The sequence below is a fragment of the Engystomops pustulosus genome, chromosome 10 (genome assembly GCF_040894005.1).
Source record: "Engystomops pustulosus chromosome 10, aEngPut4.maternal, whole genome shotgun sequence".
In the NCBI taxonomy this organism is placed as follows: domain Eukaryota; kingdom Metazoa; phylum Chordata; class Amphibia; order Anura; family Leptodactylidae; genus Engystomops; species Engystomops pustulosus.
Window position 1 is genome coordinate 1,982,410 of NC_092420.1, and position 114,402 is coordinate 2,096,811.

The 114,402-nt window shown below is 52.6% G+C and overlaps 4 protein-coding genes across 12 annotated transcripts; 3 read left to right on the plus strand and 1 right to left on the minus strand.

The window, feature by feature from the left end:
• Window positions 1-7,025: 7,025 nt before the first annotated feature.
• Window positions 7,026-12,056, plus strand: TMEM115 (transmembrane protein 115). The gene is made up of 2 exons (XM_072127377.1): window positions 7,026-8,370; window positions 11,468-12,056. Exons 1-2 carry the CDS (start codon window positions 7,529-7,531, stop codon window positions 11,643-11,645), a joined length of 1,020 nt encoding a protein of 339 aa, XP_071983478.1. The 5' UTR covers window positions 7,026-7,528; the 3' UTR covers window positions 11,646-12,056.
• A 1,394-nt stretch (window positions 12,057-13,450) lies between these two features.
• On the minus strand, window positions 13,451-23,989 carry CYB561D2 (cytochrome b561 family member D2). 9 transcript variants are annotated; one of them, XM_072127417.1, is made up of 4 exons: window positions 23,779-23,989; window positions 21,957-22,086; window positions 20,388-20,425; window positions 13,451-14,846 (listed from the first exon to the last, which is right to left on the minus strand). In XM_072127417.1, exons 2-4 carry the CDS (start codon window positions 22,081-22,083, stop codon window positions 14,343-14,345), a joined length of 669 nt encoding a protein of 222 aa, XP_071983518.1. In that variant the 5' UTR covers window positions 22,084-22,086; window positions 23,779-23,989; the 3' UTR covers window positions 13,451-14,342. The 9 variants fall into 9 exon arrangements, with proteins under 9 accessions (XP_071983518.1, XP_071983513.1, XP_071983519.1 ...); XM_072127412.1 differs by having other exon boundaries at window positions 21,957-22,087; window positions 23,823-23,987; XM_072127418.1 differs by lacking the exon at window positions 23,779-23,989 and adding an exon at window positions 23,122-23,200 and having other exon boundaries at window positions 21,957-22,087.
• NPRL2 (NPR2 like, GATOR1 complex subunit) lies at window positions 23,984-32,968 on the plus strand. Its single transcript, XM_072127411.1, has 12 exons — window positions 23,984-24,090; window positions 29,690-29,766; window positions 29,845-29,936; window positions 30,011-30,179; window positions 30,268-30,376; window positions 30,451-30,587; window positions 30,664-30,761; window positions 30,883-30,919; window positions 31,945-32,038; window positions 32,163-32,280; window positions 32,446-32,588; window positions 32,743-32,968. Coding segments are annotated over exons 1-12 (1,143 nt in total). The 5' UTR covers window positions 23,984-24,089; the 3' UTR covers window positions 32,811-32,968.
• Window positions 32,969-48,120: 15,152 nt separating this feature from the next.
• Window positions 48,121-71,593, plus strand: TEX264 (testis expressed 264, ER-phagy receptor). The gene is made up of 4 exons (XM_072127397.1): window positions 48,121-48,387; window positions 52,530-52,751; window positions 65,816-65,972; window positions 70,203-71,593. The coding sequence occupies exons 1-4, from the start codon at window positions 48,121-48,123 to the stop codon at window positions 70,463-70,465; spliced, it is 909 nt and encodes a 302-aa protein (XP_071983498.1). The 3' UTR covers window positions 70,466-71,593.
• Window positions 71,594-114,402: the final 42,809 nt, after the last annotated feature.

The window sequence follows — 114,402 nt, forward strand, 5'->3', positions numbered from 1 at the left end:
CCCAGCCGGTCTGACCAGCACATACCGGGCACCCCCCACCCCCACCCCCACCCCGGGGGGTTGTTAGGGCGTCCGCTTCCAAACATCCAATTATTCTCTCCCAGTCCTGTAAGGTGGGACCCCAACACACCTCAACCTATTACAGCTGAGGGTTTGTTGCAGTGTATTCAGCGTAGACAATCTTCTATGATCTGGACACATGCAGCGCTGGTGGAGACCCCCTCATGTATCAGTGCTGGAGGAGACCCCCTCATGTATCAGGGCTGGAGGAGACCCCCTCATGTATCAGGGCTGGTGGAGACCCCCTCATGTATCAGGGCTGGAGGAGACCCCCTCATGTATCAGGGCTGGAGGAGACCCCCTCGTGTATCAGGGCTGGAGGAGACCCCCTCGTGTATCAGTGCTGGTGGAGACCCCCTCATGTATCAGTGCTGGTGGAGACCCCCTCATGTATCAGGGCTGGAGGAGACCCCCTCATGTATCAGGGCTGGTGGAGACCCCCTCATGTATCAGGGCTGGTGGAGACCCCCTCATGTATCAGTGCTGGTGGAGACCCCCTCATGCATCAGGGCTGGAGGAGACCCCCTTATGTATCAGGGCTGGAGGAGACCCCCTCATGTATCAGGGCTGGAGGAGACCCCCTCATGTATCAGGGCTGGAGGAGACCCCCTCATGTATCAGGGCTGGAGGAGACCCCCTCATGTATCAGGGCTGGAGGAGACCCCCTCATGTATCAGGGCTGGAGGAGACCCCCTCATGTATCAGGGCTGGAGGAGACCCCCTCATGTATCAGGGCTGGAGGAGACCCCCTCATGTATCAGTGCTGGAGGAGACCCCCTCATGTATCAGGGCTGGAGGAGACCCCCCTCATGTATCAGGGCTGGTGGAGACCCCCTCATGTATCAGTGCTGGAGGAGACCCCCTTATATATCAGTGCTGGTGGAGACCCCCTCATGTATCAGTGCTGGTGGAGACCCCCTCATGTATCAGGGCTGGTGGAGACCCCCTCATGTATCAGGGCTGGTGGAGACCCCCCTCATGTATCAGTGCTGGTGGAGACCCCCTCATGCATCAGGGCTGAATATCACACGTGAGTGATCTCTCTCAGGAGGAGACCCCCTCATGTATCAGGGCTGGAGGAGACCCCCTCATGTATCAGGGCTGGAGGAGACCCCCTCATGTATCAGGGCTGGAGGAGACCCCCTCATGTATCAGGGCTGGAGGAGACCCCCTCATGTATCAGGGCTGGAGGAGACCCCCTCATGTATCAGGGCTGGAGGAGACCCCCTCATGTATCAGGGCTGGAGGAGACCCCCTCATGTATCAGGGCTGGAGGAGACCCCCTCATGTATCAGGGCTGGAGGAGACCCCCTCATGTATCAGGGCTGGAGGAGACCCCCTCATGTATCAGGGCTGGAGGAGACCCCCTCATGTATCAGGGCTGGAGGAGACCCCCTCATGTATCAGGGCTGGAGGAGACCCCCTCATGTATCAGGGCTGGTGGAGACCCCCTCGTGTATCAGTGCTGGAGGAGACCCCCTCATGTATCAGGGCTGGTGGAGACCCCCTCATGTATCAGGGCTGGAGGAGACCCCCTCATGTATCAGTGCTGGTGGAGACCCCTCATGTATCAGGGCTGGTGGAGACCCCCTCATGTATCAGGGCTGGAGGAGACCCCCTCATGTATCAGGGCTGGAGGAGACCCCCTCATGTATCAGGGCTGGAGGAGACCCCCTCATGTATCAGGGCTGGAGGAGACCCCCTCATGTATCAGGGCTGGAGGAGACCCCCTCATGTATCAGGGCTGGAGGAGACCCCCTCATGTATCAGGGCTGGAGGAGACCCCCTCATGTATCAGGGCTGGAGGAGACCCCCTCATGTATCAGGGCTGGAGGAGACCCCCTCATGTATCAGTGCTGGAGGAGACCCCCTCATGTATCAGTGCTGAGGAGACCCCCTTCATGTATCAGTGCTGGTGGAGACCCCCTCATGTATCAGTGCTGGTGGAGACCCCCTCATGTATCAGGGCTGGAGGAGACCCCCTCATGTATCAGGGCTATATAGACATTACTATGTATTGATATTGATTCAGGTGAACCAAGAAGAATCGGCACCAGAAGGAGGGAAGGGGCGCGAAGGGGTCGCGGTGTCGCCCCCTGCTGGCGGCCCTGAGCACATCCAGCGATACATAGGTCTGATGTATCAGCAGAAGTGTCTCTGCAGCTCTGGATGTGACTGCTGCATGAGACAAGATAAGGCATCAGAAAGTGTCTCTGCAGCTCTAGATAGGACTGGAGTATAAACACGATGTAACCGCAGATTAGTGACTGGAGGTGAAAGACACAACAACCTCAGGGTCACTTACTTATATCCGTGCACTACATGATGTGACCACCAGGAGGAGCGGAGAGGAATACTGCCACCTGCTGTGCGGAACTGAGAACTGCAAAGTACAACCAACCTGGGGATGTCCTGTATATAATGTACAGCCGCTACAACCCGGGGACCCCCTGTACATAGTGACATACGTACAGCCGCTACAACCCGGGGACCCCCTGTACATAGTGACATACGTACAGCCGCTACAACCCGGTGACCCCCTGCACATAGTGGACATACGTACGGCCGCTACAACCCGGTGACCCCTGCACATAGCGACATACGTACGGCCGCTACAACCCGGTGACCCCCTGCACATAGCGACATACGTACGGCCGCTACAACCCGGTGACCCCCTGCACATAGCGACATACGTACGGCCGCTACAACCCGGGGACCCCCTGCACATAGCGACATACGTACGGCCGCTACAACCCGGGGATCTCCTGTATGCAGGGGGGGGTGTATGTAGCAGTGTATGGGGGGGGGGGGGGGGGGGGTGTATGGGGGGGGGGGGGGGTGTATGTAGCAGTGTATGGGGGGGTGGGTGTATGTAGCAGTGTATGGGGGGGGTGTATGTAGCAGTGTATGGGGGGGGTGTATGTAGCAGTGTATGGGGGGGGGGTGTATGTAGCAGTGTATGGGGGGGGGGGTGTATGTAGCAGTGTATGGGGGGGGGGGGTGTATGTAGCAGTGTATGGGGGGTGTATGTAGCAGTGTATGGGGGGGGGGGTATGTAGCAGTGTATGGGGGGGGGGTATGTAGCAGTGTATGGGGGGGGGGGTATGTAGCAGTGTATGGGGGGGGGGGTATGTAGCAGTGTATGGGGGGGGGTATGTAGCAGTGTATGGGGGGGGGGGTGTATGTAGCAGTGTATGGGGGGGGGGTGTATGTAGCAGTGTATGGGGGGGGGTATGTAGCAGTGTATGGGGGGGGGTATGTAGCAGTGTATGGGGGGGGGGGTATGTAGCAGTGTATGGGGGGGGGTGTATGTAGCAGTGTATGGGGGGGGGTGTATGTAGCAGTGTATGGGGGGGGTGTATGTAGCAGTGTATGGGGGGGGTGTATGTAGCAGTGTATGGGGGGGGGTGTATGTAGCAGTGTATGGGGGGGTGTATGTAGCAGTGTATGGGGGGGGGTGTATGTAGCACTGTATGGGGGGGGGGTGTATGTAGCACTGTATGGGGGGGGGGTGTATGTAGCACTGTATGGGGGGGGGGTGATGTAGCACTGTATGGGGGGGGGTGTATGTAGCACTGTATGGGGGGGGGTGTATGTAGCACTGTATGGGGGGGGTGTATGTAGCAGTGTATGGGGGGGGGGGTGTATGTAGCAGTGTATGGGGGGGGGGGTGTATGTAGCAGTGTATGGGGGGCTGTATGTAGCAGTGTATGGGGGGGTGTATGTAGCAGTGTATGGGGGGGTGTATGTAGCAGTGTATGGGGGGGTGTATGTAGCAGTGTATGGGGGGGGGGTGTATGTAGCAGTGTATGGGGGGGGGTGTATGTAGCAGTGTATGGGGGGGGGTGTATGTAGCAGTGTATGGGGGGGGGGTGTATGTAGCAGGTATGGGGGGGGGTGTATGTAGCAGTGTATGGGGGGGGGTTGTATGTAGCAGTGTATGGGGGGGGGGTGTATGTAGCAGTGATGGGGGGGGGTGTATGTAGCAGTGTATGGGGGGGGTGTATGTAGCAGTGTATGGGGGGGGGTGTATGTAGCAGTGTATGGGGGGGGTGTATGTAGCAGTGTATGGGGGGGGTGTATGTAGCAGTGTATGGGGGGGGGTGTATGTAGCAGTGTATGGGGGGGGGTGTATGTAGCAGTGTATGGGGGGGGGTGTATGTAGCAGTGTATGGGGGGGGGTGTATGTAGCAGTGTATGGGGGGGTGTATGTAGCAGTGTATGGGGGGGTGTATGTAGCAGTGTATGGGGGGGTGTATGTAGCAGTGTATGGGGGGGGGTGTATGTAGCAGTGTATGGGGGGGGGGTGTGTATGTAGCAGTGTATGGGGGGGGGTGTATGTAGCAGTGTATGGGGGGGGTGTATGTAGCAGTGTATGGGGGGGGGTGTATGTAGCAGTGTATGGGGGGGGGGTGTATGTAGCAGTGTATGGGGGGGGTGTATGTAGCAGTGTATGGGGGGGTGGGTGTATGTAGCAGTGTATGGGGGGGGTGTATGTAGCAGTGTATGGGGGGGGGTGTTATGTAGCAGTGTATGGGGGGGGTGTATGTAGCAGTGTATGGGGGGGTGTATGTAGCAGTGTATGGGGGGGTGGGTGTATGTAGCAGTGTATGGGGGGGTGGGTGTATGTAGCAGTGTATGGGGGGGGGGTGTATGTAGCAGTGTATGGGGGGGGGGGTGTATGTAGCAGTGTATGGGGGGGTGTATGTAGCAGTGTATGGGGGGGTGTATGTAGCAGTGTATGGGGGGGGGTGTATGTAGCAGTGTATGGGGGGGTGTATGTAGCAGTGTATGGGGGGGGTGTATGTAGCAGTGTATGGGGGGGGGTGTATGTAGCAGTGTATGGGGGGGGGGGTGTATGTAGCAGTGTATGGGGGGGGGTGTATGTAGCAGTGTATGGGGGGGGGGGTGTATGTAGCAGTGTATGGGGGGGGGTGTATGTAGCAGTGTATGGGGGGGGTGTATGTAGCAGTGTATGGGGGGGGGGTGTATGTAGCAGTGTATGGGGGGGGGGTGTATGTAGCAGTGTATGGGGGGGGGGTGTATGTAGCAGTGTATGGGGGGGGGTGTATGTAGCAATGTATGGGGGGGGGTGTATGTAGCAGTGTATGGGGGGGGGGTGTATGTAGCAGTGTATGGGGGGGGGTGTATGTAGCAGTGTATGGGGGGGGGTGTATGTAGCAGTGTATGGGGGGGTGTATGTAGCAGTGTATGGGGGGGGGGTGTATGTAGCAGTGTATGGGGGGGGTGTATGTAGCAGTGTATGGGGGGGGGGGTGTATGTAGCAGTGTATGGGGGGGGTGTATGTAGCAGTGTATGGGGGGGGTGTATGTAGCAGTGTATGGGGGGGTGTATGTAGCAGTGTATGGGGGGGGTGTATGTAGCAGTGTATGGTGGGGGGTGTATGTAGCAGTGTATGGGGGGGTGTATGTAGCAGTGTATGGGGGGGGTGTATGTAGCAGTGTATGGGGGGGTGTATGTAGCAGTGTATGGGGGGGGGTGTATGTAGCAGTGTATGGGGGGGGGGTGTATGTAGCAGTGTATGGGGGGGTGTATGTAGCAGTGTATGGGGGGGGTGTATGTAGCAGTGTATGGGGGGGGTGTATGTAGCAGTGTATGGGGGGGGTGTATGTAGCAGTGTATGGTGGGGGTGGTATGTAGCAGTGTATGGGGGGGGTGTATGTAGCAGTGTATGGGGGGGTGTATGTAGCAGTGTATGGGGGGGGGTGTATGTAGCAGTGTATGGGGGGGGTGTATGTAGCAGTGTATGGGGGGGGGTGTATGTAGCAGTGTATGGGGGGGGTGTATGTAGCAGTGTATGGGGGGGTGTATGTAGCAGTGTATGGGGGGGGGTGTATGTAGCAGTGTATGGGGGGGGTGTATGTAGCAGTGTATGGGGGGGGTGTATGTAGCAGTGTATGGGGGGGGTGTATGTAGCAGTGTATGGGGGGTGTATGTAGCAGTGTATGGGGGGGGTGTATGTAGCAGTGTATGGGGGGGGTGTATGTAGCAGTGTATGGGGGGGGTGTATGTAGCAGTGTATGGGGGGGGGTGTATGTAGCAGTGTATGGGGGGGGGGTGTATGTAGCAGTGTATGGGGGGGGGTGTATGTAGCAGTGTATGGGGGGGGGTGTATGTAGCAGTGTATGGGGGGGGGTGTATGTAGCAGTGTATGGGGGGGGTGTATGTAGCAGTGTATGGGGGGGGGTGGTAATGTAGCAGTGTATGGGGGGGGGTGTATGTAGCAGTGTATGGGGGGGGGTGTATGTAGCAGTGTATGGGGGGGGTGTATGTAGCAGTGTATGGGGGGGGGTGTATGTAGCAGTGTATGGGGGGGGGGTATGTAGCAGTGTATGGGGGGGGTGTATGTAGCAGTGTATGGGGGGGGGGTGTATGTAGCAGTGTATGGGGGGGGGTGTATGTAGCAGTGTATGGGGGGGGTGTATGTAGCAGTGTATGGGGGGGGTATGTAGCAGTGTATGGGGGGGGTGTATGTAGCAGTGTATGGGGGGGGGGGGTGTATGTAGCAGTGTATGGGGGGGGGTGTATGTAGCAGTGTATGGGGGGGGTGTATGTAGCAGTGTATGGGGGGGGGTATGTAGCAGTGTATGGGGGGGTGTATGTAGCAGTGTATGGGGGGGGGGGTGTATGTAGCAGTGTATGGGGGGTGTATGTAGCAGTGTATGGGGGGGGGGGTGTATGTAGCAGTGTATGGGGGGGGTGTATGTAGCAGTGTATGGGGGGGGGGGTGTATGTAGCAGTGTATGGGGGGGGTGTATGTAGCAGTGTATGGGGGGGGGTGTATGTAGCAGTGTATGGGGGGGGGGGGGTGAGAAGTTTCGGGCCTCTCCTGTTTATGACACCAGCGCCATCTTTCCGGTGACCGCTTTCTTCTCACTGAACATGCGCACTACCTGTCAGGATTTAAAGTCCCAGAGGCCTGTGCGGCGGAGGCGGCGCATGCGCACTACCTGTCAGGACTTCATGTCCCAGAGGCCTGTGCGGCCTGCTGCGCATGCGCACTGTGTGTTTGTCCCTCCTGGTGACGTTGTGGGGTGGAAGTGTCCGGCCTTCCCCTTACAGCCCGGAACCCGGAGGCAAGCGGAGGCCCCAACCACAGGGAGAACCGGAGACACCGGGAGAGGGGCGGCAGCGGGGCCAGAGCCACAGGGAGAACCGGAGACACCGGGAGAGGGGCGGCAGCGGGGCCAGAGCCACAGGGAGAACCGGAGACACCGGGAGAGGGGCGGGGGCGGGGGCGTACTGACAGGTCCTATAGTCTCCTTCCCCGGGGGCTCCCTGCTCATGGGCCCCTGACTCTCTAGGGCCCCTGACTCTCTAGGGCCCCATCTCCTGCCCCCCCCCCCGCCTGTTCCTTGCCTGTAGGGCCCCTGCTCCCCTCCTTAGGGCCCCTCCTCTCATGTAGATCTGGGGTGAGGTCAGAGGTCAGAGTTCTTGGGGCGCCATCATGCTGCGCTCCATCCCTGTGAAGCGTGTGGTGTCGGCGCTGTCGGGGAGCAGCGTGCTGGTGAAGTGTTTGTGGGGGGCCGTGGTTCTCCTCTATCTCCTCTCCTTCTGGGTGGACACCTCTCATGTCCTGGCGGTGACCCCCGGACTGCTGCTGCCCCCCAATCTGTGGCTGTGGACGCTGGTGACGCACGGACTGGTGGAGCTGCACCTGTGGGACGTCCTGGCTAACCTCCTGCTGACCCTGGGTGCCGGGCGCCGGCTGGAGCCGCTGTGGGGGGCCCCGGAGCTGCTTCTGTTCTATGGGGTTGTCAGCCTGTCTGTGGGGGTCCTCAGCTCCCTCTATTTCCTGGTGGCCTACGCTGCGACCTCTGACCTGCACTTCCTGTTCTCTGCCCGGGTCCACGGGTTTCCAGCCTTTGCCGGCGCCGTCCTGGTGGCGCATAAACAGACAATTGGTGAGGGGCTGGTGGAGCCTCAGCGCTGGGTGCGCCTCCTGCCTCAGTTGGCTCTGCTGGGGGTTGTAGTCCTGACGGTGGCAGGCCTGATCCCGGGGCAGGTGCTGGTGGGGTACAGCCTGGGGCTTCTGTCCGGATGGATCTACCTGCGCTTCTACCAGAGACACAGCCGCGGCCGGGGGGACATGTCCGATCACTTCTCCTTCGCCAGCTTCTTCCCGGCGCCCCTGCAGCCCCCCGCCGCCCTCCTGGGGACCCTCACACACGCCGCCCTGGTGAAGCTACGACTCTGCCCACGAGCCGTCAAGAGATACGACGTGGGGGCCCCATCCTCCATCACCATCAGCTTACCCGGCACTGACCCCCAAGACGCCGAGCGCAGGAGGTAACAGTGAGGCAGACATCACATGATAACCTCTTCTGTCTCCATAGTTTGTTACAATGTGTCGGTGCAGACAATCATCTGTCAGCTAAACACAGATTTCTCTCCTGTCTGCTCTGATACATTGTAACAAAGTCTCAGGACTGCACACTACAGTGTGTTAGTGCTGGTGATCCTCAGCACTTCTCTCTCGCCATCGCAGTCACATGCGCTGACAGCAAGCAGTGATACTAGAAATGATGAAACTAAATTGCGCCCCGGGTTCTCAGAGCAGATTTGTTGCAGAGGTTCTGTACGTGTCGTATCCAGAGCAGACGCACAGAACAATGTAACAAACCTCCAGTGAGTGAATTCACCATCACCGTTCAGTGGCGCCAAGTATCATTCACTTCCTGGTCCAGTGCAAACAAACCCGATATTATACACTTCTCACCCTGTGCTCTAGTTGTATCCAAAGCTGCACTGCACAGGCGCAGATTTAAAGGAACCTGTCAGCAGGTGTGAGATTGCAGCCAGTGTTATGTATTGTCCCTGGAGAGATGTGTAATCAGACCTCACACTGCTGTGCTCTGTGCTCTCTGCAGCCAGTGTTATGTATTGTCCCTGGAGAGATGTGTAATCAGACCTCACACTGCTGTGCTCTGTGCTCTCTGCAGCCAGTATTATGTATTGTCCCTGGTGAGATGTGTAATCAGACCTCACACTGCTGTGCTCTGTACACTCTGCAGCCAGTGTTATGTATTGTCCCTGGAGAGATGTGTAATCAGTCCTCACACTGCTGTGCTCTGTGCTCTCTGCAGCCAGTATTATGTATTGTCCCTGGAGAGATGTGTAATCAGACCTCACACTGCTGTGCTCTGTGCTCTCTGCAGCCAGTGTTATGTATTGTCCCTGGAGAGATGTGTAATCAGACCTCACACTGCTGTGCTCTGCGCTCTCTGCAGCCAGTGTTATGTATTGTCCCTGGAGAGATGTGTAATCAGACCTCACACTGCTGTGCTCTGTGCTCTCTGCAGCCAGTGTTATGCATTGTCCCTGGAGAGATGTATAATCAGACCTCACACTGCTGTGCTCTGTACACTCTGCAGCCAGTGTTATGTATTGTCCCTGGAGAGATGTGTAATCAGTCCTCACACTGCTGTGCTCTGTGCTCTCTGCAGCCAGTGTTATGTATTGTCCCTGGAGAGATGTGTAATCAGACCTCACACTGCTGTGCTCTGTACACTCTGCAGCCAGTGTTATGTATTGTCCCTGGAGAGATGTGTAATCAGTCCTCACACTGCTGTGCTCTGTGCTCTCTGCAGCCAGTGTTATGTATTGTCCCTGGAGAGATGTGTAATCAGACCTCACACTGCTGTGCTCTGTGCTCTCTGCAGCCAGTGTTATGTATTATCCCTGGAGAGATGTGTAATCAGACCTCACACTGCTGTGCTCTGTGCAGCCAGTGTTATGTATTATCCCTGGAGAGATGTGTAATCAGACCTCACACTGCTGTGCTCTGTGCTCTCTGCAGCCAGTGTTATGTATTGTCCCTGGAGAGATGTGTAATCAGACCTTACACTGCTGTGCTCTGTGCTCTCTGCAGCCAGTATTATGTATTGTCCCTGGAGAGATGTGTAATCAGACCTCACACTGCTGTGCTCTGTGCTCTCTACAGCCAGTGTTATGTACTGTCCCTGGAGAGATGTGTAATCAGACCTCACACTGCTGTGCTCTGTGCTCTCTGCAGCCAGTATTATGTATTGTCCCTGGTGAGATGTGTAATCAGACCTCACACTGCTGTGCTCTGTACACTCTGCAGCCAGTGTTATGTATTGTCCCTGGAGAGATGTGTAATCAGTCCTCACACTGCTGTGCTCTGTGCTCTCTGCAGCCAGTATTATGTATTGTCCCTGGAGAGATGTGTAATCAGACCTCACACTGCTGTGCTCTGTGCTCTCTGCAGCCAGTGTTATGTATTGTCCCTGGAGAGATGTGTAATCAGACCTCACACTGCTGTGCTCTGCGCTCTCTGCAGCCAGTGTTATGTATTGTCCCTGGAGAGATGTGTAATCAGACCTCACACTGCTGTGCTCTGTGCTCTCTGCAGCCAGTGTTATGCATTGTCCCTGGAGAGATGTATAATCAGACCTCACACTGCTGTGCTCTGTACACTCTGCAGCCAGTGTTATGTATTGTCCCTGGAGAGATGTGTAATCAGTCCTCCACACTGCTGTGCTCTGTGCTCTCTGCAGCCAGTGTTATGTATTGTCCCTGGAGAGATGTGTAATCAGACCTCACACTGCTGTGCTCTGTGCTCTCTGCAGCCAGTGTTATGTATTGTCCCTGGAGAGATGTGTAATCAGACCTCACACTGCTGTGCTCTGTGCTCTCTGTAGCCAGTGTTATGTATTGTCCCTGGAGAGATGTGTAATCAGACCTCACACTGCTGTGCTCTGTGCTCTCTGCAGCCAGTGTTATGTATTGTCCCTGGAGAGATGTGTAATCAGTCCTCACACTGCTGTGCTCTGTGCTCTCTGCAGCCAGTATTATGTATTGTCCCTGGAGAGATGTGTAATCATACCTCACACTGCTGTGCTCTGTGCTCTCTGCAGCCAGTATTATGTATTGTCCCTGGAGAGATGTGTAATCAGACCTCACACTGCTGTGCTCTGTGCTCTCTGCAGCCAGTGTTATGTATTGTCCCTGGAGAGATGTGTAATAAGACCTCACACTGCTGTGCTCTGTGCTCTCTGCAGCCATTGTTATGTATTGTCCCTGGAGAGATGTGTAATCAGACCTCGCACTGCTGTGCTCTGTGCTCTCTGCAGCCAGTGTTATGTATTGTCCCTGGAGAGATGTGTAATCAGACCTCACACTGCTGTGCTCTGTGCTCTCTGCAGCCAGTGTTATGTATTGTTCCTGGAGAGATGTGTAATCAGACCTCGCACTGCTGTGCTCTGTGCTCTCTGCAGCCAGTGTTATGTATTGTCCCTGGAGAGATGTGTAGTCAGACCTCACACTGCTGTGCTCTGTGCTCTCTGCAGCTCTGGTGGTGATTGGAGTATAAGATGTGATGTTTCTGTGTATCCTCTGACTCCTTTTCTCGCCCTCTCTGCAGACAGATCGCCCTCAAAGCTCTGAACGAACGCCTAAAGCGAGTAGAAGACCAGACCTCGTGGCCGAGCATGGAGGAGGAGGAGGAGGAGGATGATGAGGCATCGCACGAGACGTCCGGTGGTAAATCTGAGCCCCCAGCTGCCCAGCAGACGAGTGCGGCCGCAGCGCCCATCATATAATGGAGCGGGGTCACTGCCCGCTATCGAATCTTCACGTGGAGGAGCAGAACATGGAGTCATCACCCGTCGCTCCCTGCAGGATCTGCACAGAGGACCCTCCAGCAGCTCCGGTCCTGCTACATGTCACCTCATAGCCCCGCCCCACAGACCCCTCCCTCTGTCTGTGACCTCTGCCCTCTACCAGGGCTGGCAGGGCAGCTCCATACAAGGGGATGTGCCATCACTGCACAGAACCCCACTTACCCATGTGCCTGGGGACAGAAACAAAAAGGGGCGGAGTCTGGTTGCTCCGCCTGCGGCGATTGGCTGGTGCTTGGGAAGGAACTTTTTTTTTTTTTAAGGACGTTTTTTGGTCTGGAGGGATGTAAATGTTGATATTTTTCTGTCTGGATTAAACTTTTTTGGACATTATAGATGCGCGTATCTGACTAGTGAGTGCAGCTCTGGAGTATAATACAGGATGTAACTCAGGATCAGTACAGGATAAGTAATGTCATGTATGTACACAGTGACTGCACCAGCAGCAGAATAGTGAGTGCAGCTCTGGTGTATAATACAGGATGTAACTCAGGATCAGTACAGGATAAGTAATGTCATGTATGTACAGTGACTGCACCAGCAGCAGAATAGTGAGTGCAGCTCTGTAGTATAATACAGGCTGTAACTCAGGATCAGTACAGGATAAGTAATGTCATGTATGTACACAGTGACTGCACCAGCAGCAGAATAGTGAGTGCAGCTCTGGGGTATAATACAGGATGTAACTCAGGATCAGTACAGGATAAGTAATGTCATGTATGTACACAGTGACTGCACCAGCAGCAGAATAGTGAGTACAGTTCTGGAGTATAATACAGGATGTAACTCAGGATCAGTACAGGATAAGTAATGTCATGTATGTACACAGTGACGGCACCAGCAGCAGAATAGTGAGTGCAGCTCTGGGGTATAATACAGGATGTAACTCAGGATCAGTACAGGATAAGTAATGTCATGTATGTACAGTGACTGCACCATCAGCAGAATAGTGAGTGCAGCTCTGGGGTATAATACAGGATGTAACTCAGGATCAGTACAGGATAAGTAATGTCATGTATGTACACAGTGACTGCACCAGCAGCAGAATAGTGAGTGCAGCTCTGGGGTATAAAACAGGATGTAACTCAGGATCAGTACAGGATAAGTAATGTCATGTATGTACACAGTGACTGCACCAGCAGCAGAATAGTGAGTGCAGCTCTGGGGTATAATACAGGATGTAACTCAGGATCAGTACAGGATAAGTAATGTCATGTATGTACACAGTGACTGCACCAGCAGCAGAATAGTGAGTGCAGCTCTGGGGTATAATACAGGATGTAACTCAGGATCAGTACAGGATAAGTAATGTCATGTATGTACACAGTGACTGCACCTGCAGCAGAATAGTGAGTGCAGCTCTGGAGTATAATACAGGATGTAACTCAGGATCAGTACAGGATAAGTAATGTCATGTATGTACACAGTGACTGCACCAGCAGAATAGTGAGTGCAGCTCTGGGGTATAATACAGGATGTGCAGTGGAAGATGAAACCTGTTTGTCAGGGACAGAACCGGTTTGTTGCTCCTGGATAGGGGTGGAGTTGCCCTATGACCTGGTGACCTGATCCTCTATTATTGTGTTGTGATGATTTACATTCCTGGAAGGTGAAGTGACCAATCACATTGCGGCTGAGAGGTGAGTGTTACAGGCAGAGCTACATCACATTAGGGACACACAATTAAAACATGGATATATCTGCTCTAGTCACATCCAGAGCTGCAATGCATTTTAAGGTTTTTATTTTTTAAGGCAATACATTTTTTTTTTTACAAAAAAAATCAAAAAATTGTACAGATAAAAATGTATTAAAAATATATATTTCTGAGTACAGAAAAGTATATGCATGGGGTCAGTTTTAGATCCCAGAATGCATTGCGGCAGGCGGCGCCTTTATGCAGCAGCAGTAAACGGAGTCTTAATATTAAATCCAAGAAATAATCGAGAAACAAGACTCCTCCTTCCTCTAACATGTATAGTCCTCCCCCTCGGCGCGGGCAGCACCAGTCCTCGTCCCCTCCCCCTCGGCGCAGGCAGCACCAGTCCTCGGCCCCTCCCCCTCGGCGCAGGCAGCACCAGTCCTCGGGATGGCGGGGGAGGAGACTTGAGGTCCCTGGTGTCACACAAGAGTCTTCAAGGCAGCAGTCAGAAGAGGCACCCCCTGCCTCAGGACTGGCTCCTCCAGCAGTAGGGACACACCCCCTGCCTCAGGACTGGCTCCTCCAGCAGTAGGGACACACCCCCTGCCTCAGGACTGGCTCCTCCAGCAGTAGGGACACACCCCCTGCCTCAGGACTGGCTCCTCCAGCAGTAGGGACACACCCCCTGCCTCAGGACTGGCTCCTCCAGCAGTAGGGACACACCCCCTGCCTCAGGACTGGCTCCTCCAGCAGTAGGGACACACCCCCTGCCTCAGGACTGGCTCCTCCAGCAGTAGGGACACACCCCCTGCCTCAGGACTGGCTCCTCCAGCAGTAGGGACACACCCCCTGCCTCAGGACTGGCTCCTCCAGCAGTAGGGACACACCCCCTGCCTCAGGACTGGCTCCTCCAGCAGTAGGGACACACCCCCTGCCTCAGGACTGGCTCCTCCAGCAGTAGGGACACACCCCCTGCCTCAGGACTGGCTCCTCTTGCGGTACAGGTAGGCGTTACTGACCTGATTCATGACCACCAGGCCGGTGAGCAGGGGGCAGAGGGCGCACAGGTACCAGACGCTGCCCGTTACGTTGGCGCTGAACCACAGGGAGCACATGCCCAGGGAGAGGCTGGCGCAGCCCAGCAGGTATCCGAGCAGGCCGGACGTGGCGTGGTACAGCTTGCGTGTGGACAGGGTCCAGCGCTGCGTCAGTTTGGGGTACAGCAGCGTCATCCCGCCAGCGTTCTGGATCAGGGCCCAGGTGACTGTGAGCGCCCCCAGGAGGCCGTGCCAGGTGGAGAAGTGTGGCCGCTCATGTAACACCTTGTTGTAGTAGATGATGGTCAGGCCCAGGATGGCACAGACAGCAGCCAGAACCTGCAGGACCCAGTGCGCCCGAACCCGCACCGTACGGGAGAAGGAACGCAGCAGCGACGAGTCCGGGGACAGAACCAGAACCGCTTCAGTCATGAAGAAGGAGAACTGCAAAGAGACACATAATCATGGACCATCCCGAACATCTCCCAAATCACATCCTGATCCAAAGCCACCGCCCCCTCCCCTCCTCTCCTCCCTGGCACCGACCACCCTCCCCTCCTCTCCTCTCCTCCCAGGCACCGCCGGCCTCCCGCCCTCCCCTCCTCTCCTCTCCTCCCAGGCACCGCCGGCCTCCCGCCCTCCCCTCCTCCCCTCCCCTGCCAGGCACCGCCGGCCTCCCGCCCTCCCCTCCCAGGCACCCTCGGCCTCCCGCCCTCCCCTCCCAGGCACCGCCGGCCTTGCGCCCTCCCCTCCTCCCCTCCCCTCCCAGGCACCGCCGGCCTCCCGCCCTCCTCTCCTCCCCTCCCAGGCACCGCCGGCCTCCCGCCCTCCTCTCCTCCCCTCCCCTCCCAGGCACCGCCGGCCTCCCGCCCTCCCCTCCCAGGCACCGCCGGCCTCCCGCCCTCCCCTCCCAGGCACCGCCGGCCTCCCGCCCTCCCCTCCCAGGCACCGCCGGCCTCCCGCCCTCCCCTCCTCCCCTCCCAGGCACCGCCGGCCTCCCGCCCTCCCCTCCCAGGCACCGCCGGCCTCCCGCCCTCCCCTCCCAGGCATCGCCGGCCTCCCGCCCTCCCCTCCTCTCCTCCCCTCCCAGGCACCGCCGGCCTCCTGCCCTCCTCTCCTCCCCTCCCAGGCACCGCCGGCCTCCCGCCCTCCCCTCCTCTCCTCTCTTCCCCTCCCCGGCACCGCCGGCCTCCCGCCCTCCCCTCCCAGGCACCGCCGGCCTCCCGGCCTCCCGCCCTCCCCTCCCCTCCTCTCCTCTCCTCTCCTCCCCTCCCAGGCACCGCCGGCCCTCCCGCCCTCCTCTCCTCTCCTCCCAGGCACCGCCGGCCTCCCGCCCTCCCCTCCCCTCCCAGGCACCGCCGGCCTCCAGCCCTCCTCTCCTCTCCTCCCCTCCCAGGCACCGCCGGCCTCCCGCCCTCCTCTCCTCTCCTCCCCTCCCCTCCCAGGCACCGCCGGCCTCCCGCCCTCCCCTCCTCTCCTCTCCTCCCCTCCTCTCCTCCCCTCCCAGGCACCGCCGGCCTCCCGCCCTCCCCTCCTCTCCTCTCCTCCCCTCCCAGGCACCGCCGGCCTCCCGCCCTCCCCTCCTCTCCTCCTCCCCAGGCACCGCCGGCCTCCCGCCCTCCTCTCCTCTCCTCCCAGGCACCGCCGGCCTCCCGCCCTCCCCTCCTCTCCTCCTCCCCAGGCACCGCCGGCCTCCCGCCCTCCTCTCCTCCCAGGCACCGCCGGCCTCCCGCCCTCCCCTCCTCTCCTCCCAGGCACCGCCGGCCTCCCGCCCTCCCCTCCTCACCTCCCCTCCCAGGCACCGCCGGCCTCCCGCCCTCCCCTCCTCTCCTCCCCTCCCAGGCACCGCCGGCCTCCCGCCCTCCCCTCCTCTCCTCCCCTCCCAGGCACCGCCGGCCTCCCGCCCTCCCCTCCTCTCCTCCCCTCCCAGGCACCGCCGGCCTCCCGCCCTCCCCTCCTCTCCTCCCCTCCCAGGCACCGCCGGCCTCCCCTCCTCCCCGGCTCTCTCCTCTCCTCCCAGGCACCGCCGGCATCCCGCCCTTCCCTCCTCTCCTCCCAGGCACCGCCGGCCTCCCGCCCTCCCCTCCTCTCCTCTCCTCCCAGGCACCGCCGGCCGGCCTCCCGCCCTCCCCTCCTCCCCTCCCCTCCTCCCCTCCTCCCCTCCCCTCCTCCCCTCCCAGGCACCGCCGGCCTCCCGCCCTTCCCTCCTCTCCTCCCCTGCCAGGCACCGCCGGCCTCCCTCCCCTCCCCTTCTCCTCCCAGGCACCGCCGGCCGGCCTCCCGCCCTCCCCTCCCAGGCACCGCCGGCCGGCCTCCCGCCCTCCCCTCCTCTCCTCCCCTCCCAGGCACCGCCGGCTGGCCTTCCGGCCTCCCCTCCCAGGCACCGCCGGCCGGCCTCCCGCCCTCCCCTCCTCTCCTCCCCTCCCCTCGCCTCCCCGGCACCGCCGGCCTCCCGCCCTCCCCTCCCTTCCCCTCCCATCCCAGGCACCGCCGGCCTCCCCTCCTCTCCTCCTCCCCAGGCACCGCCGGCCTCCCGCCCTCCCCTCCTCTCCTCCCCTCCCAGGCACCGCCGGCCTCCCGCCCTCCCCTCCTCGGCACCGCCGGCCTCCCGCCCTCCCATCCCCTCCTCCCCTCCCAGGCACCGCCGGCCGCCCTCCCGCCCTGCCCTCCCCTCCCAGGCACCGCCGGCCTCCCACCCTCCCCTCCCAGGCACCGCCGGCCTCCCGCCCTCCCCTCCTCTCCTCTCCTCCCCTCCCCTCCCAGGCACCGCCGGCCTCCCGCCCTCCTCCCCTCCCCTCCCAGGCACCGCCGGCCTCCCGCCCTCCCCTCCCAGGCACCGCCAGCCGGCCTCCCGCCCTCCCCTCCTCTCCTCCCAGGCACCGCCGGCCTCCCGCCCTCCTCTCCTCCCCTCCCAGGCACCGCCGGCCTCCCGCTTTTCCCTCCTCTCCTCCCCTGCCAGGCACCGCCGCCCTCCCTCCCCTCTTCTCCTCTCCTCTCCTCTCCTCCCAGGCACCGCCGGCCTCCCGCCCTCCCCTCCTCTCCTCCCAGGCACCGCCGGCCTCCCGCCCTCCCCTCCTCTCCTCCCCTCCCAGGCACCGCCAGCCTCCCGCCCTCCCCTCCTCTCCTCCCCTCCCCTCCCAGGCACCGCCAGCCTCCCGCCCTCCCCTCCTCTCCTCCCAGGCACCGCCGGCCGGCCTCCCGCCCTCCCCTCCTCCCCTCCCAGGCACCGCCGGCCTCCCGCCCTCCTCTCCTCCCCTCCCAGGCACCGCCGGCCTCCCGCCCTCCCCTCCTCTCCTCCCCTCCCAGGCACCGCCGGCCTCCCGCCCTCCCCTCCTCTCCTCCCCTCCTCCCCAGGCACCGCCGGCCTCCCGCCCTCCTCTCCTCCCCTCCCAGGCACCGCCGGCCTCCCGCCCTCCCCTCCTCTCCTCCCCTCCTAGGCACCGCCGGCCTCCCGCCCTCCCCTCCTCTACTCCCCTCCCAGGCACCGCCGGCCTCCCCTCCTCCCCGGCACCGCCGGCCTGCCGGTCTCCTCTCCTCCCCTCCTCTCCTCTTCTTCCCTTCCCCTCCCCTCCTCCCCCCTCCTCCCCTCCCAGGCACCGCCGGCCTCCCGCCCTCCCCTCCTCTCCTCTCCTCCCCTCCCCTCCTCCCCTCCCAGGCACCGCCGGCCTCCCGCCCTCCCCTCCTCTCCTCTCCTCCCAGGCACCGCCGGCATCCCGCCCTTCCCTCCTCTCAGGCACCGCCGGCCTCCCGCCCTCCCCTCCTCTCCTCCCAGGCACCGCCGGCCTCCCGCCCTCCCCTCCTCTCCTCCCCTCCCCGGCACCGCCGGCCGGCCTCCCGGCCTCCCGCCCTCCCCCCCTCCCCTCCCCTCCCCTCCCAGGCACCGCCGGCCGCCCTCCCCTCCCCTCCCAGGCACCGCCGGCCTCCCGCCCTTTCCTCCTCCCCTCCCCTCCAGGCACCGCCGGCCTCCCGCCCTCCCCTCCTCTCCTCCCCTCCTCTCCTCCCCTCCTCTCCTCCCCTCCTCTCCTCTCCTCCCCTCCTCTCCTCCCCTCCCAGGCACCGCCGGCCTCCCGCCCTCCCCTCCTCTCCTCTCCTCCCAGGCACCGCCGGCCTCCCGCCCTTCCCTCCTCTCCTCCCCTCCCAGGCACCGCCGGCCTCCCGCCCTTCCCTCCTCTCCTCCCAGGCACCGCCGGCCTCCCGCCCTCCCCTCCTCTCCTCCCCTCCCAGGCACCGCCGGCCTCCCGCCCTCCCCTCCTCCCCTCCCAGGCACCGCCGGCCTCCCGCCCTCCCCTCCCCTCCCAGGCACCGCCGGCCTCCCGCCCTCCCCTCCCCTCCCAGGCACCGCCGGCCTCCCGCCCTCCCCTCCTCTCCTCCCTGGCACCGCCGGCCGGCCGCCCTCCCCTCCTCTCCTCCTCCCCAGGCACCGCCGGCCTCCCACCCTCCCCTCCTCTCCTCCCCTCCTCCCCAGGCACCGCCAGCCTCCCGCCCTCCCCTCCTCTCCTCTCCTCCCCTCCCAGGCACCGCCGGCCTCCCGCCCTCCCCTCCTCCCCTCCCCTCCCAGGCACCGCCGGCCTCCCGCCCTCCCCTCCTCCCCGGCACCGCCGGCCTCCAGCCCTCCCCTCCTCTCCTCCCCTCCCATCCCAGGCACCGCCGGCCTCCCGCCCTCCCCTCCTCTCCTCCTCCCCAGGCACCGCCGGCCTGCCGGCCGGCCTCCCGCCCTCCCCTCCTCTCCTCCCCTCCTCCCCTCCCAGGCACCGCCGGCCCCCCGCCCTCCCGCCCTCCCTCCTCTCCTCCCCTCCTCCCCTCCCAGGCACCGCCGGCCCCCCGCCCTCCCCTCCTCCCAGGCACCGCCGGCCTCCCGCCCTCCCCTCCTCTCCCAGGCACCGCCGGCCTCCCGCCCTCCCCTCCCCTCCCAGGCACCGCCGGCCTCCCGCCCTCCCCTCCTCCCCTCCCAGGCACCGCCGGCCAGCCTCCCGCCCTCCTCCCCTCCCCTCCCAGGCACCGCCGGCCGCCCTCCCGCCCTCCCCTCCCCTCCCAGGCACCGCCGGCCGCCCTCCCGCCCTCCCTCCTCCTCCTCTCCCAGGCACCGCCGGCCGGCCTCCCGCCCTCCCCTCCCCTCCCAGGCACCGCCGGCCTCCCGCTTTTCCCTCCTCTCCTCCCCTGCCAGGCACCGCCGGCCTCCCTCCCCTCCTCTCCTCTCCTCCCAGGCACCGCCGGCCTCCCGCCCTCCCCTCCTCTCCTCCCCTCCCAGGCACCGCCGGCCTCCCGCCCTCCCCTCCTCTCCTCCCCTCCCAGGCACCGCCGGCCTCCCGCCCTCCCCTCCTCTCCTCCCCTCCCAGGCACCGCCGGCCTCCCGCCCTCCCCTCCTCTCCTCCCCTCCCAGGCACCGCCGGCCTCCCGCCCTCCCTCCTCTCCTCCCCTCCCAGGCACCGCCGGCCTCCCGCCCTCCCCTCCTCTCCTCCCCTCCCAGGCACCGCCGGCCTCCCGCCCTCCCCTCCTCTCCTCCCCTCCCAGGCACCGCCGGCCTCCCGCCCTCCTCTCCTCCCCTCCCAGGCACCGCCGGCCTCCCGCCCTCCCCTCCTCTCCTCCCCTCCCAGGCACCGCCGGCCTCCCGCCCTCCCCTCCTCTCCTCTCCTCCCAGGCACCGCCGGCCTCCCGCCCTCCCCTCCTCTCCTCCCAGGCACCGCCGGCCTCCCGCCCTCCCCTCCTCTCCTCTCCTCCCAGGCACCGCCGGCCTCCCGCCCTCCCCTCCTCTCCTCCCAGGCACCGCCGGCCTCCCGCCCTCCCCTCCTCTCCTCTCCTCCCAGGCACCGCCGCCTTTGCCCTTCTCTCCGAGGAACCACCCCCACGTCTGATCACTTAGATCTCTCACAGAGGTCACAGCTGAAATCTCCCAGCATTCACCTATAGAGGACTGCTCACAGAATACACCAGGAGACCCCCACCCCCCCCACCCCCGGACCCAAAATACAATCAGTAAAGACTCACCGCAAGACTCATGAGGAACGGGTGCCAGGAGAAGAGCGCTGCAAGACAAAGACACCGGGTCACAGGGGACAGCTACTGCTCCCTGTTATCAGCCACCACCCCAGGGAGAGGAGATTGTATCCCCCCCCCCCCCCTTCAATCTATTACTCTCTGTTATCAGCCATTACACCCCGGGGAGAGGAGACTGTACAGGGGGGATACAATCTATTACTCTCTGTTATCAGCCATTACACCCCGGGGAGAGGAGACTGTACAGGGGGGATACAATCTATTACTCTCTGTTATCAGCCATTACACCCCGGGGAGAGGAGACTGTGCAGGGGGGGGGGGGGATACAATCTATTACTCTCTGTTATCAGCCATTACATCCCGGGGAGAGGAGACTGTACAGGAGGATACAATCTATTACTCTCTGTTATCAGCCATTACATCCCGGGGAGAGGAGACTGTACAGGGGGGGATACAATCTATTACTCTCTGTTATCAGCCATTACCCCCCAGGGAGAGGAGACTGTACAGGGGGGGATACAATCTATTACTCTCTGTTATCAGCCATTACATCCCAGGGAGAGGAGACTGTACAGGGGGGGATACAATCTATTACTCTCTGTTATCAGCCATTACACCCCGGGGAGAGGAGACTGTACAGGGGGGGATACAATCTATTACTCTCTGTTATCAGCCATTACACCCCGGGGAGAGGAGACTGTACAGGGGGGATACAATCTATTACTCTCTGTTATCAGCCATTACACCCCGGGGAGAGGAGACTGTACAGGGGGGGATACAATCTATTACTCTCTGTTATCAGCCATTACACCCCGGGGAGAGGAGACTGTACAGGGGGGGATACAATCTATTACTCTCTGTTATCAGCCATTACATCCCGGGGAGAGGAGACTGTACAGGGGGGGATACAATCTATTACTCTCTGTTATCAGCCATTACATCCCGGGGGGAGGAGACTGTACAGGGGAGGGATACAATCTATTACTCTCTGTTATCAGCCATTACATCCCGGGGAGAGGAGACTGTACAGGGGGGGATACAATCTATTACTCTCTGTTATCAGCCATTACACCCCGGGGAGAGGAGACTGTACAGGGGGGGATACAATCTATTACTCTCTGTTATCAGCCATTACACCCCGGGGAGAGGAGACTGTACAGGGGGATACAATCTATTACTCTCTGTTATCAGCCATTACATCCCGGGGAGAGGAGACTGTACAGGGGGGATACAATCTATTACTCTCTGTTATCAGCCATTACATCCCGGGGAGAGGAGACTGTACAGGGGGGGATACAATCTATTACTCTCTGTTATCAGCCATTACACCCCGGGGAGAGGAGACTGTACAGGGGGATACAATCTATTACTCTCTGTTATCAGCCATTACACCCCGGGGAGAGGAGACTGTACAGGGGGGGATACAATCTATTACTCTCTGTTATCAGCCATTACACCCCGGGGAGAGGAGACTGTACAGGGGGGATACAATCTATTACTCTCCGTTATCAGCCATGAGGTGCAGTGTTCTGTGCATGTCCCCCGGGGTCTGATACTCACTAGTTCCAGGTTGGGACACACAGCTGATGTAAATGGTGAAGATGAAGGCGGTGAGGTGAGCTGCTGCCCCTGATAGGAGGCGGAGGGTGCGGTGGAGCCGTGAGTCAGTGTCGGAGCTGTGGGTCATGGTCCTGCAGGACAAGATAGATATCAGTCAGTGTGACCAGTCCCCGGTGTGGCTTCCTCTCTCTCTCTGGGTGCAGTGAGACCAGTACCCGGTGTGTGGCTTCCTCTCTCTCTCTCTGGGTGCAGTGTGACCAGTACCTGGTGTGGCTTCCTCTCTCTCTCTGGGTGCAGCGAGACCAGTACCCGGTGTGTGGCTTCCTCTCTCTCTCTGGGTGCAGTGTGACCAGTACCTGGTGTGGCTTCCTCTCTCTCTCTCTCTCTGGGTGCAGTGTGATCAGTACCCGGTGTGGCTTCCTCTCTCTTTCTGGGTGCAGTGTGACCAGTCCCCGGTGTGGCTTCCTCTCTCTCTCTCTCTCTGGGTGCAGTGTGACCAGTACCCGGTGTGGCTTCCTCTCTCTCTCTGGGTGCAGTGTGACCAGTACCCGGTGTGGCTTCCTCTCTCTCTCTGGGTGCAGTGTGACCAGTCCCCGGTGTGGCTTCCTCTCTCTCTCTCTGGGTGCAGTGTGACCAGTCCCCGGTGTGGCTTCCTCTCTCTCTCTGGGTGCAGTGTGACCAGTCCCCGGTGTGGCTTCCTCTCTCTCTCTGGGTGCAGTGTGACCAGTCCCCGGTGTGGCTTCCTCTCTCTCTCTGGGTGCAGTGTGACCAGTACCCGGTGTGGCTTCCTCTCTCTCTCTCTCTCTGGGTGCAGTGTGACCAGTCCCCGGTGTGGCTTCCTCTCTCTCTCTGGGTGCAGTGTGACCAGTCCCCGGTGTGGCTTCCTCTCTCTCTCTCTGGGTGCAGTGAGACCAGTCCCCGGTGTGGCTTCCTCTCTCTCTCTCTGGGTGCAGTGTGACCAGTACCCGGTGTGGCTTCCTCTCTCTCTCTCTGGGTGCAGTGTGACCAGTACCCGGTGTGGCTTCCTCTCTCTCTCTCTGGGTGCAGTGTGACCAGTACCCGGTGTGGCTTCCTCTCTCTCTCTCTGGGTGCAGTGTGACCAGTACCCGGTGTGGCTTCCTCTCTCTCTCTCTCTCTCTCTCTCTCGGTGCAGTGTGACCAGTACCTGGTGTGGCTTCCTCTCTCTCTATGGGTGCAGTGTGACCAGTACCCGGTGTGGCTTCCTCTCTCTCTCTGGGTGCAGTGTGACCAGTCCCCGGTGTGGCTTCCTCTCTCTCTCTCTGGGTGCAGTGAGACCAGTCCCCGGTGTGGCTTCCTCTCTCTCTCTCTGGGTGCAGTGTGACCAGTACCCGGTGTGGCTTCCTCTCTCTCTCTCTGGGTGCAGTGTGACCAGTACCCGGTGTGGCTTCCTCTCTCTCTCTCTGGGTGCAGTGTGACCAGTACCCGGTGTGGCTTCCTCTCTCTCTCTCTGGGTGCAGTGTGACCAGTACCCGGTGTGGCTTCCTCTCTCTCTCTGGGTGCAGTGTGACCAGTACCCGGTGTGGCTTCCTCTCTCTCTGGGTGCAGTGTGACCAGTACCCGGTGTGGCTTCCTCTCTCTCTCTGGGTGCAGTGTGACCAGTCCCCGGTGTGGCTTCCTCTCTCTCTCTGGGTGCAGTGTGACCAGTACCTGGTGTGGCTTCCTCTCTCTCTCTCTCTCTCTCTCTCTCTCTCGGTGCAGTGTGACCAGTACCTGGTGTGGCTTCCTCTCTCTCTATGGGTGCAGTGTGACCAGTACCCGGTGTGGCTTCCTCTCTCTCTCTCTGGGTGCAGTGTGACCAGTCCCCGGTGTGGCTTCCTCTCTCTCTCTGGGTGCAGTGCCCAGTACCCGGTGTGGCTTCCTCTCTCCCCGGTGCAGTGGGCGGAGCCGCTGTCAGTCTCTTCCTTGTATCCTCCAGCTTCTCATCGCTGTCTTATTGGTTGAAGCTCCTGTCACTCAGCAGGAACCCCCGCCCAATGCCAGCTATTTCCGTGTCCTAACGAGTTGTACTCTGATCCCCGAGAACAGAAGGGCGTGGCTGTAGTCAGAGCGAGGCGTGAGACGCACAGCTCTGCAGCTTCCGGAGTGTGCGGCGCTGATCACTGCCCGGGGAAGAGTGAGTACCGAGCCCGGAGTACCGGCTGCAGGGAGAGGAAATATACCCACTGCTCCGGCAAAGCATAGGAGCCTTCTACCCCAGAGCTGCAGTCACTATTCTTCCGCAATATTACTCCCCCCAGACCCAGGGCTGAGCTGCAGTCACTATTCTGCCCCAATATTACTCCCCCAGACCCAGGGCTGAGCTGTAGTCATTATTCTTCCCCAATATTACTCCCCCCAGACCCAGGGCAGAGCTGCAGTCACTATTCTGCCCCAATATTACTCCCCTCAGACCCAGGGCTGAGCTGCAGTCACTATTCTGCCCCAATATTACTCCCCTCAGACCGAGGACTGAGCTGCAGTCACTATTCTGCCCCAATATTACTCCCCCCAGACCCAGGGCAGAGCTGCAGTCACTATTCTGCCCCAATATTACTCCCCTCAGACCCAGGGCTGAGCTGCAGTCACTATTCTGCCCCAATATTACTCCCCTCAGACCGAGGACTGAGCTGCAGTCACTATTCTGCCCCAATATTACTCCCCTCAGACCCAGGGCAGAGCTGCAGTCACTATTCTGCCACTACATTACTCCCCTCAGACCCAGGGCTGAGCTGCAGTCACTATTCTGCCCCAATATTACTCCCCCCAGACCCAGGGCTGAGCTGTAGTCACTATTCTTCCCCAATATTACTCCCCCCAGACCCCGGGCTGAGCTGCAGTTACTATTCTTCCCCAATATTACTCCCCCCAGACCCCGGGCTGAGCTGCAGTTACTATTCTGCCCCAATATTACTCCCCCCAGACCCAGGGCAGAGCTGCACTCACTACTCTTCCCCAATATTACTCCCCCAGACCCAGGGCTGAGCTGCAGTCACTATTCTGCCCCTATATTACTCCCCCAGACCCAGGGCTGAGCTGCAGTGACTATTATGTCCCTATATTACTCTCCCAGAGCTGAGCTGCAGTCACTATTCTCTCCCTATATTACTCCATCCAGACCCAGGGCTGAGCTGCAGTCACTTTTCTGCCCCAATATTACTCCCCTCAGACCCAGGGCTGAGCTGCAGTCACTATTCTGCCCCAATATTACTCCCCCCAGGGCTGAGCTATAGTCACTATTCTGCCCCTATATAACTCCCCCAGACCCAGGGCTGAGCTGCAGTCACTATTCTGCCCCTATATAGCTCCCCCAGACCCAGGGCTGAGCTGTAGTCACTATTCTGCCCCAATATTACTCTCCCCAGACCCAGGGCTGAGCTGCAGTCACTATTCTGCCCCAATATAACTCCCCCAGACCCAGGGCTGAGCTGCAGTCACTATTCTGCCCCTATATTACTCCACCCAGGGCTGAGCTGCAGTCACTATTCTGCCCCAATATAACTCCCCCAGACCCAGGGCTGAGCTGCAGTCACTATTCTGCCCCTATATTACTCCACCCAGGGCTGAGCTGCAGTCACTATTCTGTCCCTATATTACTCCCCCAGACCCAGGGCTGAGCTGCAGTTACTATTCTGCCCCTATATTACTCCCCCCCCCAGACCGAGGACTGAGCTGCAGTCACTATTCTGCCCCTATATTACTCCCCCAGACCTAGGGCTGAGCTGAAGTGACTATTCTGTCCCTATATTACTCTCCCAGAGCTGAGCTGCAGTCACTATTCTCTCCCTATATTACTCCATCCAGACCCAGGGCTGAGCTGTAGTCACTATTCTCTCCCAATGTTGCTCCATCCAGACCCAGGGCTGAGCTGCAGTCACTATTCTGCCCCAATATTACTCCCCCCAGAGCTGAGCTGTAATCACTATTCTGCCCCTATATAACTCCCCCGGACCCAGGGCTGAGCTGTAGTCACTATTCTGCCCCTATATTACTCCCCCAGACCTAGGGCTGAGCTGCAGTGACTATTCTGTCCCTATATTACTCTCCCAGAGCTGAGCTGCAGTCACTATTCTCTCCCTATATTACTCCATCCAGACCCAGGGCTGAGCTGCAGTCACTATTCTGCCCCAATATTACTCCCCCCAGAGCTGAGCTGTAATCACTATTCTGCCCCTATATAACTCCCCCAGACCCAGGGCTGAGCTGCAGTCACTATTCTGCCCCTATATTACTCCCCCAGACCCAGGGCTGAGCTGCAGTCACTATTCTGCCCCTATATTACTCCCCCAGACCCAGGGCTGAGCTGCAGTCACTATTCTGCCCCTATATTACTCCCCCAGACCCAGGGCTGAGCTGCAGTCACTATTCTGCCCCAATATAACTCCCCCAGACCCAGGGCTGAGCTGCAGTCACTATTCTGCCCCTATATTACTCCACCCAGGGCTTAGCTGCAGTCACTATTCTGTCCCTATATTACTCCTCCCAGACCCAGGGCTGAGCTGCAGTTACTATTCTGTCCTTATATTACTCCCTCAGACCCAGGGCTGAGCTGTAGTCACTATTCTGTCCCTATATTATTCCCCCAGACCCAGGGCTGAGCTGTAGTCACTATTCTGCCCCAATATTACTCCCCCCAGACCCAGGGCTGAGCTGCAGTCACTATTCTGCCCCAATATTACTCCCCCAGACCTAGGGCTGAGCTGAAGTGACTATTCTGTCCCTATATTACTCTCCCAGAGCTGAGCTGCAGTCACTATTCTCTCCCTATATTACTCCATCCAGACCCAGGGCTGAGCTGCAGTCACTATTCTGCCCCTATATTACTCCCCCAGACCCAGGGCTGAGCTGCAGTTACTATTCTGTCCCTATATTACTCCCCCCCCCCCCAGACCGAGGACTGAGCTGCAGTCACTATTCTGCCCCTATATTACTCCCCCAGACCTAGGGCTGAGCTGAAGTGACTATTCTGTCCCTATATTACTCTCCCAGAGCTGAGCTGCAGTCACTATTCTCTCCCTATATTACTCCATCCAGACCCAGGGCTGAGCTGTAGTCACTATTCTCTCCCAATGTTGCTCCATCCAGACCCAGGGCTGAGCTGCAGTCACTATTCTGCCCCAATATTACTCCCCCCAGAGCTGAGCTGTAATCACTATTCTGCCCCTATATAACTCCCCCAGACCCAGGGCTGAGCTGCAGTCACTATTCTGCCCCTATATAGCTCCCCCAGACCCAGGGCTGAGCTGCAGTTAATATTCTGTCCCTATATTACTCCCTCAGACCCAGGGCTGAGCTGCAGTCACTATTCTGCCCCTATATTACTCCCCCAGACCTAGGGCTGAGCTGCAGTCACTATTCTGCCCCTATATTACTCCCCCAGACCTAGGGCTGAGCTGCAGTGACTATTCTGTCCCTATATTACTCTCCCAGAGCTGAGCTGCAGTCACTATTCTCTCCCTATATTACTCCATCCAGACCCAGGGCTGAGCTGAAGTCACTATTCTGCCCCTATATTACTCCCCCAGACCCAGGGCTGAGCTGCAGTCACTATTCTGCCCCTATATTACTCCCCCAGACCCAGGGCTGAGCTGCAGTCACTATTCTGCCCCTATATAGCTCCCCCAGACCCAGAGCTGAGCTGTAGTCACTATTCTGCCCCAATATAACTCCCCCAGACCCAGGGCTGAGCTGCAGTCACTATTCTGCCCCTATATTACTCCACCCAGGGCTTAGCTGCAGTCACTATTCTGTCCCTATATTGCTCCCCCCATACCCAGGGCTGAGCTGTAGTCACTATTCTGTCCCTATATTACTCCTCCCAGACCCAGGGCTGAGCTGCAGTTACTATTCTGTCCTTATATTACTCCCTCAGACCCAGGGCTGAGCTGTAGTCACTATTCTGTCCCTATATTATTCCCCCAGACCCAGGGCTGAGCTGTAGTCACTATTCTGCCCCAATATTACTCCCCCCAGGCCCAGGGCTGAGCTGCAGTGACTATTCTGTCCCTATATTACTCTCCCAGAGCTGAGCTGCAGTCACTATTCTCTCCCTATATTACTCCATCCAGACCCAGGGCTGAGCTGCAGTGACTATTCTGTCCCTATATTACTCTTCCAGAGCTGAGCTGCAGTCACTATTCTCTCCCTATATTACTCCATCCAGACCCAAGGCTGAGCTGTAGTCATTATTCTCTCGCATTGTTGCTCCATCCAGTCCCAGGGCTGAGCTGCAGTCACTATTCTGCCCCAATATTACTCCCCCAGACCCAGGGCTGAGCTGCAGTCACTATTCTGCCACTACATTACTCCCCCAGACCCAGGGCTGAGCTGCAGTCACTATTCTGCCCCTATATAGCTCCCCCAGACCCAGGGCTGAGCTGTAGTCACTATTCTGCCCCAATATTACTCCCCCCAGACCCAGGGCTGAGCTGCAGTCACTATTCTGCCCCAATATTACTCCCCTCAGACCCAGGGCTGAGCTGCAGTCATTATTCTTTCCTATATTACTCCCCTCAGGGCTGAGCTGCAGTCACTATTATGTCCCTTTATTACTCCCCCAGACCCAGGGCTGAGCTGCAGTCACTATTATGCCCCAATATTACTCCCCCAGACCCAGGGCTGCAGTCACTATTCTTTTCTATATTACTCTCCCCAGAGCTGAGCTGCAGTCACTATTCTGCCCCAATATTACTCCTCCAGACCCAGGGCTGAGCTGCAGTCACTATTCTGTCGCTATATTACTCCCCCAGACCCAGGGCTGAGCTGCAGTCACTATTCTCTCCCTATGTTGCTCTATCCAGACCCAGGGCTGAGCTGCAGTCACTATTCTCTCCCTATATTACTCCCCCAGACCCAGGGCTGAGCTGCAGTCACTATTCTCTCCCTATGTTGCCCCATCCAGACCCAGGGCTGAGCTGCAGTCACTATTCTGCCCCAATATTACCGTATATACTCGAGTATAAGCCGATCCGAGTATAAGCAGAGACCCCTAATTTCAACACAAAAAACTGGGAAAACCTATTGACTCGAGTATAAGCCGAGGGTGGGAAATGCATTGGTTACAGCCTCCCAGTATATAGTCTGCCAGCCCCTGTAGCATACAGCCTGCCCAACCCCTGTAGTAGAAAAAAAAAAATAACACTGTAATCATCTTTCCGACGTCCCCCATAGGTCCTCTTCTGTCTCAGACAGAAGAGGACCTACGGGTCACGTCAGAAAGGTGAGTTTTGTCTTTATTTTTTTAGTTGACTCGAGTATAAGCCGAGTTAGGGTTTTTGAGCTCAAATTTTGTGCTGAAAAACTAGGCTTATACTCGAGTATATAAGGTACTCCCCCCAGAGCTGAGCTGCAATCACTATTCTGCCCCTATATAACGCCCCCAGACCCAGGGCTGAGCTGCAGTCACTATTCTGCCCCTAAATTACTCCCCCAGACCCAGGGCTGAGCTGCAGTCATTATTCTCTCCCTATATTACTACCCCAGACCCAGGGCTGAGCTGTAGTCACTATTCTGTCCCTATATTACTCCCCCCAGGGCTGAGCTGCAGTCACTATTCTGCTCTTCATGTCTTCTACTCCAGTGTCATGCAGAGCTGTATCCCCTATTCCGTTAGTTTCCATATTAGGATTGTCTGGTGGATGGGGGTTGTAGTGCAGAGCTTGGTGGTGTCTAAACATAAGACTTGTAGAGGATGCAATGTGAACGGGTCCATAGTGACGCCTTTTCTATATCCGCAGTGATGTCCAGTCGCAGGATCGAGTGCATTTTCTTTAGCGAGTTCCATCCAACGCTCGGCCCCAAGATCAGGTATCAGGTGAGTGCAGGTGATATGACCCCTCCCCCATCCTGTGATGGTGATGTCACCTTAATGATGTCACCCACGTATCGGCAGGTACCCGAGGAATACATCTCGCGGGAGCTGTTCGACACGGTGCAGGTTTACATCATCACCAAACACGAGCTCCAGAACAAGCTGATCACGGTGTAAGTGTACAGACTGCAGGTATCACAGTGTATCTCAGCACACTTGGATACAGTTGTCTGTTTTCTTCCCGCAGCACTGCCATGGACAAGAAGCTGATTGGCTGCCCGGTGTGTATAGAGGACAAGAAGTACAGCCGCAATGCTTTACTCTTCAACCTGGGCTTTGTGTGTAACGCCAGGGCCAAGACGTGCGCGCTGGAGCCCATTGTGAAGAAGCTGGCGGGATACCTCAAGACGCTGGAGGTGCGGATCATCCCCTGCTGGTTCAGTGTCTGCTGGTATAATAGCAGCCCATTATAAGGTGTCCAGTAACAATGCCAATCTCTCGTAGCTGGAGTCCGGCTTCATCTCCAACGAGGACAGTAAGCAGAGACTGGTGCCCATCATGAGTATCCTGCTGGAGGGGCTCAACTCCACCGGGGAGTGCTCCCTGCCCATAGGTACGGACCTGTACTGCCTGCAGCCTGCCTCCCGGGGGCGCCGCTCACTCACTATTATTAACCTCTTCTTCCAGATGAGAGTAATACGATGCACCTGAAGGTGATAGAGCTGCGTGCAGCGCCCCCTACAGCCCAGGAGTACGATGTCCCTGTGTTCACAGAAGACAAAGAAGAATTCTGTCACGCGCAGTGGGATCTGACGACGCAGCAGGTAGAGGACGTCTCGTCATGATACTCATGAATTCTGCATGTCTTGGCCACAGAAGTCTAACTCCTCTGTTTTTCAGATTCTTCCATATATTGATGGTTTCCGTCACATCCAGAAGATCTCGGCTGAGGCGGATGTGGAGCTGAACCTGGTGCGGATCGCCATACAGAACCTCATGTGAGAGCTCCGCAGGGGGCGTCCTACCCTACAATAGGATACAACAGACAGAATAATAATCTGCACTTTCCTATGTTGTAATTGGCTGCTCTCTCATCCATCCTCCTCTTCGTCTTCCTAGGTATTATGGGGTGGTGTCCTTGGTGTCCATCTTCCAGGTAAGGATCTGGGTTGTCCTTCCATTAGCTCCTGTATGCGCAGGTCGGGGGTTGCAGAGTCATTTCCCTAATTCTGCCTCACATACACACGGGGCAAGTGATACATTTATCACCATTAGGATACAATAACCCAAGTTATTTAGGTAGAACATAAAAATATTGGAGAACAGTCTTACAAACTCTACAAACATGAACTCATAGGAAAGGCAAACTAAAATATAAAGCCGTATACAGAGAGAACACACACTGGACAGTGCTGCCATCATCCAGTGTCCCTGATCACTGCAACGGATCTCAGACATTGCTTCCCTTCTAATCTGTAGGACAGGAGCTTTACTGCTGAGCATGTACAAAATGTGCAGTCACCGTCATTTCAACTACAAGCTCCGGCTCCACAGCCCTAGCACAGGCACCCCCTGCCTTTGGCGGCTCCACAGCCCTAGCACAGGCACCCCCTGCCTTTGGCGGCTCCACAGCCCTAGCACAGGCACCCCCTGCCTTTGGCGGCTCCACAGCCCTAGCACAGGCACCCCCTGCCTGTGGCGGCTCCACAGCCCTAGCACAGGCACCCCCTGCCTTTGGCGGCTCCACAGCCCTAGCACAGGCACCCCCTGCCTTTGGCGGCTCCACAGCCCTAGCACAGGCACCCCCTGCCTTTGGCGCCTCCACAGCCCTAGCACAGGCACCCCCTGCCTTTGGCGGCTCCACAGCCCTAGCACAGGCACCCCCTGCCTTTGGCGGCTCCACAGCCCTAGCACAGGCACCTCCTGCCTTTGGCAGCTCCACAGCCCTAGCACAGGCACCCCCTGCCTTTGGCGGCTCCACAGCCCTAGCACAGGCACCTCCTGCCTTTGGCAGCTCCACAGCCCTAGCACAGGCACCTCCTGCCTTTGGCGGCTCCACAGCCCTAGCACAGGCACCCCCTGCCCCGGCCGTCTGCGTGCGGTTGGACATGTACTAGCTGTGCTGGGAGGATGGGTCCTCGCTCTTCACTGACATCATGGCTCTCTGTCTCCTCCTTGCAGTACTCCAATGTTTATTGTACGACACCGCGGGTGCAGGAGCTGATACATGACAAGGCTCTGCAGGACGAGTGCATCTCGTACATTAGTAAAGCAGGTAATGTTCATGGTCTTCCTACTGTCTTCACTGTACAGCAGTCCCTACAGTCGCCCACGTTTTGGGGCAGTAATTTCTTGCTCGGTGTCTCCTGAGTCGCTGTTTTTTCTGATCTTTTGCTCAGGTGTGAAGCGGCCGAGTCTTCGAGACGTCTTCCAGCTGTACTGCGGCCTCAGTCCTGGTACCACGGTCCGAGACCTTATAGCCCGACACACACAGCAGCTGCAGAGAGTGGATGAGAGGTGTGTGGGGTATATATGTGCACGCTCAGGGGTAGGGCAGTGCGGGGGGCGGGGATCAGGAGCAGAATGCAAGGGGTGGGCGTGGATAGTTACCCCAAATACCCTGCAGGGCAAGTAGATTGTCAGCCTTGTGGCTCTGACCTGCGCTTTATACTCTCAACACAGAAAACTGATCCAGTTTGGGCTGATGAAGAAGTTGATCCGAAGACTCCAGAAATATCCTGTAAAAGTGTCCCGTGATGAGCGCAGCCCCCCGGCTCGTCTCTATACAGGAAGCCACAGCTACGACGAGATCTGCTGCAAGACAGGTACCGACCCCCCTCCGTGTGCAGTGCCCCCCGACATGTACAGGGCTGTGACTGTCCCCCAAGAGTCAGTATCCGTGTACAGGCAGTCAGTATCCGTGTCCAGTGCCCCCTGACATGTACAGGGCAGTCAGTATCCGTGTCCTCTCTCCTCCAGGCATGAGCTATCGAGAGCTGGATGAAAGACTGGACTCCGACTCCAACATCATTGTCTGCATGAAGTAACAGGACCCGGTGCTGACCAGAAGAATTACAGAGGTCTCGTCGTTCTCCGCTATGGACCTTCTCCTCTGCAGCCTGAACAACCTAATGGGGGAGCCTCGGTATAACCCGGCAGGGGGTGTGAGGGGGGACACGGCAATGGGGGAGCCTCGGTATAACCCGGCAGGGGGTGTGAGGGGAAGACACGGCAATGGGGGAGCCTCGGTATAACCCGGCAGGGGGTGTGAGGGGGGACACGGCAATGGGGGAGCCTCGGTATAACCCGGCAGGGGGTGTGAGGGGAAGACACGGCAATGGGGGAGCCTCGGTATAACCCGGCAGGGGGTGTGAGGGGGGACACGGCAATGGGGGAGCCTCGGTATAACCCGGCAGGGGGTGTGAGGGGGGACACGGCAATGGGGGAGCCTCGGTATAACCCGGCAGGGGGTGTGAGGGGAGGACACGACAATGGGGGAGCCTCGGTATAACCCGGCAGGGGGTGTGAGGGGGGACACGGCAATGGGGGAGCCTCGGTATAACCCGGTAGGAGGGAGGACACGGCAATGGGGGAGCCTCGGTATAACCCGGCAGGGGGTGTGAGGGAGGACACGGCAATGGGGTAGCCTCGGTATAACCCGGTAGGGGGTGTGAGGGGAGGACACGGCAATGGGGGAGCCTCGGTATAACCCGGCAGGGGGTGTGAGGGGGGACGCGGCAATGGGGGAGCCTCGGTATAACCTGGCAGGGTTTGTGAGGGGGGACACGGCAATGGGGGAGCCTCGGTATAACCCGGCAGGGGGTGTGAGGGGGGACACGGCAATGGGGGAGCCTCGGTATAACCCGGCAGGGGATGTGAGGGGAGGACACGGCAATGGGGGAGCCTCGGTATAACCCGGCAGGGGGTGTGAGGGGGGACACGGCAATGGGGGAGCCTCGGTATAACCCGGCAGGGGGTGTGAGGGGAGGACACGGCAATGGGGGAGCCTCGGTATAACCCGGCAGGGGGTGTGAGGGGGGACACGGCAATGGGGGAGCCTCGGTATAACCCGGCAGGGGGTGTGAGGGAGGACACGGCAATGGGGTAGCCTCGGTATAACCCGGTAGGGGGTGTGAGGGGAGGACACGGCAATGGGGGAGCCTCGGTATAACCCGGCAGGGGGTGTGAGGGGGGACGCGGCAATGGGGGAGCCTCGGTATAACCTGGCAGGGTTTGTGAGGGGGGACACGGCAATGGGGGAGCCTCGGTATAACCCGGCAGGGGGTGTGAGGGGGGACACGGCAATGGGGGAGCCTCGGTATAACCTGGCAGGGGATGTGAGGGGGACGCGGCAATGGGGGAGCCTCAGTATAACCCGGCAGGGGGTGTGAGGGGAGGACACGGCAATGGGGGAGCTTCGGTATAACCCGGTAGGAGGGAGGACACGGCAATGGGGGAGCCTCGGTATAACCCGGCAGGGGGTGTGAGGGGAGGACACGGCAATGGGGGAGCCTCGGTATAACCCGGCAGGGGGTGTGAGGGGAGGACACGGCAATGGGGGAGCTTCGGTATAACCCGGTAGGAGGGAGGACACGGCAATGGGGGAGCCTCGGTATAACCCGGCAGGGGGTGTGAGGGGAGGACACGGCAATGGGGGAGCCTCGGTATAACCCGGCAGGGGGTGTGAGGGGAGGACACGGCAATGGGGGAGCTTCGGTATAACCCGGTAGGAGGGAGGACACGGCAATGGGGGAGCCTCGGTATAACCCGGCAGGGGGTGTGAGGGGAGGACACGGCAATGGGGGAGCCTCGGTATAACCCGGCAGGGGGTGTGAGGGGGGACACGGCAATGGGGGAGCCTCGGTATAACCTGGCAGGGGATGTGAGGGGGACGCGGCAATGGGGGAGCCTCAGTATAACCCGGCAGGGGGTGTGAGGGGAGGACACGGCAATGGGGGAGCTTCGGTATAACCCGGTAGGAGGGAGGACACGGCAATGGGGGAGCCTCGGTATAACCCGGCAGGGGGTGTGAGGGGAGGACACGGCAATGGGGGAGCCTCGGTATAACCCGGCAGGGGGTGTGAGGGGAGGACACGGCAATGGGGGAGCTTCGGTATAACCCGGTAGGAGGGAGGACACGGCAATGGGGGAGCCTCGGTATAACCCGGCAGGGGGTGTGAGGGGAGGACACGGCAATGGGGGAGCCTCGGTATAACCCGGCAGGGGGTGTGAGGGGGGACACGGCAATGGGGGAGCCTCGGTATAACCCGGCAGGGGGTGTGAGGGGGGACACGGCAATGGGGGAGCCTCGGTATAACCCGGTAGGAGGGAGGACACGGCAATGGGGGAGCCTCGGTATAACCCGGCAGGGGGTGTGAGGGAGGACACGGCAATGGGGGAGCCTCGGTATAACCCGGCAGGGGGTGTGAGGGGAGGACACGGCAATGGGGGAGCCTCGGTATAACCCGGTAGGAGGGAGGACACGGCAATGGGGGAGCCTCGGTATAACCCGGCAGGGGGTGTGAGGGGAGGACACGGCAATGGGGGAGCCTCGGTATAACCCGGCAGGGGGTGTGAGGGGAGGACACGGCAATGGGGGAGCCTCGGTATAACCCGGCAGGGGGTGTGAGGGAGGACAAGGCAATGGGGTAGCCTCGGTATAACCCGGCAGGGGGTGTGAGGGGAGGACACGGCAATGGGGGAGCCTCGGTATAACCCTCAAGGTGGCGCTACAGTCATAATGTTCAGGGGTGACCGAGCTTGTTTGGCCACTTCATTAACCCCTTAGTGATGTGGCCTGAAAAGGCTCTAGTGACCGGGTGTTTTTAGTAAATTTTCGTAAGCGCCAGTTTAAGGGCCATCATTTTTTTTTTTCTTTTTCGCCGTGCTACCTTATATATTTTTTTTTTTGTGTGTTTTTTTCCGGGACACACAGCGTGAGTTAAAAAGGAAATAAAAGTTTCAATATTTTTTGCCATATTTATTTTAATTTTGGGTTGAAAGTGGGAAAAAAGGCTTTTTTGTAATTTATAGTACTTTTTTAAAATTTTCAAATGAACTCAAAATGAACATTATTCCCTATACAGGCGGTCCCCTACTTAAGGACACCCGACTTACAGACAACCCATAGTTACAGACGGACCCCTCTGCCCACTGTGACCTCTGGTGAAGCTCTCTGGATGCTTTACTATAGTCCCAGACTGCAATGATCAGCTGTAAGGTGTATGTAATGAAGCTTTATTGATAATCCTTTGTCCAATTACAGCAAAAATTTTGAAACTCCAATTGTCAATGGGGCAAAAAAAAAAAATTGTCTAGAACTTCAATTATAAAATATACAGTTTCGACTTACATACAAATTCAACTTAAGAACAAACCCCCAGTCCCTATCTTGTACGTAACCCGGGGACTGCCTGTATATAATATATATATATATATATATATATATATATATAGTCTCGGCTCTGGCGATGCTTTTTGTAGTGCAGCTGTCCCACCCATCTACTCCTCCCCATCCTCCATAGAGGCTGCTGTGATTTCATGTGATCAGATACATACATGGGATAGACCTGTATAAATGTAACAGGACCCTGGATGACATCAGCCGGGTCACATGACATGAAGTGGCCGGTGATTTAACAGAGATTTCCCTCAATGTTCCACATCGCTGCATGTCCTAGCGAGAGCACAGAATAAGCAGGGGCCTGGTTGGACTCGCATCAGATGAGTCGCATATAAGAATTGTTACATTGCAGCCATGGAAAGGAAACATGAAGGGGGCCGTCACACAATGGGGTTAATTTGCAGGGCAGGTTCTTGCATTATTCACAGAACAATGACTTTCTATGTACTTCTCAGAAAATAAAAGGAACGCTGAACACCACATCCCGGATCTCAGGGAATGAAATCTTCCAGTGTCGGCTCTTTATTCATCACATAGTGGAAGGTGGTGAGAACTATAAAATCTAAAAATTATCAATAGATATCACCTGGAGGCGGGAAGGGGAATAATTTTTAAAAGCAAAGTTAAAAATCACATTTCAGGCTGATCCCTTTCAGGGGAAATGCCTCAAAATAAGGAAAGGAGGTCAGTATTGTGTGTGGCCTCCACGTGCCTGTATGACCTCCCTACAACACCTGGGCATGCTCCTGATGAGGTCAGTATTGTGTGTGGCCTCCACGTGCCTGTATGACCTCCCTACAACACCTGGGCATGCTCCTGATGAGGTCAGTATTGTATATGGCCTCCACGTGCCTGTATGACCTCCCTACTACACCTCGGCATGCTCCTGATGAGGCTCAGTATTGTGTATGGCCTCCACTTGCCTGTATGACCTCCCTGCAACACCACGACATGCTCCTGATGAGGTCCGTATTGTATATGGCCTCCACGTGCCTGTATGACCTCCCTACTACACCGCGGCATGCTCCTGATGAGGCTCAGTATTGTGTGTGTGGCCTCCATGTGCCTGTATGTCCTCCCTACAACACCTTGGCATGCTCCTGATAAGGTCAGTAGTGTGTGTGGCCTCCATGTGCCTGTATGACCTCCCTACAACACCTGGGCATGCTCCTGATAAGGTCAGTAGTGTGTGTGGCCTCCATGTGCCTGTATGACCTCCCTACAACACCTGGGCATGCTCCTGATGAGGCTCAGTATTGTGTGTGACATCCATGTACCTGAATGACCTCCCTACAACACCTCGGCATGCTCCTGATGAGGTCAGTAGTGTGTGTGGCCTCCATGTACCTGTATGACCTCCCTACAACACCTGGGCATGCTCCTAATGAGGCTCAGTATTGTGTGCGGCCTCTATGTGCCTGTATGTCCTCCCTACAACACCTGGGCATACTCCTGATGAGGTCAGTATTGTGTGTGGCCTCCATGTGCCTGTATGACCTCCCTACAACACCTGGGCATGCTCCTGATGAGGTCAGTAGTGTGTGTGGCCTCCATGTACCTGAATGACCTCCCTACAACACCTGGGCATCCTCCTGATGAGGTCAGTATTGTGTGTGGCCTCCATGTCCCTGTATGACCTCCCTACAACACCTGGGCATGCTCCTGATGAGGCTCAGTATTGTGTGTGGCCTCCATGTGCCTGTATGACCTTACTACAACACCTGGGCATGCTCCTGATGAGGTCAGTAGTGTGTGTGTGGCCTCCACGTGCCTGTATGACCTCCCAACAACACCTGGGCATCCTCCTGATGAGGCTCAGTATTGTGTGTGTGTGTGTGGCAAAAGAGACAAAAACAACAGCCAAATAGGATGAAACAGGGAAATAGTCTGTGGTCACCATCTACAGAACCGCTCCTTTATAGGCGTAGTCTTGTTAATTCCCGGAATTTCTACCTGTTGTTGTGCAAATGTAACAGACAACGGGAGAAATTGACTCACAATCGGTGCTGATTCATAACGGGAGCACAGTCATTAGGGGAGTAGAATAGAGCAGAACTAATGACGGATAAATCCTACTGGGGGATGTCTTTGGTAGCTGTGGAGTTGTACTTTGGACCAGCTGTTAGTAGGAGGTCTCTCATGTACATCACCTGCATGAATCATACATCCCCATCATACAGGTGATGTCCATGAGAGACGTCCCCATCATACAGGTGATGTCCAAGAGAGACGTCCCCATCATACAGGTGATGTACATGAGAGACGTCCCCACCATACAGGTGATGTACATGAGAGACGTCCCCACCATACAGGTGATGTACATGAGAGACCTCCCCATCATACAGGTGATGTACATGAGAGACGTCCCCATCATACAGGTGATGTACATGAGAGACGTCCCCATCATACAGGTGATGTACATGAGAGACGTCCCCATCATACAGGTGATGTACATGAGAGACGTCCCCATCATACAGGTGATGTACATGAGAGACGTCCCCATCATACAGGTGATGTACATGAGAGACGTCCCCATCATACAGGTGATGTCCATGAGAGACGTCCCCATCATACAGGTGATGTACATGAGAGACGTCCCCATCATACAGGTGATGTACATGAGAGACGTCCCCATCATACAGGTGATGTCCAAGAGATACGTCCCCATCATACAGGTGATGTCCAAGAGAGACGTCCCCATCATACAGGTGATGTACATGAGAGACCTCCCCATCATACAGGTGATGTACATGAGAGACGTCCCCACCATACAGGTGATGTACATGAGAGACCTCCCCATCATACAGGTGATGTACATGAGAGACGTCCCCATCATACAGGTGATGTACATGAGAGACCTCCCCATCATACAGGTGATGTACATGAGAGACGTCCCCATCATACAGGTGATGTACATGAGAGACGTCCCCATCATACAGGTGATGTACATGAGAGACGTCCCCATCATACAGGTGATGTACATGAGAGACCTCCCCATCATACAGGTGATGTACATGAGAGACCTCCCCATCATACAGGTGATGTACATGAGAGACCTCCCCATCATACAGGTGATGTACATGAGAGACCTCCCCATCATACAGGTGATGTCCAAGAGAGACCTCCCCATCATACAGGTGATGTACATGAGAGACGTCCCCATCATACAGGTTATATACATGAGAGACGTCCCCATCATACAGGTGATGTACATGAGAGACGTCCCCATCATACAGGTGATATACATGAGAGACGTCCCCATCATACAGGTGATGTCCAAGAGAGACCTCCCCATCATACAGGTGATGTACATGAGAGACGTCCCCATCATACAGGTGATGTACATGAGAGACGTCCCCATCATACAGGTGATGTACATGAGAGACGTCCCCATCATACAGGTGATGTACATGAGAGACGTCCCCACCATACAGGTGATGTACATGAGAGACGTCCCCACCATACAGGTGATGTACATGAGAGACCTCCCCACCATACAGGTGATGTACATGAGAGACGTCCCCACCATACAGGTGATGTACATGAGAGACGTCCCCACCATACAGGTGATGTACATGAGAGACGTCCCCATCATACAGGTGATGTACATGAGAGACGTCCCCATCATACAGGTGATGTACATGAGAGACGTCCCCATCATACAGGTGATGTACATGAGAGACGTCCCCATCATACAGGTGATGTCCATGAGAGACGTCCCCATCATACAGGTGATGTACATGAGAGACGTCCCCATCATACAGGTGATGTACATGAGAGACGTCCCCATCATACAGGTGATGTCCAAGAGATACGTCCCCATCATACAGGTGATGTCCAAGAGAGACGTCCCCATCATACAGGTGATGTACATGAGAGACCTCCCCATCATACAGGTGATGTACATGAGAGACGTCCCCACCATACAGGTGATGTACATGAGAGACGTCCCCATCATACAGGTGATGTACATGAGAGACGTCCCCATCATACAGGTGATGTACATGAGAGACCTCCCCATCATACAGGTGATGTACATGAGAGACCTCCCCATCATACAGGTGATGTACATGAGAGACGTCCCCATCATACAGGTGATATACATGAGAGACGTCCCCATCATACAGGTGATGTCCAAGAGAGACCTCCCCATCATACAGGTGATGTACATGAGAGACGTCCCCATCATACAGGTGATGTACATGAGAGACGTCCCCATCATACAGGTGATGTACATGAGAGACGTCCCCATCATACAGGTGATGTACATGAGAGACGTCCCCATCATACAGGTGATGTACATGAGAGACGTCCCCATCATACAGGTGATGTACATGAGAGACGTCCCCATCATACAGGTTATATACATGAGAGACGTCCCCATCATACAGGTGATGTCCATGAGAGACGTCCCCATCATACAGGTGATGTACATGAGAGACGTCCCCATCATACAGGTGATGTACATGAGAGACGTCCCCATCATACAGGTGATGTACATGAGAGACCTCCCCATCATACAGGTGATGTACATGAGAGACCTCCCCATCATACAGGTTATATACATGAGAGACCTCCCCATCATACAGGTGATGTACATGAGAGACCTCCCCATCATACAGGTTATATACATGAGAGACGTCCCCATCATACAGGTGATGTACATGAGAGACCTCCCCATCATACAGGTGATGTCCATGAGAGACCTCCCCACCATACAGGTGATGTCCATGAGAGACGTCCCCATCATACAGGTGATGTCCAAGAGAGACGTCCCCATCATACAGGTGATGTACATGAGAGACCTCCCCATCATACAGGTGATGTACATGAGAGACCTCCCCATCATACAGGTGATGTACATGAGAGACGTCCCCACCATACAGGTGATGTACATGAGAGACCTCCCCATCATACAGGTGATGTCCATGAGAGACCTCCCCATCATACAGGTGATGTACATGAGAGACCTCCCCATCATACAGGTGATGTACATGAGAGACCTCCCCACCATACAGGTGATGTACATGAGAGACGTCCCCATCATACAGGTGATGTACATGAGAGACGTCCCCACCATACAGGTGATGTACATGAGAGACGTCCCCATCATACAGGTGATGTACATGAGAGACGTCCCCATCATACAGGTGATGCACATGAGAGACGTCCCCACCATACAGGTGATGTACATGAGAGACGTCCCCACCATACAGGTGATGTACATGAGAGACGTCCCCATCATACAGGTGATGTACATGAGAGACGTCCCCACCATACAGGTTATATACATGAGAGACGTCCCCATCATACAGGTGATGTACATGAGAGACGTCCCCATCATACAGGTGATGTACATGAGAGACGTCCCCATCATACAGGTGATGTCCATGAGAGACGTCCCCATCATACAGGTGATGTCCATGAGAGACGTCCCCATCATACAGGTGATGTCCATGAGAGACGTCCCCATCATACAGGTGATGTACATGAGAGACGTCCCCATCATACAGGTGATGTACATGAGAGACGTCCCCATCATACAGGTGATGTCCATGAGAGACCTCCCCATCATACAGGTGATGTCCATGAGAGACGTCCCCATCATACAGGTGATGTCCATGAGAGACGTCCCCATCATACAGGTGATGTACATGAGAGACGTCCCCATCATACAGGTGATGTACATGAGAGACGTCCCCATCATACAGGTGATGTCCATGAGAGACCTCCCCATCATACAGGTGATGTACATGAGAGACGTCCCCATCATACAGGTGATGTCCATGAGAGACCTCCCCATCATACAGGTGATGTACATGAGAGACGTCCCCACCATACAGGTGATGTACATGAGAGACGTCCCCATCATACAGGTGATGTACATGAGAGACCTCCCCATCATACAGGTGATGTACATGAGAGACGTCCCCATCATACAGGTGATGTCCATGAGAGACCTCCCCATCATACAGGTGATGTCCATGAGAGACGTCCCCATCATACAGGTGATGTCCATGAGAGACGTCCCCATCATACAGGTGATGTACATGAGAGACGTCCCCATCATACAGGTGATGTACATGAGAGACGTCCCCATCATACAGGTGATGTCCATGAGAGACCTCCCCATCATACAGGTGATGTACATGAGAGACGTCCCCATCATACAGGTGATGTCCATGAGAGACCTCCCCATCATACAGGTGATGTACATGAGAGACGTCCCCACCATACAGGTGATGTACATGAGAGACGTCCCCATCATACAGGTGATGTACATGAGAGACCTCCCCATCATACAGGTGATGTACATGAGAGACGTCCCCACCATACAGGTGATGTACATGAGAGACGTCCCCATCATACAGGTGATGTACATGAGAGACGTCCCCATCATACAGGTGATGTACATGAGAGACGTCCCCATCATACAGGTGATGTACATGAGAGACGTCCCCATCATACAGGTGATGTCCATGAGAGACGTCCCCATCATACAGGTTATATACATGAGAGACCTCCCCATCATACAGGTGATGTACATGAGAGACGTCCCCATCATACAGGTGATGTACATGAGAGACGTCCCCATCATACAGGTGATGTACATGAGAGACGTCCCCATCATACAGGTGATGTACATGAGAGACGTCCCCATCATACAGGTGATGTACATGAGAGACGTCCCCATCATACAGGTGATGTACATGAGAGACGTCCCCATCATACAGGTGATGTCCATGAGAGACGTCCCCATCATACAGGTGATGTACATGAGAGACGTCCCCACCATACAGGTGATGTACATGAGAGACGTCCCCATCATACAGGTGATGTACATGAGAGACGTCCCCATCATACAGGTGATGTACATGAGAGACCTCCCCATCATACAGGTGATGTACATGAGAGACCTCCCCATCATACAGGTGATGTACATGAGAGACGTCCCCATCATACAGGTGATGTACATGAGAGACCTCCCCATCATACAGGTGATGTACATGAGAGACGTCCCCATCATACAGGTGATGTCCATGAGAGACCTCCCCATCATACAGGTGATGTACATGAGAGACCTCCCCATCATACAGGTGATGTACATGAGAGACCTCCCCATCATACAGGTGATGTACATGAGAGACCTCCCCATCACATAAGTCACCAGACAGTGGACATTACAGATCAGAGCAGAACATGTGCCTCACACTCAGCTTTCAGGACTCACATGTTCTATCTTTTCCCATGTTACGGCGGCGTGCGCCATATGTTCCTATGGAGAGGGGCGAGTGTGAGCGGCGCTCTCCTCGTGCGGCAGTGTGAATGTAGCCTTAGGCCTCAGGATTGTGCAGGGGAGGTCCAGTCCGTCAAAACAGGACCCCTGCGCTGGTCAGATCTTGTGCCCCCTGTACACAGATGCTCTCAGTCTCGGGCCCCTGTACACAGATGCTCTCAGTCTGGGCCCCTGTACACAGATGCTCTCAGTCTCGGGCCCCTGTACACAGATGCTCTTAGTCTCGGGCCCCTGTACACAGATGCTCTCAGTCTCGGGCCCCTGTACACAGATGCTCTTAGTCTCGGGCCCCTGTACACAGATGCTCTTAGTCTCGGGCCCCTGTACACAGATGCTCTCAGTCTCAGGCCCCTGTACACAGATGCTCTCAGTCTCGGGCCCCTGTACACAGATGCTCTCAGTCTCAGGCCCCTGTACACAGATGCTCTTAGTCTCGGGCCCCTGTACACAGATGCTCTTAGTCTCGGGCCCCTGTACACAGATGCTCTTAGTCTCGGGCCCCTGTACACAGATGCTCTTAGTCTCGGGCCCCTGTACACAGATGCTCTCAGTCTGGGCCCCTGTACACAGATGCTCTCAGTCTCGGGCCCCTGTACACAGATGCTCTCAGTCTGGCCCCCTGTACACAGATGCTCTCAGTCTCGGGCCCCTGTACACAGATGCTCTTAGTCTCGGGCCCCTGTACACAGATGCTCTTAGTCTCGGGCCCCTGTACACAGATGCTCTCAGTCTCGGGCCCCTGTACACAGATGCTCTCAGTCTCGGGCTCCTGTACACAGATGCTCTCAGTCTGGGTCCCTGTACACAGATGCTCTCAGTCTCGGGCCCCTGTACACAGATGCTCTTAGTCTCGGGCCCCTGTACACAGATGCTCTCAGTCTCGGGCCCCTGTACACAGATGCTCTCAGTCTCGGGCTCCTGTACACAGATGCTCTCAGTCTCGGGCCCCTGTACACAGATGCTCTCAGTCTGGGCCCCTGTACACAGATGCTCTCAGTCTCGGGTCCCTGTACACAGATGCTCTCAGTCTCGGGCCCCTGTACACAGATGCTCTTAGTCTCGGGCCCCTGTACACAGATGCTCTCAGTCTCGGGCCCCTGTACACAGATGCTCTCAGTCTCGGGCTCCTGTACACAGATGCTCTCAGTCTGGGTCCCTGTACACAGATGCTCTCAGTCTCGGGCCCCTGTACACAGATGCTCTCAGTCTCGGGCCCCTGTACACAGATGCTCTCAGTCTCGGGCCCCTGTACACAGATGCTCTCAGTCTCGGGCTCCTGTACACAGATGCTCTCAGTCTCGGGCCCCTGTACACAGATGCTCTCAGTCTGGGCCCCTGTACACAGATGCTCTCAGTCTCGGGCCCCTGTACACAGATGCTCTCAGTCTGGGCCCCTGTACACAGATGCTCTCAGTCTCGGGCCCCTGTACACAGATGCTCTCAGTCTGGCCCCCTGTACACAGATGCTCTCAGTCTCGGGCCCCTGTACACAGATGCTCTTAGTCTCGGGCCCCTGTACACAGATGCTCTTAGTCTCGGGCCCCTGTACACAGATGCTCTCAGTCTCGGGCCCCTGTACACAGATGCTCTCAGTCTCGGGCTCCTGTACACAGATGCTCTCAGTCTGGGTCCCTGTACACAGATGCTCTCAGTCTCGGGCCCCTGTACACAGATGCTCTTAGTCTCGGGCCCCTGTACACAGATGCTCTCAGTCTCGGGCCCCTGTACACAGATGCTCTCAGTCTCGGGCTCCTGTACACAGATGCTCTCAGTCTCGGGCCCCTGTACACAGATGCGCTTGCTCTGCTTGTGTCACCATGGTCTATTGCTATGATGCCAGGACTCCCTGTCTACCGGACGATCAGCAGCGCCCATTGCTGCGCATGCGTCTGTGGTCTGCATTTTGAAACGCATGCGATTACTCGCACAAACAGCCGGGAGAAGACGATGCGTTTTTAGAAATTCCAAGAAACGCGGCCGCCTGCAGTCACCGCACATCGAGCATCGCGTTTATAAAAAACCACAGACAAATATCTGAAAAGCGCATGCGCAAAAACGCATCCATCTTCAACGAGAAACGCGACAAAGCCATTTCTGATAGACTGAAGGGCGCAGATTTGAAAACGTTTGGGTATATAGGGGGGTCCTCTTATATTATATATACAATAATGATCCCCCCCCCCCCCCCAAAAAAAAAAAAAGTCAATTCTGAAATCTCTTTAAAAATACAGAAAACCGATATATCCGATTTGTAGCCGCGCGACACCAAAATAAATTACCCAGACAAAAATTCATTCAAAAAATGATGAAAATGTCAAGCCGACCCCCGGGAAATGTTGGTGGTAAATTTGTCTGCCTGAAAACGCAATGATTTTGAATTTTTAAAATGGCAAATTTTTTTTTTTTTTAAAAACTTTATTAAAAATTCATGCAATTTTTTTTTTTTTTTTAATAAATAAACGTGAAATTTACCACTAAAATGAAGTACAACATGTGGGGAAAAAACGTACTCACTGATAAGTGACAGCGATTATAACAATATAAAGCGACACAGAACATGTGACAGGGTCTTTAAGGGGTTTTTTTTCTTTCTATTTTGAAACTTTATAGGATTTTTTTTTTTTACAAAATTCGTCACGTTGTTATTTTTCCCGTTGAGCGTTTGATTCCATAATGTGGACATCTGCCGGGCAAACGCCGATTGTTGTGCGCAAATGCGCTCCATTGCCGAGCAGGAGAGACCTTACTCTGGGACTTTTGTGCGACTTTTGCGAAGAAAGTCTCAAAAAAAATCTCCTCAGCTGTTTGAAATCGCAACATAAACGCCCCGTGTGAACGCAGCAGCACTACGAGCCCCAGTCCTCACCTCCTGCTCCCGGATACGGCTCGGGCTCCCGGGTGTGTGCACGGCGGAGCGCGGACTACAAGTATCACCACGGCGACACCTCAGGTTTCCCGCTTTGTCAGGCGGCCTGGTCACATGACGCGGTGACGTCAGGAGGGCGGTCACATGACTGTGTGTGACACAGAGCGGCGCAGGTGAGGAGATCGCACACTCACTGCGCCGTAGCCTCTCTGCCGGGTGTCTCTCCCCCGGTGCCCGCACTCTCTCCCCCGGCTTTCCTCCCTCTCCGGGTGTCTCTCCCCCGGTGCCCGCACTCTTCCTCTATCTCTCTCTTCCTCCTTCTCCCGGGTGTCTCTCCTCTGGTGTCCGCACCCTCCCGGGTGTCTCTCCTCCCTCTCCCGGGTGTCTCTCCTCTGGTGCCCGCACTCTCTCCCCCGGTGTCCTCCCTCTCTCCCGGGTGTCTCTGCTCCGGTGCCCGCACTCTCTCCCCCGGTGTCCTCCCTCTCTCCCGGGTGTCTCTCCCCCGGCTTTCCTCCCTCTCCGGGTGTCTCTCCTCCGGCTGTCCTCCCCCGGTGCCCGCACTCTCTCCCCCGGTGTCTCTCCCCCGGTGTCTCTCCCCCGGTGTCTCTCCCCCGGCTTTCCTCCCTCTCCGGGTGTCTCTCCCCCGGCTTTCCTCCCTCTCCGGGTGTCTCTCCCCCGGCTTTCCTCCCTCTCCGGGTGTCTCTCCCCCGGCTTTCCTCCCTCTCCGGGTGTCTCTCCCCCGGCTTTCCTCCCTCTCCGGGTGTCTCTCCCCCGGCTTTCCTCCCTCTCCGGGTGTCTCTCCCCCGGCTTTCCTCCCTCTCCGGGTGTCTCTCCCCCGGCTTTCCTCCCTCTCCGGGTGTCTCTCCCCCGGCTTTCCTCCCTCTCCGGGTGTCTCTCCCCCGGCTTTCCTCCCTCTCCGGGTGTCTCTCCCCCGGCTTTCCTCCCTCTCCGGGTGTCTCTCCCCCGGCTTTCCTCCCTCTCCGGGTGTCTCTCCCCCGGCTTTCCTCCCTCTCCGGGTGTCTCTCCCCCGGCTTTCCTCCCTCTCCGGGTGTCTCTCCCCCGGCTTTCCTCCCTCTCCGGGTGTCTCTCCCCCGGCTTTCCTCCCTCTCCGGGTGTCTCTCCCCCGGCTTTCCTCCCTCTCCGGGTGTCTCTCCCCCGGCTTTCCTCCCTCTCCGGGTGTCTCTCCCCCGGCTTTCCTCCCTCTCCGGGTGTCTCTCCCCCGGCTTTCCTCCCTCTCCGGGTGTCTCTCCCCCGGCTTTCCTCCCTCTCCGGGTGTCTCTCCCCCGGCTTTCCTCCCTCTCCGGGTGTCTCTCCCCCGGCTTTCCTCCCTCTCCGGGTGTCTCTCCCCCGGCTTTCCTCCCTCTCCGGGTGTCTCTCCCCCGGCTTTCCTCCCTCTCCGGGTGTCTCTCCCCCGGCTTTCCTCCCTCTCCGGGTGTCTCTCCCCCGGCTTTCCTCCCTCTCCGGGTGTCTCTCCCCCGGCTTTCCTCCCTCTCCGGGTGTCTCTCCCCCGGCTTTCCTCCCTCTCCGGGTGTCTCTCCCCCGGCTTTCCTCCCTCTCCGGGTGTCTCTCCCCCGGCTTTCCTCCCTCTCCGGGTGTCTCTCCCCCGGCTTTCCTCCCTCTCCGGGTGTCTCTCCCCCGGCTTTCCTCCCTCTCCGGGTGTCTCTCCCCCGGCTTTCCTCCCTCTCCGGGTGTCTCTCCCCCGGCTTTCCTCCCTCTCCGGGTGTCTCTCCCCCGGCTTTCCTCCCTCTCCGGGTGTCTCTCCCCCGGCTTTCCTCCCTCTCTCCCCCGGTGATGGGCGCGGTGCCGGAGTGGGTGCTGATCTCCCTGATCGCGGCGCTGGTGGCGCTGCTGCTGCTCACCCTTTTCGGGCTGGCCGTGTACTCGGGGCTGATGACGGAGGTGGAGGTGAGGGCCGGGCCGCCCCCCATCCGCGCGGTGGTCCTGGCCTACAAGTTCCGTGTGGGTCCGTATGACGAGAGCGGGAACCTGTACACGGAGAGCGTCAGCCTGGCCCCCAAGCTCGTGTCCATAGGAGTCTACTACGACAACCCCATGAAGGTGAGGAGGGGGGCACGGGGGTATGAGGGGGAGAGGAGGGGGGGCAGGGGGGTATGAGGGGGAGAGGAGGAAGGGGGGGGCAGGGGGTATGAGGGGAGCGTCAGCCTGGCCCCCAAGCTCGTGTCCATAGGAGTCTACTACGACAACCCCATGAAGGTGAGAGGGGAGGGGGGCAGGGGGGTATGAGGGGGAGAGGAGGGGGGGGGGCAGGGGGTATGAGGAGGGAGGAGGAGGAGGGGGGCAGGGGGTATGAGGAGGGGGGGCAGGGGGTATGAGGAGGGGGGGCAGGGGGTATGAGGAGGGAGGAGGGGGGGCAGGGTGTATGAGGAGGGAGGAGGGGGGGCAGGGTGTATGAGGATGGAGGAGGGGGGCAGGGGGTATGAGGATGGAGGAGGAGGAGGAGGGGGGCAGGGGGTATGAGGAGGGAGGAGGAGAGGGGGGGCAGGGGGTATGAGGTGGAGAGGAGGGGGGGGGGCAGGGGGTATGAGGGGGGCAGGGGGTATGAGGGGAGCGTCAGCCTGGCCCCCAAGCTCGTGTCCATAGGAGTCTACTACGACAACCCCATGAAGGTGAGAGGGGGGCAGGGGGAATGAGGGGGAGAGGAGGAGCAGGGGGGTATGAGGAGGGGGGGCAGGGGGGTATGAGGGAGGGAGCACAGATGGGGGTTTGGAGTGTGGGGTGACATGGGGGCAGCTTCTGGTAAAGGTAGGTGAGTGATGGAGGGTGCAGGTGATGCCTGTGTAAGGAGCTTAGTTTAGGGCAGTGATGGCGGACCTATGGCACGTGTGCCAGAGGCGGCACTCGGAGCCCTCTCTGTGGGCACCCTCACCCCAGCATGAAGTGCACCAGACAGGACTCGCAGAATCTGCCTCCATGATGGGGGGGGGTTTTCCCTCCTCCTTTCCTGTGTTGGTGTCTTTAGGAGGCTGAAGGATTGAAAGTTGTCAAAGAACAAGGAAATAAATGACGTCTTCCATCGCTGCGCCGGCGCCCGGATATACAGAGGGGGCACTGAGGCTCCAAAAGGTTCAACATCACTGGTTTAGGGCATTTGTCTAGTGGCGGACATGGTGGGCACCTATGGAGTGTGCCCCCCCCCCCCCCCTGGTTATCTGTGTAGTTGGCCCCCCCTTCCTCGCTGTTTAGTTGGGCCCCCCCTTCCCTCGCCGTGCGGTTGCCGCCCCCCCCCTCCCTCGCCGTGCGGTTGCCGCCCCCCCCCCCCTCCCTCGCCGTGCGGTTGCCGCCCCCCCCTCCCTCGCCGTGCGGTTGCCGCCCCCCCCCTCCCTCGCCGTGCGGTTGCCGCCCCCCCCCCCTCCCTCGCCGTGCGGTTGCCACCCCCCCCCCTCCCTCGCCGTGCGGTTGACGCCCCCCCCCCCTCCCTCGCCGTGCGGTTGCCGCCCCCCCCCCTCCCTCGCCGTGCGGTTGCCGCCCCCCCCCCCTCCCTCGCCGTGCGGTTGCCGCACCCCCCCCCCTCCCTCGCCGTGCGGTTGCCGCACCCCCCCCCCTCCCTCGCCGTGCGGTTGCCGCGCCCCCCCCCCCTCCCTCGCCGTGCGGTTGCCGCCCCCCCCCCTCCCTCGCCGTGCGGTGGCCCCCCCCCCCCCTCCCTCGCCGTGCGGTGGCCCCCCATTAGCCGGTGTCTTTTTCTGGTGTAATGGTTTGCTCTCTGTTGCGCTGATAGAAATACACCTGGAGGGTCCCGGGGGGCCGGGGCTTATTATAGCAGCGCCTCTCCCCCAGGATTGAGGTCTCCGGGGGCCGCAGTACACGCTGCAGGAGCCCAGGTGCAGCTACAGGTCCACAGCGCAGGATCTCACCAGGAGCCCCTCCCCCGCCTGGTGTATTGACCCCGAGTTACATCATGTTCTCTAGTCACCTCCAGAGCTGCGGCTCCTCCACTCTGTGTAGTGCAATCTGCCAGGTCATGGAAATATCCGCGCAGATCTAGATGTGACCGGAGAACAGAACCTGAGAGAACCGGGTCACCAGGTTCTATAAAGATTGTATCTGGAGCCGGTCATTCCTGTCCAACCCCCCGACCTCCGGGGTATATACTAAGGCTGCGTATACAACAACATGGAGGAGGGGCCAAACCTTACACTAATACAGGAGACTGTACAGGGGGATACAATCTATTACTCTCTGTTATCAGCCATTACACCCCGGGGAGAGGAGACTGTACAGGGGGGATACAATCTATTACTCTCTGTTATCAGCCATTACACCCCGGGGAGAGGAGACTGTACAGGGGGGATACAATCTATTACTCTCTGTTATCAGCCATTACATCCCGGGGAGAGGAGACTGTACAGGGGGGATACAATCTATTACTCTCTGTTATCAGCCATTACACCCCGGGGAGAGGAGACTGTACAGGGGGGGGGATACAATCTATTACTCTCTGTTATCAGCCATTACATCCCGGGGAGAGGAGACTGTACAGGGGGATACAATCTATTACTCTCTGTTATCAGCCATTACACCCCGGGGAGAGGAGACTGTACAGGGGGGATACAATCTATTACTCTCTGTTATCAGCCATTACATCCCGGGGAGAGGAGACTGTACAGGGGGATACAATCTATTACTCTCTGTTATCAGCCATTACACCCCGGGGAGAGGAGACTGTACAGGGGGGGATACAATCTATTACTCTCTGTTATCAGCCATTACACCCCGGGGAGAGGAGACTGTACAGGGGGGGATACAATCTATTACTCTCTGTTATCAGCCATTACACCCCGGGGAGAGGAGACTGTACAGGGGGGATACAATCTATTACTCTCTGTTATCAGCCATTATACCCCGGGGAGAGGAGACTGTACAGAGGGGGATACAATCTATTACTCTCTGTTATCAGCCATTACACCCCGGGGGGAGGAGACTGTACAGGGGGGATACAATCTATTACTCTCTGTTATCAGCCATTACACCCCGGGGAGAGGAGACTGTACAGGGGGGGATACAATCTATTACTCTCTGTTATCAGCCATTACACCCCGGGGAGAGGAGACTGTACAGGGGGGGATACAATCTATTACTCTCTGTTATCAGCCATTACACCCCGGGGAGAGGAGACTGTACAGGGGGATACAATCTATTACTCTCTGTTATCAGCCATTACACCCCGGGGAGAGGAGACTGTACAGGGGGGGATACAATCTATTACTCTCTGTTATCAGCCATTACATCCCGGGGAGAGGAGACTGTACAGGGGGGGATACAATCTATTACTCTCTGTTATCAGCCATTACATCCCGGGGAGAGGAGACTGTACAGGGGGGATACAATCTATTACTTTCTGTTATCAGCCATTACATCCAGGGGAGAGGAGACTGTACAGGGAGGATACAATCTATTACTCTCTGTTATCAGCCATTACACCCCGGGGAGAGGAGACTGTACAGGGGGGATACAATCTATTACTCTCTGTTATCAGCCATTACATCCCGGGGAGAGGAGACTGTACAGGGGGGATACAATCTATTACTCTCTGTTATCAGCCATTACACCCCGAGGAGAGGAGACTGTACAGGGGGGGATACAATCTATTACTCTCTGTTATCAGCCATTACACCCCGGGGAGAGGAGACTGTACAGGGAGGATACAATCTATTACTCTCTGTTATCAGCCATTACATCCCGGGGAGAGGAGACTGTACAGGGGGGGATACAATCTATTACTCTCTGTTATCAGCCATTACACCCCGGGGAGAGGAGACTGTACAGGGGGGGATACAATCTATTACTCTCTGTTATCAGCCATTACACCCCGGGGAGAGGAGACTGTACAGGGGGGGGATACAATCTATTACTCTCTGTTATCAGCCATTACACCCCGGGGAGAGGAGACTGTACAGGGGGATACAATCTATTACTCTCTGTTATCAGCCATTACACCCCGGGGAGAGGAGACTGTACAGGGGGGATACAATCTATTACTCTCTGTTATCAGCCATTACATCCCGGGGAGAGGAGACTGTACAGGGGGGATACAATCTATTACTCTCTGTTATCAGCCATTACATCCCGGGGAGAGGAGACTGTACAGGGGGGTGAAGCAATCTATTACTCTCTGTTATCAGCCAGGGAGCATCTGTTGTTGTGTTGCCTGGTAAATGTTTTGTTCTGCTATATTTCGGCAGGTCCCGGTTGAGTTCTGTCGGTACATCGTGGGCAGTATACTCAGTGAGGGCGATGAGAAGCCGCTCCCCGATCACGTCAGGATATTCCGGAAGCACGGCTTCAAGTTCTGCGTGCTGCCTGAAGTGAACCACGCTGTGATGGCCACGTTCCCTTACACCACCCCCTTCTCCATCCAGCTGGCCACCACCCGGGTGCACCCCGCTCTGGAGAAATATGTCAAGGTAGGAGGGAAGGTGATGGGCGTCCCAGGGCCAGCGGGGGGTTACGTGCCCCCTATTCAGCTCTCTGCTATACACTTCCAGGGGTCGCTTCCAGGGGTCACTTCCAGGGGTCACGAGCAGGAGCAGAGGGTAATAATAATCCTCTCACCATTATTGAGGAGTATTTTCAGCTGCGGAGGATGATGAAAATTTCAGTAATACAATTATATATAACTCCTCGTCGTACATAGACGTCCATTCATACAAGAAAATCTCTGCAGCCCCTGGGTTTTATTTTTTTATTACACTGTATTTTTTCCCAGCTGATCCTATATATAGACTGCAGATAGCAGTGATCTGATGGTCACGGGGATCTGTATACGTGGCATTCTCCCAGCATGCCTCTCTCTCTGTATATAGGGGCAGGTGTGACAGTATAATACAGGATTGATCCTATTAATGACCCTGTGTGGATGATTGCACTGCCACAGGCTCCACCGCTCCAGTCCGCGGCCGCTGTAGAAGTCATGTGACCTGAGCTCCGGTCACATGACACTTTATGGGGGGCTGCTGCATTGTCTGCGTTACTTCCTCCTCCAAAGTTTTATTTTAGTTTTTTCTTTTCTTTTAGTTTTTCGTTAAATGCTTTGTTTGGTGTTCACCTGCGCACCCATGAGCGCCCCCTGCAGGGTTCTGCTGTGTCCGGTGCGCTGCCGGGGACCTGTGTTGTTATTACTTGTAACAGGGTCTCCAATATTTTAAAGACACAACAAACTGGACCTTGTAAGGGCCCATATCACGCCCTACTGCAGCCCATAGCCCCCCAATTATCAGAGGGAGTTCTGATCTCCCCCGCAGCAGATGCAGTGATCAGGGTCTCGCTGCTGCAGCTTGGGGAAGGCCTGATGTGTATGGCCTATAGTAACGAATAGCAGCAGAGCCCCCATCTGAATACTCCTATAGTAACCAATAGCAGCAGCAGCGCCCCATCTGAATACACCTATAGTAACCAATAGCAGCAGAGCCCCCCTCTGAATGCACCTATAGTAACCAATAGCAGCAGAGCCCCCCTCTGAATACTCCTATAGTAACCAGTAGCAGCAGAGCGCCCCCTCTGAATACACCTATGGTAACCAATAGCAGCAGAGCCCCCCCCTCTGAATACTCCTATAGTAACCAATAGCAGCAGAGCCCCCATCTGAATACTCCTATAGTAACCAATAGCAGCAGCAGCGCCCCATCTGAATACACCTATAGTAACCAATAGCAGCAGCAGCGCCCCATCTGAATACACCTATAGTAACCAATAGCAGCAGAGCGCCCCTCTGAATGCACCTATAGTAACCAATAGCAGCAGAGCCCCCATCTGAATACTCCTATAGTAACCAATAGCAGCAGCAGCGCCCCATCTGAATACACCTATAGTAACCAATAGCAGCAGAGCGCCCCTCTGAATGCACCTATAGTAACCAATAGCAGCAGAGCCCCCATCTGAATACTCCTATAGTAACCAATAGCAGCAGCAGCGCCCCATCTGAATACACCTATAGTAACCAATAGCAGCAGAGCGCCCCTCTGAATGCACCTATAGTAACCAATAGCAGCAGAGCCCCCATCTGAATACTCCTATAGTAACCAATAGCAGCAGCAGGGCCCCATCTGAATACACCTATAGTAACCAATAGCAGCAGAGCGCCCCTCTGAATGCACCTATAGTAACCAATAGCAGCAGAGCCCCCCTCTGAATACTCCTACAGTAACCAGTAGCAGCAGAGCGCCCCCTCTGAATACACCTATAGTAACCAATAGCAGCAGAGCCCCCCCCCCTCTGAATACTCCTATAGTAACCAATAGCAGCGGAGCCCCCATCTGAATACACCTATAGTAACCAATAGCAGCAGAGCCCCCCCCCCCATCTGAATACACCTATAGTAACCAATAGCAGCGGAGCCCCCATCTGAATACTCCTATAGTAACCAATAGCAGCGGAGCCCCCCTCTGAATACACCTATAGTAACCAATAGCAGCAGAGCCCCCCTCTGAATACACCTATAGTAACCAATAGCAGCAGAGCCCCCCCCTCTGAATACTCCTATAGTAACCAGTAGCAGCAGAGCGCCCCCTCTGAATATACCTATAGTAACCAATAGCAGCAGAGCCCCCCCCTCTGAATACACCTATAGTAACCAATAGCAGCAGAGCCCCCCTCTGAATACACCTATAGTAACCAATAGCAGCAGAGCCCCCCCCCTCTGAATACTCCTATAGTAACCAGTAGCAGCAGAGCGCCCCCTCTGAATATACCTATAGTAACCAATAGCAGCAGAGCCCCCCCCCTCTGAATACACCTATAGTAACCAATAGCAGCAGAGCCCCCCTCTGAATACACCTATAGTAACCAATGGCAGCAGAGCCCCCCCCCCCCTCTGAATACACCTATAGTAACCAATAGCAGCAGAGCCCCCCCCTCTGAATACACCTATAGTAACCAATAGCAGCAGAGCCCCCCCCCTCTGAATACACCTATAGTAACCAATAGCAGCAGAGCCCCCCCCCTCTGAATACACCTATAGTAACCAATAGCAGCAGAGCCCCCCCCCCTCTGAATACACCTATAGTAACCAATAGCAGCAGAGCCCCCCCCTCTGAATACACCTATAGTAACCAATAGCAGCAGAGCCCCCCCCCCTCTGAATACACCTATAGTAACCAATAGCAGCAGAGACCCCCCCCCTCTGAATACACCTATAGTAACCAATAGCAGCAGAGACCCCCCCCCTCTGAATACACCTATAGTAACCAATAGCAGCAGAGCACCCCTCTGAATACTGCTGTGGTCACTGCTGTCATCAGAGTAGTGACAAATCTTTTTGAAATCCCTGTAACGTAGAATCTGAGTAGTGAAACTATTTCTAGCATTGGGTTAATGGACCAGAACTCGTAACTATAAACCTGTATAAGACGCCAGTCACATGACTGCCCTGTGTACCAGTTGTGTACGGCGTGGTGGTCTCCTGTGGGGGGCCGAGTCGTTGTGCACCAGGTGAATGTGGAGCAATGTCAGGTCTGACCTGTAGGTGGCGCTGCATGGCCGGGATTCTTCCAGGTGGAGCGGAGCCGCGCTGCTTCTCCCATCTATAAAGAACCTAGATAGAAAGAATCTATAAGTCAGAGGACGGAGTCCTGCAGGGGGCAGCGCCGGACCCCCGTGTACAGATGACTGAGGATTGTCCCCATCGCTCCTGGTCACAGCTCTGCAATTTTGGCTGAAATTTTTTCTTTTTTTTTTTTTTCCTGTGAATTCCTTCAGAACTCGGCGCCCCCAATGTCTCAACCCCCGGCCGCTCGCCTCTCTGGGGGAAGGGGGGGGGGGTTATTTATTTATTTTTTTTCCCCCTAATGAATATCTTATTTGTATTCTATAGGTTAATCTGATTTTGGGGATACCGAACTTTTTAATATATTTTTTTTGTTTAGATATTTTCTTTTTATTTTGCAAATTTACTAAAATGTAACCAAAAGTAGCGAAAAATCTATCATTTATGTATCGCAGTCATATATATATATATATATATATATATATATATATATATATATATATATATATATTTTATACAGGCGGTCCCCTACTTAAGGACACCCGACTTACAGACAACCCATAGTTACAGACAGACCCCTCTGACTTCTGGTGAAGCTTTCCGAATGCTTTACTATAGTCCCAGGCTGCAATAATCAGCTGTAAGGTGTCTGTAATGAAGCTATATTGATAATCCTTGGTCCCATTGGAGCAAAAAATGTTTAAACTCCAATTGTCACTGGGCCCAAAAACTTTTTTGTCTGGATCTACAATTATAAAGTATACAGTTTCGACTTACATACAAATTCAACTTAAGAACAAACCTCCAGACCCTATCTTGTATGTAACCTGGGGACTGCCTGTATATATATATATATATATATATATATATATATATATATATATATATATATATATATATATTTTTTTTTATTATTATTATTATTATTATTTAGTTTTTTTTTTTTTTATTGCATTTTTTTTTTGTTCAATAATTTTTTTTCTTTTCTGCGGGTCGTTATGGCTGCGGTGTTGCTATATGTGTGGGGATTGTTAGGATTTTTACATTACCGTATTTTTCAGACTATAAGACGCACCATCAATAAATGCCTGCTAAAACCTCTAGGTTCATATATAGGGCGCACTGGCTATAAGGATGAATGACCAGCAGGTGGCAGACCTGTGCACAGTGCCAGGCAGCTGTTGTCTGTGATTACGGTTCATATATAACGTGCACTGGACTATAAGGCGCACCTTTGATTTCTGAGAAAATCAAAGGATTTTTTTTTGTGCGCCTTATAGTCCGATAAATACTGTATATGTCTCTTTAGATAATGGGGCTTATTGGCATTTCTTATTTCTCTGCCTTTCGATCCGCGCCGCCATCAGCTCAGCGTCTCGTATGTCGGACGCTGAGTGTTAAAAACTTTGCCTCGACCCCTTTAAGACACGGGCATTTTTTACTTTAAGGCTCAGCCCCGTTCTTTGTGATCTGACCTCGGGCACTTTAAATGGTTATAACTTTTGAACACGTCAACTTATAAGTGATTCTGAGATTGTGTTCTCCTCACGTTTTGCTTTTGAGTCTAATGATCGTAATGGGGTCCTGCTTATCTCGATATATCCCTGTACTGCCTTTCGGAACGAGTACTCGGGGACCAGTCTGCCAGTATTCAGCTCCAGACATATAGACAAGCCTTTACTTTCACCTTCAGGGGCAGTAGTAAGTTGTACACAGTCACTTGCTGGAACTTTGTGAGAGACGCAGATGGTGGTTGTGTGACTCCGCGCCGCTACATTATTAACCTCTTCCTTGGGAAGGTGTCGGCTGAGAGAAACTTGGCAACATGAACCTCAAGCTGCAATTGTGTTCAGAGTCGTAGCAGTATCAGCGAGGAGGTGGGGTATACATAATGTATACTGCAGCTCCCTCCTCCATAACTGGATAAGAGGACATTTATAAGTCTCTCTGGCTGTAATCCCATGGAAGGCGGCATCAGCGGGGCATGTGTAAGGGCATCAGCGGGGCATGTGTAAGGGCATCAGCGGGGCATGTGTAAGGGCATCAGCGGGGCATGTGTAAGGGCATCAGCGGAGCATGTGTAAGGGCATCAGCGGAGCATGTGTAAGGGCATCAGCGGGGCATGTGTAAGGGCATCAGCGGGGCATGTGTAAGGGCATCAGCGGAGCATGTGTAAGGGCATCAGCGGAGCATGTGTAAGGGCATCAGCGGAGCATGTGTAAGGGCATCAGCGGAGCATGTGTAAGGGCATCAGCGGAGCATGTGTAAGGGCATCAGCGGGGCATGTGTAAGGGCATCAGCGGGGCATGTGTAAGGGCATCAGCGGGGCATGTGTAAGGGCATCAGCGGGGCATGTGTAAGGGCATCAGCGGGGCATGTGTAAGGGCATCAGCGGGGCATGTGTAAGGGCATCAGCGGGGCATGTGTAAGGGCATCAGCGGGGCATGTGTAAGGGCATCAGCGGAGCATGTGTAAGGGCATCAGCGGAGCATGTGTAAGGGCATCAGCGGGGCATGTGTAAGGGCATCAGCGGGGCATGTGTAAGGGCATCAGCGGGGCATGTGTAAGGGCATCAGCGGGGCATGTGTAAGGGCATCAGCGGGGCATGTGTAAGGGCATCAGCGGAGCATGTGTAAGGGCATCAGCGGAGCATGTGTAAGGGCATCAGCGGAGCATGTGTAAGGGCATCAGCGGGGCATGTGTAAGGGCATCAGCGGGGCATGTGTAAGGGCATCAGCGGAGCATGTGTAAGGGCATCTAGAAGGTTCTGTGTGAGGCTCTGCAAAAGCTTTACATATAATAACAATTTTTACTTTGCTTTTTTTCATGTCATAAGCGACTTTAACCTGACGGATCGTTTTATTAATTACATTTTTTTTTTTCTTTTATAAAATCGGCCAACAAATGTGGAAAAATTTAGCTTTTTTATAATTTTTCAGATTAAAGGGGTTTAAATTCAGTTTTAAAGGGAACCTACCACCACAAATCTGTTTCGGAGCAGTGACCGCGCAGGTGCGGGCCTGCTCTTCTGCGCATGCGCAGACGGCAGGATCGCCGGACGAGGGCGCGCAGCTACGCGGAGCTGCGCGCCGAAGATGGGTGAGTAGGAGGGGTAAAGTGGCTACTGGGGCGTGGAGTAGCCGCCTCGTGTAACCTCAGATGCGGCTACTCCACGCCCCAGTAGCTGCATAAGTAAATTTGAATATAGGGATAATAAAAGTTATTAAAAAAAAAAGTGTGGGGACGTGAGGATTAGCCCTTAAAAGGGCTATCCTCACGTCCCATTGATCCACCTACCACCCAATCTACCTTTTATAGGTAGATTTGTGGTGGTAGGTGCCCTTTAAGTCGTAAAACTGAATAAACTTTTACCAAAATATGTCCAGTTAGACACACAGGGTGCATGTACTGTAGACTCTGAGCTACTGTATATACTCGAGTATAAGCCGATCCAAGTATAACCCAAGGCCCCTAATTTTACTGCAGAAACCTGGTAAAACCTATATTTTTTTTTTACTCGAGTATAAGCCGAGTTTGGGGTTTCAGCACATTTTAGTGCTGAAAAACTAGGCTTATACTGGAGTATATATGGTAAGTCTTTCCTGCAGCTGCTTCTACGTTTTGCCTGACACACTTCAAGCGCCAGTATCTCCTGGCACCTAGAAACACAACAATGGTGTCAAACGGGAGAATCTGAGATGCCTATTCTTAAAGTTAGTCGCCAATCTTTGAAATAAAAAGCAATATTTTTAATACAACTTGAAGAAAGGATCTCTGGTTCTGTGAAGCCTCAATACACAATCCATATAGACATATATATGGGGGAATACTCGTGTTTATGTGTTTCTTGGTGCCAGGGTTCCGGAGATTGAATTTAATACCCTGTAATACTCGGTTTGCCCTGTGGGGGCGCTGCACACACACAATACAGGTGATCACTGAGGTGCTCGTTGTGATAGGATCAGGGCCGCATCTGCCATGAGGCGAGATGAAAATCTCGCTTCAGGCGGCAGATGCCCGATCCTTGATTAGAGCGGCACCCTGGGCGTCTGTAATGTGGGTGATTCGGGCGCTCAATGCCGCCCGAATCACCCACCATGAAATTAATTGCGTCTGTTTCTTTAAGAACCCAGACGCGATTACTATACAGAGCGGAGATGGGACGGGGGGCGTGGTGTGTATACACGCTGTGACCTGACAGCGTGCACTGCAAGCATCTCCAGCCTGCTGACAGATTCTCCTGTCCTTCCGGCCTCCACGTGTAGATAACATTAGTGAGGAGCCATGAGTGAGACCGGAGGACAGGAGGAGCAGCAGGAGACTGCAGGTGGAGGAGCCCAGGAGTGTGTGAGCCTGAGGACCTGAAGAGTCACTGGATCACAGCTACACAGGTGCAGGCCGGGTGTCACAGGTTTGCCGGCAGGAGCCGCTGAGTGAGGGGGAAGTCTCTGAAATGCTGACTGTAACCCCTGCTCTGCCAGAGAGCAGTAAAGAACAGAGCTCAGGTACTGAGGGGCTGGAACTGTATGTGCTCCAATATCAGGTTGTTAACCCTTGGTGTGTGCATGGAGGCAAAACTTCCCCAAAGATTTTATCAACTCTTTACCTCCCTATTGATTTTTGCTCAGCTTTGTATAGATAGGCTTAGGATACTAGTAACAACTACAGGTGGCCCCCTACTTAAGAAAACCTGACTTACATACAACCCCTAGTTACAAACGGACCTCTGGATATTGGTAATTACTGTGCTTTAGTCCTAGACTACAATAAACAGCTGTAACAGTTATCACAGGTGTCTGCAATTAAGATTTATTGTTAATCCTGGTTCTTATAACAACCCAACTGTCACAAAGACCAAAAAAAGTTTGACTGGGGTTACAATAATAAAGTATACAGTTCCGACTTACATACAAACTCAACTTAAGAACAAACCTACAGACCCTATCTTGTACGTAACCCAGGGACTGCTTGTATATACTTCACTTGCATCACCTAGTCCTCCATCCGCTACTGCTTATGTCACCTGCACAGACTGAAATAATTCAGCTGCAAATGGTATTCTTCGTATACTGAACTAATCTGGTATCCGCTATTGTATATTCCAGCTGTATAGCAACTATATTATGCCCCCTGTGCATAAAGTGAACTAATTCTCTACCAAATACTGTATATTCCACCTGCATGGACTAAGCTAAGCCTTTATCAGCTACGAATATTATTTTCCATTTGTAGCGACTGAACTAATCTGGTGTCTACTGTATATTATATTACCAAAAAAAAGGTTCAAAAGAACACAGAAACAAATAATAACCATAAATATACTTTATTTCAATCAAAATAGATGTTAAAAACCAAACATAATACAGCATACATGAACGGACACAAATGATATAAAATTGTGTGTATACCACATAACGGTAGTAACTAGCCAGTACAAATTATAACACACTAATAAGAATAATGAGTGCACAGTAAGATGGGACAATGCCCAAAAGTAAGTAAACTCAGAGTGTACAACACAAAGCTGTAAACCAGTGGCTGTAATACCATACCAAGGAGAGGATCACACACAGACAATGCCCCGACACGTGTTTCGCATTTGGCGCTTTTTCAAGGGGAGTGAAAAAGCGCCAAATGCGAAACACGTGTCAAGGCATTGTCTGTGTGTGATCCTCTCCTTGGTATGGTATTACAGCCACTGGTTTACAGCTTTGTGTTGTACACTCTGAGTTTACTTACTTTTGGGCATTGTCCCATCTTACTGTGCACTCATTATTCTTATTAGTGTGTTATAATTTGTACTGGCTAGTTACTACCGTTATGTGGTATACACACAATTTTATATCATTTGTGTCCGTTCATGTATGCTGTATTATGTTTGGTTTTTAACATCTATTTTGATTGAAATAAAGTATATTTATGGTTATTATTTGTTTCTGTGTTCTTTTGAACCTTTTTTTTTGGTAATATCCTATTTTACCCTAAGGTATTTTGTTTATATGCCCATACCTAATGGGTTTTCTATTTTTTGGTGTAGTCTACTGTATATTCTATCGGTATAGCAGTACGCTTCATCTGCATAAGATCTTCTTATCAACTACAGGCGGTCCCCTACTTAACACTCGACTTACAGACGACCCCTAGTTACAAACGGACCTCTGGATGTTGGTAATTACTGTACTTTAGTCCTAGACTACAATAATCAGCTATAACAGTTATCACAGGCGTCTGTAATGAAGCTTTAGTGTTACTCCTGGTTCTTATGACAATCCAACATTTTTAAAATGGGGGTTGGGGGGGGGGCAGCATTTTCAATTTTCGCCTCAGGCAGCAAAATGGCTAGAATCGGCCCTGGATAGGATTGTTGGTGACTGACTGGTAGTTGTCCAAAGGGGAGACCTTCTCTAAAACCCCCAGAAGAGCCTTGGTCCCAGCACGCCCCGGCATGGCCCCCCATACACATGAGCGCACACTCGGCTATAACCAGGGAGTGGGCTGGTGAGGAGTCACTCAGATGAGAAGTGCAGCAGAGAAAGCCTCTGTGTAGTGATGGGGTAAGAATAGAGACGTCGCTGCGGAGTTTGTGATCTCGTAAAAGCTGTAATTGTGCGAAAAGTGCGGGGGAGGGGCGCAACGTGTGATGGGAAGTCGCAGAAGTTTTCAGCACCGAAACTTTTACCTCCATAGGGCTGCAGCCAATGCATTAGTTAACATTTGTACCCCATCATCACTTCACCCCTGAGCTGCCCCCCTGGGTCCGTGTAACCCATCATCGCTGCCCCCCCCCCTCCTCCCCCCGGCAGCGCACCCTATGAGTGCTGCACCCCATCACTTCACCCCTGGGTCCGTGTAACCCATCATCGCTGTACACCCTCCCTGGCATTGCACCCCATGAGTGCTGAATCCCATCATTACTTGTACCCCCCAAGCAGTGCTGCCCCCCTGGGTCCGTGTAACCCATCATTACTGCCCCCCTTCCTGGCAGCGCACCCCATGACTGCTGAATCCCATCATTACTTGTACCCCCCATCAGTGCTGCCCCCCTGGGTCCGTGTAACCCATCATTACTGCCCCCCTTCCTGGCAGCGCACCCCATGACTGCTGAATCCCATCATTACTGCCCTTCTCCATTTCCTATTTAGTCTGCAAAAGTTTCTAAAATCCTATTTCCACTTTGTCACTTTGGGTTATTTACTGCAGAATTGTGTTTTGGGGGGGGGGGAACCCTAATATTACAATGTGAGCCTAGTGAGGGGTCTGTAGCGTCCATCTGGGGGTATTCATGATCCGTACTCCTCCGGGCCGCCCTCCCTTACACGTTGGGTAGGTCTCGGTATCTTTGGATAATACTGTTGTTCTGTGGAGCGTGATCTCTATAAGGAGCGCTGTTCACACCCGTGTTTCGGGCAGAGGCGGGGGCCGTCCACGGCTGCGGTTGGGGAAGTGTAAATTGCCACCTGCTGCTTGTTCTCAGGTGAAAATGAGATCTGAGACCAAGAGAAGCGACGGATTAGATGGAGAAGCTGCCGCCTGGGGGGGGAGCGGCGCTGCGGAGGGGGTTCTGTCTCGGCCGGCGCTACTTCCCGTTTCCTCGCGTCTCGTTATTTGTGACTTGTCCCTCATCTTCTCATCCATTTACTATTTCCCGCCTGTCTGCCGGCATTCTGCTCCCTCCATCACTGGCTCCCGCGCTGCTTCCTTATTGTTTCCAATGCGCTTTGTGTTCTCTTCCTGCGGCTTCACTAATGGAGGGGGGAGCGAGGACGCGAGCGGGATATGTTCCCCAGGGTATAGAGGAAGGAGGGGGACGGTATTAGTGCGCACCCCTCGCTCTGCCCCGGGGAGACGCTCAGGACAAGTTCTCTTAAGATCTTTACATTGAGATCCAGCAGAACGTCCAAGACAAAGAGGATTCTCCTCGCTCTAATACACGAGCCTCAGCTGCTGCGGCGCATCATCCCCGTACCTCGTGCACCCCCTTCTCCCCACCATTGCACCCTTTAGCTCTCTGGTTATGCTCCCCCTTCCCACCATTGCACCTCCCGAGGCGCCCACCTCCCTCCCCGGGCGGCATTGCTCGGGCTGCCCGCGCCGTCCCTTGGATTGTCAGGATATAACTTGTATTTTAATGAGTCAGATCCAGCTGGGAATAAAATTTTAATGAGTTTGCAGTGAGTAGTGGTGTCTCAAGCACGGAGGGGAGAACAGCTGCAGCCGGCCCCCCGCTCACATACATATACACTTTAGACGTGCCGTGGATGTGTTTGTATCTATATATAGAGGCGCTGCCATCTGATAATTGTCTGTGAATGTGACAACATATTACAAATGTAAACTTGGAAGCCGTCACCTCTGCTCCGGGCAGGGACGGTCACCCGCAAGGCCTGAAGACGCTGCTGTTGGGGGCGCTGTGGGTAATGTTCATGTGCTGGACCTCTGCTTTGCATTGGGAGACAGAGACCACGGCGAACAATATATACGAGCCCCAAAAATGCTCCATTAATGGTCTCTGGGGTTACATTTCGGACCTGCCAGTAGGTTTCCTACTGGAGCCACACACGATGGACAACGCCGCACCCCTCTGGTGCTGTGATCATGGACTGGTTCGGGGCCCAGCGCCGCACCCTTCTGGCATTGTGATCGATGACGGTCCAGGGCTCAGTGCCGCACCCCTCTGGCATCCTGATCGATGACGGTCCAGGGCTCAGTGCCGCACCCCTCTGGCATCCTGATCGATAACTGGTCTGGGGCCCAGCGCCGCACCCCTCTGGCGTCCTGATGGACTGGTCCGGGGCCCAGCGCCGCACCCCTCTGGCGTCCTGATGGACTGGTCCGGGGCCCAGCGCCGCACCCCTCTGGCGTCCTGGTGGACTGGTCCGGGGCCCAGCGCCGCACCCCTCTGGCGTCCTGGTGGACTGGTCCGGGGCCCAGCGCCGCACCCCTCTGGCGTCCTGGTGGACTGGTCCGGGGCCCAGCGCCGCACCCCTCTGGCGTCCTGGTGGACTGGTCCGGGGCCCAGCGCCGCACCCCTCTGGCGTCCTGATGGACTGGTCCGGGGCCCAGCGCCGCACCCCTCTGGCGTCCTGATGGAATGGTCCGGGGCCCAGCGCCGCACCCCTCTGGCGTCTTGTGTACTATAACTCTTGTTCTCTTCCACCATCATTCTTACTACACATGTCGTCAGGGGAATTCCATCTTCTTTATATGTAAATGAGCCGTTTGGTGCACTATGGGCGTGGCCATAGTCTGATGCACTCTTTTGGATAGTGTTGGATGCACTGGACCACTCCCACAATGCACTGAAATGCTTATTAGCATCAACCAAGTTATAAAATCTTTGAGTGCAGAAAAAGCTTCACCTCTGAGGTTGATGAAATTTCAGTGCCCCATGGGTGGGGCCTCGAATTCGGTGCACCCTCTCCTGACGGTTTCGGTCTTAATTGACGGGTCCCGACTCCTCCTGTGCACCCCCCATGGTGTAATGTAAAGACTATTTGCATAGCAATAAAACGGATGATTCCCCGCATTGAGGACATTGATGCCTCTGACGCAGGACCCTAAATCTATGACCATATGTCCAGCTATGAGGAGCCCCTTCTGTGTTATCAGACGTGTAGCCCCCTCCCCCACATTGGGGCCTATTACACATAAAGCTGATAAATGTCAGTGCCTTGTAGTGTTCGCACTTGTATAATAGGCTTCTTTCATGGCTCGGTGTCTATTGTCAGGATTCAGCCTTTATAATCCCCACCCTCCATGATTCTGCGTGGAAGGGGCTGCTAATGAGAGGACTAAGCCTCTGCTCTCCTGGGTCGCGCTCCAGCATCACCGCAGGGCTCAGCGGGGCTGCCGCCTCTAATTAGGCCATAAGGGGAACAGAGAGAAGCAGCAGCAGGAGGAGACCCCATGCACTGGCACACAACCCTAATCCGCTGCCAACACGTGACCCTCCCAGTATACCAACCTAACCTCTGTCTTCTCTTCCAGGAGAGGAAGCTGTGTGCCCATCCGTACGTGGAGATCTATAAAGGGGATAAGATCATCTTCATGTGCCCCTTGTCTCGCCAAGACGACTTCTATGTCCCCGAGATGAAAGAGCTGCTGCGGAAGGAGAAAGGAGAACCTCCCCTGCCAGAGACTGAAGGTATGTGCCACCTCTGTACCCAACGTGGCACCTGCATCCTCTACTGCAACCGAGGGTTGTAATGGTAAAATATATGCATCTGATCCTAGTGTGTGCACAGTACAGGACATGGCAGCTCACTGTGTATGGGGGGTGTAGTCACAGAGGGGTCAGAGCGCCCATGCTGACCCCTGACCACTGCTGGCTATGATAGAAAGGTGTCAGGACACAGGACATGGCAGCTCGCTGTGTATGGGGGGTGTAGTCACAGAGGGGTCAGAGCGCCCATGCTGACCCCTGACCACTGCTGGCTATGATAGAAAGGTGTCAGGACACAGGACATGGCAGCTCGCTGTGTATGGGGGATGTAGTCACAGAGGGGTCAGAGCGCCCATGCTGACCCCTGACCACTGCTGGCTATGATAGAAAGGTGTCAGGACACACAGGACATGGCAGCTCGCTGTGTATGGGGCGTGTAGTCACAGAGAGGTCAGAGCACCCCACCCATGCTGACCCCTGACCACTGCTGGCTATGATAGAAAGGTGTCAGGACACACAGGACATGGCAGCTCGCTGTGTATGGGGGTGTAGTCACAGAGAGGTCAGAGCGCCCATGCTGACCTTTGACCACTGCTGGCTATGATAGAAAGGTGTCAGGACACTCAGGACATGGCAGCTCGCTGTGTATGGGGGGTGTAGTCACAGAGGGGTCAGAGCGCCCATGCTGACCTCTGACCACTGCTGGCTATGATAGAAAGGTGTCAGGACACACAGGACATGGCAGCTCGCTGTGTATGGGGGATGTAGTCATAGAGAGGTCACAGCGCCCATGCTGACCCCTGACCACTGCTGGCTATGATAGAAAGGTGTCAGGACACACAGGACATGGCAGCTCGCTGTGTATGGGGGGTGTAGTCACAGAGGGGTCAGAGCACCCATGCTGACCCCTGACCACTGCTGGCTATGATAGAAAGGTGTCAGGACACAGGACATGGCAGCTCGCTGTGTATGGGGAGTGTAGTCACAGAGGGGTCAGAGCACCCATGCTGACCCCTGACCACTGCTGGCTATGATAGAAAGGTGTCAGGACACACAGGACATGGCAGCTCGCTGTGTATGGGGGAGTGTAGTCACAGAGGGGTCAGAGCGCCCATGCTGACCCCTGACCACTGCTGGCTATGATAGAAAGGTGTCAGGACACACAGGACATGGCAGCTCGCTGTGTATGGGGGATGTAGTCATAGAGAGGTCACAGCGCCCATGCTGACCCCTGACCACTGCTGTCTATGATAGAAAGGTGTCAGGACACACAGGACATGGCAGCTCGCTGTGTATGGGGGGTGTAGTCACAGAGAGGTCAGAGCACCCATGCTGACCCCTGACCACTGCTGGCTATGATAGAAAGGTGTCAGGACACACAGGACATGGCAGCTCGCTGTGTATGGGGGTGTAGTCACAGAGGGGTCAGAGCACCCATGCTGACCCCTGACCACTTCTGGCTATGATAGAAAGGTGTCAGGACACACAGGACATGGCAGCTCGCTGTGTATGGGGGATGTAGTCATAGAGAGGTCACAGCGCCCATGCTGACCCCTGACCACTGCTGGCTATGATAGAAAGGTGTCAGGACACACAGGACATGGCAGCTCGCTGTGTATGGGGGATGTAGTCATAGAGGGGTCAGAGCACCCATGCTGACCCCTGACCACTGCTGGCTATGATAGAAAGGTGTCAGGACACACAGGACATGGCAGCTCGCTGTGTATGGGGGGTGTAGTCACAGAGGGGTTAGAGTGCCCATGCTGACCCCTGACCACTGCTGGCTATGATAGAAAGGTGTCAGGACACACAGGACATGGCAGCTTGCTGTGTATGGGGGGTGTAGTCACAGAGGGGTCAGAGCGCCCATGCTGACCCCTGACCACTGCTGGCTATGATAGAAAGGTGTCAGGACACACAGGACATGGCAGCTCGCTGTGTATGGGGGGTGTAGTCACAGAGGGGTCAGAGCGCCCATGCTGACCCCTGACCACTGCTGGCTATGATAGAAAGGTGTCAGGACACACAGGACATGGCAGCTCGCTGTGTATGGGGGGTGTAGTCACAGAGGGGTCAGAGCGCCCATGCTGACCCCTGACCACTTCTGGCTATGATAGAAAGGTGTCAGGACACAGGACATGGCAGCTCGCTGTGTATGGGGGGTGTAGTCACAGAGAGGTCAGAGCGCCCATGCTGACCCCTGACCACTTCTGGCTATGATAGAAAGGTGTCAGGACACAGGACATGGCAGCTCGCTGTGTATGGGGGTGTAGTCACTGAACGGACCTACAGTGCTGGTACAGAGGGGTCGGGTCCAGGTCACACATGCGATGGGACTTTGTTACGTTATCAAAAAACAGAAAGTGTGATGGAAAGTAAACTGTTCCCCAGAGACTGTGAAGAGAACCTGTCACCAGGATCAGTCATTATTAGTCAACATGTTTAATAAAAAAGGTCAACAGCCGCTACAAGTGGGCGGAGCTACGCGTTTCGAGCCTTCACCTGTGGCTCCTGTATCAGGTGTACAACGTTCTTTAAACATGATTGAATAAGGGCCTTTGTTTGTATCCTGAATCCTGTTAGTAGTATATAATAGTTTCTATATTACCGGCTCCCCGTCAGCAGCGCGCGGTGCGTCCCGGCGAGAGAGGGGGAAGGTATTATCTGCAGCCTGCTCCGGTCTCCTCCACTCTCATCCAGCTCCCGGTCATGTGCATGGAACCGGCCGTTAGCAGCTCCTCCCCCGGGACTCTCCACGCGCTGCTGGCAGGGAGCAGATAATGTAAAGTAATTGCAGAGGCTTCTGGAACCTGTCAGCAGCCGGAGACGACCTTCCTGGTGACAGTTTCACTTTAATGTCTCTTCTGTTGCGCATCCGAAATTGATAGATTTTGCGTTTGTATTGGACCTCCCATAGGTCAGGCAGTCTGGAGCCGGGAACTGTATGTGCACCTGGACAGAACCAGGAGTTCAGCTCTGGAGGTGTCATATTGGCCCCACATGAGGAGCGGTCAGTGTGTCTGCCAGGGGGCACCTACTTCTGCTTCCGTTGCCTGTTGTTACATCTTCCCGGGTGCTTTGTTGTTCTTCCTTCTCCTTGTGATGGGGGGGGGGGTCTGGGACGTTGCGGAGTCCGGATCGCAGCCCCGGTCCTCCAGCGGTGTCAGCCACAATTAACATTATTTTGCACTTAATGACTCCCCGGAGCGCTGTCACCAGCCGTGGGCAGCACCAGCTGTCACTGTCACCTCCTCGTGTTAGGTTGCCCTCTGCCCTAGCTGCCGGCGCTCTCTGCCAGCCAAGGTCATTATCCGTCCTGCTACCAGGCAGCGTGCGCCGTGGCGCAGATCTGGTTAATGTGCAGGCGGGGGGCAGGATCGGAGCTGACACCCCTCATCCCATCCCTCTGTTATTATCTGTTATTAGGCAGCTGGAAGCTGACGCACCACATGGGCGGTGGGGACAATAAATGGCATGTAATAATCTGCCGGGTCGGGGGCCCACCTGTGAGAAGAGACAGGATAGTCAGACTAAAATTAGGAAGAGCGGCCATGATGGAAAAGCAATGTGCTGGTGCCTTGTGTGCCCCTGTGCCAACCGGGGGCATCGGAGCCAGAATGAAATGGGGTCTCTGTTAGCTGATGACTGTCAGTGTATCGGTGTGTGCTGTCAGATGAGCTCTGGACCAATCGGCGCACCACAGATCTGCAGAACCAGGTGCACGCGTGGCGCACCACAGATCTGCAGAACCAGGTGCACAATGTGACCAGTGATGGCTTATTCCAGACTCCTCCATTCGCTGCTCATTTCTGATGATGAATTTGCAGCTTTTAGAGATTTTTCAGGAGTTGTAGAAAACTCCACACTGGGTTCACAGCACCAATGCGGCCCCTTCATGTTCTCGGCAGCCCCTGTGGGGGGATACAAGTGGCCACTGCCGGACCTGCTTAGGGCAATCATTGGCCATAGGGGACATGTGACCTCCAAGAATATTAAGGGGCCGTAATAATACAGGTGTGACCCGGCTCCTAGTGCAAACCCATTTAACGCCGACCTCAGCGACTCCTACTGCATCTGCAAAATAAAGTTTGTTACAATGAATCTGCACACAGTACATAGTCACTGACAGCAAGCAGAGGAAATTAAGCAAAGTGACATAAGGTTCATGTGTTCAGACTGTAATGGGATCTCTTCTCTTGTCACCCCCCACAGCTTCCGACCTTGACCCCCTGCTGCTCGAGGATACGCTGAGCCTGGAGCTGGTGTCCGAAAACCAGGAAGAGCCCGAGGCCGAAGGTTCCCAACGCAAAGAGCAAACGGACAGTGAGAAGAGCCCCAGCGAGTCCGGGGCCAGCGCCTCCTCCTTCGAAGAGCTCGACCTGGACGGCAACGCGGCAGCAAAAGCTCCACACGACCCAAAGACAGAATGGAGCAGAATGGCGGAGAGCTGGGACAAGGAGCGAGCGGAGGAGTGAGCGCGCTCGCTGAACGTTGTAGACTGATCCTAGGCGATAGATAGCGGTGCGCTTCACCTACCCTCACGTCTGCGGCTGGCACCCCTCCCGCAGCGCACCACCTCTAGTTTACACACAGGAGATGAGTTTATTTGCAGAAAACTGATTTTTTTTTTTATTTTTTTTTACTTTTTCTATGGAAAAAAAAAATAAATCCATGTGGGAGAATGTTGTGTGAGCGGAGCGCGAGGCCGGGGGAGCGTAGAGACGACTCTGCTCTGCTTCATACACATTCAGAACAGACAATCGTGCCCTCGGGGAGGCGGCAGGATTCAAGGAGGAAGAAAGAGGTTTAGAAATCTACTGCATAAAAACGAAGACGACCCCGGGGCCTCGGCGTCCTGCAGCGCTCCCGCTGTGACCTGATGTAGAGACGCACAAGTCCCCGCACGCAGGCCCGGGCCTGGACGCCGCTGCGTGGTGACACCATCAGCCCTCGCATTGACCGGATTTACCGGGCAGAATGTGGCTCGTAGACCCCAGGTGTCAGGAGAAGATCTCCAGGACCTCTAGAACGTGTCCACCAACCCCTGTGCAGAGCTGTGAGAGGCGTCAACCACAATTAGAGACGCTGCTCTCGCCCGGGCACAGCGCCACCTCTGGCCATGGGTTGTATCTGTGGAGGAGATGTAATACCAGGCAGGGCTGGACCCATGTTCTTCTGTTTGCTTCCTTACTGTAATCCCATACACTGTAATTGTCCCTTTCATATCTTTAGATACTTCCTATGTGGAGGTCACTGACCAGAGAATCTGTGCCTTACTGCCGCCCCCACAAGCTTGACCTCTAGGACCATGGACCCCTGTGATAGCGGCCCGTGGGTCCTGCCCGCTCCTCGCTCTCCACACGCATGATGCACAGGCGACCGTCCTCCACTGATCCTCTGGACGGACAATGTTTCGCTCCGTTATCATGGAAATTTTGTCTGTTTTTGTAAAGATTCATGTAAATGGTATTTATTAGTTATTTATTACATCCATTTCCTGCCTCAGGTGCGGAGCCGCTAATACTTCTGTCTGCTGCCGAAACTGGTAATTGTAGCCTTTATAGAGCGAATAAACCAAATCTCCACCTCAACATCTCCTCCTGATTGTATCACAAAGCGAAACATCACCAAGTCCTGCACTTATATTGTGTATACAAGACAGAATAGTGAGTGCAGCTCTGGAGTATAATACAGGATGTAACTCAGGATCAGTACAGGATAAGTAATGTCGTGTATGTACACAGTGACTGCACCAGCAGCAGAATAGTGAGTGCAGCTCTGGGGTATAATACAGGATGTAACTCAGGATCAGTACAGGATAAGTAATGTCATGTATGTACACAGTGACTGCACCAGCAGCAGAATAGTGAGTGCAGCTCTGGAGTATAATACAGGATGTAACTCGGGATCAGTACAGGATAAGTAATGTCATGTATGTACACAGTGACTGCACCAGCAGCAGAATAGTGAGTGCAGCTCTGGGGTATAATACAGGATGTAACTCAGGATCAGTACAGGATAAGTAATGTCATGTATGTACACAGTGACTGCACCAGCAGCAGAATAGTGAGTGCAGCTCTGGGGTATAATACAGGATGTAACTCAGGATCAGTACAGGATAAGTAATGTCATGTATGTACACAGTGACTGCACCAGCAGCAGAATAGTGAGTGCAGCTCAGGGGTATAATACAGGATGTAACTCAGGATCAGTACAGGATAAGTAATGTCATGTATGTACACAGTGACTGCACCAGCAGCAGAATAGTGAGTGCAGCTCTGGGGTATAATACAGGATGTAACTCAGGATCAGTACAGGATAAGTAATGTCATGTATGTACACAGTGACTGCACCAGCAGCAGAATAATGAGTGCAGCTCTGGGGTATAATACAGGATGTAACTCAGGATCAGTACAGGATAAGTAATGTCATGTATGTACACAGTGACTGCACCAGCAGCAGAATAGTGAGTGCAGCTCTGGGGTATAATACAGGATGTAACTCAGGATCAGTACAGGATAAGTAATGTCATGTATGTACACAGTGACTGCACCAGCAGCAGAATAGTGAGTGCAGCTCTGAGGTATAATACAGGATGTAACTCAGGATCAGTACAGGATAAGTAATGTCATGTATGTACACAGTGACTGCACCAGCAGCAGAATAGTGAGTGCAGCTCTGGGGTATAATAAAGGATGTAACTCAGGATCAGTACAGGATAAGTAATGTCATGTATGTACACAGTGACTGCACCAGCAGCAGAATAGTGAGTGCTGTAGATGCGGAGGCCCGGTAGGATTACACCACTATTTCTCCTATTTGCGGTGGCTTTGGCTTGTATTACTATGAATGTGGCTGATGAGTCTTCACAATGTTTGATCCTCCTGCAGCTCTGACCCAGGGTTGAGGTTATCACTTCACGAAGCACAGGATAAGCGGAGTGTGAACATGGCCTGAGCCAGAGCGGGCACTGCAAGGGATTAACCCCTCATTGTCTACGATCATTGGCGCTGATCCTCACAAAGGAACCGTGAAAAGTGATCATCCCCTCTGTCTGTAGAGGACACATGCATGCTCGGCTGTGATGAGGATGGTCATGCCCTCTGTCTGTAGAGGACATGCATGCTCGGCTGAGATGAGGATTATCATCCCCTCTGTCTGTAGAGGACATGCATGCTCGGCTGTGATGAGGATGGTCATCCCCTCTGTAGAGGACATGCATGCTCGGCTGTGATGAGGATGATCATCCCCTCTGTAGAGGACATGCATGCTCGGCTGTGATGAGGATGGTCATCCCCTCTGTCTGTAGAGGACATGCATGCTCGGCTGTGATGAGGATGGTCATCCCCTCTATCTGTAGAGGACATGCATGCTCGGCTGTGATGAGGATGGTCATCCCCTCTGTCTGTAGAGGACATGCATGCTTGGCTGTGATGAGGATGGTCAACCCCCTCTGTCTGTAGAGGACATGCATGCTCGGCTGTGATGAGGATGGTCATCCCCTCTGTCTGTACATGACACATGCATGCTCGGCTGTGATGAGGATGGTCATCCCCTCTGTCTGTAGAGGACATGCATGCTCGGCTGTGATGAGGATGGTCATCCCCTCTGTCTGTAGAGGACATGCATGCTCGGCTGTGATGAGGATGATCTATCCCCTGCTCTCGGTCCCCTTCTCTGTGCTCGGCAGAACGTTCCTTTGTGTTTCTCTTTAAGACTTTTTTTTACTTTTCTGTTTTCTTAAAAGAAAAAGTAAATTCTGTTATTTTCCGCGTTTAATGTCTCCGTCTCTCCGGAGGGAAGGATGCAGTTGCCATGGAGACGGCGCCGATCACTACAGCAAACCTTTGACATAATTTGCCGGTGATGATGTCACCCGCTGTGGCCCCTGATCTGGCCCCTTTAGGTTCTGGGGGGCTCCCTGGCTGTGGGGGTCCGGAGCGCTGCGCGTCTCGTGTGCGACTTCTGGTAATTATTTTCTTGTTATTAAAGTTGTGCGGCGGAGAGAGATTGTTGTGGGCGAGAAATCAGAGTAATATCTAAGATTTATCACAGAGGAAGAGGACGCGGGGGGCGGCGGAGAAACTGCGATTATAGAACCAACGGAGGGGGAGGCGAGGGGCCACGCAGGACGCATCCGTATCCATTACAGAGATAGATAGACATACAAGAGAGGTCGGTGGGTGCATAGGTGCCTCATCCATCGTTACAAAGACATGAAAGTCTCCCTGGATCTGGTGACCATCATCCCTGGAGACTCCTCTGACCTCCCCTTTATGGACACTTCTGTGACCCCTGAGACATAGCTTCACCCCCACGGTCGATAGATGGGTCGATAGGAGAGAAATAGATAGGAGATGGATGGATGTAGTAGTTGTAGATATTCTGTGGGCACAGATGACAGCGGTGGCGGCGGAGGACGCGCTGTGTGCCCGGGGGTCCGGTCAGCCAGTCTGCATTAGCTATAAGAGCAGGGATTGGGGTCTGTAAGATATATATAGAACATTCTGGGGGCTGCACATTATCCGCTCTCTGTCACTGAATCTCACGTTCCATCGGAGGGGAAGGGGTTAATCGTCTTCTCAGATGCGCTGGAGAGATCATGGGGAGGGGGGGGGGGGGGGGGTATATTAAGCATTAATGTCTCCCAGGACCTCGGAGGGGGTCAGATCTTCCTCTTCCCGTGTCCTTAAGGGATCCTATCTGTGCGATTGAGGATCAGTGATGGGGCAGAGCGCGGCTCAGGATCCTCCATGATCTGTCATGGAGACGCCATACACAACCCTGTGAGGACCAGCAGCAATGATGGACCCCACCAAGGGGTGACCAGCCTCCTGCAGGACCAAACACCCCAACACCATCTATGGCACCAGTGTGGGGAGCTGCGTTCTGGTCCACTCCGCCACTGCTGTGTGAGGTTCTGAATATGGCGGGTGAAATGACATCATCAGAGGCACGATCGGGTAGCTGGGGAAGGGGGAACGGGGACCCGGGGATGGTGGAGCAAGAGCCGGGGACGGTGGAGCGGGGAGCAGGGGACGGTGGAGCAGGGGACGGTGGAGCGGGGAGCAGGGGATGGTGGAGCGGGGAGCCGGGTTACAGCTTCAGTATTATATTCAACTCTGAATCCGTCAGAACAGTGTGACACTGAGATCCCACATATGCACATGAGGGCTCAGTGTACAGGGCCGTCTGTGGGGCTGAGGGGCTCCTGTGATTTATCAGAAACATGAGAAGGGTCTTGTCTGTTCAACCCTGCAGAATGTTAGGTTTAAAAATATAAAGACGAGGGGACGGTGTCTGTGTCAGGAGAAAACAAGGCGACACAAGGCTTCTGTACTGTAAGAACTGTGAATGTGTGGAATAGTCGAGCTCAGGAACTTAGTACAGCAGGGACAGCAGAGCGCTCAGGAGCAGAGCACAGCAGGGACAGCAGAGAGCTCAGGAGCAGAGCACAGCAGGGACAGCAGAGAGCTCAGGAGCAGAGCACATCAGGGACAGCAGAGAGCTCAGGAGCAGAGCACAGCAGGGACAGCAGAGAGCTCGGGAGCAGGTCACAGCAGGGACAGCAGAGAGCTCAGGCGCAGGTCACAGCAGGGACGGCAGAGAGCTTGGGACCAGAGCACAGCAGGGACAGGAGAGAGCTCAGGAGCAGAGCACAGCAGGGACAGCAGAGAGCTCAGGAGCAGAGCACAGCAGGGACGGCAGAGAGCTCAGGAGCAGAGCACAGCAGGGACGGCAGAGAGCTCAGGAGCAGAGCACAGCAGGGACGGCAGAGAGCTCAGGAGCAGAGCACAGCAGGGACGGCAGAGAGCTCAGGAGCAGAGCACAGCAGGGACGGCAGAGAGCTCAGGAGCAGAGCACAGCAGGGACGGCAGAGAGCTCAGGAGCAGAGCACAGCAGGGACGGCAGAGAGCTCAGGAGCAGAGCACAGCAGGGACGGCAGAGAGCTCAGGAGCAGAGCACAGCAGGGACGGCAGAGAGCTCAGGAGCAGAGCACAGCAGGGACGGCAGAGAGCTCAGGAGCAGAGCAGGGACAGCAGAGAGCTCAGGAGCAGAGCAGAGCAGGGACAGCAGAGAGCTCAGGAGCAGAGCACAGCAGGGACAGCAGAGAGCTCAGGAGCAGAGCACAGCAGGGACAGCAGAGAGCTCAGGAGCAGAGCACAGCAGGGACAGCAGAGAGCTCAGGAGCAGAGCACAGCAGGGACAGCAGAGAGCTCAGGAGCAGAGCACAGCAGGGACGGCAGAGAGCTCAGGAGCAGAGCACAGCAGGGACGGCAGAGAGCTCAGGAGCAGAGCACAGCAGGGACGGCAGAGAGCTCAGGCGCAGGTCACAGCAGGGACGGCAGAGAGCTCAGGAGCAGAGCACAGCAGGGACGGCAGAGAGCTCAGGAGCAGAGCACAGCATGGACGGCAGAGAGCTCAGGAGCAGGTCACAGCAGGGACGGCAGAGAGCTTGGGCCCAGAGCACAGCAGGGACAGCAGAGCGCACAGGAGCAGAGACAGTAGAGAGCTCAGGAGCAGAGCACAGCAGGGACAGCAGAGAGCTCGGGAACAGAGCACAGCAGGAACAGCAGGGAGCTCAGGAGCAGAGACAGTAGAGAGCTCAGGAGCAGAGCACAGCAGGGACAGCAGATAGCTCGGGAACAGAGCACAGCAGGAACAGCAGAGAGCTCAAGAGCAGGTCACAGCAGGGACAGCAGAGAGCTCAGGAGCGGAGCACAGCAGGGACAGCAGAGAGCTCGGGACCAGAGCACAGCAGGGACAGCAGAGAGCTCAGGAGCAGAGACAGCAGAGAGCTCGGGAGCAGAGCACAGCAGGGACAGCAGAGAGCTCGGGAGCAGAGCACAGCAGGGACAGCAGAGAGCTCGGGAGCAGAGCACAGCAGGGACAGCAGAGAGCTCGGGAGCAGAGCACAGCAGGGACAGCAGAGAGCTCGGGAGCAGAGCACAGCAGGGACAGCAGAGAGCTCGGGAGCAGAGCACAGCAGGGACAGCAGAGAGCTCGGGAGCAGAGCACAGCAGGGACAGCAGAGAGCTCGGGAGCAGAGCACAGCAGGGACAGCAGAGAGCTCGGGAGCAGAGCACAGCAGGGACAGCAGAGAGCTCGGGAGCAGAGCACAGCAGGGACAGCAGAGAGCTCGGGAGCAGAGCACAGCAGGGACAGCAGAGAGCTCGGGAGCAGAGCACAGCAGGGACAGCAGAGAGCTCGGGAGCAGAGCACAGCAGGGACAGCAGAGAGCTCGGGAGCAGAGCACAGCAGGGACAGCAGAGAGCCATGCCAGTCCACACAAGGCTCGTAGGGTCGGTTGCTGGTCCATTGTTCAGGTACCCACTGTGCAGCCAAGGGACACTTTTGGAGGTGGAACCAAAAGCAGGGTGACACCAAGAGCAGCTGACGGGCATCACTGGAGAGATGTAGAGGAGGAGACAGATTGTCCTTGCCCCTGGGCCACACGAGCCGCTATATGCTCTAGTTCTTGTGCACTGACACTCGAGTTGTCCGGATACTCAACAGTGCCAAATAATGGGTGTCTGCTCTGCTGGATCCACACTACAAGGAAAGCGTAACCTCCTTCATTGCAAAACTAGAGACAAAAATGAGGGAGAACCTTCCTGGCAGCCCGAGGAGAAGTCACCACGGCAGCAGGGGCGGGGAGTGAGCGTGGCCTCAATGTGGAATGCCATGTTGACTTCTGCTCAACCTCCCCCACCACAGGATGGGGCACGTAGTACCAGGAGGCAGAATGTGACCCACACGTGCTGGTACTGAATGTTGGGTCGTTCCTATTCAATATCTAAGTTGGGAAATTGATATTCAGACAAACTCAATGAACCCAAATTTGACCCAGGCCGATCATCAGTACTCACAGCACACAGAAGTATCCGCATCATGGAGACTGTGTATACACAATGGGGCACATTTACTTACCCGGTCCTGTGGCGACCCTGTGGTGCGTTGTCCGACAAGGATTCAGGTCCGGCGCGATTCCCTAAGATCGTGCGTCCGAGTTCCTGCATGTGTCGCTGCTGTGCCGAGGTCCGCCGGAGTTCACCTGCTTCTTCCTTGTGTGCTGATCTTCATGAGTGCTGATCTTGCGACAGAAATCCTTTTTTAAATTCTGCGGATTGTCCAAATCCGTCGGGTTGTCCATCGGACCGCTCCCCCCACCCCTTTTCTGTCGCGTGCAAGCCGATGCGGCAAAATCCGATCACGTGCGGCAAAAACCCGGGGCAATTTGGTGCAAAATGGAAATCGTCGGGAAACCCGACAAAAATGGGTCCGACAGACCCTTAGTAAATGAGCCCCAATGTATCATGTAGACCAGGGGGGACAAACTCGAAGGGGCCACATCAGCGTTGTGGTTGCCCTATAGGGGCCGACTCATGTTATTACTGTATAAATGTATCTACCCAAGATGTTTAGTAGTTACATTCATACAGTGTTACATCACAGGCAGCACTTAGAGGACAACCACAAACCCCAGGCTTAGTCCATAAATACAGCACCAGTATGGAGTCCAATACAGAAGTACAGTACTAGAACCAAGCTGCATACAAAACTCAGACCCTATATACAGTATCTCAAATGATGTTACAGAGCCCTCTTATATACATGTATACAGGGCCCCCATAATGAATGAATACATGCAGTCCCCCCTTTTTAATACTGTGCCCCCTGTATTACTTACCATCCTCCTTGTATTAGATATATATATACTGTGCCCAGCTTCCGCATTAACTATTGGAGGATGTGCCCCATTATATACATTGTACACCATAACATGTATATAACCGTGCACATCTTCCACGGTGCACGGCGGAGTCGGGAGCTCAGACAGAAATGATGGTGCAGGGGACGGCAGGACTCGGAATCTCCCATCTCCTGCCATTTACTTCCATGTTATCAGCAGCTACTGTGTTGCATGAATGTATGATGTATACATATGTATGTGTGTATATAAGTATATAAATGTGTGTGATTGTATAAACGTGTGTTTACTAATATATATATATTTAAGAGGAAGGGGACCCCATGCAGGTATCCAGTGCAATGCCCCCCTCCGCACCGAGTATATAGGTAGCCAGCACACTTCAGCACCTCCTCACCCCAGTATATAGGTAGCTAGAACACTGCAGCCCTCCCCCCACAGTATATAGGTAGCTAGAACACTGCAGCTCCTCTCCCCACTATATAGGTAGCCAGCACACTGCAGCCATCCCCCCACAGTATATAGGTAACCAGCGCACTGCAGCCCTCCTCCCATAGTATTTAGGTAGCCAGCACACTGCAGCTCTCCTCCCCCACTATATAGGTAGCCAGCACACTGCATCTCCTCCCCTCAGTATATAGGTAGCCAGCACACTGAAACCCCTCCTCCTCCCCCCAGTATATAGGTAGCCAGCACACTGCAGCTTCTCACCCCAGGATATAGGTAGCCAGCACACTGCAGCTTCTACCCCCAGTATCTAGGTAGCTAGCACACTGAAACCCCTCCTCCTCCCCCCAGTATATAGGTAGCCAGCACACTGCAGCTCTCCTCCCCCACTATATAGGTAGCCAGCACACTGCAGCCCTCCTCTCCCACTATATAGGTAACCAGCGCACTGCAGCCCTCCTCCCATAGTATTTAGGTAGCCAGCACACTGAAACCCCTCCTCCTCCCCCCAGTATATAGGTAGCCAGCACACTGCAGCCATCCTCCCCCAGTATATAGGTAACCAGCGCACTGCAGCCCTCCTCCCATAGTATTTAGGTAGCCAGCACACTGAAACCCCTCCTCCTCCCCCCAGTATATAGGTAGCCAGCACACTGCAGCCATCCTCCCCCAGTATATAGGTAACCAGCGCACTGCAGCCCTCCTCCCATAATATTTAGGTAGCCAGCACACTGCAGCTCTCCTCCCCCACTATATAGGTAGCCAGCACACTGCAGCCCTCCTCCCCCAGTATATAGGTAACCAGCGCACTGCAGCCCTCCTCCCATAGTATTTAGGTAGCCAGCACACTGCATCTCCTCCCCTCAGTATATAGGTAGCCAGCACACTAAAACCCCTCCTCCTCCCCCCAGTATATAGGTAGCCAGCACACTGCAGCTCCTCACCCCAGTATATAGGTAGCCAGCACACTGCAGCTTCTACCCCCAGCATCTAGGTAGCAAGCACTGAAACCCCTCCTCCTCCCCCCAGTATATAGGTAGCCAGCACACTGCAGCCATCCTCCCCCAGTATATAGGTAACCAGCGCACTGCAGCCCTCCTCCCATAGTATTTGGGTAGCCAGCACACTGCAGCTCTCCTCCCCCACTATATAGGTAGCCAGCACACTGCAGCCCTCCTCCCCCAGTATATAGGTAACCAGCGCACTGCAGCCCTCCTCCCATAGTATTTAGGTAGCCAGCACACTGAAACCCCTCCTCCTCCCCCCAGTATATAGGTAGCCAGCACACTGCAGCCATCCTCCCCCAGTATATAGGTAACCAGCGCACTGCAGCCCTCCTCCCATAGTATTTAGGTAGCCAGCACACTGCAGCTCTCCTCCCCCACTATATAGGTACCCAGCACACTGCAGCCCTCCTCCCCTGTATATAGGTAGCCAGCACACTGCAGCCCTCTTCTCCCAGTATATAGGTAACCAGCGCACTGCAGCCCTCCTCCCTCAGTATATAGGTAGCCAGCACACTGCATCTCCTCCCCTCAGTATATAGGTAGCCAGAACACTGAAACCCCTCCTCCTCCCCCCAGTATATAGGTAGCCAGCACACTGCATCTCCTCCCCCCAGTATATAGGTAGCCAGCACACTGCAGCTCCTCACCCCAGTATATAGGTAGCCAGCACACTACAGCCCCCCATTCCCACGCAGTATATAGGTAGCTAGAACACTGCAGCTCCTTCACAGTATATAGGTAGCCAGCACACTGCAGCTCCTTCACAGTATATAGGTAGCCAGCACACTGCAGCTCCCCTTCCTACCAGGATATAAGTATCTAGAACACTGCAGCCCCTCCCCCCACTATATAGTTAGCCAGCATACTGCAGCTCCCCCTTCCCACCAGGATGTAGGTCTATGGGGTCTATACAGTAAAATGGGTTACTCTATGGAGTCTATTTCTGTAAGAGGGGTCACCCGGTGACTGTGTCCTTCGTGCGTTGGGTGTCAGGTCTGGGGCTCTGATTGATGCTGTTTCTGCCTGATGATGACTGATCCCGGCTCCATCATAGAGACTCCGCAGCCCTCCATCACTGACACCCGTCACCCGCTCCCCCTGATTATACACCGCGACTGCCGGATATCATACAATTACTACACAATGTAATAACAGGGCGAGACAGCGGGACCCCGGCCAGAGCGTAATATACAGAAGGGAGACCATAGTAATTCACTTATTACATTATATTCATAACAGTCTAGAATCTCCCACATCCTCCACCCCAACAACACGAAATAACACGAACTGCAGCAGAAGATATCAATTTGTATTATACTCCAGAGCTGCACTCACTATTCTGCTGCTGGTGCAGTCACTGTGTACATACATGACATTACTTATCCTGTACTGATCCTGAGTTACATCCTGTATTATACCCCAGAGCTGCACTCACTATTCTGCTGCTGGTGCAGTCACTGTGTACATACATGACATTACTTATCCTGTACTGATCCTGAGTTACATCCTGTATTATACTCCAGAGCTGAACTCACTATTCTGCTGCTGGTACAGTCACTGTGTACATACATGACATTACTTATCCTGTACTGATCCTGAGTTACATCCTGTATTATACCCCAGAGCTGCACTCACTATTCTACTGCTGGTGCAGTCACTGTGTACATACATGACATTACTTATCCTGTACTGATCCTGAGTTACATCCTGTATTATACCCCAGAGCTGCACTCACTATTCTGCTACTGGTGCAGTCACTGTGTACATACATGACATTACTTATCCTGTACTGATCCTGAGTTACATCCTGTATTATACCCCAGAGCTGCACTCACTATCCTGCTGCTGGTGCAGTCACTGTGTACATACATGACATTACTTATCCTGTACTGATCCTGAGTTACATCCTGTATTATACTCCAGAGCTGCACTCACTATTCTGCTGCTGGTGCAGTCACTGTGTACATACATGACATTACTTATCCTGTACTGATCCTGAGTTACATCCTGTATTATACTCCAGAGCTGAACTCACTATTCTGCTGCTGGTACAGTCACTGTGTACATACATGACATTACTTATCCTGTACTGATCCTGAGTTACATCCTGTATTATACCCCAGAGCTGCACTCACTATTCTGCTGCTGGTACAGTCACTGTGTACATACATGACATTACTGATCCTGTACTGATCCTGAGTTACATCTTGTATTATACCCCAGAGCTGCACTCACTATTCTGCTGGTGCAGTCACTGTGTACATACATGACATTACTTATCCTGTACTGATCCTGAGTTACATCCTGTATTATACCCCAGAGCTGCACTCACTATTCTGCTGCTGGTGCAGTCACTGTACATACATGACATTACTTATCCTGGACGGATCCTGAGTTACATCCTGTATTATACTCCAGAGCTGTACTCACTATTCTGCTGCTGGTGCAGTCACTGTGTACATACATGACATTACTTATCCTGTACTGATCCTGAGTTACATCCTGTATTATACCCCAGAGCTGCACTCACTATTCTGCTGCTGGTGCAGTCACTGTGTACATACAGGACATTACTTATCCTGTACTGATCCTGAGTTACATCCTGTATTATACTCCAGAGCTGCGCTCACTATTCTGCTGCTGGTGCAGTCACTGTGTACATACATGACATTACTTATCCTGTACTGATCCTGAGTTACATCCTGTATTATACTCCAGAGATGCACTCACTATTCTGCTGCTGGTGCAGTCACTGTACATACATGACATTACTTATCCTGTACTGATCCTGAGTTACATCCTGTATTATACACCAGAGCTGCACTCACTATCCTGCTGCTGGAGCAGTCACTGTGTACATACATGACATTACTTATCCTGTACTGATCCTGAGTTACATCCTGTATTATACCCCAGAGCTGCACTCACTATTCTGCTGCTGGTGCAGTCACTGTGTACATACATGACATTACTTATCCTGTACTGATCCTGAGTTACATCCTGCATTATACTCCAGAGCTGCACTCACTATTCTGCTGCTGGTGCAGTCACTGTGTACATACATGACATTACTTATCCTGTACTGATCCTGAGTTACATCCTGCATTATACTCCAGAGCTGCACTCACTATTCTGCTGCTGGTGCAGTCACTGTGTACATACATGACATTACTTATCCTGTACTGATCCTGAGTTACATCCTGTATTATACCCCAGAGCTGCACTCACTATTCTGCTGCTGGTTCAGTCATTGTGTACATACAGGACATTACTTATCCTGTACTGATCCTGAGTTACATCCTGTATTATACTCCAGAGATGCACTCACTATTCTGCTGCTGGTGCAGTCACTGTGTACATACATGACATTACTTATCCTGTACTGATCCTGAGTTACATCCTGTATTATACTCCAGAGCTGCACTCACTATTCTGCTGCTGGTGCAGTCACTGTGTACATACATGACATTACTTACCCTGTACTGATCCTGAGTTACATCCTGTAAATCTTTTATTTTATATATAAAAATGAAAAACATTACAACAATAAACATAAATCAAGCCATAACTTCTGGCAAAACAAAACAATAATAATAATAACAAAACAATAATACAAACTAAAAGAGTCTTACGAAAATCTTCTGGCCCAGCCACACACACACCACACAATCAGCATTATAAAACAAAACCTTCACCCAATCCCACCACCTAATTTTTTTTATTTTTAATTTTTAATTTTTTATTTTTTTTATATAATTTTTTATAATAATATTTTTTTTTTTTTCCATAAATAACTAAAGAATACACAGCAAAAAAAAAGACAAACAGGAAATAAAAACATTAAATATAACTAACTAAATCCCACGCCCATCACCCTCCCACCCAGACACTGGTCTAACGTCCAAAGTCCGCGCTATATAGTCCAGACCAGTGCCCAGGATCGTATTGTCCAAATCCCGTCCACCCCCCTCCCAACCTAACACCCTAACACCAACACCCCAAAACCAACCAAGCTATATACACATTAACTATAACTACATAAATACACACTGTACACAAAATACAAACACATTAAACATATCAACATATAACAAACCAACCACATAAAGCCCAGGATCGGCGCCTGCAAGCCCAACATCACTATAACCTCAGAACACAAAACAAAAATCTACAGTGTCAGCTTCAGCCCAACACCAGGAGCGGAGATGACAGACTAAGGGACACGAAAGGAGAACCCCCTCCAAAGGAGAGAGGCCCTCCCCGTGCCCAGCCTCTCATACTCCAGAGAGCGCACCTTCACCAGGGGGGAGAGGACAGACTAAGGGACACTAAGGAGAGAGGCCCTCCCCGTGCCCAGCCTCTCATACTCCAGAGAGCGCACCTTCACCAGGAGGGAGAGGACAGACTAAGGGGCACTAAGGAGAGAGGTCCTCCCCGTGCCCAGCCTCTCATACTCCAGAGAGCGCAGCTTCACCAGGAGGGGAGAGGACAGACTAAGGGGCACTATGGAGAGAGGTCCTCCCCGTGTCCAGCCTCTCATACTCCAGAGAGCGCACCTTCACCAGGAGGGGAGAGGACAGACTAAGGGACACTAAGGAGAAAGGCCCTCCCCGTGCCCAGCCTCTCATACTCCAGAGAGCGCACCTTCACCAGGAGGGAGAGGACAGACTAAGGGACACTAAGGAGAGAGGCCCTCCCCGTGCCCAGCCTCTCATACTCCAGAGAGCGCACCTTCACCAGGGGGGAGAGGACAGACTAAGGGACACTAAGGAGAGAGGTCCTCCCCGTGCCCAGCCTCTCATACTCCAGAGAGCGCACCTTCACCAGGAGGGAGAGGACAGACTAAGGGACACTAAGGAGAGAGGCCCTCCCCGTGCCCAGCCTCTCATACTCCAGAGAGCGCACCTTCACCAGGTCACCCAGAATGTTCCTAACCACCTCATCCACCAGGAGGATTTTACGCTGCGTCGATACTAAACACCGTGCGTTCCACGTGTGGTACCTGACCACTAGGCTAACTAGGAATAACGTGCAGCGGTCCCGGCCACCCAGGCCTCTGAATGCTCCATAGGCCCACTCCGCATAGGAGAGACCGGCCAACCCGGGCCAATGGATGGAAGCGCCCACCCGGTTGTACACCTCTGTGTTAAAGGGGCACTGAAGCAGGAAGTGGTCCATGCTCTCCAGCAGGCCACCGCACTCCTCCCGGGGACAACCCCTTTCCTCAGAGCTCCTACACTTCAGATTGTCCCTCACACACAGCTTTCCATGGAAGCAGCGCCAAGTCAAGTCCCAAAACTTCAAGGGGATCCTGATGGAATTCAAAAGACCTAAACCCACCCCCAGATCCCGACTTGGGCAATCCCTGAGGGCCAGAGGCTTCTGGAAATGGGTCAACAGAACCCTTTTGTCAAGGACTTTCCTCGACATGGTCCTGATCTCCCACATTCCCAGACCCCACCGGCGAATCACCTTCAGAACCGGGGTAGCGTAAGCCGGAAGATGCCCATGCGGTGTACGGAGATCTTTCACTCGCCCTCCTGTCTCCCATTCCTGGAAGAAAGGCCGAAACCATCCCCTGCAGGAGTATACCCACGGAGGAGCCCTCTCTTTCCAGAGGTTTGCTACATTGATCTTAAGAAAGGTATTCACTAGGAACACCACAGGGTTGACCATACACAACCCTCCTTGTCTCCTCGTGCGGTAAGTAACCTCCCTCTTGATTAGGTTCAGCCTATTCCCCCATAACAGCTGGAAGAACAGACTGTAGACCCGAGTCCAGAGGGGCTCTGGCAACATGCACACACTGCCCAGATATATCAGCAATGGGAGCAGGTAAGTTTTAATCAAGTTCACCCTTTCCCTGAGGGTCAAAGACCAACCCTTCCACTGGTCCACCTTCTGAGCGGCGATCTTAAGCCTGCCGTCCCAGTTTTGCATGGGGTAATCCCCCTGGCCAAATTCGATGCCGAGAACTTTGGCAGAGTCTTGGGGCCCTGGAAGAGTGTCCGGGAGATCAAACCCTGGATCCCCCTCTCCCAGCCAGAGACTCTCACACTTATCCCGGTTGATCTTGGACCCTGAAGCCTCTGTGTAGCAGTCAACCTCTGACATCACCCATTGCGACTCCCCTCTCGAGGACACAAAAACGGTGACATCATCGGCATACGCTACCACCCTTAGAGTGGCTTCCGGTGCTGCCCGATCCATCCCGACTCCCACCAACGGCCCACGATCAACCCTCCTAAGGAATGGGTCAATCGCGAACACGTATAAAAGTGGGCTCAGAGGACAACCCTGGCGAACACCAGACCCGACCTCAAAAGAGCGGCCAATCCAACCGTTCACAAGCGGGAAACTCTCTGCCCCTGCGTACAAAACTTTCAGCCAATTGACAAACTCCCCCGGCAGGCCATACCTCAGAAGGACAGACCAGAGGTACTCGTGGTTAACCCGATCAAACGCTTTTGCCTGATCCAAGGACAGCAAGTACCCCTTCCAGTTACCAGCCCTGCCCTGCTCCACTGCCTCCCGGACACAAAGCACAGCACTAAATGTACTGCGGCCTGGAACAGAGCAGTGCTGGGTCCCCGAAAGGAGCCGGGGCGCAAACTGCACCAGCCGATTAAACAGCACCTTTGCCAAAACCTTTCTGTCCGTATTGAGAAGCGCTATGGGACGCCAGTTCTCAACACGAGATCGGTCCTTACCTTTTGACAGAATGATCAGGGCTGACCTCCTCATTGACTTCGGCAGAGCGCCCGAGGAAAGACACTCATTGAATACCTCAGTCAAGAGGGGAACCAAGGCGTCCTTAAAGGTCTTATAAAACTCGGATGTTAAGCCATCCGGACCCGGCGATTTCTTGAGGGCGAGCCCTTCAATCGCCCGGCTGACTTCCTCTTCCCTGATCACTTCGGTCAAAACATCAAGAGAGGGGTCTACTCCTGGCTCAGGGACAGTTTCAGCCAGGAAAGCCGACATCACATCCCGATCTAGATCCTTCCTGCCCAAGAGGTGTGAGTAGAAGGATCTGACAACCTCCAGAATCCCTGATCTGGACCTTTTCAGGGATCCCGTACTGTCAACCAGTCCCGTGACAACTTTACCATTCACTGACATCTTGCAGTTTCTGTAAGGGTCGGGCGAGCGGTATTTCCCGTAATCCCTCTCAAAAACCAAAGATGCGTGTCTATCGTACTGACACCTCTTCAGCAAGGATTTCACTCTGGAGATGTCCTCACGACTACCTCTAGTCGAGACGAGATGCTCGAGTTTCCTCCTCAGGCCCTGATACAGGCGGTACCTGTCCAGGCTCCTGAGGCTCGAGAGCTGGCGGAAGAATCTCGCCACCCTTTTCTTGAGCATCTCCCACCACTCTGACTTACTGCTACAAAGGCCCAGCAAAGGTACCTGGCTCTGAAGAAAGTCCTCAAAGGATTGTCTGATCTCCGCTTCCTCCAGGAGAGACGAATTGAGCTTCCAGTAGCCTCTTCCCATCCGGGGGGTCTCTGTAACATTCAGAGAAAACAAAATTAGACAGTGGTCGGAGAACTCCACCTCAACAACAGAAACTGCTGAAGAAATGGCTTCCTCCTTTAAATAAAACCTGTCTATTCTAGACCTGCAGCTACCCCTATAATAGGTGAACCCCGCGTGGCCTGGGGTGTGCCGGATGTGGACATCCACCAGGCGAGCTTCACTAGCTATGCTATTAAGTGTGACGCTATCATAAGTCAGCTTGTCTCTGGTACCTCCCCTATCCTGGGACCTCGTGACAGCATTGAAGTCCCCTCCAAAGACCACCTGCCGACTTGTAAAAAGGTAGGGCTTGATCCTCATAAAGAGACACTTCCTGTCCCACTTGGACTGGGGACCATAGATGTTAATTAGGCGAAGTTCTTGTCCCTTCATGAGGACATCCAGGATCAGGCACCTCCCCATTTCTAACTCAATAACTCGTCGGCATTCTACCGGTGCGGTAAAAAGGACCGCCACTCCGCTATACGGCTCGGCCGCAAGAGACCAATAGGAAGGCCCGTGTCTCCATTCCCTCTTAGCTTTAAACACGGCCGCCAAATCTGGCAGCCTGGTCTCCTGCAAAAATAAAATGTCGGCTTCAACGCGGCCGAGAAAATCAAAGGCCGCAAATCTAGCCGCATCAGACTTAATGCTGGCGACATTAATGGACGCCAGCGTCAACGGAGTGGGTGCCGCCATCATGAGTGATTGAGTTAGACGGCTTTTTTCTTACTATTTCCCTTCCCCCTACTGTCCTCTGAAGATGATCCCCTTTCTTTTTTCTCATTAGATTTAGGGCAACTTCTCTTTAATGAAATTGAGGTGTCCATATTATTACTGGCCCCCAAGGACCCACCCGGACCACCCTCTCCTTCGTTCTTGTCTCCTGACTCTGAGTCAGTCTCCCACTCTGAGGACCCAGCATCCCCAGAGGATAGAGACTCGGCGCCCCCTGCAGGCTGCTCCGCCGCCACCTCCAGAACCCCACCCTCAGCCCCTCCTTCCGAGGAGGCGATCTCATCGAGGGTGAGGAACTGGTTGGAAAGCTCAACCAGAGGGGAGGAAGTTTTCCCTTCCTTAGGTACCTTAGATAGGCCGCGTTTTTTCTTTTTCTGCTTGCGCTTATTTTCTAGCCAAATCCTGTTATCCTCATCCATACTCTCATAATGGGAGGACGTGGAGGACATGGCACCTTTCTCGCGCTCCATCCTCCTGACCTCCTCATCCAACTCATCATCCCTCAGGGCCTCAGTAGCAAGACCAGCCTCTGAGGAAGGACCAAGGGTCACCCCAGCAACCTGAGGCTTCCCCAGTTCTCTCCCTTTTTGTCTGGCTTCAAGCCGCCTCAACTGAGAAGGTGACTTATTCTTGCTTTTCTTCACAGGCCCCTCAGCTCCTCCACCTCTGCTGGTACCTTCCCCAGCAGAAGCAACCTCATGGCTCTCCTCCACTGGGGTCACAACCGCATTGGCAAAGGAGCGAGGACAACGGCTGAAAGGGTGACCGAGCTCACCACACAGGTTACACCTAATGTCCTTACAGGATGCAGCGAGATGACCTAGCCCACCACACAAAGCGCACTTCTGCACTTGGCAGCTGGCGCTAAAGTGTGTGGGGTCACCGCACCTGTGACAGACCTTCGGCTGCCCCTGGTAGAAAATCAGGATTCTGTCTCGCCCAAGAAAGGCTGAAGAAGGAATGTGGGCGACTGTGCCGCCTGAACACTTCAACTTCATCATGAAGGTCCAGGCCCCAGACCAAATGCCAAATTCATCGCGGTTTTTCTGAGGTACCTGTACAACCTCACCATAACGACTGAGCCAAGTCATGATGTCCACGCAAGAAAGTGACTCGTTACGGGTCAAAACGGTCACCTTCTTGACTGTGTTTTGGCGAGACACTGCTTGTACAGCAAAGTCTCGCCATGCGGGCTCGTTCTTTGCCAGCTCATAATTCGACCAGAAGAGCTCTAAGCCCTCCGGCCGAACAAAGCTGACATCGAACTCCAGAGTACCATAAGGATGTATCAGGGCAAAGATGTCACTAGCCCTGAAGTTCATCTTCAGGAGGAGCTCCACCACCCTTGACCTGGGTGGGCATGCGTCACTGCCCCTCCAGCGAAGACGAACCACATTCCTACGGGCAGCTCCGGGCCCGGTTGTGGGTAAAGACCATACAGTCTCTCCCCCCCTTTTCTCTTGGAAGGCTGCCAGGCCATGCCTGTCTGTCCAGAAGGACAGATCAACATCTCTCCCCTCTACATTGATTGACTTTTCCCCTCTCCTGAGAGCCTCCAGAAGACGCCTTTGCAAAATGCTATTCCCAGGAGTCAGGAGACAAGGAGTTAACCCCACTTGCCCCAGCGGTGACACTCGCATAGCTCCTTATGGGAGCGGCCACCACTTGGGGTGCAGATGGACCAGCACTCACACCAGGATCCCCCTCAGCACCATTCACCACCCCCACATTCACCACACTATGTGCATTACTGCCTCGCTTCCCTGCATCACTCACACCAGCTGGGCCAGGAGGACCTGGGGTTGCCTCGGCGTCACTGGACACTGGGGGTAGAGCCACCTCCATAGCTGATACAGCCTGAGAAGAGGCAGCTCCAACCCCGATCTTACTTGTGCCCTCTGCCTCATTGGCATTAACACCTTGTTGACCAGCTATTTTAATGTTTGTGCACCGCTGCTCACTAGATGCATGAGGTCTCTTATCTTTATGAAGTCCGGAAAGTCTCTTGTTACCATCTCCTGGGTCTGATGATCCAATGCAAAATAATATTTTTCCTGTGCCCTTTCCTGCAGGCTGCACAGGACGCTTGGGAGGCGCTGCACCACAAGCCCCAGCAGCCCCATCACACTGCCGCTGCTTACCGGAGCAAGCAACAGCCACAGCGCTAGGGGCCACAGGAGCCACCGCCACTGCCCCTGGCACAGGGCCACCCCCCCCTCCCACTGGGGGGCAGCGCACAGTACCAGGACCTGCTGGATCGCCCTCACTGTCCGGCCTTTCGGCCGATGCCTTCCCTGCACCATCCTTGCTACTACAAACAAGGCTGGTGCTCTGCGCCATGATGGAACGTGGCTTTGCAATCTCCCCGCACCCTGGCACCGAGTCCACTGCAGGATTCGTGCTGGGCTGGGTAACGGGGCCTACACGACAGGCTGGCACTGCTGCCCGCCCGGAGGGAACAGGGAGGGGACGAAACACCAGATTCACCTCCTGAGACGCCTTGGTCTTCTTGGCCCTCTTCTTTCTCTTTGGGTCGTCATCTGGCATATCATCGCCGAAGGAGAAGTTCTGGAGGTGAACTGGGGACTCAAGCTGACGGATCTGAGCCATTAGCGCCCCCCCCTGGCCGCTGTCATCACTTTCCTCCTCCAGGTTGGCAGAGCCGCAGCCTGATGGTAATGGCGCTTGCTCTGCAGGCAGCCTGTCGTGCGAGGCCTGCTGGTGTTGGCGCAGGCCACCAGATGGACACGGCTGATCTTCCTCATCCTCCTCATCATCGCCATCGCCTTCATCCGCCTGGATCTGAAGCCCCTTCTGCTTTCTCAGCTTCTCCTGGCGCATCTCCTCAAATCTGGCGTCGTTCTCCAACTTTTCCCTGAACGGACCGCTGTGCTCCCGGATCAACCGTCGTTTTTCCTGCAGAGCGGTGACCTCGGCTTTAAGTCTGTCAATGGTGTTAAGAAGATCAGACTTTTTCTTCTGTGTAGCCACCCCCGCTAGGGCCAAGGTCTTGCGTATCTCCTCCTGGAGCCTATTCAGCGCCTTGCCAGCTTCCTCGTACTCACGGAGGTGCTCAGCAATCCGGGAGCCATAGATGGTAGCAGACTCCCGGGCCTTTAGATGTCCCCATGCTTTTTGCACACCTCCGTGAGAACCCAGCTTTCCAGCTGAACCACCCAACTTTCCCACACAGTCACTCAGCTTTCCAGGAGGAGCACTCAGGCTGATGTTACTTGCCTTGATCTTCTGTGTTCCGGAGACCTTGCGGCTTCCCTGGGTCTTGGGGGTGGCAGCCGAGGTCACATCGCTGCGTCCTTGGGTTCGGGCAGATCTTCTCACCCCCTCCATGTTGGCCGGTATCTGGCTTTTCCTGCCCCCCGCCGGCCTGGTCCGAGAGGCAGAAGCCCGGGATTTGCCTGGTTCACTCATCCCAGAAAACCCACTCCCTCACTGGGGAGGAGAGAGCAGGCCTGGGTGGATTGGTCTTCCACCAGGTGGTGCAGGAGCTCAGTCACAGACAACCACACCCACAGCAGTTCACAGGGGAATGAGCCAGCACGAGCTATTCTGCTGCTGGTGCAGTCACTGTGTACATACATGACATTACTTATCCTGTACTGATCCTGAGTTACATCCTGTATTACACCCCAGAGCTGCACTCACTATTCTGCTGCTGGTGCAGTCACTGTGTACATACATGACATTACTTATCCTGTACTGATCCTGAGTTACATCCTGTATTATACCCCAGAGCTGCACTCACTATTCTGCTGCTGGTGCAGTCACTGTGTACATACATGACATTACTTATCCTGTACTGATCCTGAGTTACATCATGTATTATACCCCAGAGCTGCACTCACTATTCTGCTGCTGGTGCAGTCACTGTGTACATACATGACATTACTTATCCTGTACTGATCCTGAGTTACATCCTGTATTATACTCCAGAGCTGCACTCACTATTCTGCTGCTGGTGCAGTCACTGTGTACATACATGACATTACTTATCCTGTACTGATCCTGAGTTACATCCTGTATTACACCCCAGAGCTGCACTCACTATTCTGCTGCTGGTGCAGTCACTGTGTACATACATGACATTACTTATCCTGTACTGATCCTGAGTTACATCCTGTATTATACCCCAGAGCTGCACTCACTATTCTGCTGCTGGTGCAGTCACTGTGTACAGACATGACATTACTTATCCTGTACTGATCCTGAGTTACATCCTGCATTATACTCCAGAGCTGCACTCACTATTCTGCTGCTGGTGCAGTCACTGTACATACATGACATTACTTATCCTGTACTGATCCTGAGTTACATCCTGTATTATACCCCAGAGCTGCACTCACTATTCTGCTGCTGGTGCAGTCACTGTGTACATACATGACATTACTTATCCTGTACTGATCCTGAGTTACATCCTGTATTATACCCCAGAGCTGCACTCACTATTCTGCTGCTGGTGTAGTCACTGTGTACATACATGACATTATTACTTATCCTGTACTGATCCTGAGTTACATCCTGTATTATACCCCAGAGCTGCACTCACTATTCTGCTGCTGGTGCAGTTACTGTGTACATACATGGCATTACTTATCCTGTACTGATCCTGAGTTACATCCTGTATTATACCCCAGAGCTGCACTCACTATTCTGCTGCTGGTGCAGTCACTGTGTACATACATGACATTACTTATCCTGTACTGATCCTGAGTTACATCCTGTATTATACCCCAGAGCTGCACTCACTATTCTGCTGCTGGTGCAGTCACTGTGTACATACATGACATTACTTATCCTGTACTGATCCTGAGTTACATCTTGTATTATACCCCAGAGCTGCACTCACTATTCTGCTGCTGGTGCAGTCACTGTGTACATACATGACATTACTTATCCTGTACTGATCCTGAGTTACATCCTGTATTATACCCCAGAGCTGCACTCACTATTCTATCTCCTCTCTATTTCCTCTTCTCCTTATATGTCGTCTCAGTATCCTGGATAGAAGAGGAGATGCAGTAGCTGTATTCTGTAGTATATTGTTCTAGTCATGATGAGTAGCTGTAGGCAGTCATGATGTCACTGTGGGGGTCTTCCACATGACTGCAGATATTCGGACACTTTTAGAGGTGCAGCATGTTGCAGACACGTCTCTGCTTGCCCCCCACACCCTGCACTGATCAACACTGAGCCGCAACAATTCCCAAATTCATTAACACATTTCGTATGAAGCAGCTAGAAGAAGACCCGGGAGCTGAGGACATCGAGAGCAATGACAGCCAGGGACAGGAGACATCGCTACTGCAAGGGACTTAGAACAAGACAGGGGGCAAAGGACACATCACACAGGGCTGACAACAGAGAGAGGCAGGGCAATAGCTGACCACACTAGGAGGTGATAGGTCAGAGTAAGGCCACCACTTGGACCTTCTGGGGCCAAATGGGCAAAATGTATAACATAAATAAACATACTGCACAGGGACAGTGCACAAACCAATCTTACTATTTAGATACAGTACCAGAACTAAGCTTTCTACATAGAAACAGCAAAGGCAACAAGATTACTACAAAGATATGTTTCCAGAATCAAGCTTTCTACAGCTAAGCTAATATATATTACTGGAAACAAGACTCCTACATAGATACAGGACCAGAACCAAGCTTACTACATAGATACAGTACCAGAACCAAGATCACTCTATGGAAACTGCACAATACCCACACTTTTACATATATACAGTACCAAAACCAAGCTTTCTACATGGAAACGGCAATGGGGTTACTACAGGGGTATATTACAGAACCAAATTTACTGCATCGATACAGCACCAGATCTAAGCTTTAAACATAGAAACAGCAATGGAAATAAGCTTACTACAAGTTATGTTTCCAGAATCAAGCTTTCTACAGATAAGTTAATCTACATTACTGGAAACAAGACCCAAGCTTATACCTAGATACAGGACCAGAACCAAGATTACTTCATAGAAATGATACCACAAGAAACAAGAGCATCACATACAAAAACACACCAGAATAAAGATTACAATTGAGATATGATAGCAGAACCAAGCTTCCTACACAGAAACAGTACAGGCACCAAGCTTACTACATGGAAACAGAACAGTGCAGGTACCAAGCTTACTACACAGAAACAGTACAGGCACCAAGCTTACTGCACAGAAACATTACAGGTACCAAGCTTACTACACAGAAACAGTACAGGTACCAAGCGTACTACATAAACACAGTACAGGTACCAAGCTTACTAATAAAAAAAGTACAGGTACCAAGCTTACTACATGGAATCAGAACAGTACAGGTACCAAGCGTACTACATAGAAACAGTACAGGTACCAAGCTTACTACATAGAAACAGTATAGGTACCAAGCGTACTACATAGAAACAGTACAGGTACCAAGCTTACTGCATAGAAACAGTGCAGGCACCAAGCTTACTACATAGAAACAGTATAGGTACCAAGCTTACTGCATAGAAACAGTATAGGTACCAAGCTTACTACATAGACACAGTACAGGTACCAAACGTACTACATAGAAACAGTACAGGTACCAAGCTTACTACATAGAAACAGTATAGGTACCAAGCTTACTACATAGAAACAGTGCAGGCACCAAGCTTACTACATAGACACAGTACAGGTACCAAGTTTACTACATAGAAGCAGTACAGGTACCAAGCTTACTGCATAGAAACAGTGCAGGCACCAAGCTTACTACATAGACACAGTACAGGTACCAAGGTTACTACATAGAAACCGTACTGGTACCAAGCTTACTACATAGACACAGTGCAGGTACCAAGCTTACTACATAGAAACAGTACAGGTACCAAGCTTACTACATAGAAACAGTACAGGTACCAAGCTTACTACATAAAAACAGTACAGGTACCAAGCTTACTGCATAGAAACAGTGCAGGTACCAAGCTTACTACATAGAAAAAGTACATGTACCAAGCTTAATACATAGAAACAGTACAGGTACCAAGCTTACTACATAGACACAGTACAGGTACCAAACGTACTACATAGAAACAGTACAGGTACCAAGCTTACTACATAGAAACAGTACAGGTACAAAGCCTACTACATAGAAACAGTACAGGTACCAAGCTTACTACATAGAAACAGTACAGGTACAAAGCCTACTACATAGATATGTTACCAGAACCAAGCTTACCACTTACAAACAGAACCATAATCAACAATACTACATAGATACTACAAAACCAAGATTATTACAAAGAAACAGCACAAGGACCAAGCAGAGTGACAGACAGCCTCATACTGCAGCAGATTCATCAAAGTGTCACAGCACAGAGGAGATGCTGCAGAATTGTGAGCGCACGGGGAATTCCAGCATTTACTGGAACTTTGATGACAGACGGCAACTTTTTTGTTGAAATTATTTTTATTATCAATTATTTATTTTCAATTATATCTCTGATGATAATAAATATCCATTGTTCTATAATAAACTTGATGTAATGCATACTTTTTGCAAAATTATTATATTTATAATATTTTGTCGCATTGTTTATGTTTACTTTTTAGATGATTAGCTACATATTTGTGCCATACCTATGCTATCCTGGCAATCTGTTGCCTTGAATTTGGTCTGCGTTTTGGGGGAGTTTGTGTGATACAAACCCGATACAGGGTTTTTAAATTGTTTTTTAACATTGGTCATTAATAAAGTTCGTTATTTGTTATTGCTTTTTCTTTAAAATTGAAATATCCATTGTTCACAATAACATACATTTTCTTTTCCTGGTTTTGTGATTTTTTTTTTAACCCTCTATAACCCCCCCCCCCCCCCCGCCACATAAAATAAAATAATAAATAATTAATGGTGGGGGCAGCATAAGAAAAAATTAATGGTGGGGGCAGCATAGGAAATAATTAATGGTGGGGGCAGCATCTGAAATAATTAATGGTGGGGGCAGCATAGGAAATAATTAAAGGTGGGGGCAGCACAGGAAATAATGGTGGGGAGCAGCATCTGAAATAATTAATGGTGGGGGCAGCATAGGAAATAATTAATGGTGGGGGCAGCATAGGAAATAATTAATGGTGGGGGCAGCATAGGATATAATTAATGGTGGAGAGCAGCATCTGAAATAATTAATGGTGGGGGCAGCAGGGGCAGCATAGGAAATAATTAATGGTGGGGGCAGCATAGGAAATAATTAATGGTGGGGGCAGCATAGGAAATAATTAATGGTGGAGAGCAGCATCTGAAATAATTAATGGTGGGGGCAGCAGGGGCAGCATAGGAAATAATTAATGGTGGGGGCAGCATAGGAAATAATTAATGGTGGGGGCAGCATAGGAAATAATTAATGGTGGGGGCAGCATAGGAAATAATTAATGGTGGGGGCAGCATAGGACATAATTAATGGTGGGGGCAGCATAGGAAATAATGGTGGAGAGCAGCATCTGAAATAATTAATGGTGGGGGCAGCATAGGAAATAATTAATGGTGGGGGCAGCATAGGAAATAATTAATGGTGGAGAGCAGCATCTGAAATAAATAATGGTGGGGGCAGCAAAGGAAATAATTAATGGTGGGGGCAGCATAGGAAATAATTAACGGTGGGGGCAGCATAGGAAATAATTAATGGTGGGGGCAGCATAGGAAATAATTAATAGGGGGGCAGCATAGGAAATAATTAATGGTGGGGGCAGCATAGGAAATAATTAATGGTAGGGATAGCATAGGAAATAATTAATGGTGGGGGGCAGCATAGGAAATAATGGTGGGGGCAGCATAAGAAATAATTAATGGTGGGGGCAGCATAGGAAATAATTAATGGTGGGGGCAGCATAGGAAATAATTAATGGGGGGGGGCAGCATAGGAAATAATTAATGGTGGGGGCAGCATAGGAAATAATTAATGGTGGGGGGGGCAGCATAGGAAATAATTAATGGTGGGGGGGGCAGCATAGGAAATAATTAATGGTGGGGGGTAGCATAGGAAATAATTAATGGTGGGGGCAGCATAGGAAATAATTAATGGTGGGGGGGGCAGCATAGGAAATAATTAATGGTGGGGGGTAGCATAGGAAATAATTAATGATGGGGGCAGCATAGGAAATAATTAATGGTGGGGGCAGCATCTGAAATAAATAATGGTGGGGGCTGCATAGGAAATAATTAATGGTGGGGGGTAGCATAGGAAATAATTAATGGTGGGGGCAGCATAGGAAATAATTAATGGTGGGGGCAGCATAGGAAATAATTAATGGTGGGGGGCAGCATAGGACATAATTAATGGTGGGGGCAGCATAGAAAATAATGGTGGAGAGCAGCATCTGAAATAATTAATGGTGGGGGCAGCATAGGAAATAATTAATGGTGGGGGCAGCATAGGAAATAATTAATGGTGGAGAGCAGCATCTGAAATAAATAATGGTGGGGGCAGCAAAGGAAATAATTAATGGTGGGGGCAGCATAGGAAATAATTAACGGTGGGGGCAGCATAGGAAATAATTAATGGTGGGGGCAGCATAGGAAATAATTAATAGGGGGGCAGCATAGGAAATAATTAATGGTGGGGGCAGCATAGGAAATAATTAATGGTAGGGACAGCATAGGAAATAATTAATGGTGGGGGGCAGCATAGGAAATAATGGTGGGGGCAGCATAAGAAATAATTAATGGTGGGGGCAGCATAGGAAATAATTAATGGTGGGGGCAGCATAGGAAATAATTAATGGGGGGGGGCCAGCATAGGAAATAATTAATGGTGGGGGCAGCATAGGAAATAATTAATTGTGGGGGGAAGCATAGGGAATAATTATGAGGTAGCAGCATAGGAAATAATTAATGGTGGTGGCAGCATAAGAAATAATGAATGGTGGGGGCAGCATAAGAAATAATTAATGGTGGGGGGGGCAGCATAGGAAATAATTAATGGTGGGGGGTAGCATAGGAAATAATTAATGATGGGGGCAGCATAGGAAATAATTAATGGTGGGGGCAGCATCTGAAATAAATAATGGTGGGGGCAGCATAGGAAATAATTAATGGTGGGGGCAGCATAGGAAATAGTTAATGGTGGGGGCAGCATAGGAAATAATTAATGGTGGGGACAGCATAGGAAATAATTAATGGTGGGGGCAGCATAAGAAATAATTAATGGTGGGGGCAGCATAGGAAATAATTAATGGGGGGGGCAGCATAGGAAATAATTAATGGGGGGGCAGCATAAGAAATAATTAATGGTGGGGGCAGCATAGGAAATAATTAATAGTGGGGGCAGCATAGGAAATAATTAATGGGGGGGGCAGCATAGGAAATAATTAATGGTGGGGGCAGCATAGGAAATAATTAATTGTGGGGGGCAGCATAGGGAATAATTATGAGGTAGCAGCATAGGAAATAATTCATGGTGGTGGCAGCATAAGAAATAATTAATGGTGGGGGCAGCATAGGAAATAATTAATGGTGGGGGGGGCAGCATAGGAAATAATTAATGGTGGGGGGTAGCATAGGAAATAATTAATGATGGGGGCAGCATAGAAAATAATTATGGGGGGCAGCATAGGAAATAATTAATAGTGGGGGCAGCATAGGAAATAATTAATGGTGGGGGGCAGCATAGGAAATAATTAATGGTGGGGGGTAGCATATGAAATAATGGTGGGGGTCAGCATAAGAAATAATTAATGGTGGGGGCAGCATAGGAAATAATTAATGGTGCGGGGGCAGCATAGGAAATAATTAATGGTGGGGAGCAGCATAAGAAATAATTAATGAAGGGGGGGCAGCATAGGAAATAATGGTAGGGGCCACATAGGGAATAATTAATTGTGGGGGCAGCATAAGAAATAATTAATGGTTGGGGAAGCATAGGAAATAATTAATGGTGGGGGCAGCTTAGGAAATAATTAATGGTGGAGGCAGCATAAGAAATAATTAATGGTGGGGGGCAGCATAGGATATAATTAATGGTGGGGGCAGCATAGGAAATAATTAATGGTGAAGAGCAGCATCTGAAATAATTAATGGTGGGGGCAGCATAGGAAATAATTAATGGTGGTGGGTAGTAAAGGAAATAATTAATGGTGGGGAGCAGCATAGGAAATAATGATGTGGGGCATTATAGGAAATAATTAATAGTGGGGGCAGCATATGAAATAATTAATGGTGGGGGGCAGCATAGGAAATAATTAATGGTGGGGGTAGCATAAGAAATAATGGTGGGGGTCAGCATAAGAAATAATTAATGGTGGGGGCAGCATAGGAAATAATTAATGGTGGGGGGCAGAATAAGAAATAATTAATGTTGGGGGAGCAGCATAGGAAATAATGGTGGGGGCAGCATAGGGAATAATTAATTGTGGGGGCAGCATAGGAAATAATTAATGGTGGGGGGCAGCATAGGAAATAATTAATGGTGGGGGGGGCAGCATAGGATATAATTAATGGTGGGGGCAGCATAGGAAATAATTAATGGTGGAGAGCAGCATCTGAAATAATTAATGGTAAGGGCAGCATAGATAATAATTAATGGTGGGGGGCAGCATAGGAAATAATTAATGGTGGGGGGGCAGCATAGGAAAAAATTATGGGGGCAGCATAGGAAATAATTAATGGTTGGGGGGCAGCATAGGAGATAATTAATGATGGGGGCAGCAACAGAAATAATTAATTGTGGGAGGCAGCATAGAAAATAATTAATGGTGGGGGGGGGGGCAGCATAGGATATAATTAATGGTGGGGGCAGCATAGGAAATAATTAATGGTGGGGGGAAAGCATAAGAAATAATTAATGGTGGGGGGCAGCATAGGGAATAATTAATTGTGGGGGCAGCATAAGAAATAATTAATGGTTGGGGCAGCATAGGAAATAATTAATGGTGGGGGCAGCATAGGAAATAATTAATGGTGGGGGCAGCATAGGAAATAATTAATGGTGGGAGCAGCTTAGGAAATAATTAATGGTGGAGGCAGCATAAGAAATAATTAATGGTGGGGGGCAGCATAGGATATAATTAATGGTGGGGGCAGCATAGGAAATAATTATGGGGGGCATCATCGGAAAAAATTAATAGTGGGGGCAGCATAGGAAATAATTAATGGTGGGGGGCAGCATAGGAAATAATGGTGGGGGTCAGCATAAGAAATAATTAATGGTGGGGGCAGCATAGGAAACAATTAATGGTGGGGGGGGGCAGCATAAGAAATAATTAATGGTGGGGGAGCAGCATAGGAAATAATGGTGGGGGGCAGCATAGGGAATAATTAATTGTGGGGGCAGCATAAGAAAAAATTAATGGTTGGGGCAGCATAGGAAATAATTAATGGTGGGGGGCAGCTTAGGAAATAAATAATGTTGGAGGCAGCATAGGAAATAATTAATGGTGGGGGGCAGCATAGGAAATAATTAATGGTGGGGGGGGGCAGCATAGGAAATAATTAATGGTGGGGGCAGCATAGGAAATAATTAATGGTGGAGAGCAGCTTCTGAAATAATTAATGGTGGGGGCAGCATAGGAAATAATTAATGGTGGGGGGCAGCATAGGAAATAATTTATGGTGGGGGGAAGCATAAGAAATAATTAATGGTGGGGGGCAGCATCTGAAATAATTAATGGTGGGGGCAGCATAGGAAATAATTAATGGTGGGGGGAAGCATAAGAAATAATTAATGGTGGGGGCAGCATAGGGAATAATTAATTGTGGGGGCAGCATACGACATAATTAATGGTTGGGGCAGCATAGGAAATAATTAATGGTGGGGGGCAGCATAAGAAATAATTAATGGTGGGGGGCAGCATAGGAAATAATTAATGGTGGGGGGCAGCATAGGAAATAATTAATGGTGGGGGGGCAGCATAGGAAATAATAATGGGGGGCAGCATAGGAAATAATTAATGGTGGGGGGACAGCATAGGAGATAATTAATGGTGGAGGCAGCAAAAGAAATAATTAAAGGTGGGGGCAGCATAGGAAATAATTATTGGGGGGGGCAGCATAGGATATTATTAATGGTGGGGGCAGCATAGGAAATAATTAATGGTGGGGGGCAGCATAAGAAATAATTAATGGTGGGGGGGCAGCATAGGGAATAATTAATTGTGGGGGCAGCATAAGAAATAATTAATGGTTGGGGCAGCATAGGAAATAATTAATGGTGGGGGCAGCATAGGAAATAATTTATGGTGGGGGGCAGCATAGGATATATTTAATGGTAAAGGCAGCATAGGAAATAATTAATGGTGGGGGCAGCATAGGAATTAATTAATGGTGGGGGGTAGCATAGGAAATAATTAATGGTGGGGGGGGCAGCATAGGAAATAATTATGGGGGGCAGCATAGGAAATAATTAATGGTGGGGGGGGCAGCATAGGAGATCATTAATGGTGGAGGCAGCAAAAGAAATAATTAATTGTTGGGGCAGCATAGGAAATAATTAATGGTGGGGGCAGCATAGGAAATAATTAATGGTGGGGGGGTAGCATAGGATATATTTAATGGTAAAGGCAGCATAGGAAATAATTAATGGTGGGGGCAGCATAGGAATTAATTAATGGTGGGGGGTAGCATAGGAAATAATTAATGGTGGGGGGCAGCATAGGAAATAATTAATGGTGGGGGGCAGCATAAGAAATAATTAATGGTGGGGGGGCAGCATAGGAAATAATTATGGGGGGCAGCATAAGAAATAATTAATGGTGGGGGGCAGCATAGGAGCTAATTAATGGTGGAGGCAGCAAAAGAAATAATTAATGGTGGGGTCAGCATAGGAAATAACTAATGGTGGGGGCAGCATAGGAAATAATTAATGGTGGGGGCAGTATAGGAAATAATAAATGGTGGAGAGCAGCATCTGAAATAATTAATGGTGGGGGGCAGCAAAAGAAATAATTAATGGTGGGGTCAGCATAGGAAATAATTAATGGTGGGGGCAGCATAGGAAATAATTAATGGTGGGGGGCAGCATAGGAAATAACTAATGGTGGGGGCAGCATAGGAAATAATTAATGGTGGGGGCAGTATAGGAAATAATAAATGGTGGAGAGCAGCATCTGAAATAATTAATGGTGGGGGGCAGCAAAAGAAATAATTAATGGTGGGGTCAGCATAGGAAATAATTAATGGTGGGGGCAGCATAGGAAATAATTAATGGTGGGGGGCAGCATAGGAAATAATGGTGGGGGTCAGCATAAGAAATAATTAATGGTGGGGGCAGCATAGGAAACAATTAATGGTGGGGGGGGCAGCATAAGAAATAATTAATGGTGGGGGAGCAGCATAGGAAATAATGGTGGGGGGCAGCATAGGGAATAATTAATTGTGGGGGCAGCATAAGAAAAAATTAATGGTTGGGGCAGCATAGGAAATAATTAATGGTGGGGGGCAGCTTAGGAAATAAATAATGTTGGAGGCAGCATAGGAAATAATTAATGGTGGGGGCAGCATAGGAAATAATTAATGGTGGGGGGGCAGCATAGGAAATAATTAATGGTGGGGGCAGCATAGGAAATAATTAATGGTGGAGAGCAGCTTCTGAAATAATTAATGGTGGGGGCAGCATAGGAAATAATTAATGGTGGGGGGCAGCATAGGAAATAATTAATGGTGGGGGGAAGCATAAGAAATAATTAATGGTGGGGGGCAGCATCTGAAATAATTAATGGTGGGGGCAGCATAGGAAATAATTAATGGTGGGGGGAAGCATAAGAAATAATTAATGGTGGGGGCAGCATAGGGAATAATTAATTGTGGGGGCAGCATACGAAATAATTAATGGTTGGGGCAGCATAGGAAATAATTAATGGTGGGGGGCAGCATAAGAAATAATTAATGGTGGGGGGCAGCATAGGAAATAATTAATGGTGGGGGGCAGCATAGGAAATAATTAATGGTGGGGGGCAGCATAGGAAATAATTAATGGTGGGGGGGCAGCATAGGAAATAATTATGGGGGGCAGCATAGGAAATAATTAATGGTGGGGGGACAGCATAGGAGATAATTAATGGTGGAGGCAGCAAAAGAAATAATTAATTGTGGGGGCAGCATAGTAAATAATTATTGGGGGGGGCAGCATAGGATATAATTAATGGTGGGGGCAGCATAGGAAATAATTAATGGTGGGGGGCAGCATAAGAAATAATTAATGGTGGGGGGGCAGCATAGGGAATAATTAATTGTGGGGGCAGCATAAGAAATAATTTATGGTTGGGGCAGCATAGGAAATAATTAATGGTGGGGGCAGCATAGGAAATAATTTATGGTGGGGGGCAGCATAGGATATATTTAATGGTAAAGGCAGCATAGGAAATAATTAATGGTGGGGGCAGCATAGGAATTAATTAATGGTGGGGGGTAGCATAGGAAATAATTAATGGTGGGGGGGGGCAGCATAGGAAATAATTATGGGGGGCAGCATAGGAAATAATTAATGGTGGGGGGGGCAGCATAGGAGATAATTAATGGTGGAGGCAGCAAAAGAAATAATTAATTGTGGGGGCAGCATAGGAAATAATTATGGGGGGCAGCATAGGAAATAATTAATGGTGGGGGGGGCAGCATAGGAGATCATTAATGGTGGAGGCAGCAAAAGAAATAATTAATTGTTGGGGCAGCATAGGAAATAATTAATGGTGGGGGCAGCATAGGAAATAATTAATGGTGGGGGGGTAGCATAGGATATATTTAATGGTAAAGGCAGCATAGGAAATAATTAATGGTGGGGGCAGCATAGGAATTAATTAATGGTGGGGGGTAGCATAGGAAATAATTAATGGTGGGGGGCCGCATAGGAAATAATTAATGGTGGGGGGCAGCATAGGAAATAATTAATGGTGGGGGGGCAGCATAGGAAATAATTATGGGGGGCAGCATAAGAAATAATTAATGGTGGGGGGGCAGCATAGGAGATAATTAATGGTGGAGGCAGCAAAAGAAATAATTAATGGTGGGGTCAGCATAGGAAATAACTAATGGTGGGGGCAGCATAGGAAATAATTAATGGTGGGGGCAGTATAGGAAATAATAAATGGTGGAGAGCAGCATCTGAAATAATTAATGGTGGGGGGCAGCAAAAGAAATAATTAATGGTGGGGTCAGCATAGGAAATAATTAATGGTGGGGGCAGCATAGGAAATAATTAATGGTGGGGGCAGTATAGGAAATAATTAATGGTGGAGAGCAGCATCTGAAATAATTAATGGTGGGGGCAGCATAGGAAATAATTAATGGTGGGGGTAGCATAGGAAATAATTAATGGTGGGGGGCAGCATAGGAGATAATTAATGGTGGGGGCAGCATAGGAAATAATTAATGGTGGGGGCAGCATAGGAAATAATTAATGGTGGGGGGCAGCATAGGATATTATTAATGGTGGGGGAAGCATAGGAAATAATTAATGGTGAACGGGTAGCATAGTAAATTATTAATGGTGGGGGTCGCAGCATAGGATATAATTAATGGTGGGGGCAGCATAGGAAATAATTAATGGTGGGGGGCAGCATAGAAAAATAATTAATGGTGGGGGTCGCAGCATAGGAAATAATTAATGGTGGGGGCAGCATAGGATATAATTAATGGTGGGGGCAGCATAGGAAATAATTAATGGTGGGGGGCAGCATAAGAAATAATTAATGGTGGGGGCAGCATAGGAAATAATTAATGGTGGGGGCAGCATAGGAAATAATTAATGGTGGGGGCAGCATAGGAAATAATTAAAGGATGGGGGCAGCATAAGAAATAATTAATGGTGGGGGCAGCATAGGATATAATTAATGGTGGGGGCAGCATAGGAAATAATTAAAGGTGGGGGGCAGCATAAGAAATAATTAATGGTGGGGGCAGCATAGGATATAATTAATGGTGGGGGGCAGCATAGGAAATAATTAATGGTGGGGGCAGCATAGGAAATAATTAATGGTGGGGGGCAGCATAGGAAATAATTAATGGTTGGGGGCAGCATAGGAAATAATTAATGGTGGGGGCAGCATAGGAAATAATTAATGGTGGGGGCAGCATAGGATATAATTAATGGTGGGGGCAGCATAGGAAATAATTAATGGTGGGGGGCAGCATAGGAAATAATTAATGGTTGGGGGCAGCATAGGAAATAATTAATGGTGGGGGCAGCATAGGAAATAATTAATGGTGGGGGGCAGCATAGGATATACTTAATGGTAGGGGCAGCATAGGAAATAATTAATGGTGGGGGCAGCATAAGAAATAATTAATGGTGGGGGGAAGCATAGGATATAATTAATGGTGGGGGCAGCATAAGAAATAATTAATGGTGGGGGCAGCATAAGAAATAATTAATGGTGGGGGCAGCATAGGAAATAATTAATGGTGGTGGCAGCATAGGAAATAATTAATTATGAGGGGCAGTCTAGTAATTAATGGGGGGGGGGAGAATATTCAATAATTGATTAATTGGGCCAATACATAAAATAGTTCACAGGGGGCTGCAGTATATTAAATAATTAATTGGGTGGGGGGCAGTGTATTACAGATGGGGTCACATGTACCGCTATTTATTTTTAAACATTAGTCCGGCCCTTCAACGGCCTGAGGTGGACAGTGAACGGCCCCCTATGTAAAAAGTTTGGGGACTCCTGGTTAGGACCTGAACATCCTCCAGATCTGCCCCCTGACACCTCGGACACTCGGATATTTTGCCTATTTTTCCTGGTGTGTAATAAAACCGATTATTTCTAGACATCGGCGTCGCCCCCTGGGACATATTTTGGGTAATGGCTTTAACCTCCTTCGCACCTTCTGATAAGGAGACACTTTCCATCCACCACCTTTTCTCCCAGTAATTTTCTTCAGGTTTCACTCTCACAAGATTTTAGACAATTCTTTTATTTTGCGCTTTTCTTTTATTTTTGTTGTAATTTGATCAATTGTTAGTGTTTTATTTTTGAATCTTCCTCTGACACTGACAGTCCATAGATAAAATCTTAGATTATAAGAAAATAACAAACTCTCCATTAATCCATATTCCTCCATCAATCTGGAAAGGTCTTACATCTTCCCTCCCAAGAGCCGTGTCTGGAGCTAATATAATCAAGTCAATATAGTCGCAGTGCCCCCACAGAAGCCAATACATTACAGTGCCCCCACAGAAGCCAATATATTACAGTGCCCCCACAGAAGCCAATATATTACAGTGCCCCCACAGAAGCCAATATAGTCGCAGTGCCCCCACAGAAGCCAATATAGTTACAGGGCCCCTACAGAAGCCAATATATTACAGTGCCCCCACAGAAGCCAATACAGTTACAGTGCCACCACAGAGGCCAATATAGTCACAGTGCCCCCACAGAGGCCATATAGTCGCATTGCCCCTGCAGAAGCCAACATAGTTCCTGTGCCCCCATAGAAGCCAAAATAGCCGCAGTGCCCCTGCAGAAGTCAATATGGTCGGAGTGCCCCCGTAAAAGCCAATATAGTCACAGTGCCCCCACAGAAGCCAATATAGTCCCAGTGCCCCCACAGAAGCCATTATAGTCCCAGTGCCCCCACAGAAGCCAATATAGTTGCTGTGCCCCTACAGAAGCCAATATAGTCGCAGTGCCCCCACAGAAGCCAATATAGTCGCAGTGCCCCCACAGAAGCCAATATAGTCACAGTGCCCCCATAGAAGCCAATATAGTCGCAGTGCCCCCACAGAAGCCAATATAGCCACAGTGCCCCCACAGAAGCCATTATAGTCCCAGTGCCCCCATAGAAGCCAATATAGTCGCAGTGCCCCTACAGAAGCCAATATAGTCACAGTGCCCCCACAGAAGCCAATATAGTCCCAATGCCCCTACAGAAGACAATATAGTCGCAGTGCCACCCTAGAAGCCAATATAGTCACAGTGCCCCTACAAAAACCAATATAGTCGTAGTGCCCCCACAGAAGCCAATATAGTTGCAGTGCCACCCTAGAAGCCAATTTGGTCACAGTGCCCCTACAGAAGCCAATATAGTCGCAGTGCCCCCAGAGAAGCCAATATAGTGTCAGTGCCCCTACAGAAGCCAATATAATAGTTCCTCTACAGAAGCCGATATAGTCACAGTGCATCTACAGAAGTCGATATAGTCGCTGTGCCCCTACAAAAACCAATTTAGTCTCAGTACCCCAACAGAAGCCAATGTAGTTACAGTGCCTCCACAGAAGCCGATATAGTCGCAGTGCCCCTACAGAAGCCAATATAGTTATGTGCCCCTACAGAAGCCAATACAGTTATAGTGCCCCTACAGAGGCCAATGTAGTCGCTGTGCCCCTACCAAAACCAATATAGTCTCAGTGCCCCCACAGAAGCCAATGTAGTTACAGTGCCCCTACAGAAACCAATATAGTCTCAGTGCCCCCACAGAAGCCAATAAAGTTACAGTGCCCCCACAGTAGCCAATATAGTTGCAGTGCCCCCACAGAAGCCAATATAGTCGCAGTGCCCCCGCAGAAGCTAATATAGTCCCAGTGCCCCCACAGAAGCCAATAAATTTGCAGTGCCCCCACAGAAGCAAATATAGTTACAATGCCGCCACAGAAGCCAATGTAGTTGCAGTGCCCCTACAGAAGCCAATATAGTCGCAGTGCCCCTACAGAAGCCAAATATTATCACAGTTCCCCCACAGATGCCATATAGTCGCATTGCCCCTGCAGAAGCCAATATAGTCACACTGCCCCTACAGAAGCCAATATAGTCACAGTGCCCCTACAGAAGCCAATATAATCACAGTGCCACCGTAGAAGCCAATATAGTTACAGTGCCTCTACAGAAGCCGATATTGTCTCAGTGCCCCCACAGAAGCCGATGTAGTTACAGTGCCCCTACAGAAGCCAATATAGTCGCAGTGCCCCTACAGAAGCCAATATAGTCGCAATGCCCCTACAGAAGCCAATATAGTCACCATGCCCCCACAGAAGCCAATATAATTGCAGTGCTACCATAGAAGCCAATATAGTTACAGTGCCTCTACAGAAGCCGATATTGTCTCAGTGCCCCCACAGAAGCCGATGAAGTTACAGTGCCCCTACAGAAGCCAATATAGTCGCAGTGCCCCTACAGAAGCCAATATAGTCACAGTGCCCCCACAGAAGCCAATATAGTAACAGTGCCCCTACAAAAACCAATATAGTCGTAGTGCCCCCACAGAAGCCAATGTAGTCGCAGTGCCCCCACAGAAGCCAATATAGTTGCAGTGCCACCCTAGAAGCCAATTTGGTCACAGTGCCCCCACAGTAGCCAATATAGTCGCAGTGCCCCCACAGAAGCCAATATAGTCGCAGTGCCACCCTAGAAGCCAATTTGGTCACAGTGCCCCTACAGAAGCCAATATAGTCGCAGTGCCCCTACAGAAGCCAATATAGTCGCAGTACCCCCAGAGAAGCCAATATAGTGTCATTGCCCCCAAAGAAGCCAATGTAGTCACAGTGCCCCTACAAAAGCCAATACAGTTATAGTTCCTCCACAGAAGCCGATATAGTCGCAGTGCCCCCACAGAAGCTAATATTCGCTGTTCCCCTATAAAAAAAACCAATATAGTCGCAGTGCCCCCACAGAAGCCAATGTAGTTACATTGCCCCTACAAAAGCCGATATAGTCGCAGTGCCCCCACAGAAGCCAATATAGTCGCTGTGCCCCTACAAAAACCAATTTAGTCTCAGTGCCTCCACAGAAGCCAATGTAGTTACAGTGCCCCTACAGAAGCCGATACAGTTATAGTGCCCCTACACAAACCAATATAGTCTCAGTGCCCCCACAGAAGCCAATAAAGTTACAGTGCCCCCACAGTAGCCAATATAGTCGCAGTGCCCCCACAGAAGCCAATATAGTTACAGTGCCCCCACAGAAGCCAATATAGTCGCAGTGCCCCCACAGAAGCCAATATAGTATCAGTGCCCCCACAGAAGCCAATAAATTTGCAGTGCCCCCACAGAAGCCGATATAGTTACAGTGCCGCCACAGAAGCCAATGTAGTTGCAGTGCCCCCATAGAAGCCAATATAGTCGCAGTGCCCCTACAGAAGCCAATATATTCGCAGTGCCCCAACAAAAGCCAATATAGTAACAGTGCCCCTACAGAAGCCAATATATTCGCAGTGCCCCTACAGAAGCCGATATAGTCGCAGTGCCCCACACTAACCAATGTAGTCACAGTGCCCCACACTAACCAATATAGTCACAGTTCTCCTACACAAGCCGATATAGTCACAGTGCCCCCACAGAAGCCAAAATAGTCGCAGTGCCCCTACAGAAGCCAATATAGTTGCAGTGCCCCCACAAAAGCCAATATAGTCGCAGTGCCCCTACAGAAGCCAATAAAATCGCAGTGCCCCCACAGAAGCCAATATAGTAGCATCACCAACATCAGTAGTTAAGTCACATTGCCCCTCACAGCAGCAAAGTGTCCAAAAGAGTAGCTACTAGTTATATTGCCCTCACGGTAGCAATTAGTCAATTTGCCCCTACAGTAGGTATTATTCATGTTGTGAAATACTTACCTTTTCCTCTCCATTTAGCTCCTTCTTTCCTCCAGAACTCCAAGAGATGTGATCCGGCCCAAACCTGGAGTAACACTAATTCTTACAGATGGCGGCCCTGGGTCTGACACCTGAGTACAGAACATCAAGACAAGTGTCAGGGCAACCCACCCCTCACTATATACTACCTATGTACTACAGTCATACACCCCCTCACTATATACTACAGTCATACCCTCCCCTCACTATATACTACAGTCATACCCCCTCGCTATATACTACAGTCATACCCCCTCACTATATACTACAGTCATACCCCCCTCACTATATACTACAGTCATACCTCCCCTCACTATATACTACAGTCATACCCTCCCCTCACTATATACTACAGTCATACCCACCCCTCACTATATACTACAGTCATACCCCCCCTCACTATATACTACAGTCATACCCACCCCTCACTATATACTACAGTCATACCCCCCCCTCACTATATACTACAGTCATACCCCCCCTCACTATATACTACAGTCATACCCCCCCTCACTATATACTACAGTCATACCCCTCTCACTATATACTACAGTCACACCCCCCCTCACTATATACTACAGTCACACCCCCCCTCACTTTATACTACAGTCATACACACCCCTCACTATATACTACAGTCATACCCCCTCACTATATACTGCAGTCATACCCCCCCTCACTATATACTACAGTCATACCCCCCCTCACTATATACTACAGTCATACCCCCCTCACTATATACTACAGTCATACCCCCCCCCCTCACTATATACTACAGTCATACCCCCCCTCACTATATACTACAGTCATACCCCCCCTCACTATATACTACAGTCATACCCCCCCTTACTATATACTACAGTCATACCCCCTCACTATATACTACAGTCATACACTCCCCTCACTATATACTACAGTCATACCCCCCCTCACTATATACTACAGTCATACCCCCCCTCACTATATACTACAGTCATACCCACCCTCACTATATACTACAGTCATACCCACCCTCACTATATACTACAGTCATACCCCCCCTCACTATATACTACAGTCATACCCCCCTCACTATATACTACAGTCATACCCACCCCTCACTATATACTACAGTCATACCCCCCTCACTATATACTACAGTCATACCACCCCTCACTATATACTACAGTCATACCCCTCTCACTATATACTACAGTCATACCCCCCTCACTATATACTACAGTCATACCCCCCTCACTATATACTACAGTCATACCCCCCTCACTATATACTACAGTCATACCCCCCTCACTATATACTACAGTCATACCCCCCTCACTATATTCTACAGTCATACCACCCCTCACTATATACTACAGTCATACCCCTCTCACTATATACTACAGTCATACCCCCCTCACTATATACTACAGTCATACCCCCTCACTATATACTACAGTCATACCCCCCTCACTATATACTACAGTCATACACTCCCCTTACTATATACTACAGTCATACCCCCCTCACTATATACTACAGTCATACCCCCCCTCACTATATACTACAGTCATACCCCCCTCACTATATACTACAGTCATACCCCCTCACTATATACTACAGTCATACCCCCCTCACTATATACTACAGTCATACACTCCCCTTACTATATACTACAGTCATACCCCCCCTCACTATATACTACAGTCATACCCCTCTCACTATATACTACAGTCATACCCCCCCTCACTATATACTACAGTCATACCCCCCCTCACTATATACTACAGTCATACACTCCCCTTACTATATACTACAGTCATACCCCCCTCACTATATACTACAGTCATACCCCCCTCACTATATACTAGTCATACCCCCCTCACTATATACTACAGTCATACCCCCCTCACTATATACTACAGTCATACCCACCCTCACTATATACTACAGTCATACCCCCCCTCACTATATACTACAGTCATACCCCCCCTCACTATATACTACAGTCATACCCCCTCACTATATACTACAGTCATACCCCCCTAACTATATACTACAGTCATACCCCCCCTCACTATATACTACAGTCATACCCCCCCCCCCTCACTATATACTACAGCCATATCCCCCCTCACTATATACTACAGTCATATCCCCCCTCACTATATACTACAGTCATACCCCCCCTCACTATATACTACAGTCATACCCCCCCTCACTATATACTACAGTCATACCCCCCTCACTATATACTACAGTCATACCCCCCTCACTATATACTACAGTCATACCCTCCTCACTATATACTACAGTCATACCCTCCTCACTATATACTACAGTCATACCCACCCCTCACTATATACTACAGTCATACCCCCCCCTCACTATATACTACAGTCATACCCCCCTCACTATATACTACAGTCATACCCACCCCTCACTATATACTACAGTCATTCCCTCCTCACTATATACTACAGTCATACCCCCCTCACTATATACTACAGTCATACCCTCCTCACTATATACTACAGTCATACCCCCCCCTCACTATATACTACAGTCATTCCCTCCCCTCACTATATACTACAGTCATACCCCCCTCACTATATACTACAGTCATACCCTCCTCACTATATACTACAGTCATACCCCCCCCTCACTATATACTACAGTCATTCCCTCCTCACTATATACTACAGTCATACCCCCCCTCACTATATACTACAGTCATTCCCTCCTCACTATATACTACAGTCATACCCCCCTCACTATATACTACAGTCATACCCTCCTCACTATATACTACAGTCATACCCCCCCCTCACTATATACTACAGTCATTCCCTCCCCTCACTATATACTACAGTCATACCCCCCTCACTATATACTACAGTCATACCCCCTCTCACTATATACTACAGTCATACCCCCCTCACTATATACTACAGTCATACCCCTCTCACTATATACTACAGTCATACCCCCCCTCACTATATACTACAGTCATACCCCTCTCACTATATACTACAGTCATACACTCCCTCACTATATACTACAGTCATACCCCCCCCTCACTATATACTACAGTCATACCCACCCCTCACTATATACTACAGTCATACCCCCCTCACTATATACTACAGTCATACCCCTCTCACTATATACTACAGTCATACCCCCCTCACTATATACTACAGTCATACCCCTCTCACTATATACTACAGTCATACCCCCCCTCACTATATACTACAGTCATACCCCTCTCACTATATACTACAGTCATACACTCCCCTCACTATATACTACAGTCATACCCCCCCTCACTATATACTACAGTCATACCCCCCCTCACTATATACTACAGTCATACCCCCCCTCACTATATACTACAGTCATACCCCCCCTCACTATATACTACCGTCATACCCCCTCACTATATACTACAGTCATACACTCCCCTCACTATATACTACAGTCATACCCCCCCTCACTATATACTACAGTCATACCCCCCTCACTATATACTACAGTCATACCCCCCTCACTATATACTACAGTCATACCCCCCCTCACTATATACTACAGTCATACCCCCCTCACTATATACTACAGTCATATCCCCCCTCACTATATACTACAGTCATACCCCCCCTCACTATATACTACAGTCATACCCCCCTCACTATATACTACAGTCATACCCCCCTCACTATATACTACAGTCATACCCCCTCTCACTATATACTACAGTCATACCCCCCCTCACTATATACTACAGTCATACCCCCCCTCACTATATACTACAGTCATACCCACCCCTCACTATATACTACAGTCATACCCCCCTCACTATATACTACAGTCATACCCCTCTCACTATATACTACAGTCATACCCCCCTCACTATATACTACAGTCATAACCCCCTCACTATATACTACAGTCATACCCCCCCTCACTATATACTACAGTCATACCCCCCCTCACTATATACTACAGTCATACCCCCCTCACTATATACTACAGTCATACCCCCCTCACTATATACTACAGTCATACCCACCCCTCACTATATACTACAGTCATAACCCCCTCACTATATACTACAGTCATACCCCCCCTCACTATATACTACAGTCATACCCCCCCTCACTATATACTACAGTCATACCCCCCTCACTATATACTACAGTCATACCCCCCCTCACTATATACTACAGTCATACCCTCCTCACTATATACTACAGTCATACCCCCCCTCACTATATACTACAGTCATACCCCCCCTCACTATATACTGCAGTCATACCCCCCCTCACTATATACTACAGTCATACCCCCCCTCACTATATACTACAGTCATACCCCCCTCACTATATACTACAGTCATACCCCCCTCACTATATACTACAGTCATACCCCCCCTCACTATATACTACAGTCATACCCCCCCCTCACTATATACTAC

What these genes read in the sequence shown, in the direction of transcription:
- NPRL2 (XM_072127411.1), top strand. An exon ending in CTGCAGAGAGTGGATGAGAG is followed by an intron (nt 32,281 to 32,445) that starts GTGTGTGGGGTA and finishes CTCTCAACACAG; the next exon opens with AAAACTGATCCAGTTTGGGC. An exon ending in CGAGATCTGCTGCAAGACAG is followed by an intron (nt 32,589 to 32,742) that starts GTACCGACCCCC and finishes TCTCTCCTCCAG; the next exon opens with GCATGAGCTATCGAGAGCTG.
- TEX264 (XM_072127397.1), top strand. Translation starts at nt 48,121, where the DNA reads ATGGGCGCGGTGCCGGAGTGGGTGCTGATCTCCCTGATCGCGGCGCTG. An exon ending in CTCTGGAGAAATATGTCAAG is followed by an intron (nt 52,752 to 65,815) that starts GTAGGAGGGAAG and finishes CTTCTCTTCCAG; the next exon opens with GAGAGGAAGCTGTGTGCCCA. An exon ending in TCCCCTGCCAGAGACTGAAG is followed by an intron (nt 65,973 to 70,202) that starts GTATGTGCCACC and finishes CACCCCCCACAG; the next exon opens with CTTCCGACCTTGACCCCCTG.
- TMEM115 (XM_072127377.1), top strand. Translation starts at nt 7,529, where the DNA reads ATGCTGCGCTCCATCCCTGTGAAGCGTGTGGTGTCGGCGCTGTCGGGG. An exon ending in CAAGACGCCGAGCGCAGGAG is followed by an intron (nt 8,371 to 11,467) that starts GTAACAGTGAGG and finishes CCCTCTCTGCAG; the next exon opens with ACAGATCGCCCTCAAAGCTC.
- CYB561D2 (XM_072127417.1), bottom strand. Translation starts at nt 22,083, where the DNA reads ATGACCCACAGCTCCGACACTGACTCACGGCTCCACCGCACCCTCCGC. An exon ending in TGTGTCCCAACCTGGAACTA is followed by an intron (nt 20,426 to 21,956) that starts GTGAGTATCAGA and finishes TTTGTCTTGCAG; the next exon opens with CGCTCTTCTCCTGGCACCCG. An exon ending in CGTTCCTCATGAGTCTTGCG is followed by an intron (nt 14,847 to 20,387) that starts GTGAGTCTTTAC and finishes GTCTCTTTGCAG; the next exon opens with TTCTCCTTCTTCATGACTGA.